The 137848-nt window shown below is 50.3% G+C and overlaps 2 protein-coding genes across 9 annotated transcripts; one reads left to right on the top strand and one right to left on the bottom strand.

Annotated features, from left to right (window-relative positions):
- Positions 1-16239: 16239 nt before the first annotated feature.
- On the top strand, positions 16240-33296 carry DHX30 (DExH-box helicase 30). Of its 2 annotated transcripts, XM_069729231.1 has the most exons (19): positions 16240-16401; positions 17925-18052; positions 23590-23700; positions 24028-24143; positions 24314-24437; positions 24695-24844; positions 25624-25776; positions 26017-26835; positions 27297-27372; positions 27714-27818; positions 28055-28230; positions 28613-28819; positions 28953-29034; positions 29799-29992; positions 30251-30410; positions 30479-30636; positions 30717-30817; positions 30911-31050; positions 32797-33296. In XM_069729231.1, exons 1-19 carry the CDS (start codon positions 16257-16259, stop codon positions 33054-33056), a joined length of 3405 nt encoding a protein of 1134 aa, XP_069585332.1. In that variant the 5' UTR covers positions 16240-16256; the 3' UTR covers positions 33057-33296. The 2 variants fall into 2 exon arrangements, with proteins under 2 accessions (XP_069585332.1, XP_069585333.1); XM_069729232.1 differs by lacking the exon at positions 23590-23700 and having other exon boundaries at positions 16244-16401.
- Positions 33297-35383: 2087 nt separating this feature from the next.
- LOC138641660 (microtubule-associated protein 4-like) lies at positions 35384-131272 on the bottom strand. 7 transcript variants are annotated; one of them, XM_069729226.1, is made up of 22 exons: positions 130820-130952; positions 112777-112817; positions 100148-100361; positions 98853-98912; positions 90467-90550; positions 88008-88109; positions 87635-87766; positions 76375-76488; positions 74643-75415; positions 73799-74528; positions 52175-52278; positions 51857-52078; positions 50812-50980; positions 50443-50505; positions 49903-50237; positions 47859-47993; positions 47150-47242; positions 42626-42703; positions 41787-41868; positions 39745-39818; positions 39496-39661; positions 37363-38968 (listed from the first exon to the last, which is right to left on the bottom strand). In XM_069729226.1, exons 3-22 carry the CDS (start codon positions 100344-100346, stop codon positions 38961-38963), a joined length of 3723 nt encoding a protein of 1240 aa, XP_069585327.1. In that variant the 5' UTR covers positions 100347-100361; positions 112777-112817; positions 130820-130952; the 3' UTR covers positions 37363-38960. The 7 variants fall into 7 exon arrangements, with proteins under 7 accessions (XP_069585329.1, XP_069585327.1, XP_069585324.1 ...); XM_069729223.1 differs by lacking the exon at positions 130820-130952 and adding an exon at positions 131133-131272 and having other exon boundaries at positions 73799-75415; XM_069729222.1 differs by having other exon boundaries at positions 73799-75415.
- Between the last annotated feature and the right edge of the window lie 6576 nt (positions 131273-137848).

Below are 137848 nucleotides of genomic sequence, written 5' to 3'. Positions count from 1 at the left end.
GTGCCACCACTTACTATATACAGTGTCCTTCCTTATTACACATAGCACAACCATTATTATATAGTGGCATTCCTTATTACATATAGTGCTGTTTTGTATTACATACTGTGTGTTTCCTTATGTATAGTGCCACCCCTTATTACATACAGTATGCTACCTTATTTGTAGTAACACAGATAATGGGGTGCTCACAGTACTGTAGGTGCTCTGGAGAAAGTGTTTATAATAGTCTATAACGATGAACTCCGGCACTCAAAGATATAATTCATATAATTCTTTTATTTGAAATTCTTTTATTCAAAAAAATGTTTCCAAAATCAGCAAACTTCATACGATGCCATTGAAAATGTATTTAAAAAACCTGACCTGCACATCCAAACATAGACTGAGTGTGAACAGGTGCTGAACCCAGAGTCGCCAACTCGTATATAGTTAAATAAATAGGGCAGCCCACTGCAGCGCCAAAACATGCAAACTTGAAAAAACGAAATTTGAACTGCATTACTGCACTAGAAATATGAAAAATGAGAGCTTTTAGCGCACAAAAATGGCCAATTTTATGTGTACCTCGTAGCCACGTTAAGGCATCTCTCTTATACGAGGTCCTACGCTTGACCTACCTCACTGAGAATAAACGTCTCCATCTGAATGGGTACATGTACCCATTCAGATGGAGACGTTTATTCTCAGTGAGGTAGGTCAAGCGTAGGACCTCGTATAAGAGAGATGCCTTAACGTGGCTACGAGGTACACATAAAATTGGCCATTTTTGTGCGCTAAAAGCTCTCATTTTTCATATTTCTAGTGCAGTAATGCAGTTCAAATTTCGTTTTTTCAAGTTTGCATGTTTTGGCGCTGCAGTGTGCTGCCCTATTTATTTAACTATTTAGCCATTGAAAATGTAGACATGTTGATATAATTTCACAGACCAATATATACAACGTTTCGGCTATTTGCCTTTATCAAGTTAAGTCTGTATTTCTGAAACATACAAAAAGAAAAATTACATTCTAACCGCTGACATGGAAAAAAAGGGGGGCAAAAAGAGGGGGAGAAAAAAGAAATACAAAGGAGAAAAAGAGGAGAAGAGAGGAGAAAAAAAAGTTTTTGTGCTTACATAGCCACAAACCAAAAGGAGTAAGAGACCAGTCCCCAGATGAGGAGAACCACTCTGTAGTTACATACCACACACATGCATGTGAGAGAAATATACATAGACTAATACATAACTGGTACATAAGATGCTCTTGTAAAAAGAGGAACGATATCTCCCTGGAAATAATATGCACAATCAGCATGATCGCCACATAGACTGAGGAATAGGGCACAACAAACGCCATCTGAGCGATAAAATAGAATACCTGGAAATGATAATGGAACCCGACAAAATGTCCGGAAAGCTTACAGAGCTATGCGGCTACAAGAGCCAAGAAGAATCCGAGACGTGGTTTCACCGTATTCCAAAGTGAAAGTGAAGAGACTCAATGCGCCCGTCCTATAAGACTATGTATTAGTCTATGTATATTTCATAGACCCCCAGCATTTTATCAGACTTAACTTGATAAAGGCAAATAGCCGAAACGTTGTATATATTGGTCTGTGAAATTATATCAACATGTCTACATTTTCAATGGCATCGTATGAAGTTTGCTGATTTTGGAAACATTTTTTTGAATAAAAGAATTTCAAATAAAAGAATTATATGAATTATATCTTTGAGTGCCGGAGTTCATCGTTATAGACCTTATTTGTAGTGCCATCCCTTATTACATACAGTGTTCTTCCTTATGTATAGTGCCCCCTTATTACATATAGTGTCCTTCCTTATGTATAGTGCCCACCTTTATACATAGAGTCCTTCCTTATGTATAGTGCCACCCCTTATTACAAACAGTGTCTGTAGCGCTAGTGTTCTTCTTACCCCAGCAGGGACGCCGACTCACTCACTTCCGCAGCCCCTGTCCTGCACTTCCTTTTCCTCTTTCTGCTGGTCAGGGGCGCTCAAAGCACTGTTCTTAGCACGCTCTCTCCTTCTTAAAGGGACAGTGCTCGCTGTCCTAAAGTGTCCCCAGCCAATGGATAGGACAAAATTATTATTTAAGGCACCTCCACCTGATGAGAGGTGCCTGAGCAACGTGTATACTCTGTTTGCATTCTTGCTAGTTCTCAGGTCCCCTGTTCTAGTTTATCTTCCAGTACCTGCCTGTGCCTGCTAAGCCGCATTTGTGGTACCTTACTGCACTTGCCCTACCCACCTGAATTTCAGCTGTACCTGCCGGCAACTGCAGTGCACACCTCTTTATCAGCTGTTCCCGCCTGCACCTGCCAGTATATCAGTTGCACCTGCCAGTGCATGCCTGTACATCAACCATGCCCACCCGTATACCAGCTGTTCCTGTCTGCACCTGCCAGTGTCTGCCTGAATTTCAGCCATCACCTCCAGCACCAGCCTCTCTTGTGTTCCTGCCATGCGTGCCTGTACTAGCTGAACGCTCCCGTTCCAGCTCCCTGCCCTTTGGGAATCAGCTGCCGTGTGTCAGAGGGCCTTCCTGGTTTAGCACCTGATGCTCATCTGGACCAAGCTTAACCTCACTATCAGGGGCTCTAGTGAAGAGTCAGGTGTTCACCTAGTTACACCCCTCCAGGCTCTCCTTGGACCGTGGCACAGTGGTTCCACCACTCCTGTTACAGTGTCCTTTCTTATGTATGTTCCTTATGCAACTCCTTATTACAAATTGTGTCTAATTTGGCGGTCTTGGGTTGTCATACGCCGTGGGTCGGGGCTATCGCCACGGGTGTCACTGGCACAGACGTTTTGTACTAATTCTAGGTTTCAGGCAGGGAAGGCACACCACATTTTTCATGGTTGGCAAACACTAGGCCTGGGCAGGGTGGGAGACATAGTGGATGTACATTCCAAAAAGGTCCTTACTTTCAACCAGGCGACACTTTTATTTGATTTCATCAATACACACCCTTTCCACTTCATGCAACTACAGAGCTATGTGACGAGTGTTACTTGTGGCTTCAGTGATAATGATTGGCAGGATAAGATGATAACCAAACTTACCACATGCAAGCTGACGAAACGGCTTGTGTCAGACTACTATACATTCCTAAGAACTGAGACCGAGAGGGAAGAACATTCCACAGGAATAAGGAAGTGGCAGCTCCGTGACCCGTCATTGACACCTACTCTGATTTTACAAATGTTGAGGAACACGCTTAAATTTACACCGTTTATATCTTATTGGGAAATGGCGTTGAAGATTATGCATAGATCCTATATCTCGCCAAGGCGCAACTTTCTTATGGGTAATATACCGAGTCCGATCTGTTCCAGGTGTGGAGAGGCCGAGGCAGACATGTTCCACTGTTTATGGGCTTGCTCACAAATCCAACAATTTTGGCAACGCATACTTGTATTTACTCATACGCATCAGAGGCGTAGCTAGAGCTTTTGCCGCCCGGGGCTGATCCCGAGTTTGGCGCCCCCCCCCCCCATCCCCCCCCCCCATCCCCCCCCCCCCTAGCTCAGTACACACAAAGGTTACCAAAAATGGTTTTCCTGTTTTGTAGAACTTAAACTGGGCCTAATGGTGTCACCCCCACATGCCACACCTGTGACTTAATACCACCACACCATGACCAGGCCACATAGTGACCGAATAATACTACATACAAGGGACAAATACCACCGCACCATTTCCAGACCACATATTACCACCACATAGTGACTGAATACTACAATACTGATCAGTAATAAAAAAAAAACCACAATACTATCACCATAAGTGCCAGTATTCACAGGAGATCTGTACTTAGTATGCAGTGTCTGTGTAGAGGTAATACAGAGATCACTGGTGACATTATACACAGGACCTCTATATAGTATACAGTGTATACTGTTAGTGTATAGGTAACACTGACTCACCAGTGACGTCTCTAGGTGAAGTCCTTCATCTTTCATCCAGCACAGACCGCCATCATTCCTTCCAGCCAGGACTCGTTTCTGCAGGAAATAACACTGTTATCTCGAGCTCCGCTTGCAGAACACATTACTTAATTTTTCACAACTTCTACATTACACCACATGAAGAAAAAAAGGTGATATAGTGTCACTCTGCACAGTAACAGGACCGCCCCCCCATTTAAAACAGTATACTCAAAAAATAAAATAAATACATCACTGCAGTAACAATATCCCTTAATTATCCCCTATGGTAATAATATTCCCCACCCTGGCCCCGTTTATCTCATTCCTGGCTCCAGCCATATGTTGTCGTATCCTGCCCTCATGAGTATCCATTCTACCCCATATGATCTCCCCATCCTGCCCCACCAGCCTCCATCGTATCCGTCCTGCCCCATGATCCAATCCTGCCCCGTGTCTCCAATCATGCCCCGTATCTACATTCTGCCCATGCCTCAAGTCCTGCCCCCAGTGTGTCCAGCATATTACCCCCATGTTGTCCAGCAATCTGCCCCAGTGTGTCCAGCATATTACCCCCATGTTGTCCAGCAATCTGCCCCAGTGTGTCCAGCATATTACCCCCATGTTGTCCAGCAATCTGCCCCAGTGTGTCCAGCATATTACCCCCAGTGTGTCCAGCAATCTGCCCCAGTATGTCCAGCATATTACCCCCAGTGTGTCCAGCAATCTGCCCTCAGTGTGTCCAGCAATCTGCCCCAGTGTCCAGCCTTTCCCCAGTGTGTCCAGCAGTCTGCCCCAGTGTGTCCAGCATATTACCCCCAGTGTCCAGCATTGCCCCAGTGTGTCCAGTATATTACCCCCAGTGTGTCCAGCAATCTGCCCCAGTGTCCAGCATTGCCCCAGTGTGTCCAGAAGTCTGCCCCAGGGTCTCCAGCATTGCCTCAATGTGTCCAGAAATCTGCCCCAGGGTCTCCAGTATTGCCCCAGTGTGTCCAGAAATCTGCCCCAGGGTCTCCAGTATTGCCCCAGTGTGTCCAGCAATCTGCCCCATTGTCTCCTGTATTGCCCCAGTGTGTCCAGCATTCTGCCCCATGGTCTCCAGTATTGCCCCGGTGTGTCCAGCAATCTGCCCCATGGTCTCCTGTATTGCCCCAGTATGTCCAGCATTCTGCCCCATGGTCTCCAGTACTGCCCCAGTGTGTCCAGCAATCTGCCCCATGGTCTCCAGCATTGCCCCAGCCCCAGTCAGACATAAAGAAAAAAAAAAAAAAAGTAAAATCCTCACCTCTCCCGTTCCTAGCGCAGGTCCGGTGCAGTCAGCGTCTCTCCGGCTCTGCGACGCTCAGGACAGAGAGGCAGAGCGGCGCGCACAGTAGTGACGTCATCGCGCCCTCTGCCCTGAGACGTCGCAGAGTCAGAGGACGCTGCAGCTGCCGGCGCCGCAGGAACCAGGAGAGGTGAGTATAGAGCGGGGGGCGGGGTCCGGTGGTGGGGGGAGCTGGCCCTGGTCGTGGCGGCGGACGGCGCCGCCCGAAGATTTAAAGGGGCGTCTTTTTTTTTTTTTTTTATCTTCTTCTCCTGCAGCGCCGGCCGCCCCCAGCATTGTGCCGCCCGGGGCGGACCGCCCCCCCCCCGCACCCCCCTTCCTACGCCACTGATACGCATACACCATATAGAGTAGCTCTCACCCCAGCCTGGGCTCTTTTCGGGTACATTACTAATGAAGGGGCTGTGATCCCCACTCATGGTAGAAAATTCTTGTACATGATTTCGGTCTCGGCCCGGAAAACGATTTTACAAACCTGGCTGGCACCTAATGTGCCCACCCTGAGGATCTTCCTGGACAAACTCTCCTTCCTATTTAGGATGGATTGGGTGGAAGCATCCCTTCAGAAGGAACTAAAAACCCAAAATTTTTTTGAACTATGGAAGCCACTTATACCCATCCTTCCAACGCATATACAACAGAGGCTCAAACAATGCTTCTGTACAACTACATGGTTTCTGGAACAGGCGGTAGCGGGCCGAACACCCTTGTGAGCGGAGTTGTCTCCTAAATAACACATTGGGCGAAGTGCGGAGCCGTGTGTCCCCCCCCCCCCCCCCTTCCCTCCCTTCGACTTTCCCTAGTCTGTTTGCTGACCCCTCCCCCCTCTTTTTTGTTTTTCATTTTTTCTCTAGCTATAACTTCCCCTCTCTCATCATTTGGGGTTATCTAGTTACAGAGTGGTAGTCCACTCGTATTGTATTTCCATGTTGAATTCTATGTTTTTAGCCTTATGTTTATCTTGATTGAGAGGTACTTTGCCTTAATTTGCAAATTGGAACGCTAAAATAGTTACCGTCTTTAATAATGGGCTTCTGTAATACCGGAAAGAGGGAGGTAATTCCTTGTACCTATGTTTGCATGTTAATATACTAATGTTGAAAATGTTTAATAAAAACAGTTTGGAAAAAAAAAAAATTGTGTCCTACCTTATGTATAGTGTTACTTTTACATAGTGTCCTTCTTTATGTATTGCGCAAACCCTTATTACATAGTGTCCTTCCTTATGTATAGTGCCACCCTTTATTATATAGTGTCCTTCCTTATGTATAGCACCACCCCTTACAACAAACAATGTCCTTCCTTATTACATATGGCGCTCTTATTACATACTGTTTCCTTACTGTATATAGCACAATCATTTATTACATATTGTGGTGAAATACAGTCTCCTTTCCTATATATAGTGCCATCCTTTATTACATACAGTAAGAGGAAGATATAAGGATCCCTGGTGGTCAAGGGCAGTGACATGGTTAATATAAGGATCCCTGGTGGTCTACAGCAGTGAAATAGTTAATGTAAGCATCTCTGGTAGTCAAGAGGATAAAAGATCCATGGTGGTCTAGGGCAGAGCTGGGCAAACTGCGGCCCATGGGCCACATCCAGGTCTCTGGCTGTTCCAGTTATAGGAGGCTATATGGGGGCTCATACTGTATATAGGAGGCTATGTGGTGGCTCATACTGTATATAGGAGGCTATGTGGTGGCTCATACTGTATATAGGAGGCTATGTGCGGGCTCATACTGTATTGTTATGAAAGGCAATTCAGTAACACAATGTACATAGCGATCAGAGCACATACAGTGATCTGACAATAACCCAAAATAATAGAACGAGCTCTGAGACGTGGGAACTCTGCAGACCGCAATCTCTGATCCTCTCCAAACACAACTAGAGGCAGCTGTGGATTGCGCCTAACGCTCCCTATGCAACTCGGCACAGCCTGAGAAACTAGCTAGCCTGAAGATAGAAAAATAAGCCTACCTTGTCTCAGAGAAATACCCCAAAGGAAAAGGCAGCCCCCCACATATAATGACTGTGAGTAAGATGAAAAGACAAACGTAGGGATGAAATAGATTCATCAAAGTGAGGCCCGATATTCTAGACAGAACGGGGATAGGAAAGATAACTTTGCGGTCTACACAAAACCCTAAAGAAAACCACGCAAAGGGGGCAAAAAGACCCTCCGTACCGAACTAACGGCACGGAGGTACACCCTTTGCGTCCCAGAGCTTCCAGCAAAACAAATAGACAAGCTGGACAGAAAAAATAGCAACAAATAGCAGAGAAGCACTTAGCTATGCAGAGCAGCAGGCCACAGGAATGATCCAAAGAAACACAAGTCCAACACTGGAACATTGACAGGAAGCATGGATCAAAGCATCAGGTGGAGTTAAGTAGAGAAGCAGCTAACGACCTCACCAGATCACCTGAGGGAGGAATCTCAGAAGCTGCAGTACCACTTTCCTCCACAAACGGAAGCTCCCAGAGAGAATCAGCCGAAGTACCACTTGTGACCACAGGAGTGAACTCTGCCACAGAATTCACAACAGTACCCCCCCCTTGAGGAGCATACTGTATATAGAAGGCTATGTGCGGGCTCATACTGTATATAGGAGGATTTGTGAGGGCTCATACTGTATATAGGAGGCTATGTGAGGGCTCATACTGTATATAGGAGGCTTTTTGGTGGCTCATACTGTATATAGGAGGCTATGTGAGGGCTCATACTGTATATAGGAGGCTTTGTGAGGGCTTATACTGTATATAGGAGGCTATGTGAGAGCTCATACTGTATATAGGAGGCTATGTGGGGGCTCATACTGTATATAGGAGGATTTGTGAGGGCTCATACTGTATATAGGAGGCTATGTGCGGGCTCATACTGTATATAGGAGGCTATGTGAGGGCTCATACTGTATATAGGAGGCTATGTGAGGGCTCATACTGTATATAGGAGGCTATGTGCGGGCTCATACTGTATATAGGAGGATTTGTGAGGGCTCATACTGTATATAGGAGGCTATGTGAGAGCTCGTACTGTATATAGGAGGCTATGTGAGGGCTCATACTGTATATAGGAGGATTTGTGAGGGCTCATACTGTATAAAGGAGGCTATGTGAGAGCTCATACTGTATATAGGAGGCTATGTGAGGGCTCATACTGTATATAGGAGGCTATGTGAGGGCTCATACTGTATATAGGAGGCTTTTTGGTGGCTCATACTGTATATAGGAGGCTATGTGAGAGCTCATACTGTATATAGGAGGCTATATATATTTATATAGAGGAGCTATGTGGGGGCTCATACTGTATACAGGGGACTATGTGGGACTCACTTTATATAGAGGAGCTATGTGAGGGCTCATACTGAATATAGGGGAATATGTGGGACTCACACTTTATATAGAGGAGCTATGTGGGGGGTCATACTGTATAGAGGGGGCTATGCGGGACTCACACTTTATATAGAAGAGTTATGTGGTTGCTCATACTGTATATAGGGGACTATGTGGGACTCACTTTATATAGAGGAGCTATGTGAGGGCTCATACTGAATATAGGGGAATATGTGGGACTCACACTTTATATAGAGGAGCTATGTGGTTGCGCATACTGTATATAGGGGACTATGTGGGACTCACTTTATATAGAGGAGCTATGTGAGGGCTCATACTGAATATAGGGGAATATGTGGGACTCACACTTTATATAGAGGAGCTATGTGGTTGCTCATACTGTATATAGGGGACTATATGGGACTCACTTTATATAGAGGAGCTATGTGAGGGCTCATACTGAATATAGGGGAATATGTGGGACTCACTTTATATAGAGGAGCTATGTGGTTGCTCATACTGTATATAGGGGACTATGTGGGACTCACACTTTATATAGAGGAGCTATGTGGGGGCTCATACTGTATACAGGGGACTATGTGGGACTCACACTTTATATACAGGAGCTATGTGGCGGCTCATACTGAATATAGGGGGCTATGTGGGACTCACACTTTATATAGAGGAGCTATGTGAGGGCTCATACTGTATATAGGGGACTATGTGGGACTCACACTTTATATAGAGGAGCTATGCGGGGGCTCATACTGAATATAGGGGGCTATGTGGGACTCACACTTTATATAGAGGAGCTATGTGGGGGCTCATACTGTATACAGGGGACTATGTGGGACTCACACTTTATATAGAGGAGCTATGTGGGGAATCATACTGTATATAGAGGGCTATGTGGGACTCACACTTTATATAGAGGAGCTATGTGGGGGATCATACTGTATACAGGGGACTATATGGGACTCACACTTTATATAGAAGAGTTATGTGGGGGCTCATACTGTATACAGGGGACTATGTGGGACTCACTTTATATAGAGGAGCTATGTGAGGGCTCATACTGAATATAGGGGAATATGTGGGACTCACACTTTATATAGAGGAGCTATGTGGGGGGTCATACTGTATAGAGGGGGCTATGCGGGACTCACACTTTATATAGAGGAGCTATGTGGGGGCTCATACTGTATACAGGGGACTATGTGGGACTCACACTTTATATAGAAGAGTTATGTGAGGGCTCATACTGTATACAGGGGACTATGTGGGACTCACACTTTATATAGAAGAGCTATGTGGTTGCTCATACTGTATATAGGGGACTATGTGGGACTCACTTTATATAGAGGAGCTATGTGAGGGCTCATACTGAATATAGGGGAATATGTGGGACTCACACTTTATATAGAGGAGCTATGTGGTTGCTCATACTGTATATAGGGGACTATGTGGGACTCACTTTATATAGAGGAGCTATGTGAGGGCTCATACTGAATATAGGGGAATATGTGGGACTCACACTTTATATAGAGGAGCTATGTGGTTGCTCATACTGTATATAGGGGTCTATGTGGGACTCACACTTTATATAGAGGAGCTATGTGGGGGCTCATACTGTATACAGGGGACTATGTGGGACTCACACTTTATATACAGGAGCTATGTGGCGGCTCATACTGAATATAGGGGGCTATGTGGGACTCACAGTTTATATAGAGGAGCTATGTGAGGGCTCATACTGTATATAGGGGACTATGTGGGACTCACACTTTATATAGAGGAGCTATGCGGGGGCTCATACTGAATATAGGGGGCTATGTGGGACTCACACTTTATATAGAGGAGCTATGTGGGGGCTCATACTGTATATAGGGGACTATGTGGGACTCACACTTTATATAGAGGAGCTATGTGGGGGCTCATACTGAATATAGGGGAATATGTGGGACTCACACATTATATAGAGGAGCTATGTGGTTGCTCATACTGTATATAGGGGACTATGTGGGACACACACTTTATATAGAGGAGCTATGTGGTTGCTCATACTGAATATAGGGGACTATGTGGGACTCACACTTTATATAGAGGAGCTACGTGGGGGCTCATACTAAATATAGGGGGCTTTGTGGGACTCACACTTTACATAGAGAAGCTATGTGGGGGCTCATACTGTATATAGAGGGCTATGTGGGACTCACACTTTATATAGAGTAGCTATGTGGGGGCTCATACTGTATATAGAGGGCTATGTGGGACTCACACTTTATATAGCGGAGCTATGTGGGGGCTCATACTGTATATAGGTGACTATGTGGGACTCACACATTGTATAGAGGAGCTATGTGGTTGCTCATACTGTATATAGGGGTCTATGTGGGACTCACACTTTATATAGAGGAGCTATGTGGGGGCTCATACTGTATACAGGGGACTATGTGGGACTCACACTTTATATACAGGAGCTATGTGGCGGCTCATACTGAATATAGGGGGCTATGTGGGACTCACAGTTTATATAGAGGAGCTATGTGAGGGCTCATACTGTATATAGGGGACTATGTGGGACTCACACTTTATATAGAGGAGCTATGCGGGGGCTCATACTGAATATAGGGGGCTATGTGGGACTCACACTTTATATAGAGGAGCTATGTGGGGGCTCATACTGTATATAGGGGACTATGTGGGACTCACACTTTATATAGAGGAGCTATGTGGGGGCTCATACTGAATATAGGGGAATATGTGGGACTCACACATTATATAGAGGAGCTATGTGGTTGCTCATACTGTATATAGGGGACTATGTGGGACACACACTTTATATAGAGGAGCTATGTGGTTGCTCATACTGAATATAGGGGACTATGTGGGACTCACACTTTATATAGAGGAGCTACGTGGGGGCTCATACTAAATATAGGGGGCTTTGTGGGACTCACACTTTACATAGAGAAGCTATGTGGGGGCTCATACTGTATATAGAGGGCTATGTGGGACTCACACTTTATATAGAGGAGCTATGTGGGGGCTCATACTGTATATAGAGGGCTATGTGGGACTCACACTTTATATAGCGGAGCTATGTGGGGGCTCATACTGTATATAGGTGACTATGTGGGACTCACACATTGTATAGAGGAGCTATGTGGTTGCTCATACTGAATATAGGGGGCTATGTGGGACTCACACTTTATATAGAGGAGCTATGTGGGGGCTCATACTGAATATAGGGGACTATGTGGGACTCACACTTTACATAGAAGAGCTATGTGGGGGCTCATACTGAATATAGGGGGCTATGTGGGACTCACACTTTATATAGAGGAGCTATGTGGGGGCTCATACTGAATATAGGGGGCTATGTGGGACTCACACTTTATATAGAGGAGCTATGTGGTTGCTCATACTGTATATAGGGGACTATGTGGGACTCACACTTTATATAGAGGAGCTATGTGGGGGCTCATACTGTATACAGGGGACTATGTGGGACTCACACTTTATATACAGGAGCTATGTGGAGGCTCATACTGAATATAGGGGGCTATGTGGGACTCACACTTTATATAGAGGAGCTATGTGAGGGCTCATACTGTATATAGGGGACTATGTGGGACTCACACTTTATATAGAGGAGCTACGTGGGGGCTCATACTGAATATAGGGGGCTATGTGGGACTCACACTTTACATAGAGGAGCTATGTGGGGGCTCATACTGTATATAGAGGGCTATGTGGGACTCACACTTTATATAGAGGAGCTATGTGGGGGCTCATACTGTATATAGAGGGCTATGTGGGACTCACACTTTATATAGCGGAGCTATGTGGAGGCTCATACTGAATATAGGGGGCTATGTGGGACTCACACTTTATATAGCGGAGCTATGTGGGGGCTCATACTGTATATAGGGGACTATGTGGGACTCACACATTGTATAGAGGAGCTATGTGGTTGCTCATACTGAATATAGGGGGCTATGTGGGACTCACACTTTATATAGAGGAGCTATGTGGGGGCTCATACTGAATATAGGGAACTATGTGGGACTCACACTTTATATAGAAGAGCTATGTGGGGGCTCATACTGAATATAGGGGGCTATGTGGGACTCACACTTTATATAGAGGAGCTATGTGGGGGCTCATACTGAATATAGGGGGCTATGTGGGACTCACACTTTATATAGAGGAGCTATGTGGAGGCTCATACTGAATATAGGGGGCTATGTGGGACTCACACTTTATATAGAGGAGCTATGTGAGGCTCATACTGAATATAGGGGACTATGTGGGACACACACTTTATATAGAGGAGCTATGTGGTTGCTCATACTGAATATAGGGGACTATGTGGGACTCACACTTTATATAGAGGAGCTATGTGAGGGCTCATACTGAATATAGGGGACTATGTGGGACTCACACTTTATATATAGGAGATATGTGGGGGCTCATACTGAATATAGGGGGCTATGTGGGACTCACACTTTATATAGAGGAGCTATGTGGAGGCTCATACTGAATATAGGGGACTATGTGGGACTCACACTTTATATAGAGGAGCTATGTGAGGCTCATACTGAATATAGGGGGCTATGTGGGACTCACACTTTATATAGAGGAGATATGTGGGGTCTCATACTGTATGCATGGGGCTGTGTGTGGGACTTTACAGCATATAGGGGGCTGTGTGCAGGCTCATACGGCATACAGGGAGTCTGTGTGTGGGTTAATTCGGTATATAGGAGATGTCAGCATACTTAATTCTGCTCAATATTAAGCCATACATTTAATATAAAATAATTATTAATATATTAATATTAAGCTGAATAAATTTCAGTCTATTGGTTAGGCCCTCACAACAGTCACAGTCTCATGTGGCCCCTCGGAATATTAATTGCCCACCCCTGGTTTAGGGGGTAATGTAAGGATTCCTGGTGGCCTAGGGACAAAGTAATGATTGTTTTTGGTCCAGGGGATAATATAAATATTGCTGGTTGTCTAAGAGAAAAAAAAAGTAAGGATTCCTGGTACTCTAGGTAATAATGTAAGGATCTCTGGTGGTATAGGGAAAAGGTAAGGGTTTCTGGTGGTCTTTGGGATAAAGTTAGGATACCTAATGGTCTAAGGGATAATGTAAGCATTTGGTGGTCTAGAGGATAAGGTAAGCATCTCTGGAGGTCTAGGATAGTGAATGGGATAATGTAAGGAACCCTGGTGGTCTAGTGAATAATGTAAGGAACCCTGGTGGTCTAGTGAATAATGTAAGGAACCCTGGTGGTCTAGTGAATAATGTAAGGAACCCTGGTGGTCTAGTGAATAATGTAAGGAACCCTGGTGGTCTAGTGAATAATGTAAGGAACCCTGGTGGTCTAGTGAATAATGTAAGGAACCCTGGTGGTCTAGTGAATAATGTAAGGAACCCTGGTGGTCTAGTGAATAATGTAAGGAACCCTGGTGGTCTAGTGAATAATGTAAGGAACCCTGGTGGTCTAGTGAATAATGTAAGGAACCCTGGTGGTCTAGTGAATAATGTAAGGAACCCTGGTGGTCTAGTGAATAATGTAAGGACCCCTGTTGGTCTAGGGGATAAAGTAAGGAACCCTGGTGGTCTAGTGAATAATGTAAGGAACCCTGGTGGTCTAGGGGATAAAGTGAGCAAGCCTGGTGGTCTAAGGGATAATGCAAGTATCCCTGGTGAAGGGGACTGGAAGGGTTAATTCTCCATAACTGGAGTCCAATGGTTACTGGACCCCAAAACCATGAGCAAACTGACCCACTACCCCCTGGTAGACAGAGTGCCATGGTAAGTGATAGGTGCCCCCTGTGGTAGCGGCTCCTGGCACTTGGCAGTTTAGCGTATGTGATGGGAATCAGTTATTGCCTCCGTCACATACGACCAACATGTCTCAGTTCCAAGGTCCCCAGGTCTCCTGGTACTTGTGATGCATCAGGGACCAGGATCAGACAGCGGCGAGCGCAGATCTCCAGGAGGGCCGCCCGATGATGGGCTGGTGGGGAGCTATATAGGAATATACACAGTATATGTGATTGTGTGCAGGGTGGTAGATGTGAGGGTGCACGCTCAGGCTCAGCCGTGGTCTGGATGGGTGAGGGAGCAGAGACTGGACAAATTACAAAGCACCAAGACGTGACATCATATTGGGCCCAGACTCCCAGATCAACGCGGCCACTAATATCAGAAGTTTCACTACGAAGAGCATATCATTAACCTAAACTTCTAGTTTAATTAGTATTTTACTAATACTCAAGTTAGACGCCTATAATACACCTACACCGTACATATAATACACCTACACTGTACATATAATGCACCTACATCGTACATATAATACACCTACACCGTACGTATAATACACCTACACCGTATATATAATATACATACACTGTACATACAATACACCTATACCGTACATGTAATACACCTACACCGTACATATAATATACATACACCGTACATATAATATACATACACCGTACATATAATATACATACACCGTACATACAATACACCTACACCGTACGTATAATACACCTACACCGTACACATAATACACCTACACCGTACATATAATATACATACACCGTACATATAATATACATACACCGTACATATAATACACCTACACCGTACATATAATACACCTACACCGTACATATATTACACCTATACCGCACATATAATACACCTACACCGTACATATAATACACCTACACCGTACATATAATACACCTACACCGTACATATAATACACCTATACCGCACATATAATACACCTACACCGTACATATAATACACTAACACCGTACATGTAATACACCTACACCGTACATATAATACACCTACACCGTACATATATTACACCTATACCGCACATATAATACACCTACACCGTACATATAATACACTAACACCGTACATGTAATACACCTACACCGTACATATAATACACCTACACCGTACATATATTACACCTATACCGCACATATAATACACCTACACCGTACATATAATACACTAACACCGTACATGTAATACACCTACACCGTACATATAATACACCTACACCGTACATATAATACACCTACACCGTACATATAATACACCTATACCGCACATATAATACACCTACACCGTACATATAATACACTAACACCGTACATGTAATACACCTACACCGTACATATAATACACCTACACCGTACATATATTACACCTATACCGCACATATAATACACCTACACCGTACATATAATACACTAACACCGTACATGTAATACACCTACACCGTACATATAATACACCTACACCGTACATATATTACACCTATACCGCACATATAATACACCTACACCGTACATATAATACATCTACACCGTACATATAATATAAACACACACACACACCTACACACACACACACACACACACACACACACACACACACACACACACACACACACACACACACACACACACACACACACACACACACACACACACACACACACACCACTCCTCCTGCAGTTCCTCTGATGGCCGCTGCTCCTCCAGTGTCGCTGTCTCTTCACTTGTCCTTGCTGTCAGCCGTCTCTGCGCTGCTCATTAATGATGGCGGCGCCCTTGCGTTTCATGCCGCTGCTCGGGAGGCTGCTGCTGTGCCGGGTGCACCGGAGCCATGTGCGGCCGCTGTGTGTGCGGAGACACCGAGTAGATCCGGCAGCGGAGGATCCCACGGCGGACATGGGGGCAGGTGAGCGGCTCCGGGGCTCAGTGACCTCCGTTATGTCCTGTACGGTGTCCGCTCTTGTGCTCGGGCTCCTGTTATTAACCCTTTGTGGCTGATGATATGTCGCTGACGTTGTTTCCTATTTGCTTATATTTTAATTTTTACAGTTTATAACAAAAAGAAAAAAATCACAATAATAAAATACAAAACGGCTCCGAGAGAAAACCGCGACTGTCCGCTGCAGAAATAGCATCAAAGTCTCTGAGGAGCCCACTGTGATGTCTGCAGTCCTGCTAGTGACAATGGGACCCCCCTTCCACGGCAGGACCCCCACATCCCTGGCGGGCGACTGTGGGACCCCCCCTCCCTACTGAGCGACTGTGGGACCCCCCCCTCCCTGGCGGGCGACTGTGGGACCCCCCCTCCCTGGCGGGCGACTGTGGGACCTCCCCCTCCCTGAAGAGCGACTGTGAGACCACCCCCCTCCCTGGTGGGTGACTGTGGGACCCCCCCTCCCTGGTGGGCGACTGTGAGACCACCCCCCCTCCCTGGCGAGCGACTGTGGAACCCCCCCCCCTCCCTGGCGAGCGACTGTGGAACCCCCCCCCTCCCTGGCGGGCGACTGTGGGACCCCCCCTCCCTGGCGGGCGACTGTGGGACCCCTCCTCCTCCCTGGAGAGCGACTGTGGGACCCCCCCCCCCCCTCCCTGGAGAGCGACTGTGGGACCCCCCCCCCCCTCCCTGGAGAGCGACTGTGGGACCCCCCCTCCCTGGCGGGCGACTGTGGGACCCCCCCTCCCTGGCGGGCGACTGTGGGACCCCCCCTCCCTGGCGGGCGACTGTGGGACCCCCCCTCCCTGGAGAGCGACTGTGGGACCTCCCCCTCCCTGGAGAGCGTCCGTGGGACCCCCCCTCCCTGGAGAGCGACTGTGGGACCTCCCCCTCCCTGGAGAGCGTCCGTGGGACCCCCCCTCCCTGGCGAGCGACTGTGAGACCACCCCCCCCTCCCTGGTGGGCGACTGTGGGACCTCCCCCTCCCTGAAGAGCGACTGTGGAACTCCCCCCCTCCCTGGAGAGCGACTGTGGAACCCCCCCCCCTCCCTGGAGAGCGACTGTGGGACCTCCCCCTCCCTGGCGGGCGACTGTGGGACCCCCCCTCCCTGGCGAGCGACTGTGAGACCACCCCCCCTCCCTGGTGGGCGACTGTGGGACCTCCCCCTCCCTGAAGAGCGACTGTGGAACCCCCCCCCTCCCTGGAGAGCGACTGTGGAACCCCCCCCCCCCTCCCTGGAGAGCGACTGTGGAACCCCCCCCCTCCCTGGAGAGCGTCCGTGGGACCCCCCCTCCCTGGTGGGCGACTGTGGGACCTCCCCCTCCCTGGAGAGCAACCACAGTGTGACCACCTTCCTTAGTGAGTGACTGCATTAACCCCTTGATGTCGCTCTCCAGTGGCCGCCTTTGTGTTCACGTTCGGTCGTTTCTTATTATTGTAGTTTTGCAGATAAGACAATTGACGGCTCCTTTGTCGTCTCTTCGTTTTCCTCTAGATGCAAATCTTCTAAAACAATTCCCGGCTCCGAAGAACCTGCTGCACAGCGCCATCAGCCGGGCGCTGCGGACCTCACAGCTCCGCGACAAGATGAGCTACATCCACAGCGGCGGAGGCAGCCACAACGTGAGCACACAGCTACTGCAGCGCCTCTTGTCATTACAGGGCACTCCTAGTCTGGAAGTCAGTCCATGTAAAGAGAAAAGTGTTACAACTTTCTAGTGGAATTAGTGTCGGTCCTCACCGATGTCAGGATCTCTGCTGCCCTAAAGTAAATAGGAAATCCAGAAAAGGAGGCGAAATCTCCTGTTACCTGCAAGGAAATATTACTAAGAAGTGTCGGGTGTGAACGAGGCGCAGCCTCTGGATATACAGGTCCTTCTCAAAAAATTAGCATATAGTGTTAAATTTCATTATTTACCATAATGTAATGATTACAATTAAACTTTCATATATTATAGATTCATTATCCACCAACTGAAATTTGTCAGGTCTTTTATTGTTTTAATACTGATGATTTTGGCATACAACTCCTGATAACCCAAAAAACCTGTCTCAATAAATTAGCATATCAAGAAAAGGTTCTCTAAACGACCTATTACCCTAATCTTCTGAATCAACTAATTAACTCTAAACACATGCAAAAGATACCTGAGGCTTTTATAAACTCCCTGCCTGGTTCATTACTCAAAACCCCCATCATGGGTAAGACTAGCGACCTGACAGATGTCAAGAAGGCCATCATTGACACCCTCAAGCAAGAGGGTAAGACCCAGAAAGAAATTTCTCAACAAATAGGCTGTTCCCAGAGTGCTGTATCAAGGCACCTCAATGGTAAGTCTGTTGGAAGGAAACAATGTGGCAGAAAACGCTGTACAACGAGAAGAGGAGACCGGACCCTGAGGAAGATTGTGGAGAAGGACCGATTCCAGACCTTGGGGAACCTGAGGAAGCAGTGGACTGAGTCTGGTGTGGAAACATCCAGAGCCACCGTGCACAGGCGTGTGCAGGAAATGGCCTACAGGTGCCGCATTCCCCAGGTAAAGCCACTTTTGAACCATAAACAGCGGCAGAGGCGCCTGACCTGGGCTACAGAGAAGCAGCACTGGACTGTTGCTAAGTGGTCCCAAGTACTTTTTTCTGATGAAAGCAAATTTTGCATGTCATTCGGAAATCAAGGTGCCAGAGTCTGGAGGAAGACTGGGGAGAAGGAAATGCCAAAATGCCTGAAGTCCAGTGTCAAGTACCCACAGTCAGTGATGGTGTGGGGTGCCATGTCAGCTGCTGGTGTTGGTCCACTGTGTTTCATCAAGGGCAGGGTCAATGCAGCTAGCTATCAGGAGATTTTGGAGCACTTCATGCTTCCATCGGCTGAAATGCTTTATGGAGATGAAGATTTCATTTTTCAGCACGACCTGGCACCTGCTCACAGTGCCAAAACCACTGGTAAATGGTTTACTGACCATGGTATTACTGTGCTCAATTGGCCTGCCAACTCTCCTGACCTGAACCCCATAGAGAATCTGTGGGATATTGTGAAGAGAAAGTCGAGAGACGCAAGACCCAACACTCTGGATGAGCTTAAGGCCGCTATTGAAGCATCCTGGGCCTCCATAACATCTCAGCAGTGTCATAGGCTGATTGCCTCCATGCCACGCCGCATTGAAGCAGTCATTTCTGCAAAAGGATTCCCGACCAAGTATTGAGGGCATAACTGAACATTATTATTTGTTGGTTTTTTTGTTTGTTATTAACCCAAGAAGAGGTGCGAAACCGGCTAAATAAGATTAAAATAGATAAATCTCCGGGTCCGGATGGCATACACCCACGAGTACTAAGAGAACTAAGTAATGTAATAGATAAACCATTATTTCTTATTTTTAGTGACTCTATAGCGACAGGATCTGTTCCACAGGACTGGCGCATAGCAAATGTGGTGCCAATATTCAAAAAGGGCTCTAAAAGTGAACCTGGAAATTATAGGCCAGTAAGTCTAACCTCTATTGTTGGTAAAATATTTGAAGGGTTTCTGAGGGATGTTATTCTGGATTATCTCAATGAGAATAACTGTTTAACTCCATATCAGCATGGGTTTATGAGAAATCGCTCCTGTCAAACCAATCTAATCAGTTTTTATGAAGAGGTAAGCTATAGGCTGGACCACGGTGAGTCATTGGACCTGGTATATCTCGATTTTTCCAAAGCGTTTGATACCGTGCCGCACGAGGTTGGTACACAAAATGAGAATGCTTGGTCTGGGGGAAAATGTGTGTAAATGGGTTAGTAACTGGCTTAGTGATAGAAAGCAGAGGGTGGTTATAAATGGTATAGTCTCTAACTGGGTCGCTGTGACCAGTGGGGACCGCAGGGGTCAGTATTGGGACCTGTTCTCTTCAACATATTCATTAATGATCTGGTAGAAGGTTTACACAGTAAAATATCGATATTTGCAGATGATACAAAACTATGTAAAGCAGTTAATACAAGAGAAGATAGTATTCTGCTACAGATGGATCTGGATAAGTTGGAAACTTGGGCTGAAAGGTGGCAGATGAGGTTTAACAATGATAAATGTAAGATTATACACATGGGAAGAGGGAATCAATATCACCATTACACACTGAACGGGAAACCACTGGGTAAATCTGACAGGGAGAAGGACTTGGGGATTCTAGTTAATGATAAACTTACCTGGAGCAGCCAGTGCCAGGCAGCAGCTGCCAAGGCAAACAGGATCATGGGGTGCATTAAAAGAGGTCTGGATACACATGATGAGAGCATTATACTGCCTCTGTACAAATCCCTAGTTAGACCGCACATGGAGTACTGTGTCCAGTTTTGGGCACCGGTGCTCAGGAAGGATATAATGGAACTAGAGAGAGTACAAAGGAGGGCAATAAAATTAATAAAGGGGATGGGAGAACTTCAATACCCAGATAGATTAGCGAAATTAGGATTATTTAGTCTAGAAAAAAGACGACTGAGGGGCGATCTAATAACCATGTATAAGTATATAAGGGGACAATACAAATATCTCGCTGAGGATCTGTTTATACCAAGGAAGGTGACGGGCACAAGGGGGCATTCTTTGCGTCTGGAGGAGAGAAGGTTTTTCCACCAACATAGAAGAGGATTCTTTACTGTTAGGGCAGTGAGAATCTGGAATTGCTTGCCTGAGGAGGTGGTGATGGCGAACTCAGTCGAGGGGTTCAAGAGAGGCCTGGATGTCTTCCTGGAGCAGAACAATATTGTATCATACAATTATTAGGTTCTGTAGAAGGACGTAGATCTGGGTATTTATTATGATGGAATATAGGCTGAACTGGATGGACAAATGTCTTTTTTCGGCCTTACTAACTATGTTACTATGTTACTTTTATTTGATTGGATGGGTGAAATATGCTAATTTATTGAGACAGGTTTTTTGGGTTATCAGGAGTTGTATGCCAAAATCATCAGTATTAAAACAATAAAAGACCTGACAAATTTCAGTTGGTGGATAATGAATCTATAATATATGACAGTTTAATTGTAATCATTACATTATGGTAAATAATGAAATTTAACACTATGCAAATTTTTTGAGAAGGACCTGTATGTACACAGTGACTGCACCAGCAGAATAGTGAGTGCAGCTCTGGGGTATAATACAGGATGTAACTCAGGATCAGTAATGTATGTACACAGTGACTGCACCAGCAGAATAGTGAGTGCAGCTCTGGGGTATAATACAGGATGTAACTCAGGATCAGTAATGTATGTACACAGTGACTGCACCAGCAGAATAGTGAGTGCAGCTCTGGGATATAATACAGGATGTAACTCAGGATCAGTAATGTAAGGTATGTACACAGTGACTGCACCAGCAGAATAGTGAGTGCAGCTCTGGAGTATAATACAGGATGTAACTCAGGATCAGTAATGTAATGTATGTACACAGTGACTGCACCAGCAGAATAGTGAGTGCAGCTCTGGGATATAATACAGGATGTAACTCAGGATCAGTAATGTAATGTATGTACACAGTGACTGCAGCAGCAGAATAGTGAGTGCAGCTCTGGGGTATAATACAGGATGTAACTCAGGATCAGTAATGTAATGTATGTACACAGTGACTGCACCAGCAGAATAGTGAGTGCAGCTCTGGGATATAATACAGGATGTAACTCAGGATCAGTAATGTATGTACACAGTGACTGCAGCAGCAGAATAGTGAGTGCAGCTCTGGAGTATAATACAGGATGTAACTCACGATCAGTAATGTATGTACACAGTGACTGCACCAGCAGAATAGTGAGTGCAGCTCTGGGTATAATACAGGATGTAACTCAGGATCAGTAATGTAATGTACGTACACAGTGACTGCACCAGCAGAATAGTGAGTGCAGCTCTGGGGTATAATACTGGATGTAACTCAGGATCAGTAATGTAATGTATGTACACTGTGACTGCACCAGCAGAATAGTGAGTGCAGCTCTGGGGTATAACACTGGATGTAACTCAGGATCAGTAATGTAATGTATGTACACTGTGACTGCACCAGCAGAATAGTGAGTGCAGCTCTGGAGTATAATACAGGATGTAACTCAGGATCAGTAATGTAATGTATGTACACAGTGACTGCAGCAGCAGAATAGTGAGTGCAGCTCTGGAGTATAATACAGGATGTAACTCAGGATCAGTAATGTAATGTATGTACACAGTGACTGCACCAGCAGAATAGTGAGTGCAGCTCTGGGGTATAATACAGGATGTAACTCAGGATCAGTAATGTAATGTATGTACACAGTGACTGCAGCAGCAGAATAGTGAGTGCAGCTCTGGAGTATAATACAGGATGTAACTCAGGATCAGTAATGTAATGTATGTACACAGTGACTGCACCAGCAGAATAGTGAGTGCAGCTCTGGGGTATAATACAGGATGTAACTCAGGATCAGTAATGTAATGTATGTACACAGTGACTGCAGCAGCAGAATAGTGAGTGCAGCTCTGGAGTATAATACAGGATGTAACTCAGGATCAGTAATGTAATGTATGTACACAGTGACTGCACCAGCAGAATAGTGAGTGCAGCTCTGGGGTATAATACAGGATGTAACTCAGGATCAGTAATGTAATGTATGTACACAGTGACAGCACCAGCAGAATAGTGATTGCAGCTCTGGGGTATAATACAGGATGTAGCTCAGGATCAGTAATGTATGTACACAGTGACTGCACCAGCAGAATAGTGAGTGCAGCTCTGGGGTATAATACAGGATGTAGCTCAGGATCAGTAATGTAATGTATGTACACAGTGACTGCACCAGCAGAATAGTGAGTGCAGCTCTGGGGTATAATACAGGATGTAGCTCAGGATCAGTAATGTAATGTATGTACACAGTGACTGCACCAGCAGAATAGTGAGTGCAGCTCTGGGGTATAATACAGGATGTAGCTCAGGATCAGTAATGTAATGTATGTACACAGTGACTGCACCAGCAGAATAGTGAGCACAGCTCTGGAGTATAATATAGGATGTAACTCAGGACCGGCTAAGTGAGTTACTGGGGGTGTCAGTCAGATCATCGCTCAGGTTGGGTGAATTCTTATTACCAGAATACCCCATTAAGGATCTTTTCTGTTGTTTTTTTACTCCTGTTATCTCTTGCTCTCTTTAGAGAGTTCTCCTTCGTCTAAAATGGCCAAAACTCATAGAAGTAGAAGGATACGGATCAAAAAAGGTGGATGCAGAGCGTCAGGCGGCCGCTCGGGCCTGTAAGATTCTGCAGGTGAATTTGTTGCAATGTAACAGTTGTAGCTCAGTGCGCCGCCATCTAGTGGTGATTGGGAGAAGGAGCCGCCAGCACTGTGACATCGCCCTCTGGTGATCACTCTGAGAATGCTGCCAATACTCAGTAACTTGTCACAGTGCGAGTTTAACACTGATCTGCAGCCACTAAAGGCAGAAATGTCGCCCTCCTCCTTCTCCTCCTATTCCTCCTTCTCCTCCTCTTCCTCCTTCTCCTCCACTTCGTCCTCCTCCACCAGCTGACTAATAATTGCAGCAGCTTTACAATAAGACGCTCTCAGGACTTATTCTGGGCTTCTCTTTGCAGGATCTTGGCTTGTTGCATTCAGGTCATCTAGCTGGGAAAGGAAATCTGGAGGAAAGTTTGGATGCGGCCCCTGTTTCCTCGCGGACGCGGAGCAGGATCCACAGCAGAGAGGCCAGGTCTGTCTGTCACTACCCTACTGCAGGTTACGAGCGCCCTGAAGCTGCGTGACGCCCCCGTATCTCTTCGTGGCGGGCACTGTCCTGCCCTATAACCGTCTATTACCGTCCTTCGGGCCACTCCTGTTGGTCAGTGACTACTTTTTGGTGAATCCCTTTTTCCTCTTCAGGGTCGCCCCCATGGATTTGGCCGGTGAAGATGCTGAAGCTACGCGGGCTCTGCGTGTCTTCTCCAATCCCAAACACCTGCTTTCCTCCGTCATCCAGGTGGCCACGTCCGTCTCGGCCTGTTCGGTAGGTCCCTTTTCTTCGATCCTGCGGTCCTCCAGTGGCTGTGGAAATGCATGCTGGGAGTTGTAGTGCCACAACAGATGACGGTCTGTGCTATGGGTCTGCAGACAACTCGGATTTAAAGCCCCTTCGTCTTTTGCCTGACATAGCAGTAGTATTGTCCTTTGATGTGAGACCACCGAGCAGCATCGGGTGTCATGTGACTCTCCCGGACCACCATTCCTGCCTCTGTGTATCATCACCGTCTCTTCCGCTCTCAGGATTTCATACGTTATCAGAACATTAAAGGAAGGATGAATATGTGCCGCCTGACCCTCCAGTGGCCTCAGCCCATGGCCTTCGTTGCAAGCGGCCAGCGCCGGATTGAAGCTGAGAGGAAAGCTGCCGCCCTCGCCTGTCAAAAGCTGAAGGTTTGAGATTGTCGTGGGGGGTGCAGCTCGGAGATGGGATTGTATATATGTAAATAGGACGACATTTATCGATGCGTAAAAGCTTTTTATTCCCAGATATCCGCACAGAATGGATCCGGGTCTGAGACCGGGCTTTTCCCTGATGTTCCCACCTTACATAGGAATGAATGGTAGATCATGGCCGTAAGGGGGGTGTCCGGTGCGGCTCCCTCCTGCATCGGGGGGGTTCGGATGACTTGGGTTCTCTCTATTCCTGACCCATTAGTGTAGGACTCGTGCTGATCATACATGTGGCCCGGCAGGAACGTGGAGGCGGGATGGCACTGCTCCTCTTCTGATGTGGATGTGCCTACCCGTTCCAATATGGGCACTATGGCAACCTCAGAGCAAGCACAGCCGGTGGGAATGATCACTGGAGGAACCTTTTTATTGTAGTCCATTTTGCTATTGGTTGTTAATTGCACCGCATCTATTAACGTGTGATAAATTTACCGCCTATTCGTGGATTTACTCCGTCCGCTACGGCAAGTTTTAAGAAAGGAACAATTCGTAATCTATTAATTGAATGGGAAATCTCGCCAAGTGGGGGGATCAATGTAAAATAGCAAAGTTGGATTTTTTTGTATTTTGCACAAAAGCAAAATGCAAGAAAATTTTTCCTCGATTATTTCTCCATTGTGAACATGGCTGCAGGTGAACGCGCACAACCAGGCATTCCAGGAGGGAAGGTTGTCTTTTTTGTTTTTTTTTATTATTTAATTTTCTGTCCTTATTTTTAGGATCTGGGCCTCCTGGACCCCCAGAATCGCCCCCTGACTAATGTGATGTACAACAAGTCATCGGTGCAGAAATTTCAGGAACAACAGAAACAAGCAAAGAGGTTCCAGGTCCCCGAGCGTCTGCTGCAGAGGATGGAGGAGTATTTCAGCCAGGTAAGAGTCCAATATGGGGGTACAATACCTGTCACAGCCCCCACAAAATACCAATGATGTCACGAGGACTATTGGAGAATCGGTTGTCCTCTGCTCACATCCAGAGCTGCATTCACAATTCTCCCGGCTGCCGTTACTCTGCAGCTGGGCCCCTGTAATCCTCCGGTCACCTGTGACTGGAGTAGAGGACAAGTTGTTGATTATTTTAGGGTGATTTACACTGAATTTCACGTCTTCCAGTTTCCCTTAGCGCCGGTGACCGGATCCCATTTTAGAGAAGACGAGGTCGCGTACATGGAGGCGTCAGATGAGTCCGATATGTCCTCTCCGTTCTCCGATCCGATCACTGGCCGGCCGTATACTCCGATGTCCGAGGCAGAAGCTTCCTATATCAGCCGCTCGCTAGAAGAAAGGTGGGACAGCAGCGTCACTTTGCAGGGTCTGCCTGCGGACCAGCACCGGGAGGTCATCCTGGCCGCCATTAAAAGCCATCAGGTGGTGGTGATCGCTGGGGACACTGGATGTGGCAAAACCACCCGCATCCCGCGCTACATCGTGGAGGACGCCATTCTGAGTGGCCATGGGGCCCGCTGTAACCTCCTGATCACCCAGCCACGCAGGATCAGTGCCGTGTCCGTGGCTCACCGCGTGGGCCAAGAATTAGGGCCCAGACTTCGTCAGAAAGTGGGCTATCAGGTCAGGCTGGAGAGCAATCTGCCACCACGTGGGGGCGCCCTTCTCTTCTGCACGGTCGGGGTGTTGCTGAAGAAGCTGCAGACGAACCCCGGGCTGGAGGGGGTGAGCCACGTGGTGGTGGACGAGGTCCACGAGCGGGACGTGAACACAGACTTCCTCCTGATCCTCCTCAAGCAAGTCCTAGACGTGAACCCAGGCATCAAGGTCATCCTGATGAGCGCCACCGGCGACAACCAGCGCATGTCGCGCTACTTTGGAGACTGTCCGATTGTGAGGGTCCCGGGATTTATGTACCCAGTGAAGGGGCATTATCTGGAAGAAATCTTACCCATGCTGGGGAAGAGACCGTACCAGAAGCCGCAGGTAAGGTCACGATATGTGACGTCAGGAGTCCGCTGCGTCAGTGTTTACACGTCTCACCATTCACAAGATCTCCGCACCTCTGCTAGAATTCACCCTGCGCCTGGTGCGCACCCTCCTATTAACCCCTGCCTATAATGCAGCAAACGTGACCACTGTGTACGCTCCGGGGGAGGACGGCTGTGATTGACGGCAGCCGGGAACGGAGGAAACTGATCACGATTGCTTGATTCAGCGCACAGTGCAGATGGGAGGGAAATCAGTAGAAAGTTGCCGTATATGTATATCCTGAACCGATGCCTAAAATGGGCCCCATGTAGGAGAAAATGAGTGATGGGAAAAACAAGATGGTGGTGGTGGTGGGTCTGGTGACCTTGGATGATTGGTGAACGTGGCCCCCCCAGCCTCAGTTTTTTTTTTCTTTTTTTTTTGTAATTTATTTATTTTTTTGTTTTGTTTCTCAGACAGCTGACGATTGTGTTCCTGATCTGGAACTGATTAGCGACGTCATCCTTCACATCGACCAGCACGGCCCCCCAGGTGAGCGGGTGACGAGGTTCTGACTTTACAGATGGAACAGACGTTTTTATTGCGGATTTCCCCGTTAAACTGCAAAATTTTTTGCTCGGACTGGCACTCCTACAGTTCCTAATAGGGTCTTGGTGAGCCCTTTTGACCATTTGGAGACTTTTGGGGTCTTTGCCCACCTTCTTGGTAGAGAGGTAGGTGGTGGTGGGGCCTAGCATTGATTGATACCAGGGACCAGTCATGTCAGAGGGGAGCGCCGCTCTGGAGGACTTGACGCCACCACGATTTGCTTTGCATTATATTGGCGCCATGTGACCCCACATTTCACGTGTATTTTCATTATTTTCTTGTAGGGGGAATTCTCTGCTTCCTTCCCGGTTGGCAGGAAATCCGCCGCGTTCAAGAGATTCTGCAGGAGCGACTGGTTCATAGGAACGGCCGTCACCTCATCCTTCCTGGTGTGTGGACGCTGGGAGTAATGCTCTGCAGAACGTCGCTTGATAATGGGGGACTGGACGCTGTTTCCATACAAAGTGGGGACGACCAAATGGCTGCGAGCCATAGCTCTGTATGGGAGCTGTAGACACAAAACGGGCATAGAGTTGCAGTATAAAACTTTATTTTACAAAACATTGCTAAAGTTCCCGCACCGTTAATTTATGCTTCTATATTCTGTCATTTCTCCCTCACCCAGTTCACTCCAACATCCCCTTGACGAACCAGCAGGCCATTTTCGAGCGCCCTCCTCCTGACGTCCGTAAAATCGTCCTCGCTACAAACATCGCAGAAACTTCAGTCACCATCGATGACATTGTGCATGTGGTCGACACTGGGATGCACAAAGAACAGCGGTACGACCTCCGGACGAAGGTACGACGTGTGGATATCGGGGAGGTCAATGAAGAGGGCAAATGTAGGGGTCTTAGGGGCGGCAGTGTACAGGCCAGCGATGGTGGGGGCACAATGTGGGGTAGTCACTATGTAGTCCTTTTCTAACAACAAATTGCAGTAATCCGCTCTACCACTAGGTGACTCCTGCATCTGCTTTTCTTGGCCTGGCATGGTATTGCAAGTAAATATCGATAGCAGGTGTAAAACTACAACTCCCATATTCCAGCACTCTAGGAGTTGTAGTTATGCATCCTCTGGGTAGATGTCTCAGAGCAGATTCACCCATAATACGACATATCGACATCAGAGTGGGCGACATTATTTCTATTGGTTACTATTGAGCTCCTGCCGTCTTCTGCAGGTCTCGTGCTTGGAGACCAACTGGGTGTCCAAATCCAACGTGACCCAGAGACGTGGCCGGGCCGGACGCTGCCAACCAGGATTCTCCTACCACCTGTTCACCCACCAGCAGCACCAGGATATGCCCACTTTTCAGGTGGCGGAGATTCTGCGGACTCCTTTGGAAAATCTTGTGGTCCAGGCCAAGATTCACACCCCAGAGATGACGGTGAGACGAAACCCTGCTCCGACGTGCCTCGCTCCGCCGCCCCCTGCTCCGACGCGCCTCGCTCCGCCGCCCCCTGCCCCGACGCGTCTCGCCCAGTCAATGGGCTTTAATCTGGTGTCTTCTTTTATTTCAGGCCGTAGAGTTCCTGTCTCAGGCCCTGGAGAGTCCGGACCGCTGTGCCATCATGGACGCCGTGCGCTTTCTTCAGGAGATCAGTAGGTGGCGCCTGTAGGAAGCTGCTGTGGTTATATATAAATATATATAATGTTATGGAGGCGTCGCAGGTAACATCAGGGGCCGATAACAACTGGAAAAGCAACACTAACATATAATCACAGTCACCAGGTAATTACTGCACAAAGAACGCCATAGCACCAAAACACATGGCGGGATTGCGGTGTTGGGATTTATTCCCCCCATTTTTCATTATAAGGCTGTGCGCACACGTTGCAGATTTGGGTGCAGAATTTTCTGCAGAAAATCTGCATTTCCTAGCAGAAAACGCAGCTGTGGTTTTGCCAACTTTTCCTGCGGATTTAATGCTGTTTTTGTGCGTTTTTTTTTTTTTAATGCCGATTTCTCAGTGTTTTTGTCAAGCGCAATAAGTTGCTGGCGTTCTTTAAACTTTGAGGCCCCATCTACTCCTTAGGGGGCTGCGTCACTTACCCTGGGTCCTCCTTTACTTGGCATTATACACTAGCGGATAGGAACAAGCAGAGCTGCACTGTAAAGCATGGCGAATAGTCAGGATAGCAGCTGGAATCATTGACGTGACGGTAGAAAGATTCCAGATTACCCCACAGTCTAATCACCAATGCAGAGAAGCTAATGACTGTTTATAGCTGACTTCTAATGGAGCAGGGCTGCAGTGTAAAGCATGGAGTTATGTGTTTCTGGGCAGGAGAGTTTGTGACTTGGAATTTCCCATCAACCTCTCCACTCGGTGACCTGACAAGTTGACTAATTGTTTCTTCTTCAGGGGTCCTGGATGAAAAAGAAGGGCTGACGTTACTCGGCCAGAGAGTGGCCAGCATCTCCACGGACCCCAGCCTCGCTAAGGCCATCGTCCTGGCCTCTATATTCCGCTGCCTGCACCCGCTGCTGGTGATTGTGGCCTGTCTGACCAAGGACCCCTTTCAGGGAGGAGTAATGAACCGGACAGAGGTGAACAAGGTGAGACGGACGAGGCGCAGGCTGATTGTGTGCAGCAGTTCCCATTTCTACCACTAGGTGGTGACAATGCCATCTGTCAGTGCCCCGTGTGGTCAGATTTGGCACTGCAAGTAAAATCAGTGATGATTACTACATCATCATCATCATAAACTACCTGCTGGAAGGCCGATGGGGGTTTTCACATTTTGTAGCCTCCTATTGATGGCTGCTGCCTTGTTTCCTGTGTTATGGGTCTTTACATGTAGTTTTTGTGTCCAGGTGAAGACTATGTTCAGTGGGCAGTCGTGTAGTGACCACCTGGTGTTCACACGAGTTTACAACGCTTGGAAAGAGATTGTTGGTGGGACGAGTGGCGCCAATCGGAACGATTTCCTAGAGGATAACCTGCTCTCAAAATCTGCCATGCGCTTCATCCAAGGTGAGCCTTGTCCTCGAGGTTAACACAGCAGCGAGGACGGCCCAGTGCTGACCCCTGGTCTGTTCCAGGTCTCGTCACACAGTTTTCCTCCAACGTGGAGGACGCTTCCCTGGTGGACGAAGCTAATGACTGCACGGACAGATACGCCCTGTGCAACCAGCTGAGTGACCAGGACGAGCTGGTGAAAGGGGTGCTGCTGGCGGGACTGTACCCCAGACTTATACAGGTGACTATATGGGGCAGGTGGGGAGACATAGAATGGTGGTCCGTGACCCCCTTCCATCACATCATGTGTTGCCTCCGTAGGTGACACGTGGGTATGTGATCCGTGGGAAGTTCCGGCCCAATAGCCTCTACTACAAGACCAAATCTGGACCCGTTCAGCTGCACAAGAGCACCGTGAACAGGTAACTGCCTGAGAACAGGACCTTCTGGGAGTTGTAGTGCTTGCAGCACCCTCTGTATATTTGGCTGCTACCCATTAACGCTCTGCCTTTCAGGGAGGTGAAGGATTTCTGCATGCCGTGGCTCACCTACTTCCAGGCCGTAAAGTCGTCCGGTGCGGTGTTTGTGCGGGACAGCTCCATGGTTCACCCTCTGGCAGTTTTCTTGATGACAAACGGCTCGGTGAATGTGAGAGGTGAGTACCGCGGCCGACGAGGGGCGATCTGATGGCGGCACAATGACTATGCTGCCGTGGGCGCCCCTGCTGGGGAATTGTGGTATTATCTGGCGAGTGCGTCAGGTCTGTCCGATGGGGACCTCTTACCTGTTTATCCCCCGTCCGCCATGGAGTCAAGTTATCAGTCATTGCTCCGCATAATACTATGGTGACGCCGGCTTTCCCTGTCAAAATCAGCCGATCTGAGGGTCCGGACCTGTAGTGAGGCCGCTCCTTTATGGGAAAACTCTTAGGGTTTGTGCACACGGTGCGGATTTTGCTGCGGATCCGCAGCAGTTTCCCATGAGTTTACAGTACAATGTAAACCTATGGGAAACGAAATCCGCAGTGCACATGCTGCAGAAAAAACTGCGCGGAAACGCGTTTTATTTTCCGCAGCATGTCAATCCTTTGTGCGGATTCCGCAGCGTTTTTACACCTGCTCCAATAGAAAACTGCAGATGTAAAACCGCAGCGGAATCCGCAATAAAAACCGCGATCAATCCGCAGAGGAGCTTTCTACGTGTGCACATACCCTAACCTTTCATGATTGAAGTCTGTGGAGAAACTCGAGCGGCTCGTGAGCTTCTGACCATAAGGAACGACGTCCAGGATCTTTCTATTAATCCCTTCATCCACAGGTGACGGTTTTTTTTTTCATCCTTCCAAGAGTCATAAACACCCCCTGCCCCCTTCCCCCCAACCATAATATCTATATGTGGCTTTTTTGTGGGACTAGTTGTACTTCTGAATGATGCCATTTATTGTACTGGAAAAAAAATACAGTGAAAATGCAAAAGTGCAGTAACAATTGGTTTTATTTACCATGATGAATATTTGGTAAAGAGACCCGGCGATATGATTTTCCAGGTGAGTACAGGTACACAGACACTCAACAATTTAATTATTTTTTTTTAGTTTTGTGTTTGAAAAAAAAAAAAAAATCTTTCCAAGAAGTGGGTGTAGCTTCTCCCCCTTTTATTTTTTTTTTTGGGTGTGTGATCTGGGGCTGGCTGAGAGGTTATTTTTGCTCGGAGTTGACCTTTTTACCGATTTTCTTTTAGGGTAGACACAATGTTTTGATCGCCTCTTATTGCATTTTCTTGAACTGTTGGCAGTGACCCCCAAAAATATAATTCTGGCATTTTGGTTATATTTTTTTTCTTGTTGCGCCGTTAAATCGGCCATTAATTGCGGGTTGAGATGTGGGCAAGTGCGAGCCGCAGGATATGGCCGATGATGTAAATAAACCTTGGGGTTAAGTACGGCGTGTGATTTACAGATAATGATGTAAAGGGTTAATGTGACGCCGTCCAGAGCCGCTCCTTTCTGTATCAGTGTGATGTGACGATCCCATGTGCTGCTGCTATGTCATCGGCGCGGCTCCATACAGTGCCGGATTTACCCCTTTAACTTTCCACCAAACACAAAGCTGCCTCTGAGCAGGGATTGGTTCTTGTCGCTCCGCTCCATTCACTTCTGTGGGGTCTATTAGGTCTATAGCTTTTGCCGCACTCGTGTTCCCATATTAATATATGGGCGATGGCTCCGGCAGTCTGTCATCTGCCTTAATCTTAGCTGACCTATTGCTTATGCACCATTTTGGAACTCTATATTGGTCTTAGGAGCTGTGTACGTAAAACGAGGGGCTGTCTTTACCTTGATAGTAAAGTTCCTTCGTCATCTACCTGGTGGCTCCTTCTTCATTATTTTTCCCTCTTGCAGATCATGGGGAGCAGATGACTGTTTCTCTTTCGGACACAAACCTCCTGAAGCTGGAAAGTGACCCCCGAACTATCGCGCTGCTCGGTGACCTGCGCCAGGCCTTGTCCCAGATGGTGGAGAGGAACCTGCAGGATCAGCTCCCTCCGCTGTCCCTCCAGGAGGAGGCGCAGTACACGCAGCTGCTGACCATCCTGGTGGAGCTGCTGAACAGCACGAGCTATTGCTTCACGGAGCAAGCGGCGGCCATCGCCGAGGAATGAGACGGCGGCTTCTCATGGACAGTTGTAGCTCCTGTGGTGGTGGCAATTCCTTTTCTGCTCTGCGTTTTAGGCAGGGGTCGGGGGGTTATTTATTTGCACACAGGGCCGGACTGCTCGTGTCTTTTTGTTCTGCACCTCCTGCTGCTTCAGAAGATTCCATAGTAAAAAGCATTTTGTGATACTTTTGTGTCACCGGTTTCTTTACGTTTATATAAAAGGTGACGTTCCGCAACTTTCTAATCGGTTCAGTTTTGATTCCTTATCATTTAAGACTTAGCAAAGAGAAATATTCAGAATGGTGTCCTGCTCAGAGCTGAGGGTTCGGTACAATTCTGCATCATACAAATTAATCTCGCTCCTCGTCTACACTGTAACCAGAGCGAATCTGTGAAATGTGATTGTGAAAATGACATGAAATCCATGTGATGAACATACTGCTGGTACAGGAGGAGGTCGGCCTTTATAGGGGGTCTCTGAGATTAGGGGCCTGGCCTGAGAGGAGTCTTCTGGGAACACGGACATTTGTGCTAAGGCTGCAAAATCCACGGTCTGTACATGAAAGGATAGGAGCCGCTGCAACGTGCAGAATGGGAAGAGTTTGCAGGTTCCGGGAACCAGCGCTGATGTAGTAAGATGGGGGGCAGCACCTGCTCGGAAATAATGAGAAAATCCAGTGGACACAGCTCCTTCCATTCTGGACGATGTGATGGGTCAGTATGTGGCTCATACTGATCCCCTGTATGTACAATTGTCGTTTTTTGATTCAATTGTTAATATTGAGCACAAGACACTTCAGCCATGTTGGTTCGTCCTCTGCAGTAGGCACCGGCTCATGTGGCCCATCATTAATTGTACACCCCTGATATAAGACATGGCTACCACTGTGATCACCCCTGACCTGGACATGTATAGGGTAAGAGCGCTGACTGTACAGGACCATGGTCGTAGCACTGGACGAGGCTCTGACCTGTGAGTGACCATTGCCAAAACGCCCAATCCCTCTGCTGATTACCATCACACTAAGGACCCTTACCTCTAAGGCCGCGTGCACACGATGCAGATTTACTGCGGATCCACAGCAGGTTTTCCTGCGCAGAAACGCTGCAGTTCCGCAAAGTGATTTACAGTACAATGTAAATCAATTGCAAAAAAGAAAAAGCTGTGCTAATGGTGCGGAAAAATCCGCATGAAAACCGCTGTGGATCAAAAGTAGCATGCTACTATGGTGTGGAACTGCAGCGTTTCTGACCCCTTCCATTATAGAAATCCGCAACAAAGACGCATAAAATCCACAGCATATCCGCACCTGCGTTTTCTGCCAAGTGATGCAGACTTTGTGCGGAAGATTCTGCACCCCAATCCACAACGTGTGCACATAGCCTAGGGCTTCTTACAATTGTACATTTCCATAACTGCAGCTGCATATCCCCATTAGAGATGTTGCATTCACAGTTTCCTTTGTGATGTAGTTAAGGTAGGGTTAACATTGATTGTAATTTTGGAAAATTGTGGTAGAAAGAGTGAAAAAAAAAAAAGTTGTGAATAGAGCCTGCTGGCACTTGTAGCAGTCATCCTCCTTGTAGAGTTACCTGCTGAAACCACTAGGGGGCACTCTGGGCACAGCTGAACAGAAGAGACGGACACGGACTGCCAGCACTAGGGGGCGCTCTGGAAACAGCTGAACAGAAGAGACGGACACTGACAGCCAGCACTAGGGGGCACTCTGTGCAGCTGAACAGAAGAGACAGACACTGACTGCCAGCACTAGGGGGCACTCGGTGCAGCTGAACAGAAGAGACAGACACTGACTGCCAGCACTAGGGGTCGCTCTGGGCACAGCTGAACAGAAGAGACGGACATGGACTGCCAGCACTAGGGGGCGCAGCTGAACAGAAGAGATGGACACTGACTGCCAGCACTAGGAGGCACTCGGTGCAGCTGAACAGAAGAGACGGACATGGACTGCCAGCACTAGGGGTCGCTCTGGGCGCAGCTGAACAGAAGAGACAGACACTGACTGCCAGCACTAGGAGGCACTCGGTGCAGCTGAACAGAAGAGATGGACACGGACTGCCAGCACTAGGGGGCACAGCTGAACAGAAAAGACGGACACTGACTGCCAGCACTAGGGGGCACTCTGTGCAGCTGAACAGAAGAGACAGACACTGACTGCCAGCACTAGGGGGCGCTCTGGGAACAGCTGAACAGAAGAGACGGACATGGACTGCCAGCACTAGGGGGCGCTCTCGGTGCAGCTGAACAGAAGAGACTAACAGACTGCCAGCACTAGGGGGCGTTGCTGAACAGAAGAGACGGACACTGACGCGTTTCACATCTAGAAGCTTTTATTTCAACCTTTTACAATAGAAAGTTTCAGGATGTGGAGCAGATAATATTGCTATCAGTATAGAAGGGAGGAGCGGGCACAGTCAGGAAGCCGCCGCCATCGTGGCTTCTATCAGCAGCATGTCAAACATTCAGTCACAGTCCTGTCCACACGAGACAGGACCCTCAGCTCCTGGCCACAGGGGTCACACCTTGGGGGCTACCTCATCGGCCATTAATGCAGGGTGAGGAGCTAATGGTGACAGGGGCCTTGCTTGAAATGATGGATTCCAAGTATGGCCCCCGATCATAAATATCAGCAAGGGTCCGGAGAAGTCCTGGTAAAGTGCTCGTCCCCCCAGACAGAAGGAGCTGCAGCGAACCTCCGAGAATACAGCGGGAGACAATATAATTTGTCTTGTTCTCCAGTCACCACCAGAGCTGCTTTCACTGTTGGAGATGACAGATCTGTCATCTCCATGCGCCCCCCACCCAATCCCACACGCCGGGGGGGTTAATATGAAAACGAGCAGACCGGGGTGATTACAATAGCTCCAGTTATTCACCAATACCCACAAATTAAAGAAAGCGGCTGCAGCTCTGGCTGTGACTTGAGAATACTACAAGTCCATTTAAGATAAACAGGAATTTACTTATCATTTCTCCCCCCGCAAATTATGGACTACTACAGATCCCTCCTGTAAATTCAGGGTGGGTTACATTGTAGGGGTCCCAGGTTGTTTCATACATTTGGCACTTAGTGAGCAAAAAATCACTACGATCTGCCACTACTAATCAGAGCGACTATACAGGGAGCCTGCATTCACCAGAGCCAGGCCAGATATGTACAGGACCCCCGAAAACATGAACGATAGCGATGTGTTCGGACAGCGCTAGGACAAGATGGTAATCACCGACTCTACCCAGGAAAGCCGGGTGTACCAATATGGCCGCCATCAGCCAGTGCAGGAGCCAAGGGAAAAACAAAAAACAACAAAAACGAATAGCGATGCTGCCCCGGACCCTCAGCCACGCCAGCCCCAGACCCTCCTCTGCCACGCCAGCCCCAGACCCTCCTCTGCCACGCCAGCCCCAGACCCTCCTTTGCCACGCCAGCCCCAGACCCTCCTTTGCCACGCCAGCCCCCAGACCCTCTGCCATGCCAGCCATTTGTGGCTACCCAGATATCCCAGTAAATTAGTACCAGGTATAACACCCCAATTTAAAGGGAAATGCTCATAAACAAGGATCCTATCTATTAGAAGCATCTAACAAAAGAACAAATAAATAAAAGATATGGAACAAAATTGCAGTGCCACCCCACAGGCCGGCGCCCGCACCCCTCCGCCGTCACCCACCGAGGGTGTAAAGATTTCAGGATAAGAAATAAATGGCCGAGTTATACACTGGTAAATACCATAAGGTCAAGCGGGTGGGGGGGTGGACAAACCTGGAAGATACCAACACAGAAAAGGTAGGGAGGGGGCAGGGATAACAGGAAAGAGAATATATATGGGAGCATCTTCTAGGGACCCCTATAAAATAACACCATCCAGCTTACTGCCCCTTGTGCCCCCCATGCTCTGCGGAGGACTCCCAACTTCCTATGTATCCGCTTTCTGCCCCTCCTTCCTGTGCTAACAGCAGAGGCAGTCTACTATATAGCAGACGTTACCGAAAAGTGACCCCAAGGTCCAGGACAGGAGGCAAAAATCTGAGCTCCCACCTCAGGGTATTTAGAGCTTACCGGCCTATAATGGACTGGACTGCAACACTGTGCAGGAAATCCAGCTGTGAGGAGTCCAGACTTAACATCCTACAGACCCCCGAAATGACAACTGAAGGCATGCGGGATCACAGCCATGAGGGGGAGACAGACGCGGGATACAGGGTGTGGGGGGCACACAGGACCGACCATTTGTGTGTCATCCTGAAGAGTCCAGCACAGCAAGCGAAGAGTTAAAGACGTCAGACACCGCTGCAATTTTGTCACATTTTAATGTAATTTTATTAGAAATCATGCAACAAATTTATTATATTTATATATAAAAATACAAGTGCAATAAGAACGGTGTAGGTCCAGGTGTCGGGGTACGGCCCCCCGTTACCTAAGCTCTCGCCCACCCAGCCCCCCAGAATAAATTATGTACACGTCAGTCCTTTAGTGTGGGCACAGCACGTAAAATGTTAGTCCAAACCACAAACAGTACAAAAAGAAAAAAGTCAAACATCCCCCAAAAAAACGATCAAACCTCCAGATACCTCACCGTCCTAGTCCCTTCTCTCGGGGGGCTTCGGTAAGAACGTGCCCCCCCCCTTCCCTCTTGTAAAACAACATGGCCGACATTCCCAAACCCCACAGTGGCCGCGGCCCTCGTCCCTGACACTTCCCAATCCTTTCCGATCCCGGGTCGCACATTTTCAGAAGACCCCAATAATTTTTCCCTCCACAATCACGTGCTGAACTTTCCGACTCGCAATAATATTAAATATAAACCTAAGAAAAAAAAATAATAAAAATCCCGCGACTTCTCGATATGTGAAGAATTTGTAGCGATGAAAAAGCGTCAGAAGCGGCGGCTGCAGGACGTCCACGTGGGCTGCGGAGCGTCGAGGGTTACGGACGCGCCCACGTGGCGCCAGTCACATACATATATATACCCAACATGTAATATTAAATTATAGACACAGGTTTGTTATGAAGATGGCGATCAGGGCCGGCCGCCATTACCGCCCCTCCCCCGGCGGGTCTCTGGCTGGGTGATGGACGCCCTGACCATACCGCCCCTCCCTCGGCGGATCTCTAGCTGGGTGATGGACGCCCTGACCATACCGCCATTACCACCCCTCCACAGCGGGTTACTGGCTGGGTGATGGACGCCCTGACCATACCGCCCCTCCCTCGGCGGATCTCTAGCTGGGTGATGGACGCCCTGACCATACCGCCATTACCACCCCTCCCCAGCGGGTTACTGGCTGGGTGATGGACGCCCTGACCAGACCACCATTACCAATCCTCCCCCCGTCATGTCTCTGGCTGGGTGATGGACGCCCTGACCATACCATGAACCACCCCTCCCAGGCCCCAATTTACTATAAATCCATCTTCTATAAAAAGAAAGGTACCATAACCCTGGATAGGGGCGCTGCCCGACACGCCATCACTGAAGCCAGACACCAGGGGGCAGTGGCGAGCCGGCCGTGGCTTACATTGACGAGCAGATGTCACTTGGTGCCGTGGAAGGTGAACGGCGGATGGACCGGTCGTAGCGGACGCCATGGCGGCTGTAGCGGTGCTGGAGATGTCACCATGTCACAAACCCTCTGCTGCGCTATGGATAGTAAGAGCGGGGGAGGGGGATGCGAGTGCAGAGCAGAGGATGGGCTATAATGGCGGAGGCGGGGGGAGGTTGCAGACGAGTTCTCCGTGGTCCATCCTTCGCCGGTGGCCGGGGCGACTCATCAATCTGCAGGGAAACAGTGACGATTTCGGAGGTGGGTGGAGAACAAGTGGGGAGGACAGGATGATGGGAGGAGACCAGACAATGAGAGATGGAAGACGACACCACAAATTCATCATTAGATGCCTGGAAAATAAAAGCATTTTGCATCTCAGACGGTGAAACGTGGCGGAAAGTTCCTGTAATCCGGCGACGTAACCCGGACCAGCAACGAGAACCGCAGAGGTTCTCACTTTGTGGCAGAACAGTCTGATCATCCAGAACATTCCAGATTACAGGAGCCTTCCGGATCCATGACTTACACACTGAATGAGTCGCTTGGACATGACATGGAGCTGCTGCAGACCCCGGGGTCGGGGCCTAGGGGGCGCTACACAAATCCTGCCAGACTTTATACAAAGCTTTATCTTTAGTTTTTTCCCAGATTTCGGCTTCCTGTCAGTGTCAGGCCATTCAGACTGGATCTGTAAAGACCTGATCGCACGGCCGGGGGTCCACGTGACCAAGGCAGAGACCCCCAAAACGTGTCTATTCACAGACAGCAAGCAGAGATCTCTATGGCTCACCACTAGGACCTGACATCGGACACGAGACCCCATCACTGCCCTGGACCCCCACATTCTAGTTAGAGGGGTCCTCCGTCACTTTCTTACTTGTCTCCGGTATGAGAGAACTGAAGCTCTGAATTTCCCTTTGATTGCTGCCGTCTACAGGGAGCGTCTCCGCCACGCCATTCTCCCGTGTGTCCACCGCCGTATCGTCTGCGGGGGCTGCTAGGTCCCCGTTCTGTGGTGGGGTCTTCGGTTCTGCACCGTTCTCCTGGAAACAAATTAAGATTTCATTTTTGGGGTCAGAAAGGATGATGGGTCCCCAGATCTCCCTTCCCGGTCTCCAGTTCAGACCTTTATGCTTTCCGGAGGTTCCTGCTTCATCTCAGTCTTCTGTGAGGACTCGTCAGATTTGGCGTCACCACCGCCTGCGAGAGAGGAGAGGGTGGTGGATGTGTAAGACAGGTAACCGTCCGTGCGACCACCTCCATCCAACTACAAGCCCTGCCCTCCCTCCACCCCCATCCAACTACAAGCCCTGCCCTCCCTCCACCCCCATCCAACTACAAGCCCTGCCCTCCCTCCACCCCCATCCAACTACAAGCCCTGCCCTCCCTCCACCCCCATCCAACTATAAGCCCTGCCCTCCCTCCACCCCCATCCAACTACAAGCCCTGCCCTCCCTCCACCCCCATCCAACTACAAGCCCTGCCCTCCCTCCACCCCCATCCAACTACAAGCCCTGCCCTCCCTCCACCCCCATCCAACTATAAGCCCTGCCCTCCCTCCACCCCCATCCAACTACAAGCCCTGCCCTCCCTCCACCCCCATCCAACTACAAGCCCTGCCCTCCCTCCACCCCCATCCAACTACAAGCCCTGCCCTCCCTCCACCCCCATCCAACTACAAGCCCTGCCCTCCCTCCACCCCCATCTAACTACAAGCCCTGCCCTCCACCCCCATCTAACTACAACCCCTGTCCTCCACCCCCATCCAACTACAACCCCTGTCCTCCACCCCCATCCAACTACAACCCCTGTCCTCCACCCCCATCCAACTACAAGCCCTGCCCTCCCTCCACCCCCATCCAACTACAAGCCCTGCCCTCCACCCCCATCCAACTACAAGCCCTGCCCTCCACCCCCATCCAACTACAAGCCCTGCCCTCCCTCCACCCCCATCTAACTACAAGCCCTGCCCTCCACCCCCATCTAACTACAACCCCTGTCCTCCACCCCCATCTAACTACAAGCCCTGCCCTCCACCCCCATCTAACTACAACCCCTGCCCTCCACCCCCATCTAACTACAACCCCTGTCCTCCACCCCCATCTAACTACAACCCGTCCTCCACCCCCATCTAACTACAACCCCTGTCCTCCACCCCCATCCAACTACAAGCCCTGCCCTCCCTCCACCCCCATCTAACTACAAGCCCTGCCCTCCACCCCCATCTAACTACAAGCCCTGCCCTCCACCCCCATCTAACTAAAACCCGTCCTCCACCCCCATCTAACTACAACCCCTGTCCTCCACCCCCATCTAACTACAACCCCTGTCCTCCACCCCCATCTAACTACAACCCCTGTCCTCCACCCCCATCTAACTACAACCCCTACCCTCCACCCCCATCTAACTACAACCCCTACCCTCCACCCCCATCTAGCTACAACCCCTACCCTCCACCTCCATCTAACTACAACCCCTGCTCTCCACAATTGTCCAAGGAAACTTCCCACAATAACTGTTCAACAACAGTGCAAACCCCTCGTCATCACTGCCCACCAGAGCCCTGCACCAACAGAGCCGATCAGTACCTGTAACTGCCCATCCCCAGGGCCCTGCGGGTCGCCAATCCCCAGCCTACAGGCAGCACAGCCTGGCAGGCACCAATCCCCAGCCTACAGGCAGCACAGCCTGGCAGGCACCAATCCCCAGCCTACAGGCAGCACAGCCTGGCAGGCACCAATCCCCAGCCTACAGGCAGCACAGCCTGGCAGGCACCAATCTCCAGCCTACAGGCAGCACAGCCTGGCAGGCACCAATCCCCAGCCTACAGGCAGCACAACCTGGCAGGCACCAATTCCCAGCCTACAGGCAGCACAGCCTGGCAGGCACCAATCCCCAGCCTACAGGCAGCACAACCTGGCAGGCACCAATCCCCAGCCTACAGGCAGCACAGCCTGGCAGGCACCAATCCCCAGCCTACAGGCAGCACAGCCTGGCAGGCACCAATCCCCAGCCTACAGGCAGCACAGCCTGGCAGGCACCAATCCCCAGCCTACAGGCAGCACAACCTGGCAGGCACCAATTCCCAGCCTACAGGCGGCAGAGCCCAGTGGGCACCAGTCCCCAGCCCTGTGTAGCACCCACCAGTCTCCGCAGTCATTCGCTCACCTGACTTGGCTTTGGTGCTCGGTTTGGAGCCGCACTTGGAAGAAACCTTGGACACGTCCACCTTCTTGTTCAGAATCTGGACCTGCGGGGAAGACAAGTACAGAACATGAGTGGCGCTCGGCTCAGGATGGCGCAGTGTCATCGTACGCTCCACAGACTGAACCTACAGATCTCAGAGAAGAAGAAAAGATCAAGAAGAACCCTGTGAAGACGACGGGCGAGTCAGGTCAGTGAGCCCCAAATATCGGCGTTTCCCCAGACGGGTCTCATCACCTGCTGGCTGCAGAATTAACCCTTCAGGGCTCACAATCCTTTAAAGGGGTCTTCCAGATTTATGCAAACACTATAAAAGTTTTTTTAAAAATCTTACAATTTTGCAGAAATCATCGTTAAGCAATGATTAAAGGGGTCCTTGCTGCGGTTCACATCTGCGGAGATGCCCCTGGTCCAACGTATAGGACTGGTGCACACTAATCGTGCATGTGCCGCGGCCGGTACACGACGTCCTCCCGATGCAGAAGTGAGACGCCGGACCCCTTTATCCTCAGTAAAGCTGGAAGCCCCCTTAAGCTCACCCTGCACTGAACATCAGAAACCTGAGGAAAGTGAGTGAATAAGAGGCAGATCCGGAGTCAGAGGACGCCACCAGCAGCTGCGGCAGTCCTGGATCCAGCGTGCCCGCATTGCCCCATCTATCCGCCTGGTTACAGCGGCTCTGGAGGTAGCAGCCATGTCACCGGAGGGGCCCGGCTCTGGCTGGGGGGCCAGCCCCCTCTATTACAGTGATGGACAGCAGAGAACAGTGCGAGGGGACGCGGTGCTGGCCGCACATTACTCACGTTGGCACCGCCCGGTTTGTGGCTGGTGGACGCTGGCGGACGGCTGCTGCCTACGGACGGTTTGGCGGCATTTGTTACCTGTGAATAATAGGGGATTTAGTTCTGTAGGGTTGGAGGCGACGGAGAAGAGACAGAAAGGGGGAGAGCGCGGAAACCAGAAATAACTGTACAGAAGGAGAGAAGCCAAGGAAAGGTGGTAACAACGTCCAGAGAGGAAGTGTACAACTGGCGGCACTACAACTCCCAGCATGTCAGGAGCATGGCATCAGCGCCGAACGAGACTTATGGCAGTCGTTGTGCACATACGACACCAGGGAACCAGCGGGACGCCTGGGGAAGGAACTGGCACCTCCAAGATTGGAGAAACCATGGCCAATATCTTCCAAAAGCAGCGCCATCCCTAGTCACAGGCAGCGAGTGGTACTGCAGCTCGGCCTCGCTCTTACAACAGCGCTGAGCCCTGGCATGGTAGCCATGTTTTTCCATCCTGTTTCAGCAATTTGCTCATACATTAAATAAAGGGTTAAATCTAAGGTAACGCTTGAACATCTGCAGCGCACATCTGCATGGATAGGTCAGGACCTCCACAAGCAGCTCTACCCCAGGCCATGCATTAGTGAGTGCTCCCCCGCCTGGGCACATGGGCTGCGCCGCCATCTGCTGCCACGCGCCGAGCTGCCAACATGATGAATATTTCATTTGCACGCTAAGAAAAAAAAAAACCAAACAAACCTGCAATCTGTCCGAGAATCGGACGAGGGATAATTAACCTTGTAAGCTCCAAGTGGCATCACAAGCCCTGCAGGGGGCGACACTGCGCCAGTATAGTCCGTCACTGCTGCGCTCCTTCACCGCATTACACTGCATCCATGGCAAAATGGGGGTTAAAAGCTACAGGGGGAAAAAGTCTGAAGGTGCAGCAGAGCATTCCTCCGCGCCGCGCAGGTGCAGCAGAGCATTCCTCCGCGCCGCGCAGGTGCAGCAGAGCATTCCTCCGCGCAGGTGCAGCAGAGCATTCCTCCGCGCAGGTGCAGCAGAGCATTCCTCCGCGCAGGTGCAGCAGAGAATTCCTCCGCGCAGGTGCAGCAGAGAATTCCTCCGCGCAGGTGCAGCAGAGAATTCCTCCGCGCAGGTGCAGCAGAGAATTCCTCCGCGCGGCGCAGGTGCAGCAGAATATTCCTCTGCGCCGCACTGGTGCAGCAGAGTATTAAAAATGAGCCAACATGCAGAATCAGACATGTCCTCATGGACGGGAGCGGCTGTCTGTTTTGGGGGTATGCAGCCAGGTCTCAGTAATCCAGTAGCCCTGCGTAAGAGACGACTCCCACTAAGCAATAAGCTTGAGTCTGTAAGAAGCAGCAACTTAAGTCGTTTGCAGGCAATAAAATCCCACTCCCTGATCCCTACAGTCGGGGGGCCCATACACAACAGGTGGTCTGCAGCAAGCGACAGGACTGGCGGACACACATGTAATAAGGCGCCTGTGGTTCGATCCCTCAGCGATGGTGACGTGGAGCGGGATCTCGGGGGAAAACACAGAAGCTCCACAACTTTATTACTCATCTCATCCATTCACTTTCACAACATCTCTGCTTCCTGCCAGAGACTGGAAACCCACCATGGTCCTAGTCCAGCTCACACCGATACACTGTTAGTTTGCTACAATGTATCAGGGCTGGTAAAACACAGATTAGTCTGTATAACTCAAGACTGGCTCTATTTGTAGTAAAACCTCAAAAGGATTAGATCCGAGCTTCGAGTTTACTGCTCTCATTCACTTACAGGAAGCAGTAGTAGTATAAAAAACTAAAACAAACCTCCAATTGGGCCAGAGTTAACAACGGGGGTCTCACAGGGGTCAGTATTGGGCCCTTTTCTTTTCTACTTTTATTAATGACCTTGTAGGGGGCATACAGAGGAGAATCACAATATTTACAGATACTAAACTCTGAAAGGTGATCAATGCAGGGGAGGATAATTTATTACAGAAGGATTTATTTGAGCTGGAGTCTTGGGCTGAGAAATAAATAAGGCAGCACACTGCGGCGCTAAAACATGCAAACATGAAAATTGAACTGCATTACTGCACTAGAAATATGAAAAAATGAGAGCGTTTAGCGCATAAATTGGCCAATTCATGTGTACCTGGTAGCCACATTAGGGCATCTCTCGTTCGTATACCAGGTCCTACACTTTCCTTTCCTCGCTGAGAATAAACGTCTCCATCTGAATGGGTACCTGTGAAACCTCCTCTTAGACTAAATTTCTCTCTCTGTGGAAGGGTAATGGACCTGCTGCGATTAAAACACCTGTGGCTAAGAGGCGGAGTGCTCAGTCAGAAGGCTAGTGAATACAAATTTTAAAAAAAACTGACCAGCGAGGAAAGGAAAGTAGGACCTGGTATACGAGAGATGCCCTAATGTGGCTACCAGGTACACATGAATTGGCCAATTTACGCGCTAATCGCTCATTTTTTCATATTTCTAGTGCAGTAATGCAGTTTAGTTTTCATGTTTGCATGTTTTAGCGCTGCAGTGTGCTGCCTTATTAATTTGACTGTATACGAGTTGGTGACTCTAGGTTCAGCACCTGTTCACGCTTAGTCCATGTTTGGATGTGACTGTCAGTTTTTTTTAAATTTGGGCAGAGAAATGTCATCTGAAGTTTTAAGTAGATAAATGTTAGGTCATGAACTAGGGCATAAAATGTGTAAGGCTGTGTGCACACGTTGCGGTTTTTTCGTGGTTTTTCCCGATAAAAACGCTATAAAACTGCAAAAAAAAACCCCATACAATAAGCATCCCATCATTTAGAATGAATTCCGCATGTTTTGTGCACATGATGCGTTTTTTTCCGCGAAAAAAACGCATCGCGGTAAAAAAACGCAGCATGTTCATTAATTTTGCGGATTTCCCACTACAAAATGCATTGGGAAGTGTCCGGAAAAAAACGCGGCAAAAACGCGTCAGATACGCGGCAAAAACGCATGTGGTTTTCTTGCAGAAAATGTCCGGTTTTTCTCAGAAATTTTCTGCGAGAAATCCTGAACGTGTGCACATAGCCTAAGAGCAGACACTACGGATTATTTACTGTAAGAGCAGTGGGACTATGGATTCTTTCCTGTAAAAGCAGAGAGACTATGGAGTCTTTCCTGTAAGAGCAGAGAGACTACAGATTCTTTCCTGTAAGAGCAGACACTACGGATTATTTACTGTGAGAGCAGTAGGACTATGGATTCTTTCCTGTAAGAGCAGTGGGACTATGGATTCTTTCCTGTAAGCAGTGGGACTATGGATTATTTCCTGTAAAAGCAGAGAGACTATGGATTCTTTCCTGTAAGAGCAGTGGGACTATGGATTCTTTCCTGTAAGAGCAGTGGGACTATGGATTCTTTCCTGTAAGAGCAGTGGGACTATGGATTCTTTCCTGTAAGAGCAGTGGGACTATGGATTCTTTCCTGTAAGAGCAGTGGGACTATGGATTCTTTCCTGTAAGAGCAGTGGGACTATGGATTCTTTCCTGTAAGAGCAGTGGGACTATGGATTCTTTCCTGTAAGAGCAGTGGGACTATGGATTCTTTCCTGTAAGAGCAGTGGGACTATGGATTCTTTCCTGTAAGAGCAGTGGGACTATGGATTCTTTCCTGTAAGAGCAGTGGGACTATGGATTCTTTCCTGTAAGAGCAGTGGGACTATGGATTCTTTCCTGTAAGAGCAGTGGGACTATGGATTCTTTCCTGTAAGAGCAGTGGGACTATGGATTCTTTCCTGTAAGAGCAGTGAGACTATGGAGTCTTTCCTGTAAGAACAGTGAGACTATGGATTCTTTCCTGTAAGGGCAGTGAGACTATGGAGTCTTTCCTGTAAGAGAAGCGAGACTATGGATTCCTTCCTGTAAGGGCAGTGAGGCTATGGATTCCTTCCTGTAAGGGCAGTGAGGCTATGGAGTCTTTCCTGTAAGAGCAGCGAGACTATGGATTCCTTCCTGTAAGGGCAGTGAGGCTATGGATTATTTCCTGTAAGAGAAGCGAGACTATGGAGTCTTTCCTGTAAGAACAGAGAGATTATGCAAAACTAACCTCTGTACAAGGAGGCCTGGATGCCTTTCCTGATTCTGCTAAATTAATCCAAGGAACTCGTCTGATTGCCGTATGTGGAGTTGGGAAGGATTTTACCCCCCTAACAGGCAGCTATTCGTGTCTGCCCCATGGGGTTATTTTTTCTACTTCCGGATTAACATGTTAAATTATAGGTTTAACGCGATGGGATTTATATCTACCTTCAACCTTAAAAGAAATATATTTTTCTTCATCTTTTTTAGATTGTATAAAATAATAATAAAAAGTTGTGTTTTTTTTGTCACCGCTGCTTCCTGTCAGTGAATGAGAGCATTAATCCCAGGTCATCTCTAAAAGCGGAGCATTAAACATAAAGCCCGGCACACGGACCCCGTTAGTTCGCGGAGCAGGAGACACGATGGATATTAGTCGGCCACACGGACGCGGCGCCCGGCAGCCATACTTACATTCCCACCACCAGGAACATGCTTAATATTGTCCTTGGAGCCACACTTGGACTGAACATGGCTGTAGTTGACTTTTTTGTTGACTATCTGGACCTGGAGCGTGACAGGATGGGGAGAAAAAAAACAAAACGAGACACAGAAATGGAGAGGCGAGGTTAGAAAATCACGTGACAGCGAACGGGGGTTACGTGAATGACAACAGGGAGGGGAAAACATGAAGCAAAGGGGTTAAGCAGCAGCTACAGCGTCGTCCTAGGCCCACCCATGCAGAGCCAGCAATCCGCTTTTTGCAATACGTCATTAGTTGATACGCTGCAAACACAAAAACTAGTGATTCAGTCCTGCGTTACAGACCACCGCCTTACTGGTGGGTGCTAGTGCCAGCAAGCGCAAGTGCCCCCCATGGAAGTGCCCCCCATGTATTATTCTTCTCCAGAATTCCTTTAAATGTTGCATCTCGGACCCCCAATGACCAGGAGGGCGAGCTGGCACCATCCTACAATGTGCAGAGCGCCAGCTCGCGTGCACGATACTTACCCGTCACCCCGCACATGGGCGCGTGAGCGTTTCTGTACGCCTAGAGGAGGAGGTGTTAGGCAGATACACGAGAGGTGACAGGAGGAGGGAGAGAGGACAGATCGCGAAGGTTAAGAGAGAAGTGACGAGGAGGAGGAGGCGACGAGCCGGCAGCGGCTCACTGATCACTCACTTTCCCACTGCTTTGCTTTTGCGCGGTCTCTTTAGGGTCTGCCGGCTTAGCGCTGGCTGTTTTAGTGGCGGCAGGGGCTGGGACAGGTTTTCGGGCTGTGCTGGCGGGCACAGGTTTTTTCTCTACTTTTGCCTGCTGGGGGGGAAAATGTAAGATGGTTTATAATTCAGCAATAAGAAAGGAAATAAGTCACCTGTTCCCTTATCTATAGCTCCTCAGTACAGAGCGACGGTCCAGGGATTGTCCTGTCTGGTCCAGAACTGCAGCCAAAAAGGAAACAAGACTGTGCTAATCCCGGGCTCCATCCTGTATTATACTCCAGAGCTGCACTCACTATTCTGCTGGTGCAGTCACTGTGTACATACATTACTGATCCTGAGTTACATCCTGTATTATACCCCAGAGCTGCACTCACTATTCTGCTGGTGCAGTCACTGTGTACATACATTACATTACTGATCCTGAGTTACATCCTGTATTATACCCCAGAGCCGCACTCACTATTCTGCTGGTGCAGTCACTGTGTACATACATTACATTACTGATCCTGAGTTACATCCTGTATTATACTCCAGAGCTGCACTCACTATTCTGCTGGTGCAGTCACTGTGTACATACATTACTGATCCTGAGTTACCTCCTGTATTATACCCCAGAGCTGCACTCACTATTCTGCTGGTGCAGTCACTGTGTACATACATTACTGATCCTGAGTTACATCCTGTATTATACCCCAGAGCCGCACTCACTATTCTGCTGGTGCAGTCACTGTGTACATACATTACATTACTGATCCTGAGTTACATCCTGTATTATACCCCAGAGCTGCACTCCCTATTCTGCTGGTGCAGTCACTGTGTACATACATTACTGATCCTGAGTTATATCCTGTATTATACCCCAGAGCCGCACTCACTATTCTGCTGGTGCAGTCACTGTGTACATACATTACTGATCCTGAGTTACATCCTGTATTATACTCCGGAGCTGCACTCACTATTCTGCTGGTGCAGTCACTGTGTACATACATTACATTACTGATCCTGAGTTACATCCTGTATTATACCCCAGAGCTGCACTCACTATTCTGCTGGTGCAGTCACTGTGTACATACATTACATTACTAATCCTGAGTTACATCCTGTATTATACCCCAGAGCCGCACTCACTATTCTGCTGGTGCAGTCACTGTGTACATACATTACATTACTGATCCTGAGTTACATCCTGTATTATACCCCAGAGCCGCACTCACTATTCTTCTGGTGCAGTCACTGTGTACATACATTACATTACTGATCCTGAGTTACATCCTGTATTATACTCCAGAGCTGCACTCACTATTTTGCTGGTGCAGTCACTGTGTACATACATTACATTACTGATCCTGAGTTACATCCTGTATTATACCCCAGAGCTGCACTCACTATTCTGCTGGTGCAGTCACTGTGTACATACATTACATTACTGATCCTGAGTTACCTCCTGTATTATACTCCAGAGCCGCACTCACTATTCTTCTGGTGCAGTCACTGTGTACATACATTACATTACTGATCCTGAGTTACATCGTGTATTATACTCCAGAGCTGCACTCACTATTTTGCTGGTGCAGTCACTGTGTACATACATTACATTACTGATCCTGAGTTACATCCTGTATTATACCCCAGAGCTGCACTCACTATTCTGCTGGTGCAGTCACTGTGTACATACATTACATATCCTGAGTTGCCTCCTATACTATACCCCAGAGCTGCACTCACTATTCTGCTGATGCAGTCACTAAAATGCTACATTTTTGGCCCATATAGCAGTCATCCACCTGACGGGTAGTTGGTAGCTGCAGCTTTGAACCATCTCCACCACTACAACCCCCAACGTCCCCTCTATTTCACCCTGATTTCACTGATCGTTGCCCTCCATAATTCGATCATGCCGAGATTCCGCACAGCGACAGCCCCTGCAGCCATGACAGATGACATGAGAGGGGAAGGCACAGTGTACAATGGACGGTGACTCGGGCGGACGCGGCGGCGCTCACCTTCCCTCCTCCAGGCTGATGCTTCAGGTTGTCCGTGGAGCCGATCTTGGAGCGCACGTTCTTCAGATCGGGGGCTGTTGATGGACGAGGCTGTTTGGGGGCTGCGGTGGGTTTGCTGGCGGCCAGTGCACTGGAAGGCTTACTAACGGGGGCTGTGCTGGTTTTGCTGAGAGGAGCCGGACGGGTGGTGGGCAGTTTCTTGGCGTCTGTGGAAGCACTGGGACCAGTAAGTGGTTTGGAAGCAGCTGGTTTGGTGGTCTTGGGGCGGCTGGGGGCTGCGGCGGCTCCATTGGTTTTTGTTAGATCAGCTGGAACAGATTTGGGGCGACTTAAATCTGCAAGAGAGAAGGAAAAGGAGTCACAATCCTCCACCCGGAACCCACCCAGGGTGAAGATAAAGGGGATTGTCAACTTCATGCATCTAAAGGTTAACGAGTTTGTGTGGTACCGTATAGGTGGTCTTGGTGTCACTGCAGACCACCCAGACCCGTGTGCATCACGTATACGTCCAGTATGTTCCCAGCAGACAGGACTACGTACCTGTAGGGGATTTGGTTGTGGTGGTCTTCTTGGCTTCTGCCGCCTTCACTTCATTCTTCAGGGCTGTAACAGAGGAGACCCGTCAGGCCCGGGCCGGCATCAGCACACGATGTGAAAAAGTATGTGACCCTCCAGAAATCCCTTCACTACATCTGTTGGGGTCGCTCCTGCATTAATTACTCCCAAGTCTCGATTTCCAGCTTGTGCGCAGACCCTTAAAGCTGAACTCCACCTCAACCAGTAAAGGTCCACAGCTCCGGCCAAAAACTGCCATACAATGACATCGGCCTGTGCAGCTGCTGCCTGGCATTGGGCACTTCTGCCCCCGGCATTAGATTCTTTCCTGCAGGATATAAAATGGCGACTTACCAGTTGGTCGTTTGGGGGTGACATTAGGTTTGGGAGCGGATGTTCCTGTAGTAGTCGCAGCGGCAGATGCGCCGAGCTTGGGGGCCACCAGGCTGGCTTTACCAGAAGAGCGAGGGGTGGCCAAAGATGTTAGGGGCTTCTTGTCCGGGGACTTCACTGGACTCAGACTCTGCCCAGAAAAACAAAACAATAAGTGACAGTACAGCGCAATCTACAGATGTCACCAGGACGGAGGGCGAGGACCACCGGCTGCCCACCTCCTGCCCCTTACTATGCGGATGGTGGTCGGCACAGGTGCGAATTGCGCTTTTGTGGTCCGTGCTCTCGCCCACTTTATCACTACGCCCGTATTAATTCGCACCTCCGCAATATCCCGTCCAGTGTGCACAATGCCCTTTACTGATTATCGGGGGCGCTCGGCCATGAGGTGGGAGACCCCGTGGTCGGTGTAACAGCAGATGTCCACAGCAGCGCAGGGCGGCGGGTGGAGGCGAGCGTCACCTACCGTATGTGCCAGATTAGAAAGGCAGCGAAAAGGTGTCCCTGTAACGCAGTGTGTGTGTGTGTGTGTGTGTGTGTGTGTGTGTGTGTGTGTGTGTGTCCCTGTAACGTGGGAATTGGAGTTTATGGTTTCCCGGACCCCCGTGTATCACCACTTTCCCATCCTCCTGCATATTCTCTCTTTGCCTTCTCTACCTATTGTGATGGCAATGCTATGCTCGGCATGGAGCCAATCAGAGCTCTCCGTGCGGTGCCTCCCCTCACAGCAGGCCGTCTCACTGAGAGAATCTGCAGCTGCATCTCCCTCCTCCTGGCTCTTTACAGGTTTATACTAAATTATCAGGAAGATAAGACCCCAGTATGGAAGGTGAAGAGACGCCGACCCTAGAGAGACATTACAGTGTGTACTACATGATCAGCAGACAGCTCCCTATACACAGTGGGGCCAGAGCCGAGTGCAGGGGCCCCAACATGGAACCAAACCAGCGACGTATGATTCCTGCTGAAGGATGGACGAGCATTTTGCATCTCCTCAGCCACTTACCTTGGGCTTTGCCTCCTTCGTCTCCTTAGGTGTGGTGGACTTGGTTGCGCTCCCTAGGGGCCGCTTCGGAGTGCCGTTGCTGACAGTGGTGGCTGGAGCGGGGCTGCTGGTCTTTTTAGCTGCAGTGGGTGTTGAAGAGAGCGGCTTCTTAGGGCTGGCGGCAGCCAGAGGTTTACCTCTAGGGCTAGCGGCGGGCTTGGATGGGGTTACGGCTGCTGCGGCCTTTACATAGACGATATAAACACACACAATGTGTAGATGTCGCACAATCTGACCCCACACTTCTGGCATCGCCTGCACGAGCGCTCGCTCTCATACCTTAACCTTCTTCTCCGGACTCGCGGGAAGCTCCTTGGTAGGAGGAGCAGTGATGTCACTTCCTGTGTTGGCGGCTTCTGGGGCGGCGCTCGCTTCAGATTTACCTGAAAGGTGAAATTCACAGGTAAAGCCCCAAACGCCACCATCCGGACTGAAGACCCTCGTACGTACACAGGACTGATTACACACAGCTCCGTCAGCCATAACATTAATACCAGACACAAGCCTATCACAGTCAGCGGGAATGTTAGCCATTACCAGTTGTCCTTCCTCAGACCGATATTGGTGGTCACTAACCTATGCAGCGAGCAACACCCCTCTAGCACCGCCGTATACCGGGAACACGCCACGAGCACCGCCATATACCGGGAACACGCCTCGAGCACCGCCATATACCGGGAACACCCCACAAGACCTGCCGCATACCGGAAACACCCCACAAGACCTGCCATATACCGGGAACACCCCACAAGACCTGCCATATACCGGGAACACCCCACAAGACCTGCCGCATACCGGAAACACCCCACAAGACCTGCCGTATACCGGGAACACCCCACAAGACCTGCCGTATACCGGGAACACCCCACAAGACCTGCCGTATACCGGGAACACCCCACAAGACCTGCCGTATACCGGGAACACCCCACAAGACCTGCCGTATACCGGGAACACCCCACAAGACCTGCCGTATACCGGGAACACCCCACAAGACCTGCCGTATACCGGGAACACCCCACAAGACCTGCCGTATACCGGGAACACCCCACAAGACCTGCCGTATACCGGGAACACCCCACAAGACCTGCCGTATACCGGGAACACCCCACAAGACCTGCCGTATACCGGGAACACCCCACAAGACCTGCCGCATACCGGAAACACCCCACAAGACCTGCCGCATACCGGAAACACCCCACAAGACCTGCCGCATACCGGGAACACCCCACAAGACCTGCCGTATACCGGGAACACCCCACAAGACCTGCCGTATACCGGGAACACCCCACAAGACCTGCCATATACCGGGAACACCCCACAAGACCTGCCATATACCGGGAACACCCCACAAGACCTGCCATATACCGGGAACACCCCACAAGACCTGCCATATACCGGGAACACCCCACAAGACCTGCTGCATACTGGAAACACCCCACAAGACCTGCCGTATACTGGGAACACCCCACAAGACCTGCCATATACCGGGAACACCCACAAGACCTGCCGTATATACCGGGAACACCCCACAAGAGCCGCCGTATACTGGGAACACCCAACAAGACCTGCCGTATACAGGGAACACCCCACAAGACCTGCCGTATACAGGGAACACCCCACAAGACCTGCCGTATACAGGGAACACCCCACAAGACCTGCCATATACCGGGAACACCCACAAGACCTGCCGTATACAGGGAACACCCAACAAGACCTGCCGTATACAGGGAACACCCCACAAGACCTGCCATATACCGGGAACACCCACAAGACCTGCCGTATACAGGGAACACCCAACAAGACCTGCCGCATACCGGAAACACCCCACAAGACCTGCCGCATACCGGAAACACCCCACAAGACCTGCCGTATACCGGGAACACCCCACAAGACCTGCCGTATACCGGGAACACCCCACAAGACCTGCCGTATACCGGGAACACCCCACAAGACCTGCCATATACCGGGAACACCCCACAAGACCTGCCATATACCGGGAACACCCCACAAGACCTGCCATATACCGGGAACACCCCACAAGACCTGCCATATACCGGGAACACCCCACAAGACCTGCTGCATACTGGAAACACCCCACAAGACCTGCCGTATACTGGGAACACCCCACAAGACCTGCCATATACCGGGAACACCCACAAGACCTGCCGTATATACCGGGAACACCCCACAAGAGCCGCCGTATACTGGGAACACCCAACAAGACCTGCCGTATACAGGGAACACCCCACAAGACCTGCCGTATACAGGGAACACCCCACAAGACCTGCCGTATACAGGGAACACCCCACAAGACCTGCCATATACCGGGAACACCCACAAGACCTGCCGTATACAGGGAACACCCAACAAGACCTGCCGTATACAGGGAACACCCCACAAGACCTGCCATATACCGGGAACACCCCACAAGACCTGCCATATACCGGGAACACCCCACAAGACCTGCCATATACCGGGAACACCCCACAAGACCTGCCATATACCGGGAACACCCCACAAGACCTGCCGTATATACCGGGAACACCCCACAAGAGCCGCCGTATACTGGGAACACCCCACAAGACCTGCCGTATACTGGGAACACCCCACAAGACCTGCCGTATACTGGGAACACCCCACAAGACCTGCCATATACCGGGAACACCCACAAGACCTGCCGTATATACCGGGAACACCCCACAAGAGCCGCCGTATACTGGGAACACCCAACAAGACCTGCCGTATACTGGGAACACCCCACAAGACCTGCCGTATACAGGGAACACCCCACAAGATGCTCTGACCTATCCATCACAGTGCGGCCCTTGCGGTCGCTTGGGTCTTCACTTTTCCCCGTAATTGCTGCTGACAGAAACCATTGATTATCTGGTAATTATGGCGTCACTCATCAATGGTATTAATATTGCAGCTGACGTGTCTGGCTTCATCTCTGGTTAGGACTGATCACTACACGCGTGCAATAAAAAAAAAAAAATTAAAAAACCTTGAGCGAGAACAGCGGTGAGACCACAGCAGCCGGAGATAGAGCCGAGACCACCAGGGTCCACAACAAAACAACGCACCAACATTTAACCTATAGGGAATGGGGGCCGCAAAACAGCATTAGAACAGCGGGACTACGACCCCCATCATGATACAGCTCCATCCTGATCACTGGGAAGAGCTGCACATGAATCTCACAGCCGACACCCCAAGTATTCTGGGGTAACGGATCCCCATGGGGCCGAACATCAACCACAGATTTACTTCTAAACCAGCGGCGGACGTCCACTGTAAGACCCTCAATAATTACCAGGATTATTAACCCCCCCACAACTATCTGGAGCTGCTGGAGTAGCTCATTACAGCATGTAACCAAAACTAGAAAAATAATCCCTCATGCTTTACACTGCAGGCTCCATTCAGAAACCCAGAAGCAGGACACAGTCTATGTATCGTCTCGCTGTAGTTTCCTGCAGACAGTGCGGCCTCGGTGGGAACATCTGCGCTGCGTGCAACCAAAGCCGCAATTTATATAAGAGGCTAAAAAAGCAAATCATCTCCATTTTATTCTTCTTTTACTACAATCCCCAGCGGACGACTAATCCGGCTTGAGACTGCGGCCACTTCAGTAATAACTGTCCCCATGTAACCCATGAGCTGAAATAATGAGCGGGGGCCGCCCTGTCACTGGCTGCTTCCCCTGCGAGCCCACCCCGTTTATTAATACATGGACAGGTTAGAACAATCACCCCCATCATTAGGCACAGATACTAATTGTCATATCTGCCAACGCTGGGAGATGAAGACGTGTGATGGCGTCAGCGGCCGATCATCCAAAACCAGATAATGAGCAGACGACGGATCCCGCCATAACTGGGTGTGCTCCCCCCCCCCCCCCGCCATAACTGGGTGGCCTTCCCCCCCCCCCCCCGCCATAACTGGGTGTGCTCCCCCCCGCCATAACTGGGTGTGCTCCCCCCCGCCATAACTGGGTGGGCTCCCCCCCCCGCCATACCTGGGTGGCCTTCCCCCCCCCCGCCATAACTGGGTGTGCTCCCCCCCGCCATAACTGGGTGGCCTTCCCCCCGCCATAACTGGGTGGGCTCCCCCCCCCCCCCCCCATAACTGGGTGGGCTCCCCCCCCCCCCCCATAACTGGGTGGGCTCCCCCCCCCACATAACTGGGTGGGCTCCCCCCCCCCCCATAACTGGGTGGGCTCCCCCCCCCCCCCATAACTGGGTGGGCTCCCCCCCGCCATAACTGGGTGGGCTCCCCCCCGCCATAACTGGGTGGGCTCCCCCCCGCCATAACTGGGTGGCCTTCCCCCCCCCCCCATAACTGGGTGGGCTCCCCCCCCCCCGCCATAACTGGGTGGGCTCCCCCATAACTGGGTGGGCTCCCCCCCCCCCGCCATAACTGGGTGGCCTTCCCCACCCCCATAACTGGGTGGGCTCCCCCCCCCCGCCATAACTGGGTGTGCTCCCCCCCGCCATAACTGGGTGGGCTCCCCCCCGCCATAACTGGGTGGGCTCCCCCCACCCCATAACTGGGTGGGCTCCCCCCCCCCATAACTGGGTGGGCTCCCCCCCGCCATAACTGGGTGGGCTCCCCCCCGCCATAACTGGGTGGGCTCCCCCCCGCCATAACTGGGTGGGCTCCCCCCCGCCATAACTGGGTGGCCTTCCCCCCCCCCCATAACTGGGTGGGCTCCCCCCCCCCGCATAACTGGGTGGCCTTCCCCCCCCCCCATAACTGGGCGGCCTTCCCCCCCCCCCCCCATAACTGGGCGGCCTTCCCCCCCACATAACTGGGCGGCCTTCCCCCCCCCCCCCGCCATAACTGGGTGTGCTCCCCCCCGCCATAACTGGGTGGGCTCCCCCCCCATAACTGGGTGGGCTCCCCCCCCCCATAACTGGGTGGGCTCCCCCCCCAATGGGCTACCCCCTCCCCCCTCCCCCGCCATAACTGGGTGGGCTCCCCCCCCGCCATAACTGGGTGGGCTCCCCCCCCCCATAACTGGGTGGGCTCTCCCCCCCCATAACTGGGTGGGCTCTCCCCCCCAATGGGCTCCCCCCCCCCCCCCGCCATAACTGGGTGGGCTCCCCCCCCCGCGCCATAACTGGGTGGGCTCCCTCCCCCCCGCCATAACTGGGTGGGCTCCCCCCCCCCGCCATAACTGGGTGGGCTCCCCCCCCCGCCATAACTGGGTGGGCTCCCCCCCCGCCATAACTGGGTGGGCTCCCCCCCCCCCGCCATAACTGGGTGGGCTCCCCCCCCCCCCGCCATAACTGGGTGGGCTCCCCCCCGCCATAACTGGGTGGGCTCCCCCCCGGGTGGGCTCCCCCCCGCCATAACTGGGTGGCCTTCCCCCCGCCATAACTGGGTGGCCTTCCCCCGCCATAACTGGGTGGGCTCCCCCCCCCCATAACTGGGTGGCCTTCCCCCCGCCATAACTGGGTAGGCTCCCCCCCCCATAACTGGGTGGCCTTCCCCCCGCCATAACTGGGTGGGCTCCCCCCCCGCCATAACTGGGTGGGCTCCCCCCCGCCATAACTGGGTGGGCTCCCCCCCGCCATAACTGGGTGGGCTCCCCCCCGCCATAACTGGGTGGGCTCCCCCCCGCCATAACTGGGTGGGCTCCCCCCCGCCATAACTGGGTGGGCTCCCCGCCCAGTGTGGGGTACATGCACAATCTGCAGCGGTTCCAGGTCTCTAATAATTCGCTGCGTGTTCTGCTCACCATCCGCTCATCTCTGAATTCTGGGGCACAGACGTGGGATTTTATGCTAGAAGACCCCAGAAGCTGCACTGAATATAGTGAAATCAGCAGTGAATTTTGCACGCTGGTTTGTGAAAGCTGCACCGTACGTCCGTTTCTGTGCAGACACTTCCTCCATCGTGTATCACGCTCCCAGGATCTTTACCCCGACGCTCCGTTTCTGCGCAGACACTTCCTCCATCGTGTATCACGCTCCCAGGATCTTTACCCCGACGCTCCGTATCTGCGCAGACACTTCCTCCATCGTGTATCACGCTCCCAGGATCTTTACCCCGACGCTCCGTTTCTGCGCAGACACTTCCTCCATCGTGTATCACGCTCCCAGGATCTTTACCCCGACGCTCCGTTTCTGCGCAGACACTTCCTCCATCGTGTATCACGCTCCCAGGATCTTTACCCCGACGCTCTGTTTCTGCGCAGACACTTCCTCCATCGTGTATCACGCTCCCAGGATCTTTACCCCGACGCTCCGTTTCTGTGCAGACACTTCCTCCATCGTGTATCACGCTCCCAGGATCTTTATCCCGACGCTCCGTTTCTGTGCAGACACTTCCTGCATTGTGTATCACGCTCCCAGGATCTTTACCCCGACGCTCCGTTTCTGCGCAGACACTTCCTGCATCGTGTATCACGCTCCCAGGATCTTTACCCCGACGCTCCGTTTCTGCGCAGACACTTCCTCCATCGTGTATCACGCTCCCAGGATCTTTACCCCGACGCTCCGTTTCTGCGCAGACACTTCCTCCATCGTGTATCACGCTCCTAGGATCTTTACCCCGACGCTCCGTTTCTGCGCAGACACTTCCTGCATCGTGTATCACGCTCCCAGGATCTTTACCCCGACGCTCCGTTTCTGCGCAGACACTTCCTCCATCGTGTATCACGCTCCCAGGATCTTTACCCCGACGCTCCGTTTCTGCGCAGACACTTCCTCCATCGTGTATCACGCTCCGTTTCTGCGCAGACACTTCCTCCATCGTGTATCACGCTCCCAGGATCTTTACCCCGACGCTCCGTTTCTGCGCAGACACTTCCTCCATCGTGTATCACGCTCCCAGGATCTTTACCCCGACGCTCCGTTTCTGCGCAGACACTTCCTCCATCGTGTATCACGCTCCCAGGATCTTTACCCCGACGCTCCGTTTCTGCGCAGACACTTCCTCCATCGTGTATCACGCTCCCAGGATCTTTACCCCGACGCTCCGTTTCTGTGCAGACACTTCCTCCATCGTGTATCACGCTCCCAGGATCTTTACCCCGACGCTCCGTTTCTGCGCAGACACTTCCTCCATCGTGTATCACGCTCCCAGGATCTTTACCCCGACGCTCCGTTTCTGCGCAGACACTTCCTCCATCGTGTATCACGCTCCCAGGATCTTTACCCCGACGCTCCGTTTCTGCGCAGACACTTCCTCCATCGTGTATCACGCTCCCAGGATCTTTACCCCGACGCTCCGTTTCTGCGCAGACACTTCCTCCATCGTGTATCACGCTCCCAGGATCTTTACCCCGACGCTCCGTTTCTGCGCAGACACTTCCTCCATCGTGTATCACGCTCCCAGGATCTTTATCCCGACGCTCCGTTTCTGCGCAGACACTTCCTCCATCGTGTATCACGCTCCCAGGATCTTTATCCCGACGCTCCGTTTCTGCGCAGACACTTCCTCCATCGTGTATCACGCTCCCAGGATCTTTACCCCGACGCTCCGTTTCTGCGCAGACACTTCCTGCATCGTGTATCACGCTCCCAGGATCTTTATCCCGACGCTCCGTTTCTGCGCAGACACTTCCTCCATCGTGTATCACGCTCCCAGGATCTTTACCCCGACGCTCCGTTTCTGCGCAGACACTTCATCGTGTATCACGCTCCCAGGATCTTTATCCCGACGCTCCGTTTCTGCGCAGACACTTCCTCCATCGTGTATCACGCTCCCAGGATCTTTACCCCGACGCTCCGTTTCTGCGCAGACACTTCCTCCATCGTGTATCACGCTCCCAGGATCTTTATCCCGACGCTCCGTTTCTGCGCAGACACTTCCTCCATTGTGTATCACGTTGTACTGCAGAAAATCCCCCGGGACACAAGTAGAAGACCCTTTACCCTGCGCAGCGTGCTGTGGCGGTGACCTTTGCGGCTCGCTGGGCCCCTCGTTACTCTGTATCGGGCGATTACAATTTTTGCACCAAAGCTTCACCCACGTTCCATGTGGCAGCACCAGAGTAACAGCGGCCGGGCTGGTTGCCCTCCTGTCCAGAGCATCGCCTGATGCGGGACCACCTTGCAAGAAGTCCCCAGACCGATAGGTGTGTAACCAACGCTGGGAAAACTACACAGCTCAGCACCCAGCTTTCCCAGACTCCTGAACTTATGAGAGATACCAAGAGAAAGCCGATACCGCCTCATAAACAAGACTTGTGTCCCCCTCGGGGGGCCGCATCCTGGGCAGGAGAACAACTATTTGGCTTTTGCAATTTTAAGAGGAACATCTATTACAGTTTACAAAGGACGAGACAGACGACGGGAGCATGAAAAGATGGATATGTAATCCGAACTACATGTGTTTTGTGCAAAAATAATTGCAATCGTGTTTCATTAAAAATCTTGCACTTAAAGACTTATAGTCACAGTAGATTGTCGGCTGCAGAAGGAGTTGTCTGAGGAGCGGTCAGGGAGCTTGTCACTAATCATAAATCACCCATCACATGGTTATACTCTCCTCAGAAAGGAGCTCACTGACGGATCCTCAGTTACCTCATTTAGCAGCCAGCAATGTACCGGGAAACAAAGCCTATAAAAGCACAAAGATGCAACATTTGCACTAAAACCCAGTATCAGATATTATTAATGTGCATGATTTCTGGGCTATAAAGTAACATGAGAATCGGGGTCCTGGTCCGAGGAGATTTGACCCCTGGGCTCCGATGATCGGGGCGCTCGGCTTTAGTGCAATGTGATCTAATGGCTCATGTGAAGCAGATCACTTTCGTCGGCGGAGTCCTTCCCGTTTCGGGCAGATCCCATTATACGGAGCCTCCATAATCTGCTCTAATCTTCGCTGCATTTTCTGACAGATGGAACCAGGAATAAAATCCAGTCTGAAGCACAGATTTATCTGTAATATTCACATTTCACAAAACGTCCCCCCCCCCCCCCCCCCCCAAAAAAAAAAGTAGTGACTATTCTTTGTCTAAGTCTTAAACACAATTTATAGCCAAAGTGGCCACCATTGCTAAACATAAGGAGCCATCGCCACCCTCCCCAGGTCCAGACACGCTCCCCTGCCAGTGCCCTGAGTGACCGTCACGCGTTTCCTACAATCTACACTTATATCCTCCTGAAAGATTACATGCACTGCCCCATTCCACCTGTAGAGGCCGCTGCAGAAAAGACCACCGTCTGGGCAGCTACGTCCCCCCCCCAGGACAGACGGCGTATGCTGGGGGGGGGCGGGTGCAATTACATCCTACACAGCCCAGAACAAGGGGCAAAAGTGAAAAACACATCTGCACCATCAGACCACACTTAGGCATAGTTTGCAGTCTGTAACCATAGGGAGACACAGATCTGCAGAGAAGCTGCAGACACAAAACGGGAGAGTTTATTAAACTGGAGGATTTGCAAAGTTGCATAATCCGGCATGCAAGGTGTGGTAAAGGCCTGAAGGAGAAAAAAAAAAAAAAAAAAAGAGGCTAAAAAGCCTGAAAAAAAAAAAAGCTCCGGAGTTTTCGGTTGTGTTAGAATTAGGAGAACCATTAATGACCTCAATAATCAGTCAATAATCAGTCACCCTGCAGACACTATGGGGGGGAAGCACAGGAGCCGTCACTAGTAATCATCTACATCTCTGCATGCTGCGATGAAAGCTGCCCATCATGGTGCGAGTGACACACTCAGCTCTGCTACATCTCCACACAGCTGCGTTTCTCAGCAGACCTGGGCGAGCCGAGCATTAACCCCCCCAGAGCCTTTCAGGCTTCTCTCACTGTAATCCCTCTATACCTGGAGCCCAAGGTGCCCAACGTCTAATCCCTCTGTGACCCTGCAACCCGGGAAAAGACCAATGCAAGAAAATGGAAACGAGCCATCGCTTGGAGAAAAGCTCAGCGACGACCAATGTGGCGGCTTCTCCACGACTTCCTAACTGCAATTCTGCCTGGAGGTTCAGTAGCCGGAAAGCCCGGAGGTAAAACTTCAGAACCAGGAGACGAGGAGGATGGAAAAGCCAGGACCACTCAAGATGGCTGAATATGAGGTGGACTGGTCCTAACGTCTTACACTTACCCTCCGGGACGCCCTTCTCTTTGGGTGATAACAGCGAGGCACTAGCACTTTCCACCACAGTCTCCTCAGTCAGCCTCATGTTCTCCGGCTCGGGTTTCTTATTCTCTGAGACGTTGGATGGAGAAGCGAGTGGAGATGCCTCTTGCTTCGTTTCCTTCTTCTCGCCGGTCCCAGCTTCAGGGACATCGTCCAGCTTTGTCAGTGGCATGGCCAAGGACAGAAGGTCCTGGCCGGTTAGCAGCGGCCCCGCGCTGCCTCGCTCATCCTTAAAGACAAGATGCCCCTTCATAAGAGATGAGGAGGAGAAGTCCGGGATGTCACTCCTGGAGCTGAAGTCGTAGCCCGATGACTGCTCTTCGGCTACAGTCATGGATCTCTTCATGGAATTTGCTTGTTTTTTGGCCGGGACGGCTTGGCCGGGGTTCAAGCCACCGGGTGGTGACAGCAGATCCAGGTCTTCCTTGGCTCCTGAACTCTCGGGGTACTTCTCAGCAACGTTGACCGTCTGGGGGACTGCCAAGTGCGAGCACTCGGACATCGCGCGCCGGATGGCTTTCCGCTGATAGGAAGCTCTGTCTAGTAGCGGGCAATCATCTAGACTGTCGAGCCGATCATCTGTGTCCATGTTGAACCAGTCTTCATCTAGGTCATTAGTGTGATTGGCAGGGATGAGCTTAAAGTCGTCCTGTGCCAGCTCCACCATTGTTTTCGGTGGCTTGCGGGGCATTTGGACGGCACATCCGTTTTTCAGGTGGTTGTTAAACATGTCGACGTCGGACAGAGAACACTTCTCTTTGCTGAAGGAATTGTCAGCCAGGATGGGGTTAAAATTGGAATTCAGACCCTTGGTGCCGCGATTTTGGAAAAGCATCTCCGATTCGGACTGCCCGAAAAGCTGCGTCTCCTTCTCCATGGAAGACGCCATGACTGTTTTTGTTACAGCTTTTTCCTGGTCTCTGATTGCCGGGATCGGATCGAAGCCATCAAAGATACTACATGGTCCGGCGGTGGGCAGGGCGACCTCCGCAGGCTTAGAGAACGGGTCTACTCCTAGGAAGGCGAGTGGGTCGGGACTGGCCGAGACCTGGCTGCCTTTTGGTTGCCCTTCACGCTCCTCTTTGGGTCCCAGCTGGAGGCTTTTGTCCAGTTTGGTCTCGAAGAAGCAGAGCTTGTCCTCATCCGTGAAGCCGGCGCTTTTAACGAGCCCGTCTTTGATTTGCCCTCCGGTCTTGTTCACGTTCAAGCCGATCTCGTTCAGCTTCCCCTCCGTCCTCTGCCATTCGTACTCTGCTTTGGGGTAGTCTGTGTCGGGGGTCCTGGCGTTGCACAGTTGGCTGTATTCAGGGGGCTGCTGGCTGGAGAAAGACATTGTTTTCTGGTCTGGCTCGCCCTGGCTTGTGAGAGACCACCGTGCAGAGAGTGAGCCTGCCTCGCGCTGTGACATCACATCTGCTTCTGTGTTCACGGCAGAGGCTTAATCTCCACCTACAGGGTCCCACCTCCCCATAGCTGACAGCGCAGCCTGGAAGAGCGAGACCCCCGGCAGAGCCATTGTTACCAGCCCGTGCAAGTCACAATGTGCAGCAGAGCCGCAAATACTGGAGATTAAGAACGAATCCCACCATAAGATGTACCCCAAAGACCAAAAATCCTCACTCCAACAGCCTCCTGTAGCCCCATACATCCACATGAGGACCCCCACAGTCCCATACGTCCACATGAGGACCCCCACAGTCCCATACGTCCACATGAGGACCCCCACAGTCCCATACGTTCACATGAGGACCCCCACAGTCCCATACGTTCACATGAGGACCCCCACAGTCCCATACGTCCACATGAGGACCCCCACAGTCCCATACGTCCACATGAGGACCCCCACAGTCCCATACGTTCACATGAGGACCCCACAGTCCCATACGTTCACATGAGGACCCCACAGTCCCATACGTTCACATGAGGACCCCACAGTCCCATACGTTCACATGAGGACCCCCACAGTCCCATACGTTCACATGAGGACCCCCACAGTCCCATACGTTCACATGAGGACCCCCACAGTCCCATACGTTCACATGAGGACCCCACAGTCCCATACGTTAACATGAGAACCCCCACAGTCCCATACATTCAAGTGAGGACCCCCATAGTGTCAGCACCGCGACAGTAGTCGAGATTGGACTTGGCCCGCCGCCTAAAACCTCCGATAGGGAAATGCAGTGAGGGTCCGAGTCTAGTTCCTAAAGATCCATTCCCTCCCCCCAATACTGGTGGACGGGGTCAGACCTGGATTCTCAGAATGAAGGGGCTACGGCGTGGTTTTACTTAGCACAGGTCACCCACATTTAAGGGAATGGCGCCTGCAGCTGGTTGCTGTCCTGCCCGCTGCGCCGCTCTGCAGAGACCCCCAGTGATCGGACCACCAGCGATCATAAAGTAATAGCACCCAGCGACCTGCAATGGCGTCCAAATTTAATTGCATCCCCGCAAAGTACGGGCCAGAAAGTCTGCGCGTTTGTCAGTGATCAACCTTTTTCAATGGCTGCACCTATAAGACTGGTGGAGGGACGATCAGTGGCTTCTTCTACCTGGAAAGTCTCCGTCCTGCTCCTTATAACAACACGTCTATTTCTGCTGCAGATCGGACTTGTGTCTCGTGTGGCCCCGGGCCCTGCGCAGACCTACTTAGTGACAGACCGCCATTGCTTTGATTTCAGCTCCTGCTGCCATTTCGGGGCCGTGTAGCTTTGCCATTCCCGGGCGGTGCCCCTTAGGACGCTATGTTGGTGATGCACCATAAAAGCCAGAGTCTAATATTTCCCGGAAATATTCCACCATTACTGTAATAATGATCAGACGAGGAAAAAAAAAAATGAAGAAAAAAAAAAAAAAATACCCCATAAGCAATGACCTTAGTGTATGACCTCCCCTCCCCCACAATCAATCCCTACGCTGCTCCATCAATGCTGTACTATTCCCGGAAAGTGACGGGAACCCTGCCAGCACTGTAGGGGTTAACCCACCCTCGATGCCTACGCGCTATATGGAGCGATTCCCCCCCTTTTCTTTGCGCTATTTTTATCCCGGCTATATTTTACCAAATTTAACGCTTTCCTTCCAGTTTCTCGCTCGCTCGTTGCCACGGCAACGTCCTCATAAAGGAGGGAAACGAGCAGCGAGGAAGAAGCGAGCGCGGATGGAAGGAGAACAGACGTCAGAAATACAGCGCGTCGGTGTCTGGAAAAGCTGGGTGACGGCCCACGAGGCGGCTATTACCGCTGTCCCTGAGGAGAAGCACCCAGCTTTCCTGGAGTTTGCAACTGCGAAGTGTGAAATCTTCCATAAAACCAAAACCGCAAAATCTGCACAAGTTCGTGGGGGTCTTATAGCAGCAAATTTCCAATCCTTGTGGGTGCCTCATAAAAGGGTCGACAGCCAGCTTTCCCAGAGAGTCGACACCCAGCTTTCCCAGAGGGTCGACACCCAGCTTTCAAAGAGGGTCGACACCCAGCTTTCCCAGAGGGTCAAAAGGGAATTCTCACTGCCCACAGGGGCGACGTTGACACCCATCATAATGCGACCTCACAGTTTCCTAACAAACTGCGTATTGGTGAAAATCTCCACGGCGAGGAATGGCTTCTCCATCCCCTTCTGATAAATCATCCGGAGGAGAAGGGTCACTAACAATAAGAGTCCGAACCGCGGCAGCATCCTACAGAGGCAGCCGACTGACGGGAGGGCCGGGACCACCGGGGCGCAGACTGGAAATTAACACTTCACTCTGAAGAAAAAAAACAAAAAAAAAAAAAAACAACATGGTCCCTTCGCTCCTGTCAGTTTTGGAAACAGAAGTGGACAATCCCTTTAAGTGTAGATGAGGGATTCCAGATCAGCTGCCAAATCCTGTTGAGAACTACTAGTTCCAGCATGCCCATGATGATCAGTAGTGATAATGGGGGTATGCAAACTTTCCAGGGACATAGAAATAGACAGATATAGATAGAGAGCAAAAAAAATATAAATAATAATAATAAGAATTATAATAGATATATATATTTTTACTTACGCACACATACATATTTTAAATGTAAAATATATTTTTATTTTAATTAAAATATACTTTAAAAAATTATAAAAATATTTTTTATCATTGTTTATTATTAAATATAACAATAGATGTCCGATTTTCATCCAGAAAAAAAAAAAAAAAAAAAAAAACACCGCCAGCAGCTTTTCTTCCTGTAAGGATAACACAAGCCTTTCCTTCGTTCACAATCTCCGTGCTTTACCAATCTCCCATTGTACAGGAACGCACAAGTGACAAATCTAATTCTCAGGCCAAAACTAGAACACAAAACAGCGGCTGCGGGGCATTTTTTTTTTGCAGTGATTTCCAAAATCACAGCAAAAGTTGTAGTTTTGCAATATTAATAAAAAAAGAATTAAAAAAAAAAATTACCACCCAACTAAGCAAACCAGGCCCCATTGTAGTACTGAACACAGCGTTCTCGTCGCCGGTAACCAAAGTTGTGCAAGGAACCAGAAATGTTCCCACATTACACAATCAGACATAGGGGGTTCACATGGGTCTGAATTTGTATTGTTTTTTTTTACATAGTAACATTCAAATTCTCTGGCTGCAGACCCACTGACCGGACCGATCCCGGATCTCCTGATCCCAACACCCGGACCGATCCCAGATCTCCTGATCCCAACACCCGAACCCACTGACCGGACCGATCCCGGGTCTCCTGATCCCAACACCCGAACCCACTGACCAGACCGATCCCGGGTCTCCTGATCCCCACACCCGGACCCACTGACCGGACCGATCCCGGGTCTCCTGATCCCAACACCCGAACCCACTGACCAGACCGATCCCGGATCTCCTGATCCCAACACCCGGACCGATCCCGGGTCTCCTGATCCCAACACCCGAACCCACTGACCAGACCGATCCCGGGTCTCCTGATCCCCACACCCGGACCCACTGACCGGACCGATCCCGGGTCTCCTGATCCCAACACCCGAACCCACTGACCAGACCGATCCCGGATCTCCTGATCCCAACACCCGGACCGATCCCGGGTCTCCTGATCCCAACACCCGAACCCACTGACCAGACCGATCCCGGGTCTCCTGATCCCCACACCCGGACCCACTGACCAGACCGATCCCGGGTCTCCTGATCCCCACACCCGGACCCACTGACCGGACCGATCCCGGATCTCCTGATCCCAACACCCGGACCCACTGACCGGACCGATCCCGGGTCTCCTGATCCCAACACCCGAACCCACTGACCAGACCGATCCCGGGTCTCCTGATCCCCACACCCGGACCCACTGACCGGACCGATCCCGGATCTCCTGATCCCAACACCCGGACCCACTGACCGGACCGATCCCGGATCTCCTGATCCCGGATCTCCTGATCCCAACGCACGGACCATTTGTACAGACACAGAAAATGGCAAAACCAGCGCCCACGGGTTAGTCACACCATGCGGAAATACTGATAGTAGAGAAATGCTGGGGACGGGGGTCTCACGGCATGTCAGCATGCTACTTTATGATTAGTGGGGGTCCGACCATTGATTTTGAGACTAAGGAACCGTAGTGCACGATGATTGCTGCACCGCTCCGAGAAAGGAAAACGTGAACGCAACCCTTCATTTTCAGGGTCAAAGTCGGACCACCGCAGCTCATAACGAAGCATAAAAGCTATACCCTAGCAAATAATGCAGACTTCATCAGGTCTCGTTTAGTCATTATATTGGGGGGTCCTTAGGTCAAGACCCCCAAACATGGCGGCAGTTCTGGCAATCCCAGATAGCAGCCTTATTCATTAAGAGGCAACCAATCACAATGTGACATGAATCTAAAATAGAATGAAAAAAATAGAACTTTGTAAAAAAAAAAAAAAATAAATAAAGAAAGAAAAATTAAAAAAGGATTTTCTCATCTTCAGATCGATGGATTGTCAGTCAGAGCTTGTTAGTACGAGCATTTTTGCTTTTAATTGTTTACTAAACTTTGCAGCCATTCTTGATAAAAACAATGTTTTTTTGTGTGTTTTTTTTTGTTTTGTTTTTTTACAGCTTGTTGCCTAGGAGACCGACCACCACTGCCGTCTCCCTTGTCAGTGCTGCCCTAAAGGTGGTAGTATTTAGAGCATGGTCCAGCGATCATGGCCAGCTTTAAAAGGCAATGCTTGAGAGCTAATAGAAAAGAGTTTGTAAGCACTGTGCAAGCTTGGCCACCACTACTAAACGCTAGTGGTGGTCGGTCTCCTTGGCAACGAGCTGTAAACAAACAGAAAAGTGTTAATATCTCAAGAAAAGTTGAAAATTTTAAAGCACACTAAACTACAGAACTGTTTAATTTTTACAAGCTCTATCTGACAATATCCATTTATAAAAATAAAAATACCCTGTTAATAAAAAAAAAAAAACTAAGCAGTTATCAGATTGAGGTTATTGTTCACAACATGCATGTCAGACTCAATTGGATGCGCCAACACACTGGTAATCGGATGCTGCCCCTTTAAATGACCCTTTACCTGCACTCTTACGTGGTGTATGGGATTAGCGGGGTATATCGGTAATATTAGCAGTGTATCACACAAGCAGCCAAACCTCATCCCGATGCTGCGGTGAGTGTGGCCATGCTTTGCTTGTAAACTCCATGCCAGAGGATGCAAAATATCACACACCTTTTTCCGGCTTGAAATGGGCTTCCTTTGGCAGCTTGGGTTTTTCCGTAGGTGGTCCTGCCACTCTAGAAAGTGACGGTGGTCGGGCAGCTTCTCTGGCTTTGGTGGGCCTCATGTAGCCCTTCAGAACTTCAGTTTTGTTACTCTTTTGAAGAGTCCTCTCTGTAGCAGGACGATCTTTAAGACCAAGAGCTGAAGGTAAGATCTTCGTTTTGGTCTTCAAAATATCTTTGGTGGCTTCTCCAGTAGAAGCTTTAGTTGCGGCAGGCAGGGATTTAGCTCCAACTTTTTGCCATCCGGTTGAGTCACAGCCATCTTTACTACGTTCAGGAACATTTTGGATGTCATCTTTGCCAACTTTGACATGATCAAGAAATTCTCCATTCTTTGCCAAGTCCTGGGTGGAGGTTCCTACCTCTAAAGAATCTCCTTCAACATTGAAATTATAGTCAATGTTGCGTTTGGGCATAAAAGAACAACTCACAAATGGATCTGGGTCCTCACACCTTGGCTCCGGCTTTGGTAAGAGTACACAACCTTCACGGTGGGAACGTGGCTTCTCCACTGAAGAATCCAATGGTTCTGCCAATTTTTCTTTGAGATTTTGATCATGAGCTGGACATGACTCTAGGACTCCAGAAGACCCTGCTAAATGAGGGGGCAGATTTGCATTAGGTGGTCCCATCTCATCTGACTTCAGCTCTATTTTGTTAGGAGGAGTTTTCCCGGTAAGCGCCAAGATGTCGTCACTCAGCCCTTGTAATAACGGAGCAATGATTGGAGTTTGTTTTTCTGGCTGGACATATGGAGGAAACATGTCATCATCAAGATCTAGGTCATTCCGTTGAGAAAGAACCTTTGCTTCTCGCTCTTTCGAAGACAAGTCCATCACTGGAGAAGGAATCAAGACATCTTTTGCCAAATCTTCCATTTGATCATTTCCAGCAGGACCATCAATGGCACTCGTCAGTCCAGCATCTATCAACTTGGAGCTGTCCTTCTCTGAACTATGAGGACGCTTTAAAGACCCACGCTCTGCTTTCTTTGAACCTGACAACTTTGTTTCCTGCTGATGGTCACTTGGCTGGAAGGGGACGGCAGATACCTCGACCCCTCTGTCCCCTGCATCGGATACACTTTTTGTACCATTTGGCTTTCCCTTTACTTTCCCCCTTTTGCTTTTCATCTGTCTCTCAAAGGAAGAGTTTCCATCAGTTTGAGCTTTTTTCGAAGATGAAAGTGGTTGCAGAGTTTGGACCGTTGGCTCGGGCTGACTCCCGGCAGCAGGAGAACTGGAGAGTCTGGGTTTAAGGATTGTACCTGACAGATTTTCAGGGATGGATTCTGTACTAGGCCTATTTTCAGGAAAGGGCTCTTTGGTATCCAGCAGGGTATGAAGCGCATCTTCTGGAATGGTGGGCCGTGCTTTTCCAGGTTTATAGTGATCTAGCGTTGTATTCGGTTTACTTTCGGTAAGGGGCTCTTTGTTGTCAGGGACAAAATTCGGATTACATTCAGTAGTGAGCTCCTTATTACACTGTACAATAGCTGGCTTATTTACTGGATGGGCTTCCTTACCACCCATAACTGTATCTGGTTGTATTTCTGGATGAGAAGGAACTTTGATGTCAAGAACTTTTCCCTCATTTTCTGCAACAGGCTCTTTAATACTAAGGACTGCACAAGGGTTATTGTCTGGAGAAGGAGCCTTAAGGTCAAGGACTGCACTAGGCTTATTATCTGGAGAACAAGCTTTAAGGTCAAGCACTGCAGTAGGCTTATTTTCAAGAGAAGGAGCTTTAATGTCCAGGACTGCGCTAGGCCTATTTTCTGGAGGAGCTTTAAGGTCATGGACTGCACTAGGCTTATTATCTGGAGAAGGAGCTTTAAGGTCAAGGACTGCACTAGGCTTATTACCTGGAAAAGGAGCTTTAAGGTCATGGACTGCACTAGGCTTATTATATGGAGAAGGAGCTTTAATGTCCAGGACTGCACTACGCTTATTACCTGGAAAAGGAGCTTTAAGGTCCAGGACTACACTAGGCTTATTATCTGGAGAAGGAGCTTTAAGGTCATGGACTGCACTAGGCTTATTATCTGGAGAAGGAGCTTTAATGTTCAGGACTGCACTAGGCTTATTATCTGGAGAAGGAGCTTTAAGGTCCAGGACTGCACTAGGCTTATTATCTGGAGAAGGAGCTTTAAGGTCCAGGACTGCGCTAGGCTTATTTTCTGGAGAAGGAGCTTTAAGGTCAATTACTGCACCAGGCTTATTTTCTGGTGATGGTGCTTTAAGGTCAAAGACTGCAACAGCCTTATTTTCTGGAGGAGCTTTAAGGTCAAGGACTGCGCTAGGCTTATTTTCTGGAGAAGGAGCTTTAAGGTCCAGGACTGTGCTAGGCTTATTTTCTGGAGAAGGAGCTTTAAGGTCAAGGACTGCACTAAGATCATTTTCTGGAGGAGCTTTTATGTCTAGTACTGCACCAGGCTTATTTTCTGGAGAAGGAGCTTTAAGGTCAAGGACTGCACCACGCTTATTTTCTGGAGAAGGAGCTTTAAGGTCAAGGACTGTACTAAGATCATTTTCTGGAGGAGCTTTTATGTCCAGTACTGCACCAGGCTTATTTTCTGGAGATGGTGCTTTAAGGTCAAGGACTGCACCAGGCTTATTTTCTGGAAGGCACTCGTTTTCTGGCTTACTTTTTGGAGCAGATTTTTTATCACCTCGGACTGTGACAGGCTTATTTTCTAGAGTATTAAAGACTATACAAGGCGCACTTTCGAAAGCTTTGTAGCCTCGCATTATATCAGGCTTGCCTTCTAGTTTGTTGCTGGCTGGGACTGTACCAGACTTTAATTCTGGAAGAAAATCCATGAGTTTGCCAGTCTTAGCTTCTGGTGTAGACACTTTTCCATCCAAGACATCCACAGGTATGCTTTCTGAAATTGATTCCTGGCTACCCAGGACCGGATCTGGCTTATTTTCTTGCACAGTCTCTGTGCTACACAGAACCGTATCAAGCATTTTGCCAGCCTGGACTGCACTGGGTCTATCTTCTTGAATGGACTCCTTGCCCAGGACTGTGCTGGTCTTATTTTCTGGAAAGGCCAGCATGTCAGCCAGAACAGTATCAATCCTACTTCTTAAGAGTGAATCTTCACAACTAGGCTTATTATCTGGAAAAGGCCTCTTGCCGTCAGACTTGGCTTCTGAAGTCGACACTTTGCCATATGGGTCAGTACCAGACTTTATGTCCAGACCATCTAGATTTTTGTCTTTTTGGGCTGAACTAGATTCATTTTTTGGAGTGGGTGGTTTTAATTTTGGCTCTATAGATCCCAATACTAGGCCTACCACAGTGTCTGTGAGCTTTAAAGGTGTAAAGGGGACATTCTCATCCAAGCCAACTAGTAATGGGGCAGAACCAGGTAACACGTCGCTTTTATTAAAAGCTTTGCTGTGCGGCAGAGCATCGCCATCTAACACTGCTGTCCTTCCAAATACCAGCGAGTCTCCAGATACGTTTTTACGGTCTCTGCCAAGTCGAAAGTCATCATCCAGGAGATCTTCGGTGTCACCGAGCAAATTTTTGTTTGGATTTTTACTTTTATGGCCCCTCTCGTGGGCTTTCTGGAATTCATCTGGTGGTATTACGGGAGGCGAATGCTTTTCGTCCCAGTCTGGATTGGATGACACACGACCAGCCTGCAGATCCGATTCTAATCCTTTCTGCCAATGCTTTGAGTCTTTCGAGTGCCCTCCATGGCTATAATTGCCAGCTCTCTTATCTCTTTTTTTAGGTTTGTCCCATTTCACCGTCTCGGGTCCACCGGGTGAGGAAGCGTCGGCGCAGGACTTGTTCTTTTCCGAGGCGTTCTCCTTGCGTTCGTCTCCTTTCCATGGAGCTTTCAGAGATTTTTGCTCTGAAGTCTGGAGCAGAATTTCAGGATGTAAATAAGGACACTTGGTGACATCTGTGTCAGCAATTCCAAATATAGCCTCCATAGGAGAGTCAGGTTTCCCACTTTCTCCCATGAGGGAAGGCCGTGTGTCGAAAAGGCTTTTATCCACTTGGTCGGCAGGTGGGGACTCTAAGTGTCTGACTGAGGGAGAATCAATGTTTTGTGGAGCTGGCGTTAGTTTCTCTGGAGGATACAAGGTCGGGTCACCTTCGCTCTCCGCGCAGCTCTCTAGGGTAGACTTGGCTGCGGTGGGATTAGCGGCGGGCACTGTGCCATTTGCTACACTTTGTGTGTTTCTCTTAGCAATACCCAGAGCTTGCTCAAACAGATGGTCTTGTCTTGTAAGAGGCTCCACGTGTCCCATCTGCCCGGCACCGGAGTATAAAGCCCCACTACCAGCCCTAGGAAATGCGTCGTCCTCACCGAACTCCAAATCTCTGGGGGCATAAGTCTTCCTCTGTTTTGTTTTCTTCTTTTTCTTTTTCATGGATGCCTGGATGCCTTCCGGATCTCCCGCATCTCTTGTGGCTTCCTTTCTGCTTTCCATCATGTCGTGGGCTTTTTTGTGCAAAGCTTTGGCTCTAGACGCCAAGGACTCAGAATAACCAGGTTGGGCAGGAGATGGATTTGGAGTAGGACTGGCCGGGAAGGGTTCTAGAACTGTGTCCGAAAAGGGCGCTAGAGCAGTTTTCGCTCTGCCCAGCCGTCGGTCACTGGTTTTGCAATTGTTTTGCTTTAGGGGCACTGTAGATATAACAGGAATATCAGGTTTATTCCCCAAACTAAAAACAAAATTCATATGAAACGATTGTCAGAGAATACAGATTTAGCTCTTAGAGAGCAAACAATCCCCCCCCCCCCCCCCCCCCCACAAAAAAAAGCATGAACAGGTAGGTAAACTCAAAAGACACAAAAATATATACAGTAGTTATTACAACATAATAAAAATACTTTATGTTATGGTATATTATGGGTCTGCAGATTGTCATCTGACGTATAAATATTGAATTTCCAAAAACTCTGTAGAGGAAATGAGGGAACAGAGACGCATGGAAGAAAGATTCAGGACCAGTAACGGGGAGATCAATATCCCCAAAAAGACAAAGTGAAACAAAGCTAAAAACCAATCTATATTTACTATATAGTAACGAGTTGGTCTTACCTTGGTCTCCAGGAAGCTGGTCGCCATCTTTCTCCACTGGTTTTGCTGGTTCTTCGGGTGTTTGGTTTCCTTCTGTTACAAGTGGAGTTGAGGCCTCTGCTGGGACTTGGCTGACAAGTGAGGTCAAAGCGGAGTCCTCCGGGGCAAAGGTAGCAAGTGGAGCAGCAGGTGAGGTCGGATCATCTACTTCCTTGGTTAATGCAGCGTCTTGAACTAAGGCAACTGAGGTTGAATAGACAGCTTCCTCAACCGGGGAAGCTGGAGCCTCCTGTTCCTGAACCAAAGCCACGGGAGAAGCTGGAGCCTCCAGTTCCTGAACCAAAGCTAAGGGAGAAGCTGGAGCTTCCTGTTCCTGAATTAAAGCCACGGGAGAAGCTGGAGCCTCCAGTTCCTGAACCAAAGCTAAGGGAGAAGCTGGAGCTTCCTGTTCCTGAATTAAAGCCACGGGAGAAGCTGGAGCCTCCTGTTCCTGAACCAAAGCCACGGGAGAAGCTGGAGCCTCCTGTTCCTGAACCAAAGCCACAGGAGAAGCTGGAGCCTCCTCTTGCTGAACCAAAGCCACGGGAGAAGCTGGAGCCTCCTCTTGCTGAACCAAAGCCACGGGAGAAGCTGGAGCCTCCTGTTCCTGAACCAAAGCCACAGGAGAAGCTGGAGCCTCCTCTTGGTGAACCAAAGCCAGAGAAGCTGGAGCCTCCTGTTCCTGAACCAAAGCCACAGGAGAAGCTGGAGCCTCCTCTTGGTGAACCAAAGCCAGAGAAGCTGGAGCCTCCTGTTCCTGAACCAAAGCCACAGGAGAAGCTGGAGCCTCCTCTTGCTGAACCAAAGCTACTGGAGAAGCTGGAGCCTCCTCTTGCTGAACCAAAGCTACTGGAGAATCTGGAGCCTCCTCTTCTGGAACTGATGCAACAGGGGAATCTGGAGCCTCCTCTTCTGGAACTGATGCAACAGGGGAATCTGGAGCCTCCTCTTCTGTGACAGACGTAGCAGGAGAACCTAGAACCTCCTCTTCCTGGACCGATGCAACAGGGGCAGCTGGATCCTCCTTTTCAGAGTCCGACGCAACAAGGGAAGCCTGAACCTCCTCTTCTGGGACGGATGTCACTGGAGAAGCTAAAAACTCTTCCTGGTCTAATGCAATGATGGAAGCTGGAACACCCTCTTCCTGCACCAATGTCACAGGGGAGCACAGAGATGTTTCTTCATGGATGAAATCAGAAGTGGGGGAATCTGGAGACTCTGTTTTGTGGTCTGCAGCAGTAGACAAGGCTGAAAGGACTTCTTCTGGGATGAATGAACCAAGTGAGGCCTGAGGCTCTTCCTGGATCTCTGCGGGGAACTCTCGGACAGAAGACACAAGGGAGTCTTCCGGTATCAATTCGGCAGGTGATACAGACAGCTCTGCAGAAAATGGAGCTTCAGGAGATTGAGGAGAAGTCACCTGCTCTGCATCAAAATCTTCTTTGGGTTGAAGGACGATGGATGCTTCGAGCTGACAACCTTCACCAACAGAAGGATTGTGGAGACTTTCATACACATAACTTTCAGTAGTTGGGTCAGAACCTTCAATGTAGGCAAAAATGAGGTCTTGACTGTAAGGATCTGGATTTAGCAAATCTTCTGGAAGAAAAGGGAAAAAAAAGTACAAAATGAGAGATATTATAAGAAGATACCAGGGAGATTAAGGGGATGAAACAACCAGGTACATTTTTTGGGTTAGAGTCAGACCTGAGTCGAGCAGGTGCAAACAAAAACCAAACGTTCGCTCAGATTATCTACAGGTGGACAATGACTAAATTACTGCAAGGCTGGACAGATGCTGCAAGATCCTGTAAGATGGTAGCACATGTTGACGTGCCCCCCAGAGATGTGCAGGATAAAGTAGTGTCAGTTATAACCCAGAGTCAAACATACATGACTCCAAAACTGGCACAGACTCGTAACCGCATGGGCGCAGGCGATGCACAACTAGTGCAGATCATCTGCAGCTTGGGCAAGGGACCTCAGATCTAAGGTGGATTAATTACTACAGACTTTTTGGGCACCTGTATACTTCATGCATGGCCAAGTATGAATTTAGTGTTCCTCAGATAGTTCATACATCTCCGACCCGCTGATAAACCTTAAAACTAGGGGCTCGGAAATGCTCTGACAGAAGAGGGCGATGGCAGCGCACATGGGCCTTACTTTATTCATTCTCAATGGGATTACTGGAGAAAAAAGACCATCGCCTGTCGCCAGCAGTCCCAGAGAGCGACAGGGGTATTTCAGAGCCCCATCTGACATTGCTATAAATCCCACCCGGCAGACCCCACAGATCCAACGTCTGGTGGGATAACTCTTTAAGAGGGCAGCCTGACTGTGCACAAGGACTGGGGACAATACACTTTAGATTACAGACTGCGTCCCCCGCTGGAGGGTGCGGGACACATGTAGGGTCCCTATAGACCTCATGAGTAAGCCTGTGAAAAAAAGGGGACGCTAAGCGGTATGCCATAAACACCAGACGAGGCAGCGGGTCCATGTCCCTATACAGGGACGGTCTACATGACCACGGCGTCTACGTGCCATCTCCTTACCTCCGTCATGTCGCTCCACATAAGAACTTCCCAGGTCTGGTAGGAGCTGGCTTTCTGAGGAAGGTGCGGCATCGAGCGGGGTCTCCTCAAGTTTCAGCTGATGTCCCTCGTGTTCTGCAATGTACAGACAAACAGGAAAATCACCATGACTTGCATAGGCCTGGCGTCCTCTGTTGGGGGAACTACAAGTCTCAGAATAATCTGCCAGTAACAGGTGAAAAAAGTAAGACACTAAATCCGCTGCAAGACATTCACAGCCTTAATGCAAATGTAATGGATACGGCAGCCCCCTCTGCAGAAATCCGACCCCGAGCAGGGTCCAGCTGGAGCCGTGCAAGTCACCAGGGGGTCCGAGCTTAGAAAAGAAGGAGAATCCGGGGCCGGGAAAGTTACCGATCACGAGGCAGAAGAAAACGGGTCAGAGGAAGAAAAGTTCTGTCCTGTGAGTCAGCAGATCCGTCCGGAGAGGAGCAGGACTTCTGGTAAATTAGACAGCGCTTCCTCAGCAGTCCTGAGGGGCCGCGGGGACACGAGAGGCGTCCGCTGATTAAAAGTGAATGAGGCCGAGAGACAGCTGCACGGGGCAGTCTATAAGACCGCGCATGACGAGCCGCACAGGAACGATCACTATGTCTGAAACCAGGAAAGTTACACGAGAACTGGCTCCTAATGCCGAGACCTGCGAGCTGCCAAACTCCAGAGCCCCATCATATAAGAGCGGGACAGGAATAGCCGCAGCCGCCACGCTGATCACATCCACTATGGGGGGCGATCCTATATACTGCGCCATTAGGACCCCCGCAGTACAAGAGACGGCAGAACCTGCGACCCAGGGAGAGACTATTCTGGGAAGGTCACATAGGGTCACAGTCACAACAAAGCATCAGACGCCGACAACACCGGAAGGACGAGGAAATCACCGACATTTATACCAGCATTGGGTCCAACAAAGCATGGCGGCAACAGCAAAAAGCAACACTACACCTAGGCTGTCACTGACCCCTGTATTATACTCCAGAGCTGCACTCACTATTCTGCTGGTGCAATCACTGTGTACATACATTACTGATCCTGAGTTACATCCTGTATTATACCCCAGAGCTGCACTCACTATTCTGCTGGTGCAATCACTGTGTACATACATTACTGATCCTGAGTTACATCCTGTATTATACCCCAGAGCTGCACTCACTATTCTGCTGGTGCAGTCACTGTGTACATACATTACTGATCCTGAGTTACCTCCTGTATTATACTCCAGAGCTGCACTCACTATTCTGCTGGTGCAGTCACTGTGTACATACATTACTGACCCCGAGTTACATCCTGTATTATACTCCAGAGCTGCACTTACTATTCTGCTGGTGCAGTCACTGTGTACATACATTACTGATCCTGAGTTACATCCTGTATTATACTCCAGAGCTGCACTCACTATTCTGCTGGTGCAATCACTGTGTACATACATTATATTACTGATCCTGAGTTACATCCTGTATTATACTCCAGAGCTGCACTCACTATTCTGCTGGTGCAGTCACTGTGTACATACATTACATTACTGATCCTGAGTTACATCCTGTATTATACCCCAGAGCTGCACTCACTATTCTGCTGGTGCAGTCACTGTGTACATACATTACATTACTGATCCTGAGTTACATCCTGTATTATACTCCAGAGCTGCACTCACTATTCTGCTGGTGCAATCACTGTGTACATACATTACTGATCCTGAGTTACATCCTGTATTATACCCCAGAGCTGCACTCACTATTCTGCTGGTGCAATCACTGTGTACATACATTACTGATCCTGAGTTACATCCTGTATTATACCCCAGAGCTGCACTCACTATTCTGCTGGTGCAATCACTGTGTACATACATTACTGATCCTGAGTTACATCCTGTATTATACTCCAGAGCTGCACTCACTATTCTGCTGGTGCAGTCACTGTGTACATACATTACATTACTGATCCTGAGTTACATCCTGTATTATACCCCAGAGCTGCACTCACTATTCTGCTGGTGCAGTCACTGTGTACATACATTACATTACTGATCCTGAGTTACATCCTGTATTATACTCCAGAGCTGCACTCACTATTCTGCTGGTGCTGTCACTGTGTACATACATTACATTACTGATCCTGAGTTACATCCTGTATTATTTTTTTTAATCAAATGTTTTTATTAAACAGTGAGAAAAATATATGCAGATTACATTACTGCAAACAGTACACATCTATGTTTTGCATTTTCAATAAGCTTTCAGCCCCAAACCAACCTCCCTCCCCCCCCTCACCCCCACCACTGGAGACCTAACAAGAACCACTCCGATCTACCCGAATGTCCATTATTAACCAGGAACAAGAAGGCGTCGTATCAATACTGCTCCCACGGGGATATATGTTCCAAAAGCACGAGCAAGGTCTCCAGATCACGTCGACTCGATCCAGGGATTCCATAACCTGTTGAAGAGGTCCATCTTGTTTCTTTTAGAATAGATGCTCCTCTCCAATGCAACAATATGGTCTACTTGCATCATGAAATCTCTTCTCGTTGGTGGCTCAACCCTAATCCAGAACTTAGCGATCAACTTTCGTGCAATAAACAGCAATCTAGCAATAACTGTTTTATACAAGTTATCAGTTACAATTTCCTCCACGTAACCTAATATGCATACCAGAGGGTCCCGTGGTACCGAACAATTGTATGTTAGTCCCACTTTGTTTATCACTACAATCCAAAACGGGGCCAGCCTAGGGCACTGCCACATCACATGGAAGATACCCGCCTCGGATTGCGAGCACCTAGGGCACTCAGAATTAGGTCTTAAACCTGCCCTGAACAGCATATCCGGAGTTCTATAGGCCCTATGAATAACAAACAATTGTGACAACCTCCCAGGCTCACTCATCGAGATCTTGGGCACGTATTCCAATATTGAGTCCCACCGATCGCCGTCAATCGCCCCCAAATCGGCCTCCCACTTCGCCCTGGCTCTGATAGGATGTTTCTCTAAAAAGGAAAATAGCAGGAACTCATATATTCCCGAGATCACCCCCCTTGTGCTTTCCCCCATAAGGATAAAGTCTAGCATCAGGTCCACCTGAATCTCTATAGGCCCCCTCCTACATTGTGCCCGATATGCATGAGAGATGCGATTATACTGATACAGTTCAGAGCTTGGCAGCAGAAATTCCTCCTGTAATGTCTTGAAATCCTTAATTCTACCTTGGTGCAAAACCTGGCTCATCCGAGAGATTCCCGCTCCCTTCCAAACCTGAAATCCCTCCATCTGTCTAAACTCCTGTAGGAGACAATTATTCCACAAGGGCGAGAACCTAGTAAGTGCCCTCACTCCCCTAATTCTCTTAACTTTGTCCCAAACCTTTTGGATAAGCCTAATAGTGCAGAATTTAGTACCCTTCTCTCGAAAATGCCCACCCTCCAGGCCCTCACTCAGTACCCTTGACCCAATCAAATTCCTCAGACTGCAGGGTGTCCGCTCCCAACCCGATTCCTCACCCCATCCCCTAAAACGTTGACATTGTGCAGCCAAAAAGTATAACCATGGGTTGGGCAATGCCACTCCTCCTTCCGTCTTTGGTCTTTGTAGAATTTCTTGTTTAAATCTAGAACTTTTCCCATCCCAAATCAGCTCGCCAAATAGAGATTTAATCCTCCTAAATCTATTCTGCGATATCCACATAGGGGAGTTGTGTAGCACGTAGAGAAGTTGCGGCATCACAATCATCTTTATTAGATTTATTCTACCAATAACCGATAAATGTAGCTTTTTCCACGCCTGAACCTTAGTGCGTATCTTCCGCAAAAGTGGCGCCAAATTTAGTTCCTCAAAACTAGTCAGAGGCAACGCGATCTGGATCCCCAGGTATTTAAATTTATCTACTAACCTCAGCTTTGTAGGAGAGTCCCGTATTTCACTATTCTCATAGTCCCCATCTACTAACATCATATTGGACTTTTCCCAGTTGATTCTCAAACCAGAGTAACTCCCAAATTCCTCAATAATGGCCTCCGCCCCTGCCAGGGTCTCCCCCGAATCCTCCAAGAATAGCAAAATATCATCTGCGTATAACGCAATCTTTTCTTCCGAAACCCCATACATAAATCCTTTCACCTCCCGGGAGCCTCTAATTTTCGCAGCAAGGGGCTCCACCGCCAGGGCAAATAGCAGTGGGGACAAAGGACATCCCTGTCTAGTTCCCCTAGACAGAGAGAAAGTCTCAGAAAGGACATTATTCACTCTAATTTTGGCCACTGGGGAAGAGTACAACAGCCGCACCCATGAGATGAATTTAGGTCCAAATCCCAAACGTTCCAACACTGACCACAAATAGCCCCACTCCACACAGTCAAAGGCCTTGTGGGCGTCCAATGATACCACAACCCTTTTGCCAACATTGTCCGAAGGGATTTGTAAATTTAAAAACAGCCTTCTCAGATTGAGTGCCGTTGATTTGTTTGGCATGAAGCCTGACTGATCAGGGTGTACCAATTTGTCTATCACCCTACTTAACCTATTTGCCAAGGTTTTTGCCAAAATCTTAATATCGGCAGTCAGGAGTGAAATTGGTCTATAGGATTCTGGCATCAGTGGATCTTTGTCGGCCTTAGGGATAACCACCACAATAGCCTCTCTCATCGACAAAGGCAACTCCCCTCTTTCCAACGAGCTATTATACACCCCTACCAATTTGGCCAACAGTTTCTTTCAGGGTCTTATAAATCTCAGCTGGAATGCCGTCCGCTCCCGGAGCCTTACCCCCCACAACGCCCGCCAATGCAGCCCCCAATTCTTCCTCCCCAATCGGTTCTTCCAACAATTCACACTCCTCTCTACTCAACCGGGGCAAATCAATTTCTTCCAAATATTTTGCTATATCTTCGGGTCCCCTCTCCACACTGGACGCGTATAATTTGTCATAGAATTTCCTGAACACTTCCAAGATCTGCACCCCGAGTAACATAACATAGTAACATAGTAACATAGTTAGTAAGGCCGAAAAAAGACATTTGTCCATCCAGTTCAGCCTATATTCCATCATAATAAATCCCCAGATCTACGTCCTTCTACAGAACCTAATAATTGTATGATACAATATTGTTCTGCTCCAGGAAGACATCCAGGCCTCTCTTGAACCCCTCGACTGAGTTCGCCATCACCACCTCCTCAGGCAAGCAATTCCAGATTCTCACTGCCCTAACAGTAAAGAATCCTCTTCTATGTTGGTGGAAAAACCTTCTCTCCTCCAGACGCAAAGAATGCCCCCTTGTGCCCGTCACCTTCCTCGGTATAAACAGATCCTCAGCGAGATATTTGTATTGTCCCCTTATATACTTATACATGGTTATTAGATCGCCCCTCAGTCGTCTTTTTTCTAGACTAAATAATCCTAATTTCGCTAATCTATCTGGGTATTGTAGTTCTCCCATCCCCTTTATTAATTTTGTTGCCCTCCTTTGTACTCTCTCTAGTTCCATTATATCCTTCCTGAGCACCGGTGCCCAAAACTGGACACAGTACTCCATGTGCGGTCTAACTAGGGATTTGTACAGAGGCAGTATAATGCTCTCATCATGTGTATCCAGACCTCTTTTAATGCACCCCATGATCCTGTTTGCCTTGGCAGCTGCTGCCTGGCACTGGCTGCTCCAGGTAAGTTTATCATTAACTAGGATCCCCAAGTCCTTCTCCCTGTCAGATTTACCCAGTGGTTTCCCGTTCAGTGTGTAATGGTGATATTGATTCCCTCTTCCCATGTGTATTACCTTACATTTATCATTGTTAAACCTCATCTGCCACCTTTCAGTCCAAGTTTCCAACTTATCCAGATCCATCTGTAGCAGAATACTATCTTCTCTTGTATTAACTGCTTTACATAGTTTTGTATCATCTGCAAATATCGATATTTTACTGTGTAAACCTTCTACCAGATCATTAATGAATATGTTGAAGAGAACAGGTCCCAATACTGACCCCTGCGGTACCCCACTGGTCACAGCGACCCAGTTAGAGACTATACCATTTATAACCACCCTCTGCTTTCTATCACTAAGCCAGTTACTAACCCATTTACACACATTTTCCCCCAGACCAAGCATTCTCATTTTGTGTACCAACCTCTTGTGCGGCACGGTATCAAACGCTTTGGAAAACACCACCGTGACCACCGTTCCCTCCTCCGTCTTAATAGAGTAGACATGTGAAGATTCTCTTTGCGCGGACGCCACTACCGAGAGCAAGTGCCCCACTTTTTCCCCCTCTGAGTAAAAGGTTTCTTTCTGGAAGGCCCTCAACCTCTCCGCCTTTTTCAAAAATAGCTGGTCAACCTCCCTCTGAGCTGCCCTCATACGATTCCGAGATTCCACAGTACGATGTTCCCCCAATGCCGCCTCTGCTGCCTTCAATTCCTCTAGGACACCCTGATCCCGCTCTCTGGTCCTTGTCTTATGTCTTGAGATGTCCCTAAACAAAATTCCCCTTAGATACGCTTTCATGGTGTCCCACACTACATGGCATTCTGCGCTCCCTTCATTGATCTTAAAAAACTCCTCTCTCTGCCCCCACCTTTTCCATGTCCAAAATTTGTAACCAAACTGGGTGAATTTTCCATCCCGCCTTCCCCAAACCATCCTGACTTGACAGCTTTAAAGAGACCTGAACAGGGCTGTGATCTGATAAAATCCTAGGATTATATTCCACCCCGTTTAACAGTTCGTTCATCCTATCGTTTCCCAAGGCGACATCAATTCTTGACATCGAGCCATATGTAGTCGAGTAACAGGAATAGGAATATGTGTTGACATTGCGGACCCTCCACAGATCAGTCCAGCCTATTTCTCTGAGATAGTTACCAAAGGGAGTGTCATTACCGTCCCTACGCTTAGGTGCATGGTTACTCTTGTCCCAGTGGTCATTTGCTATATTATTTACATCCCCCACCACCAAAAGAGGGATCCCATCCCAACCTCTTATAGACTCCAATATGTCCTGGATCTTCCTTCCAGAGTATGGCGGAGGTATATACAATGATACTATGCATATTAAACGATTAAAGAGTTTACACACCAACAAAACATATTGACCATCCGTGTCAATTTTGACCTCAACTTCCTCAAATGGGGTATTAGTATGAATCAATACTGACACACCTCTCGCATAACTAGAGAACGTCGAATGATACGCCTTGCGCACCCATCTTTTCTGTAACATATCAACTTTTTCCTTCACTTCTTGCAGGCAAATCACCGAGGGCCTCTGTTTCAGTAAATACTGAAATATTGCTGCGCGTTTAGTGGCGTCCGCTAATCCCCTAACATTCCAGCTTATAATGTTAACATCCCCTCCCATTTCCTAGAAACAAAATGATTAGTTAGAGCAGTCTCCTTCAGGTCTCCCCCGATACCCACCTCCCCCCTCCCTGCCCCTTTCCTCGACTCCCCCATCTAAAACTCAATGGAGTTCAACTAGAACAAACTTTCTTTCTCTGTATGAGAACTGAGAGCTCTTGATACAACCTAGAACTAAGCCCTTTGCAGTCCATCTCTCCCCCTCCCACCGCTAACAGCATGAAGTATTCTTTGCGCCGCCGAGCACACTGTTTTATCCTTTTGAGAACATTCTGTCTAAAGACACAAGACAATTTCAAAAATCACAGTCATGGGGTATAACCAGATGAGTGGCGAAGTCACAGCGTCAGTCTCATCGGTTCCGATCCACGCCAGTTTTCTTGGTATTGGTATCCAGCCACTGCATAGCCTCCTCCGGGTTCTGGAAAAAATGAACCCGGTCCAGCGCTACCACCCTGAGCTTAGCCGGGTATAGCATTGAATATTTTAGATCCAGGTCTCGGAGCCGCCGCTTGACTTCCCCGAACTTCATTCTCAGTTTTTGCACCGATGCCGAATAGTCCGGATAAATGGAGATCCAATTTCCGTCTATACTCAGTCCATCACTGATCCTGGCCTTCCTTAGTAGGGTTTCCCGATCCCGATAGTCCAAAATTTTTGCCATCAAGGCTCGAGGGGGGGATCCAGGCGGCAGGGGTCGGGTGGGGACTCTATGGGCCCTTTCCACGGAGAAGTGGTTAGTAAGATCTGCTCCTCCCACCGAGTTTTTAAGCCATGCCTCAATGTATTCAGCAGGATTATTCCCCTCCACCTTCTCCGGCACCCCAATTATTCTTAGATTGTTCCTTCGGGAACGGTTTTCCAGGTCATCTGTTTTAAATTCCAGTTCCGCAATGCGCTGAATGCATCTCTTTTCTCTTTTTAACAGTTCATTTGTCTGATCCTCCACACTGCCCACGCGCTCCTCCACCACCTCCACTCTTTTCTCCACTTTACGCATAGCAGAATTAAGGGACTTCATTTCAACTGTTAAATCGTCCACTCTTAGATTCAGTGCGGCCAGGGCAGATTTACAGTATATAACGACAGAGAAAATGTCCTGCAGTGTAGGCTCCCCCACATTTGATTGCTGCGCACCCTCAGAGTCCTTAGCCTGTACTGGGCTGGCGGCAGGTGTCATGTTATTTGCACCATGCATCTCCTGCATCCTCCCTGGAGAAAGCTGCTCCTCCACCACACTGAGGGCATCTTCCCCCTCTCTTCTGCCTCTGCAGGGGTTCCCTCTCTTCCGGCCCTTCTGGGCCCAGCAGCAGGGCACCCCCCTCCTCCGTTCGAGCAAACCTTTCCAGCCGGGCGATTACCTCCAGCCTCCGGCGGTATTCAGTACTGGCTCTGGCCGCCTCCTCCTCTGCCACGGCGCCATCTTGGATTTTCGCGCCAGTCGCGGGCGCCGACTGTTTTCGGCGCGGCATCGCCGCTTTACTCCTCTCCCTGCCTCCGGCCCTCTCCCCCGTGCCCAGGGGTCTTGCGGAGCGTCTCCGTCCGGTTTTCGGCGCTCGGCAACGCCTTCAAAGGTAAGAACTTAGGAGCGGTGCGGGGAGAGAGACCCGTCGCACGTCCGCTCACATCGCTCGCTAGGCCACGCCCCCCTTACATCCTGTATTATACTCCAGAGCTGCACTCACTATTCTGCTGGTGCAGTCACTGTGTACATACATTACATTACTGATCCTGAGTTACATCCTGTATTATACTCCAGAGCTGCACTCACTATTCTGCTGGTGCAGTCACTGTGTACATACATTACTGATCCTGAGTTACATCCTGTATTATACCCCAGAGCTGCACTCACTATTCTGCTGATGCAGTCACTGTGTACATACATTACATTACTGATCCTGAGTTACATCCTGTATTATACCCCAGAGCTGCACTCACTATTCTGCTGGTGCAGTCACTGTGTACATACATTACATTACTGATCCTGAGTTACATCCTGTATTATACCCCAGAGCTGCACTCACTATTCTGCTGATGCAGTCACTGTGTACATACATTACATTACTGATCCTGAGTTCCATCCTGTATTATACCCCAGAGCTGCACTCACTATTCTGCTGGTGCAGTCACTGTGTACATACATTACTGATCCTGAGTTACATCCTGTATTATACTCCAGAGCTGCACTCACTATTCTGCTGGTGCAGTCACTGTGTACATACATTACATTACTGATCCTGAGTTACATCCTGTATTATACCCCAGAGCTGCACTCACTATTCTGCTGGTGCAGTCACTGTGTACATACATTACATTACTGATCCTGAGTTACATCCTGTATTATACCCCAGAGCTGCACTCACTATTCTGCTGGTGCAGTCACTGTGTACATACATTACATTACTGATCCTGAGTTACATCCTGTATTATACCCCAGAGCTGCACTCACTATTCTGCTGGTGCAGTCACTGTGTACATACATTACTGATCCTGAGTTACATCCTGTATTATACTCCAGAGCTGCACTCACTATTCTGCTGGTGCAGTCACTGTGTACATACATTACATTACTGATCCTGAGTTACATCCTGTATTATACCCCAGAGCTGCACTCACTATTCTGCTGGTGCAGTCACTGTGTACATACATTACATTACTGATCCTGAGTTACCTCCTGTATTATACTCCAGAGCTGCACTCACTATTCTGCTGGTGCAGTCACTGTGTACATACATTACTGATCCTGAGTTACATCCTGTATTATACTCCAGAGCTGCACTCACTATTCTGCTGGTGCAGTCACTGTGTACATACATTACATTACTGATCCTGAGTTACATCCTGTATTATACCCCAGAGCTGCACTCACTATTCTGCTGGTGCAGTCACTGTGTACATACATTACTGATCCTGAGTTACCTCCTGTATTATACTCCAGAGCTGCACTCACTATTCTGCTGGTGCAGTCACTGTGTACATACATTACATTACTGATCCTGGGTTACATCCTGTATTATACCCCAGAGCTGCACTCACTATTCTGCTGGTGCAGTCACTGTGTACATACATTACTGATCCTGAGTTACATCCTGTATTATACTCCAGAGCTGCACTCACTATTCTGCTGGTGCAGTCACTGTGTACATACATTACATTACTGATCCTGAGTTACATCCTGTATTATACCCCAGAGCTGCACTCACTATTCTGCTGGTGCAGTCACTGTGTACATACATTACATTACTGATCCTGAGTTACCTCCTGTATTATACTCCAGAGCTGCACTCACTATTCTGCTGGTGCAGTCACTGTGTACATACATTACATTACTGATCCTGAGTTACCTCCTGTATTATACTCCAGAGCTGCACTCACTATTCTGCTGGTGCAGTCACTGTGTACATACATTACTGATCCTGAGTTACATCCTGTATTATACCCCAGAGCTGCACTCACTATTCTGCTGATGCAGTCACTGTGTACATACATTACATTACTGATCCTGAGTTACATCCTGTATTATACCCCAGAGCTGCACTCACTATTCTGCTGGTGCAGTCACTGTGTACATACATTACATTACTGATCCTGAGTTACATCCTGTATTATACCCCAGAGCTGCACTCACTATTCTGCTGGTGCAGTCACTGTGTACATACATTACATTACTGATCCTGAGTTACATCCTGTATTATACCCCAGAGCTGCACTCCCTATTCTGCTGGTGCAGTCACTGTGTACAGAGCTGCACTCACTATTACATATGGGATGGAATCTGAGACAAAGCTGATGTAGTGCTCAATAGAGGGTACGATATGTGAATTGAGCCTTAGACTTCTTCCCTACGCAGTTTTTGCACATGAACCTGGCTCTCACCTGGTGCACTGTGGGGGCTGAGCGCGATCTGTTCCTCTGCCGTTGGTTGCCATATTTGGGATCTAGGATCACTCTGAGAAACTTGAAATGGAAGATTTGCAGATTCTTCACTTGGAGTTTCCCCAAATGTGGCTATGAAAAATAAAGGATAAAAATACTAAGAATCAAAGCATCACAATATACATGTTACATTTCCACATCCGAGCAGCGGCACCGCAGGGAGCGCAGCACCGCAGCATTACACAGCACACAGACACAAACATAACGTATAGATGTGTATAGATGTATCGGCTGCTCCAGAGCAAGAGGCTCAGACTAGTAGATAAGGGACCCCAATGAGAGATAATCCCCCTCATTCACATCCTAATCTTACCAGTGGTTTTCTCAGAAGCATCTGCGCTCGGTGTGTCCGTGTCCCCGGATTTAGAGTAAGAATCTGTCAGCCATCCGTCATCAAAGCCAACACCAGAGGAGCCTGCAAAATACAGAGAGATTACACCGAGTCATACAACAAAAAGGCACGAAATCCAGGGGAGCAGCAGTCACGTCCCAGGGAATGGCCAGGATAAGTAATGAGTGCAGTCACTGTGTACATACATTACTGATCCTGAGTTACATCCTGTATTATACCCCAGAGCTGCACTCACTATTCTGCTGGTGCAGTCACTGTGTACGTACATACATACATTACTGATCCTGAGTTACATCCTGTATTATACCCCAGAGCTGCACTCACTATTCTGCTGTAACTCAGGATCAGTAATGTAATGTATGTACACAGTGACTACACCAGCAGAGTAGTGAGTGCAGCTCTGGAATATAATACAGGATGTAACTCAGGATCAGTAATGTAATGTATGTACACAGTGATTGCACCAGCAGAATAGTGAGTGCAGCTCTGGGGTATAATACAGGATGTAACTCAGGATCAGTAATGTAATGTATGTACACCGTGACCACCAGCAGAATAGTGAGTGCAGCTCTGGAGTATAATACAGGAGGTAACTGAGAACAGTCACTACAGCCAGTATTTGGAGGACGACCCCCATCATCCTGGGTCAGTAATTTATGGGTGAAGTCCACAGATCAGCCATCTTATTATCCCAGTCCCGTCAGTGCGGGGTCTGCGGATGTGATTTGTATAATCCGCACATTTCCTGAGCTCTGAATCGCTCGGTGCCCCCTAAGTCTCCAGCAGCGGAGTCCTTGGGTCGTCCTCTTCTGTCAGGACGGTACTTGTCACCAGAAGCCGTTTCTCAGTCACATCTGCCGATCTAGCCGACACCTAAACTTCCTAGAAACCATTTGTAACTCATTTCCTCTGGTTTTAGAATAATTCTGCAGAAAGAACCTAATCAGCAGGATATGAGCCCTAAACCGCCAGATCTAGGACGGTGACCGTTTTAGAATGGAGCTTAGGGACTGGCGATACACCGGGGATCATCGGTGCTGGATACCCTGGTGGTGGGTGGCGAGGATGTGCCCAGAGGCAGGACGCCCGATAAGTCCGGAGGGTGACCACCCTGAACGGCCGCCATGCTGCCTTTTCAAACCTTCTTCCAAAAATCAGTGAATCCGTCACTGGTGATTTGGGTGTGAAATCTTGCAGGCATCTTCCTTATTAAAAGGAGTTTAGATCATACGGACTTTTCCTTTACATCTGGATCCGTTCTTTTCGGATCCTGGAAACTGCTGAACGAGCCGCTTTGTTCTAGTATTGAGTCGGACTTCATTTATGGTACATTAGGGCCACCGAACCTCTGTAGTGGGAACACGGCTGCATGAAATGGCACCATGCGCGACAGTCACCGAGATACATGGCCGACTTCCGTCATGCTGAACTTGCAGTGTCTGTCCGGTGTATACGCCAGGAAAGTTTCCTGCGCAGAAGTTCAACTTCTCCCCAGACCCCTAGAGATGAGCGATTCGTTCTTGTTCAGTCCGGCCCCCCGCGGCATCCGGTCGTCACTTCTGATCCCATCCCCCGGAACCCTCTGGTTCTCATTTGGCCCCGCACCATGGTGCCATTGGGTGAGGTGGCAGAGTAAGAGCCAGGGCCATCCAGGATGTCGGGTGCAGAGGAGAAGACCGGCAGCCACGGTGGACTGGACAGGGCAGCCCAACTGTTAATGCTCATCTATAGTTACAGGATTAAGGCCAAAAGTGCCCCCTCTCCAGCTCCACGGGACTGGCAGAATGCGGTGAAAACCTTCATTCTGGACCCCTGAACTGAAGACGTCTGGACAGAAGAGGCCGACCCCATCCTTACTGTGGTTTGCTGACGGAGGAGTGCACGGTTATGAGCTATCTGATGTATCATGCTGCAGAAACACTGGTGAATCCCCCCGATCAGGTACACACGGAGGAGAGAAGCAGCAAGGTCGTGATTTATTGCCAGCATCTGCACAGTACCTCGGCCCGAGATGATAAATGAGCTGTCAGGCCAACCGTGCAGGGGAGCTGCGTGCGTGCGTACAGACGGGGAGCTGCGTGCGTGCGTACAGACGGGGAGCTGCGTGCGTGCGTACAGACGGGGAGCTGCGTGCGTGCGTACAGACGGGGAGCTGCGTGCGTGCGTACAGACGGGGAGCTGCGTGCGTGCGTACAGACGGGGAGCTGCGTGCGTGCGTACAGACGGGGAGCTGCGTGCGTGCGTACAGACGGGGAGCTGCGTGCGTGCGTACAGACGGGGAGCTGCGTGCGTGCGTACAGACGGGGAGCTGCGTGCGTGCGTACAGACGGGGAGCTGCGTGCGTGCGTACAGACGGGGAGCTGCGTGCGTGCGTACAGACGGGGAGCTGCGTGCGTGCGTACAGACGGGGAGCTGCGTACCGGGGAAGGCCGGGCAGATCTGTACTTCTGGATGCAGGAAGAGATCGGCCAGGACGTCTTCATTGCCCTGTGATCCATATAGATCTGCAAAACAAAACAAAACAAAAAAAAAAATCAGAAGTGCCATTATGGCCATGGACGCTATACAATCATATGGAACCAGAGTGACCGATCTTTGCACTCATCCACAGCTTATGAACCAGGAGGCTCAGGCTGAACTCTGCACTAAAGGAGGGGGAAGGGTACAAATAATGCACTTTCCATAGGTCCTCAGTAAGGCATTACTGCCGTTATCACCCAGTGCACTGCGCTCCTTCCCTGCTGACCCAAGTGTACGCATCCATTAATATCCAATCCTCCTCCTGATCAAGCAGAATCCCCCCGGACCCCGAGGAAAAAGGATGAAGCCTCGTTCCAGCAGCTGAGATTTCACAGCCCCCCCCCCCCCCTCCCCAATCACACCGTGAACCCTAAGCGATGGTGTATCACAACTCTCTGACCCACTTTTCTCCGCCGCGCACTCGCTCCGTTATATAAGAGGTGGAAATTTTTCAAGTCGCTGTCCCTATTATCCGGGGTCTCGTCCATTTACATTCAGCCGTGCTGCCGAGTCTCTTAATGAACGCTGCAGAGATTTCACGCACCGCTGCCTTAAAAGTACCAAGGGGGATGTCTAAAGTGGACGCCAACTTAAAAAGCGGCCAAAAAAAAAAATTAAAAAAAAAGTTCAGGAGGAGATACTGATGACGGGCGGCTTCTCACCCTGCAAGCCGCAGCTAAAAAAAAAAGAAAAACTTTTAAAGTGGAGAAATGGTGGAAAGTGGGACGAGGGTAAGGGAGGAGGGGGTCTCTACACGGTGGACATCCACAAGCAGGTCTAATTTACCCTACATTGTCCCAAGTTATCACGCACCCAAATTACAGGGCGGCCAGAACTCGGGTCACCGTGTGGCCGTATATACGCTCCACACACCGCGTAGTGGCCGTTCTTGGTACTGCCGCTCAGATCACATTCACTTCAATAGGGGCTGAGCTGCAATACCAAGATCGGCCATTATACAGCGTATGGCGCCTGTGTTTCTGCTCTGGACACATCTGGCCGCAGCGGGGGGTTCCCACATCCCAATACCCCCTACAATCTCATGCTAAACCCCTTTAACTTGTTGAAGGCTAAAGTAGCCCTTTAGAGGGAGCCTCCTACAGGTGGGACCCCCAGTGACCAGAAAATTAGCACCCGTTTCATGGATTCTGATCATTAGCAAAATTTGGGTTAACTCCATTAAGTCTGCACTGCAGTTACACCAAGAGCAGCACTTAAAATCCCAAGTTTGGGCCGATTGCTGCCGCCTGTGTCGGGAACGATTAGGCTGTGTGCACACGTTGCGGTTTTTCCCGATAAAACCGCCAAAAAACCGCATACAATAAGCATCCCATCATTTAGAATGAATTCCGCATGTTTTGTGCACATGATGCGTTTTTTTCCGTGAAAAAGACACATCGCGGCAAAAGCCGAAGCATGTTCATTAATTTTGCGGGGTTTTTTTTGCGGATTTCCCACTACAAAATGCATTGGGAAGTGTCTGGGAAAAAACGCGGCAAAAACGCATGCAGATTTCTTGCAGAAAATGTCCGGTTTTTCTCAGGAATTTTCTACGAGAAATCCTGAACGTGTGCACAGAGCCTAAGAATAGGAAAACATTTTACTCCATTCTTGGATGCCTAAAAATCTCAAAAAAAATAAATAAATAAAAAAGTCACAGCAAATTAACAAAGTAAAAAAACAGCAACTAAACAAACAGCATCACGTGGGGGGAGCGCTCTGCGACCTGGGTCCACGGCCGCCGTTCTCCAGCCTCCTGGAATAGACGCGCGCTTCTCTTCATGGCTGCGGGGAACTTGTCACATTTCGTTACCGATCAGGGAAACGCTGCGAGCCGCTGGCAGCAGATCCGGAGCCGGCTGCCCGGGTACACAGCTGCCCGAGTACACAGCTGCCCGGCCACGACTCGCTGTCTAGACAATATGCCCGGCTTCACGGCTCTGCTGCACGTGAGAAGAGACGATCCGGGGAACGCAGAGCCGCTCTGACAAGGAAAAAGCCAACAGCCGGGTCCGCTCGTTCCTACGAAAGCTGAGTAAAGGCCAATATGGCCGCCATTACAGCCCAGTCACCCAGCTTTCTCGGGTTCCTGAATGGTAAGTCTTCCCAGCGATACATAGCAGGGGACAAGAATCAGGATCCGGGGCCGCACACAGACACATGTACCGCACCAGAGGCTGTAAGAGCAGACGACAAGCAGAATCGTGATTGCAGCTCTGGATGTGAATGCAACAAAACACACAAATTGCATCTCAGGATTAGAACAAGTCGTGCAAATCACACCCGGAGCGTGCACAGGACGGACTCGTCACCTCGCCTCAACTGAGTGGTCCAGCTCTGATAACGACTGGACGCTCCCATCTCAGGACCCAGTTGCCCGGGGCCCTCACATCTATACATTAGGATGGTCGTGGGCGATATCAGCTGGCAACATAAGTGCCGTTACCATGACGACAAGGACTGCGCGAGGTCGACTCGTCCGTCACTTGGAGAGAGAAGAGTTTTGGCAATGGAAAAATTTTGCTTTCCAGTTTCAATAACACAAAAAGAGACGCTGACCGGATGGAACTGTTCTGCTTGCAGACATTTTAGCCATATACGTGTTTTAAAAGACTTATATGTAGCTGCCAGCGCTTTAAACTGCATAGAAGGAAAAAAATAGGTTTATTCACAGCTACACTGCTCAGTAGAATGTTATCTACAATGCTGCTGCAGCTTTATAAGCGTTTTATGTAACTAATGCTCTGGATTCACAGCTACACTGCTTTGAATGATCCTCCAGGTTAAAGTTTAGTGTTTGCTCTCTCTAGTGCTGGATTCACAGCTACACTGTCCATCCAGTAATGCTGTATAATGTCCTACACGCTGCTGCTTTCTAGTGTTCTCATTTCAGTGATGGATTCACAGCTACACTAAGGTAATGCAGTATAAGGTCGCCCATGCCGCTTTCCACTGGTTTAGCTCATAGCTGCATTCACAGCAACGCTGCTCAGTACAGCTGTATAATGTCCTCTGTGCTGCCGCTTCTGATCACAAGCTACATAATGACAACAGAGCAGGCTTCCCTCATGTCTATGGGCTGCTCTGTATGGGAGACCTCACAGCATGCAGTCTTCATCCTCTGCTGAATATTAAAGATACACTGCGGGAGAGGAGGAAATGGTGAAAAATGCAGTCACCTGAAATTATTTGGATTGCTGAGAACAGAAACTTTAAGGATGAGACATCCTAAGAAAGATCCGAGAAAAAATGACAGTATTTACTTCCCCCCCTTTATCTCACGGCATACCCCCAGCGTCTGCCCCCGCAGTAATCATGATTTATATTAAGGTCTTCCTCCATCAGTGATGTTCTCTCCTCCTGGCGCTTAGGACAGAAATAGAGCCATCCTCGTATCTGGGCCACAGAGATGGAGGAACTAACGTCATCTCCGAATATTCCTGAGATATTCCTGCTTTACCTATACTGGCATGACACCGGCGTCTGATAGTGCTCCACCTGATCAACCCACGAGCCCCCATAGAAATAACTGTTTAATACCACAGTTCATACTGATCTTCCTGGTGCATGCGCAGACGCTGCGCACATTTACAAGGCACTCAGGGTCTGTGCGGAGCCGGATAGCACCACAGTACCGTACGAAGCGCAGAGACAGAGCTGAGCACTAGGTGGCAGTCATTTGTACCTGTATTTGATGGTCAAAGTCACAGAACTTTCTACCACAAAGTATCTGCCGACTGCAAAATGTGAAGAGCACGTCCTCCCTGCGGCCGCCATAGTCTCTGCCCTGCCTGGGGGATGTGGAGTCATCGCAATCTGCAAATGATGGCATCATTATGAGCGCGGAGCAATCCTGCACCGCAGGTGACCGCGCGGAGAACAGTAGAGCGCACAGCCAGAGGGGAACTGTGCAGCAGCATCCTACAAGGAGCGACTGTGCAGAGATCGGAAGCCGTCCTTCCAGGAACAGTTCTATTAGGACCTTCTGCTCCAGCGTGCCCTCAAATCTGCAGGAAACAGATTAGTCCTGATTTTCACCTATTCTAGAAAGTGAAGAATTCAGCAGTGTGGAGAAAGCCAGATGCGTAGGCGACAACTCACACCCGGTCTGTAGGGGCAGCCATATTGGAGGAGGGGGGTACAGCCATAGCAATATTACACATTGTTAACGCATATGTCGCCACCTGCTGACGTTACACTAAAACTGCAGGGGCGACAAGGGGCCGGAAGAGCCACACTGCGTTATAGGTGGTTGACATGACACTTCATGCATAGGAGGAATGTGAATGATCACCGGGGACAGGGGGGGGGATCGGGGGGGGGAAATACTAAAAAAAAAAAAATATCGCATTACGTTGAATTTGCACTTTTTTTATGCAAAGTCTTTGCACACATGGACATCAGCCACGAGGTGTGTTCGCCCAGCGAGCCATATTGTGATTCTAGATTTCTGGAGCAGATCCAGTAGGTGAGGTTTCTAGCAGATAATCTAGGCTGCGATTGCTGCAGCTGAGGATTCTAGCCGATAGTCTAGGCTGTGATTGCTGCAGCTGAGGATTCTAGCCGATAGTCTAGGCTGCGATTGCTGCAGCTGAGGATTCTAGCCGATAGTCTAGGCTGCGATTGCTGCAGCTGAGGATTCTAGCAGATAATCTAGGCTGCGATTGCTGCAGCTGAGGATTCTAGCCGATAGTCTAGGCTGTGATTGCTGCAGCTGAGGATTCTAGCAGATAATCTAGGCTGATTGCTGCAGCTGAGGATTCTAGCAGATAATCTAGGCTGCGATTGCTGCAGCTGAGGATTCTAGCAGATAATCTAGGCTGTGATTGCTGCAGCTGAGGATTCTAGCTGAAAGTCTAGGCTGCGATTGCTGCAGCTGAGGATTCTAGCAGATAATCTAGGCTGATTGCTGCAGCTGAGGATTCTAGCAGATAATCTAGGCTGTGATTGCTGCAGCTGAGGATTCTAGCAGATAATCTAGGCTGTGATTGCTGCAGCTGAGGATTCTAGCTGAAAGTCTAGGCTGCGATTGCTGCAGCTGAGGATTCTAGCAGATAATCTAGGCTGATTGCTGCAGCTGAGGATTCTAGCAGATAATCTAGGCTGTGATTGCTGCAGCTGAGGATTCTAGCAGATAATCTAGGCTGTGATTGCTGCAGCTGAGGATTCTAGCTGAAAGTCTAGGCTGCGATTGCTGCAGCTGAGGATTCTAGCAGATAATCTAGGCTGATTGCTGCAGCTGAGGTTTCTAGCCGATAGTCTAGGCTGTGATTGCTGCAGCTGAGGATTCTAGCAGATAATCTAGGCTGCGATTGCTGCAGCTGAGGATTCTAGCCGATAGTCTAGGCTGTGATTGCTGCAGCTGAGGATTCTAGCCAATAGTCTAGGCTGTGATTGCTGAAACTGAGGTTTTTAGACGATAGTCTAGGATGTAAATGCTGCAGCTGAGGTTTCTAGCCGATAGTTTAGGCTGTGATTGCCGCAGCTCTCACTTCCCCTCTCGCAGCAAAATTCTCAGCAAACACCAAAATCAAACCTGTGCCCCTCGGTCTCTCCTGGTCTGTTATTTCCCTCTATCTTCTCTGGAAACTGGCACTCATTACCGCGAGAAGGGGAGCTGTGATCTTTACTGTACGAGGGGCACTATACAGTCCCTGCGGAGGAGCGTTAGTGACAAACATGGTGTTAAACTTTCCACAACTTAGTAGAAGCAATTAAAGCCCAAGCGTCAGAGTTAAGTCGTTTATTACAGGTTAGTAAGACACGGAAAAAATAAATAATTTTAATGAAAATCAGAGTGACTGCGACAAAGGGAGAGTGAAGAGCGGCATCTAAAGGCACTAATGTCTACACTATGGAGGGGTGGCCGAGATGGGGAAGGAAGGAGACGGCAGGCGGGAGCGTGTCCACCTCTCAGGGAAGCATTCTCCACACTTCCAGCACGAAAAATGCAGCAAGTCCTGAGGAACGGTGCAGAAAAGAAGCGAGAGGTGGAGAGAGTGAAGCAGATCCCAGGGTCCCATCATGTGCTTACACGGAGAGATGGGAAGTGCTGGAGAGAGGAAGAAGAGGAGGAGGAAGAGGAGCCTTCAGCAGAGAGGGCGCCCGGTGCAGAGAGGGCGCCCGGTGCGGAGGAGGACGGCCGCGGCTTCTTCTATCCACTAGCAGCCGGGCAGGGGAAGCGGATATTGGAGGAGAAAGCACTGAATGTGAAGAGGAAGCAGACGGAGTCCCAGTGTGAGGAGCATTAGTCTATGGGAGGAAACAAGGAGCCGGGGAGACAGAAGAGGAGGAGAGAGGCACAAAGCACAAGGTTAGTACAACATATCCAGAAAGTAGCGTCACACGAGCAGCAGAAGACGGCAACGGGGGTCCGCACGACACACGCACCGCATCCAACATACAGACCCTTACCGGCCTAGATAAGGGGGTCCTCCGCTCCATGCCAGTTTGGTCATGGAGTGGATACAAGACCAACCCGATCTGCAGGTAACACCCCTCTTCCCCCCCCCCAAAGCCACCAGCAATGGTTTTTTGGGCACATTCCGCATGCAAAGCGCTAGATTCTGCAAATCGCCTTAGGAAGTGTACGTGGTGAAGAAGCGCGCAGCAGCCGGACACGACATGTCCTCAGAAACCAACGGCCCATTCACACCACAAAAGCCGATGGGAAATGAACGACTAACTGCGATCGTTCTGACCCCAAACATCAATACACGCGCGTCGCTGCCGGCATGACGTGGGGTTTGGTTCGTTTCCTGGGTTAACATTACAAGGACAGATAGTTAGGATCGAGCATTCCTGCACTTGTTCACCGATCACTTAAGGTTCCCACATGCAAAAAGACTTTATTTTCCCAGCTGCCGCCATTCACACCAGGAGCCATCGGCCCCGACATTACATTTAAGGTGCAGATTAGTAAACGCCTTTGTGATATATTCTTGGTGCAGACATGCTCGGACCCTTCTATAATTTATCCATGTGTTATTTCAGGCTTTGAAATAGAAGCAGACAGTGAAAAAAAAAAGCAACAAAAAACCCGAAGTTTACCAGCGTGATCACGAGCGTCCAAGCCGCCATCTGTCATCAAATCACATCCAACTCGCAAACAAATGAAGTTTATTTTCTGCAGAACGGAGGGGGGCAATTTAAAAAATAAATAAATTATCACCACTTTCTGCAGGGGCTTTTATCCCCTCCAGGGCAATATACGATGTCAGTCGGGGGCCACAATGCCCTCTATAATGCCCGTGACATAGGGATGCACACCCTGAACAGCCCATCCTGGTGCCATGGCCGCCCCTGGGGTTCCCCCTCTCCCAGTGACAGACTGTTATTAGCACCGATTACATATAGTCCTATTTTAGTAATCAGGACACCGTGCTCATTAGTCACCGCGCTCATTAATCACCGCACCCAGATCTCCCCCGTGACATCACCGGAGCGCAGCTCTTTATATACATCATCCATGACGATGACAGATCCTCCTGTAAGTTGTGAGTCACTGCTGGATGATTTCCCAGTACACGAGGTGGTGGTCGTCACCATGCAGGAGTCTGATAGTGGGGTGCACAGCCGGACCCCAAACAAGCAGTATATCCATGCTGGTTACACTGTATTCTCGCTTTTGTATTTTTTTTTTTCCACTGATGGCCAATACCTGCCAGCATGTCAGGCTGACGCTATGCACTGCAGGTTTCTTGTCCGCAGTTTCACAGCATTTTGCAGCGGTTTTGTCCGACCATAAAGCACAAGGGTCGGCACGTGGAGCTGTGTGCACTTACCGGCGACTGATGCGCTACTCATGTGTCAGACACCGGGACTTGCAAATCATTTGTATAAACAACCAGAAGATGAATGTTTAAAGGTCAAGTTCTGAATCACTGGTGGAAGATGCGGAAATCACACCCCACAGTGACCGCTGCACATAGTCCGCGCACACGTGCACGATCCTGGGTACACAGGAGACTGAGGCGTCATCACCGCCCGGATTATACAGGACAGGTAACCCCGTACACACAGATCCACGCAGCAAATAAAGGAGGAGACGCCGCTGTGCGGGTTATGGAAGCGCACTATGAGCAATTGTCCACATCATGACAACAAATGCTGAAGGCTCATCGCAGAACACTGGACACCAGCGGACGACCAAACTATATGGACATGATATACAAAAAACACAAGTGGTGGAGAAGAAAGAAAAACAAGTGGTGGAGCCGGGATCCATAAATGCAACCAGCAATTAACGCTGGGAACGGCGGAAAGGAGAAGAAAGTAACGTCATACCTGACCCACCGACATCTCCTGTGAAGTGTTCACCGTTCTCCAGCACCGAGGGATGATGACCTGCACCGGAGAGGAGAGGAGAAAGATCAGGAGGCGAGACCACGTAGTAAGGAAACGGCAGAACCTTATAAAGGGAGCGCAGCTCTGGAGTATAATACAGGATGTAACTCAGGATCAGTAATGTAATGTATGTACACAGTGACTGCACCAGCAGAATAGTGAGTGCAGCTCTGGAGTATAATACAAGATGTAACTCAGGATCAGTAATGTAATGTATGTACATAGTGACTGCACCAGCAGAATAGTGAGTGCAGCTCTGGAGTATAATACAGGATGTAACTCAGGATCAGTAATGTAATGTATGTACACAGTGACTGCACCAGCAGAATAGTGAGTGCAGCTCTGGAGTATAATACAGGATGTAACTCAGGATCAGTAATGTAATGTATGTACATAGTGACTGCACCAGCAGAATAGTGAGTGCAGCTCTGGGGTATTATACAGGATGTAACTCAGGATCAGTAATGTAATGTATGTACACAGTGACTGCACCAGCAGAATAGTGAGTGCAGCTCTAATACAGGATGTAACTCAGGATCAGTAATGTAATGTATGTACACAGTGACTGCACCAGCAGAATAGTGAGTGCAGCTCTGGAGTATAATACAGGATGTAACTCAGGATCAGTAATGTAATGTATGTACACAGTGACTGCACCAGCAGAATAGTGAGTGCAGCTCTGGGGTATAATACAGGAGGTAACTCAGGATCAGTAATGTAATGTATGTACACAGTGACTGCACCAGCAGAATAGTGAGTGCAGCTCTGGAGTATAATACAGGATGTAACTCAGGATCAGTAATGTAATGTATGTACACAGTGACTGCACCAGCAGAATAGTGAGTGCAGCTCTGGAGTATAATACAGGATGTAACTCAGGATCAGTAATGTAATGTATGTACACAGTGACTGCACCAGCAGAATAGTGAGTGCAGCTCTGGAGTATAATGTAGGATGTAACTCAGGATCAGTAGTGTAATGTATGTAAACAGTGACTGCACCAGCAGAATAGTGAGTGCAGCTCTGGGGTATAATACAGGATGTAACACAGGATCAGTAATGTAATGTATGTACACAGTGACTGCACCAGCAGAATAGTGAGTGCAGCTCTGGAGTATAATACAGGATGTAACAGGATCAGCACTATACTGTATACGAATCCTGAAGTTTGTCACAATATATTAATGACACCACCATCTTTCTCACTCCCAGACTGCCTTGATATGACTAATTACCTTCAGCCGAGTGTTTGCCTCCGGAGCCATTGACCTCGTCACCATCTAACAGAGGAACGTAGTCCACCTTGTCGCACTTCTCCCCAACGACATCGTCATAAGGTTCGGCCTCCAGCGAGCTCATAAAGTCCCGTTTGATCTCCGGCTCAATCTGCGGCGGGGCGTCCGTCAGGGCGTCCACAAGTTCTAGGTCCGCCATTCTCTATATCTGGGTCTGGAGAAATAAAAATTTAGAATTAAGAATGGGAATTAGTGGACGATGGAGGAGATGAGGCCACAGCTCACAATCAGGGGATCAGCAGACTGGATAGAATTGTAACAAACACTCAGCTTTCCTAGAGGCCTGACAGGTAATGCACTTCTAGCTGGTGCAGAGCGATTACAGCCACTCATCGCCTGTCACTCAGCTTTCCCAGATACAGACAAGACAAAGAAAAAGCCAAGCAGAAGTCAAACGGGGATTCTCTGATAAAAGTATAAAATGAGAGTAAATCTGGGAGCCTCTTGTGGATTAGCGGTTAATGTCGGTATAAAATGCTGATATCCTCTGTGCGTGGATTATGTGGCGCTGACACAAATATAGATATAAATCCCAGGGATGCGGCAGCTGCCGGTAATACACGGCCGACCGCGCACTAATCCGCAGGAGATTGTGACAAGCTCATCAAAAATAAGCAACGGCTAAAAATGTCACCGGAAAATAAAATGGAGCACGGCGAAAAGTTACAGATCACAAGGGAAGAGAGACCACAGGAGACCCCCACAACCTTTTCATTATTCTTCATAAACAGCCATTTTTCTGGCCTTGTTATAGCAGATCTGTGATTTTTTCTGCTTATGGGACAAATTGGAGTTGTGAGGCAGGCTCGGATCGTATCGGTCACGCTCGGATACCGGTGGTACGGCACAGCCGGCACCGCAGCGTAACATCTGAGGTCACCATGCACTCTACACCGATCCGTGGCCGTGACACTGGACAAGTTTTCAGCCTCTGGATGTAAGTGAGAATGATCACATTCACTGACAGCAAGCAGAGAACTTACAAATGATGAGAAAAACAAAAAAAAAAAAAAAAGTGTAAGTGAAATCTGCTATAGGACAGTTACAGAGCCATGAAGTACTATCTAACCTGTGGCTACTGGGACTACAACCCCCAGCATGCAGTCGCTGCAGCATGAAACGATCAACAGTCGTCCCCCTCCGCGGACTCCAAAATAACTCGCCTGTAAGCTGCTTAAAGGGGATTACGGGAGAAGGAAGAGCGCTTTAAGATGAGCGGTTACAACAACATGCGGATTTTCGGCGGATGCCATAGAGCAGCTCAAGACACAGATCTGATGAGAGCCGGCAGCCGGGCGTATACATACAGCAGAGGAATACCACGCAGCGGGTATGTCTGCCACTAACGCAACCGCAGGGGGTACATGCAGGAGAGGACAGACCACCCGAGACAGAACCTGCAGTATGGGGCCGTCCTGCTGTATCTGAGACCACTTTATATCACTTACCCATAGATCACCGAGTCTCCCCAACAGCCCTGCCTGTGCAAATCATGATATGCATGAACCAGGAGGTACAGGATGAACAGCACTGTACAGACTGGCCATATAGAAACCATACAAAGCAAAGCCTCACCCCAGCGAGAGCAGCTGCGCTCCATATCTGTAGTGCCCTGCAGCAGACTGAGCACTAGGGGGCGACAGAGATCGGGCGTGTTGGGCACTAACGTGGGACCGGCAATCAGAGGCCTCAGAGGACGGAAACAGCGGAGGGGGAGAATGTAAACCCTCCCTGCAGCCATTGTACCGCCGCTTCCTCACATCAGCCGCCTATTACTGCCAGACACCGGGCACTGCTAGAATAAGGAAATGGGGAGGGGGCCGGGGCAGCGCCTGCACCCCAAATCTGGCCATTTCCTGCAAGATACCGCACAATGGGCAAACACTCCGCAAAGATGTGCCGCAGCAGCAAAGGCCCCGTCCAGGACTCTCAGGAGACAGCAGCCATCTTTTACTAATTCTGTACAACCCCTTTAACGTTCGCTCTCCAGGCACTGGCTGGACTCGGAGCGGAGCTTGTGGTTGCACACAATAGTCAATTATCAGGAGAGCTGCAGTGTAAAGCATGGAGGAAGGACAGAAATCCCCTAGGATGAAACAGGAGAATGCAGACAGTGGAGCCACGAATCACTGCTGTGCCCTGATGGAGCAGACATGCAGTGTAAAGCATGGAGGAAGGACAGAAATCCCCTAGGATGAAACAGGAGAATGCAGACAGTGGAGCCACGAATCACTGCCGTGCCCTAATGGAGCAGACATGCAGTGTAAAGCATGGAGGAAGGACAGAAATCCCCTAGGATGAAACAGGAGAATGCAGACAGTGGAGCCACGAATCACTGCCGTGCCCTAATGGAGCAGACATGCAGTGTAAAGCATGGAGGAAGGACAGAAATCACCTAGGATGAAACAGGAGAATGCAGACAGTGGAGCCACGAATCACTGCCGTGCCCTAATGGAGCAGACATGCAGTGTAAAGCATGGAGGAAGGACAGAAATCCCCTAGGATGAAACAGGAGAATGCAGACAGTGGAGCCACGAATCACTGCTGTGCCCTAATGGAGCAGACATGCAGTGTAAAGCATGGAGGAAGGACAGAAATCCCCTAGGATGAAACAGGAGAATGCAGACAGTGGAGCCACGAATCACTGCCGTGCCCTAATGGAGCAGACATGCAGTGTAAAGCATGGAGGAAGGACAGAAATCACCTAGGATGAACCAGGAGAATGCAGACAGTGGAGCCACGAATCACTGCTGTGCCCTGATGGAGCAGACATGCAGTGTAAAGCATGGAGGAAGGACAGAAATCCCCTAGGATGAAACAGGAGAATGCAGACAGTGGAGCCACGAATCACTGCCGTGCCCTAATGGAGCAGACACGCAGTGTAAAGCATGGAGGAAGGACAGAAATCCCCTAGGATGAAACAGGAGAATGCAGACAGTGGAGCCACGAATCACTGCCGTGCCCTAATGGAGCAGACACGCAGTGTAAAGCATGGAGGAAGGACAGAAATCACCTAGGATGAACCAGGAGAATGCAGACAGTGGAGCCACGAATCACTGCCGTGCCCTAATGGAGCAGACACGCAGTGTAAAGCATGGAGGAAGGACAGAAATCCCCTAGGATGAAACAGGAGAATGCAGACAGTGGAGCCACGAATCACTGCCGTGCCCTAATGGAGCAGACATGCAGTGTAAAGCATGGAGGAAGGACAGAAATCCCCTAGGATGAAACAGGAGAATGCAGACAGTGGAGCCACGAATCACTGCCGTGCCCTAATGGAGCAGACATGCAGTGTAAAGCATGGAGGAAGGACAGAAATCCCCTAGGATGAACCAGGAGAAAGACAGTGGAGCCACGAATCACTGCTGTGCCCTAATGGAGCAGACATGCAGTGTAAAGCATGGAGGAAGGACAGAAATCCCCTAGGATGAAACAGGAGAATGCAGACAGTGGAGCCACGAATCACTGCTGTGCCCTAATGGAGCAGACACGCAGTGTAAAGCATGGAGGAAGGACAGCGACAACCCCCGAGGAGACCGGGGTGGATATCAGACTACTCGGCTTCAGACAACGCGGCTTCCATAATAAGTTCAAAGGCAGAGATTAAGGGGGCGGGGGGTACATGTGACTGTCATCCTGCTTAAAGGGATGTTTGGGATCAATACACCAACTTGACTGTCATAATGACTGCTCAGCCATCCTAGAGAGGTCGTCTCACAAGACTCCTCCTAGAAGTCCTTTCTAGCTGAATGCCATCATGCTCCTAGTGTCATTTCTAGCAGAATGCTCCTCCTTTCTTGCATGATAACAAGCACACAATGCTCCAACCAAAAGTCCTTTCAAGACAAATGCCAAGCACAATACCACTCCTAGAGGCCCTTTTTCCCTGAATACCAGGGCACACAATGCTTCTCCTGTAGGCCTGGATGCTGGACACAATGTTCCTACCAAAAGTCCTTTCAAGCCCAATGCCAATCCAGCATATTGTCCATCCATAACCAGCATCTCTGCTCTCGGCAGATCTTAGCTCTGGATGGTTTCACCTGGTGTGTTTTTTTTCATGTGACAAATTTGGTTTTGCGCCTCCAGCGGTCAGGGTTACAGTCCGGAATCTACATAGCAGCTTTTTGGGGGCTTTTTTTTTTAGCACTGACATCCATCATTTCCATCCCTGATAAACAGGTGGCAGCCACACTCCCAGTCAGCGGGAGCACAAGGCCATGCACCGGGCAGGCAGACATCTCCGGACCATACCATCTGTATGTGTTGCACCCTGGGAGCACAGCGATCCGGTCTCGTGCGCAGACGTGGGGGAAACAATCCCAAACTCTTTACTTGAATAAGGCCGTGCTGCAATCTCCTTCAATCTCTGGAATGGTTGGGGGTCCCAGCTGTCAGACCACCACTAAATTTAGCTGTGAACCATGACCGATTAATAATTAAGATGGAAACAGGAACGTAAAAAGATGGCAAGTGAGCCCCCTCCGCCCCGGATACGACAAGCGGGCGCCACCCGCCGCCACGGATACGACAAGCGGGCGCCACCCGCCGCCCCGGATACGACAAGCGGGCGCCCTCTCCTCCCACATAAGACAAGCAAGTGAGCCCCCACCCGCCCAGATAGGAACAAGCGAGCACATCTTCCCCTCCTGGTTCTGACAACCGAGCACCCGACCCCCCGAGACTACAAGCGAGCGGCGTCTTCACTACCTGGAGGAGACACATACCAGGCTCTACACGAGATCAGCGGCTACGGCTGGATTACAGGAATGTAACACGGAGTAACGTCATGTATCCGGATAGGAGCAGTGCTCGGATAATTACCTCCTGGATGAGGACACAGAAGCCCCACATTTACCACTGGACACCGCAAGGGCGGACAGGGGGAAAGGGCGGACAGGGGGAAAGGGCGGACAGGGGGAAAGGGCGGACAGGGGGAAAGGGCGGACAGGGGGAAAGGGCGGACAGGGGGAAAGGGCGGACAGGGGGAAAGGGCGGACAGGGGGAAAGGGCGGACAGGGGGAAAGGGCGGACAGGGGGAAAGGGCGGACAGGGGGAAAGGGCGGACAGGGGGAAAGGGCGGACAGGGGGAAAGGGCGGACAGGGGGAAAGGGCGGACAGGGGGAAAGGGCGGACAGGGGGAAAGGGCGGACAGGGGGAAAGGGCGGACAGGGGGAAAGGGCGGACAGGGGGAAAGGGCGGACAGGGGGAAAGGGCGGACAGGGGGAAAGGGCGGACAGGGGGAAAGGGCGGACAGGGGGAAAGGGCGGACAGGGGGAAAGGGCGGACAGGGGGAAAGGGCGGACAGGGGGAAAGGGCGGACAGGGGGAAAGGGCGGACAGGGGGAAAGGGCGGACAGGGGGAAAGGGCGGACAGGGGGAAAGGGCGGACAGGGGGAAAGGGCGGACAGGGGGAAAGGGCGGACAGGGGGAAAGGGCGGACAGGGGGAAAGGGCGGACAGGGGGAAAGGGCGGACAGGGGGAAAGGGCGGACAGGGGGAAAGGGCGGACAGGGGGAAAGGGCGGACAGGGGGAAAGGGCGGACAGGGGGAAAGGGCGGACAGGGGGAAAGGGCGGACAGGGGGAAAGGGCGGACAGGGGGAAAGGGCGGACAGGGGGAAAGGGCGGACAGGGGGAAAGGGCGGACAGGGGGAAAGGGCGGACAGGGGGAAAGGGCGGACAGGGGGAAAGGGCGGACAGGGGGAAAGGGCGGACAGGGGGAAAGGGCGGACAGGGGGAAAGGGCGGACAGGGGGAAAGGGCGGACAGGGGGAAAGGGCGGACAGGGGGAAAGGGCGGACAGGGGGAAAGGGCGGACAGGGGGAAAGGGCGGACAGGGGGAAAGGGCGGACAGGGGGAAAGGGCGGACAGGGGGAAAGGGCGGACAGGGGGAAAGGGCGGACAGGGGGAAAGGGCGGACAGGGGGAAAGGGCGGACAGGGGGAAAGGGCGGACAGGGGGAAAGGGCGGACAGGGGGAAAGGGCGGACAGGGGGAAAGGGCGGACAGGGGGAAAGGGCGGACAGGGGGAAAGGGCGGACAGGGGGAAAGGGCGGACAGGGGGAAAGGGCGGACAGGGGGAAAGGGCGGACAGGGGGAAAGGGCGGACAGGGGGAAAGGGCGGACAGGGGGAAAGGGCGGACAGGGGGAAAGGGCGGACAGGGGGAAAGGGCGGACAGGGGGAAAGGGCGGACAGGGGGAAAGGGCGGACAGGGGGAAAGGGCGGACAGGGGGAAAGGGCGGACAGGGGGAAAGGGCGGACAGGGGGAAAGGGCGGACAGGGGGAAAGGGCGGACAGGGGGAAAGGGCGGACAGGGGGAAAGGGCGGACAGGGGGAAAGGGCGGACAGGGGGAAAGGGCGGACAGGGGGAAAGGGCGGACAGGGGGAAAGGGCGGACAGGGGGAAAGGGCGGACAGGGGGAAAGGGCGGACAGGGGGAAAGGGCGGACAGGGGGAAAGGGCGGACAGGGGGAAAGGGCGGACAGGGGGAAAGGGCGGACAGGGGGAAAGGGCGGACAGGGGGAAAGGGCGGACAGGGGGAAAGGGCGGACAGGGGGAAAGGGCGGACAGGGGGAAAGGGCGGACAGGGGGAAAGGGCGGACAGGGGGAAAGGGCGGACAGGGGGAAAGGGCGGACAGGGGGAAAGGGCGGACAGGGGAAAAGGCGGACAGGGGAAAAGGCGGACAGGGGAAAAGGCGGACAGGGGAAAAGGCAGACAGGGGAAAAGGGCGGACAGGGGGAAAGGGCGGACAGGGTGAAAGGGCGGACAGGGGGAAAGGGCGGACAGGGGAAAAGGCGGACAGGGGAAAAGGCGGACAGGGGAAAAGGCGGACAGGGGAAAAGGCGGACAGGGGAAAAGGCGGACAGGGGAAAAGGCGGACAGCGGAAAGGGCGGACAGCGGAAAGGGCGGACAGGGGAAAAGGCGGACAGGGGAAAAGGCGGACAGGGGAAAAGGCGGACAGGGGAAAAGGCGGACAGGGGAAAAGGCGGACAGGGGAAAAGGCGGACAGGGGAAAAGGCGGACAGGGGAAAAGGCGGACAGGGGAAAAGGCGGACAGGGGAAAGGGCGGACAGCGGAAAGGGCGGACAGCGGAAAGGGCGGACAGCGGAAAGGGCGGACAGCTAAAGTACAACTCAATCTGTAACACATGGGAGACGCTATTCCTCCAGATGAGATGCGGAGTTAGCGTGTAACTTTACTATGCAAAGACAGGGGGCAGAATTGTGAATACAGCTCTGAAGGTGACTGCAGATTGATGTACAAACCAGTAAATACATCTTGAGATTGATGCGCTCTGCACCTCACACCCCGTTGTCTGTATGCCGCTGCATTTTATTATGCATAGCATTCAGAGCTGAGGGATTCTGGGGCCATTTCTGATCAATATACTTATTGTAGCCGCCTGCACATATACATTATATCTGACACTACATGGTCCCCTCTCTACCTCTGCATCCTTCGTTCTTTTTCACAGGCTCGTACGTCTGTGCGGATATTCTGTATTTATCGTTATTTGCATTATGCAGTTGTGCTTGTCCGTAGGTCTTCGCTTTTCCTTCTAATGTATATTCTTTTCTGATTACTGATCTAGCAGCTTTTGGTATTGTAGTTGCATCTTGTCAGATTCTCATATTCTGATTTATTAACAGCTATGAATGTGACCACAGACTGATGCACAAAGAAACTTAGAATGATTAAAAAAAAAAAAAAGTTTCTCAAATGCCGTTCCTCCTGGAAATCGAGATAATGTAAAGTCCTGAATGGTTATTCACTGGAAAACACAGCAGCTAACTGTCCTGAGCTGAGGGTTTGCTACAATGCATCAATGCACAGAGAAAAAGCCAGGCATGGACAGACAGTAGCCCAGTCATGGAGCCATCCAGAAGTAGCGTCAGATTAAGGCTACTTTCACACTAGCGTCGGATTCGGCCCGTCGCATTGCGTCGGGCCGAGATTCCGACGCTAGCGTTTGTTGCGCCGCACAACGGGTGCATTTCTCCGGCGCATCCGCTGCCTCATTGTGAGATGCGGGGAGGTGGGGGCGGAGAAAAAGCGGTCCGTCGCCTGCAAAAAACGTTACATTTAACGTTTTTGCTCCCGGCGGTCGCCACAACACGGCGCAACCCTCGCAAGACGGTTGTGACGTGTGTCAATACGTCGCAATGCGTCGGTAATGTAACTCTATGGGGCAAAAACGTATCCTGCAAACAACTTTGCAGGATGCGTTTTTTTCCCCTAAACGACGCATTGCGACGTATTAAAAAAAAAACGCCAGTGTGAAAGTAGCCTAACACCAGCGATGTACTGATGTGGGGCAACCGAGGAGGATGAGGGGGTCTGACACAAAACCACACGAGATTCTGCATGTCAGAGCACTGGGGTCTACCCCAATATCCTTAAAAGCTCCCACAGCAGAAAAATGGCGTCCCCCTGATCCCCTCCTCCAGCTCTCAGAGCAGATGATGTGGACAGGAAACAGAGATCTTGATAATGGCAGGAAAACAAATCTGTTCCCCCTGATAATCTGGTTTTATCAGTCTACACAACTGATGTAATGACATCGAGAACGGACAAATTCGGGCACGCGTCGCGCCGGCACAAGCCTGGCGGCACGCGTCGCGCCGGCACAAGCCTGGCGGCACGCGTCGCGCCGGCACAAGCCTGGCGGCACGCGTCGCGCCGGCACAAGCCTGGCGGCACGCGTCGCGCCGGCACAAGCCTGGCGGCACGCGTCGCGCCGGCACAAGCCTGGCGGCACGCGTCGCGCCGGCACAAGCCTGGCGGCACGCGTCGCGCCGGCACAAGCCTGGCGGCACGCGTCGCGCCGGCACAAGCCTGGCGGCACGCGTCGCGCCGGCACAAGCCTGGCGGCACGCGTCGCGCCGGCACAAGCCTGGCGGCACGCGTCGCGCCGGCACAAGCCTGGCGGCACGCGTCGCGCCGGCACAAGCCTGGCGGCACGCGTCGCGCCGGCACAAGCCTGGCGGCACGCGTCGCGCCGGCACAAGCCTGGCGGCACGCGTCGCGCCGGCACAAGTCGCGTCGCGCCGGCACAAGTCGCGCCACGGCGGCACGCGTCGCGCCGGCACAAGTCGCGTCGCGCCGGCACGCGTCGCGCCGGCACAAGTCGCGTCGCGCCGGCACGCGTCGCGCCGGCACAAGTCGCGTCGCGCCGGCACGCGTCGCGCCGGCACAAGTCGCGTCGCGCCGGCACGCGTCGCGCCGGCACAAGTCGCGTCGGCACGCGTCGCGCCGGCACAAGTCGCGTCGCGCCGGCACAAGCCGCGGCGGCACGCGTCGCGCCGGCACAAGCCGCGGCGGCACGCGTCGCGCCGGCACAAGCCTGGCGGCACGCGTCGCGCCGGCACAAGCCTGGCGGCACGCGTCGCGCCGGCACAAGCCTGGCGGCACGCGTCGCGCCGGCACAAGCCTGGCGGCACGCGTCGCGCCGGCACAAGCCTGGCGGCACGCGTCGCGCCGGCACAAGCCTGGCGGCACGCGTCGCGCCGGCACAAGCCTGGCGGCACGCGTCGCGCCGGCACAAGCCTGGCGGCACGCGTCGCGCCGGCACAAGCCTGGCGGCACGCGTCGCGCCGGCACAAGCCTGGCGGCACGCGTCGCGCCGGCACAAGCCTGGCGGCACGCGTCGCGCCGGCACAAGCCTGGCGGCACGCGTCGCGCCGGCACAAGCCTGGCGGCACGCGTCGCGCCGGCACAAGCCTGGCGGCACGCGTCGCGCCGGCACAAGCCTGGCGGCACGCGTCGCGCCGGCACAAGCCTGGCGGCACGCGTCGCGCCGGCACAAGCCTGGCGGCACGCGTCGCGCCGGCACAAGCCTGGCGGCACGCGTCGCGCCGGCACAAGCCTGGCGGCACGCGTCGCGCCGGCACAAGCCTGGCGGCACGCGTCGCGCCGGCACAACCCCAAAAGATTACTGGAGGGCTGCAGAACAATATACTCCAAGAACGTCATGCCTTAAAGGGGCGGTCCAACTCTGACAGATATCTGTAGAAGTGACGTCAAATGCCTGGATCACCTCCATGTGACGTCTGCAGATTTAAGGCCCCCATACATGTCCGATTTCTCACATAAGAATACCTCTTTAAGCAACAATCACCAGAGTAACAAAACACTAACACTAGGGACTGGTACCCCAGAGATACAGGACACACAGTAAGGCATCTGCATGGAGCCGGCGTTACATGGATACAAGACGTGACATGAAAATTACATGAGCAAAGACAAAACATGGAGAAAAGTGGCAACTGGAGCAACAACCACTCCCGAGCTTCTTCCCCCCCCCCGAGGACCGGAAGCCAAAAAATGACAAGAAACCTGGCAAAAACAATAGAGGATGAGGCTGATGAGAGGCGAGCACATGGGAGGACTCCAGTGCCTGCACCCAGCGATGGTGTCAGACCCGGACTGCAAGGAGCAGCTGCCCCCGCGTCAAGGTCCAACAAATACACCGACGCCAGACAGAGACTGACAGCGTCACGGCAGCGCCAAGCATACCAACACAATGACACCGCAGAACAAACCCTCAGCTGAGAAAAGGATTAGGCCTCAGGATATACAGAAAAAAGAAAAAAAAAGTTAGCATCCAATGACATAAAACAGATCCTGAAGATCGTCCAGTGCTGGAAACAGAAATCCTGCAGACACTGAGGTTCCCATCCATCATCAAACCTGAGAGCGACCTCCACGAGAAAACAGAGTCAAACCCATTTCCTGCTAAATAAGAAACAAATCACTTCCAAAAAGGAAAGCCCGGCTTCCTAAAATGGTCCGTCATGTAGGGAGTGTGGCCGACGGCCAGAGGGTGAGTCACGGGAGGGAGAGGAGAGTGTGTAAGGGTCAGAAACCAGAGCCGGCAGCACGCAGGGACAGTCAGGAGCACGGGGAACCGTATAATGTAGTGTTACACTGCTGGAAACCGTCAGCAAGCTGGTGACAGATAACAGCCGAAAGTGAGAGCCAGGAGACCGCCATCAGCACAGCAGATCACAGCCACCATTGTACTATAATAATACAGGAGCAGAATAGTGAGTGCAGCTCTGGAGTATAATACAGGATGTAACTCAGGATCAGTAATGTATTGTATGTACACAGTGACTGCACCAGCAGAATAGTGAGTGCAGCTCTGGGGTATAATATAGGATGTAACTCAGTATCAGTAATGTAATGTATGTACACAGTGACTGCACCAGCAGAATAGTGAGTGCAGCTCTGGAGTATAATACAGGAGGTAACTCAGTATCAGTAATGTAATGTATGTACACAGTGACTGCACCAGCAGAATAGTGAGTCCAGCTCTGGAGTATAATACAGGATGTAACTCAGGATCATTAATGTATGTACACAGTGACTGCACCAGCAGAATAGTGAGTGCAGCTCTGGAGTATAATACAGGAGGTAACTCAGTATCAGTAATGTAATGTATGTACACAGTGACTGCACCAGCAGAATAGTGAGTGCAGCTCTGGGGTATAATACAGGAGGTAACTCAGGATCAGTAATGTAATGTATGTACACAGTGACTGCACCAGCAGAATAGTGAGTGCAGCTCTGGAGTATAATACAGGATGTAACTCAGGATCAGTAATGTGATGTATGTACACAGTGACTGCACCAGCAGAATAGTGAGTGCAGCTCTGGAGTATAATACAGGAGGTAACTCAGTATCAGTAATGTAATGTATGTACACAGTGACTGCACCAGCAGAATAGTGAGTGCAGCTCTGGGGTATAATACAGGAGGTAACTCAGGATCAGTAATGTAATGTATGTACACAGTGACTGCACCAGCAGAATAGTGAGTGCAGCTCTGGAGTATAATACAGGATGTAACTCAGGATCATTAATGTAATGTATGTACACAGTGACTGCACCAGCAGAATAGTGAGTGCAGCTCTGGAGTATAATACAGGAGGTAACTCAGGATCAGTAATGTATGTACACAGTGACTGCACCAGCAGAATAGTGAGTGCAGCTCTGGAGTATAATACAGGATGTAACTGAGGATCAGTAATGTAATGTATGTACACAGTGACTGCACCAGCAGAATAGTGAGCGCAGCTCTGGAGTATAATACAGGAGGTAACTCAGGATCAGTAATGTATGTACACAGTGACTGCACCAGCAGAATAGTGAGTGCAGCTCTGGGGTATAATTTAGGATGCATAATGCAATGTATAAGTCCATATTTCCGTGCACCGCAGCGCTCCACTACCAGGATAGGAGCTATATCTCCGGATAACCAGAGCCTCTTGATTTACTTACAGAACTCCGGTGACCCATGCAGTTCACACAAACAGACGGGATAGAACAGTAACTACGGTAGATGGCAGGGGACTGATGTAAATTCCTGGACAGCTCATGTGGTGCAGGTAAACAGGCAAACTGATTGCAGTCCCGGAAGTAGGACCCCCGACCACCATGTTATATCCTAGCGTTACATTATATCATCACAAATAACTTATAGTCTACAAAGATTAAGAAGAAGTCGATCTCCAGTGTCAGTGTGATATACGGGGGCCTTGTGCACGGGTCACACGCTGTAGATTCTGTACCTGTTCTGCCGGCGTCCCGTCTTCACCCTCTTACAGGTTCTCTGAAAAGTAAAGAGACGCAGGTTACTTAGATGAACACAGAACCAGACGATCACATATAGGAGACATTACAGAAACCAGAGTCCTAGAGAAGTGAAGCCCCACGTCTGGTCCTGAGGAACGCGTCACTGCTCGGCATCACAACCTTTCCTGTGGACGAGCCATCAATCTCAGATTCCTTGCTTTGATCTTGCCAATCTTTGCAAAATTAACACTATTTCTAGATTCTGGGACGCTGGTTTAGAAAAACTTCTATATAGATTATACAGTTATAATTTTTTCTACTGGAGTGCTGCCTTCATCTTTCTGGACAATAGATCATACAGTGGATATAAAAAGTTTGCAAAAGCGTAAAAATTTTACCAAGAAGAAACATTTCAGAACTTTTTCTACCTTTAATGTTGCCCATAATGTGAACAAATGCATTGAAAAAAAAATCATGTAGAGAAAGAATATAAAAATAAATTATTGTGGTTGCACAAGTGTGAACACCCTCTTATATTGGGGTGGTGTTCAGAGTCAGCCAATCACAATTATGTTATATAGTCTGTGCACGGCGGCCATCATTTACAGCAATTCTGATTCTCATACAAAGTGTCACTGTTCTACAAGATTTTCTGGTCCATAGACAGCTGACAACACAGCAAAAGGATCTCATTGTGGAAAGTTGTCAGAAAGTCCAAAAAACAAAACAAATCACAGGCATTAGATCTACCATCGACACTGAAGACGTCATGAAGAAGGATTTACATTTGGCACAGCAGTGACATTACCGAGAACTGGACATTACTCAAAAAAACCAAGAAAAAGTTTCCAGAGAGGCCGACAGCAACATTAAAGGAGCTGCAGGAATTTCTGGAAAGTTCTGGGTGTGTCCTGCATGTGACAGCAATCTCCTAAAAGCACGTGGGGAAGGTTATGTCTTAGACACTGGCAGAGCTTTTTGGCCATAATTCCAAAAGGTGGAAAGCGCATTACCAGAAAATCACCATCCCTATAGTGAGGCATGGTGGGGGCGGCATTGTGCTTTGGAACTATTTTTTGGCAGCTGTAACAGGACCTTTAGTCGAGGGGAGCAAATTATTACCAGTCCAAATATCAATCAATTTTGCAACAAAACTTTTAAACCTTTGCTTAAAAAAAGCTTAAGAAATTCACATTTCAGCACAACTACCACCCTTAGCATCCTCCAGATGTGCAAAAAAAAAAAAAACGGCTTCCCCATAAGATGGAAGTTGTAGAATGGCTGAGCCCAGACCTAAATCCAAGTGACAATCTATGGCGACCTGAAGAGGGCGCCGTACACCGGAGGTGACCAGCAATCTGACTGATGTGGAGCTGCTGCACGGAGGAGCGGGCAAAGATCGCCAATTCTATTGTGGTGGTTGGTATCGCGGATTAGCCAATAGGCTTTGTAAATTATGTCAAAATTATTTTATTTTCTACCTTTGCTGTAGCTAGTGACACTACTAGGAAGAAAGTCTTCTGAAAGGTTTCTTTTACATGACAAAAACTGGGCATTTAACAGGGGTGTGTAGACTTTTTATATCCACTGGTTTTTTGTTTTTTTTAAAGAACTCCAGAGCCATTCTCGGACTTTTCATAATGTCCTAGTTGTTAAAGTAAGGTGCATGAAGTCATGTGCAGCAGCTTCTTCCATGGAGGCCGTGTGCTGAATGCGGCCGCTCACCAGTGAATGACATTTTGCGCAGAGGTTTCCATAGTATTAAATGAAGCATTCCAAATAAATACAACACAAAAGCCGCCTCTCTGCTCGGCGGTCGCTGACTGCGCGGCCAAAACTGCTGTCAGACGGCCATTGTTAGGGAAATGCTTTCAGCATTGCACAATCCCAGTGACTTCACCCTGTGCAGAGCATCTCGTCAGCCTCCACAGCCTCCATATAAACCTCCACAATCCCAGTGACTTCACCCTGTGCAGAGCATCTCATCAGCCTCCACAACCTCCATATAAACCTCCACAATCCGTGACTTCACCCTGTGCAGAGCATCTCGTCAGCCTCCACAGCCTCCATATAAACCTCCACAATCCCAGTGACTTCACCCTGTGCAGAGCATCTCGTCAGCCTCCACAACCTCCATATAAACCTCCACAATCCCAGTGACTTCACCCTGTGCAGAGCATCTCGTCAGCCTCCACAGCCTCCATATAAACCTCCACAATCCCAGTGACTTCACCCTGTGCAGAGCATCTCGTCAGCCTCCACAACCTCCATATAAACCTCCACAATCCCAGTGACTTCACCCTGTGCAGAGCATCTCGTCAGCCTCCACAACCTCCATATAAACCTCCACAATCCCAGTGACTTCACCCTGTGCAGAGCATCTCGTCAGCCTCCACAACCTCCATATAAACCTCCACAATCCCAGTGACTTCACCCTGTGCAGAGCATCTCGTCAGCCTCCACAACCTCCATATAAACCTCCACAATCCCAGTGACTTCACCCTGTGCAGAGCATCTCGTCAGCCTCCACAACCTCCATATAAACCTCCACAATCCCAGTGACTTCACCCTGTGCAGAGCATCTCGTCAGCCTCCACAGCCTCCATATAAACCTCCACAATCCCAGTGACTTCACCCTGTGCAGAGCATCTCGTCAGCCTCCACAGCCTCCATATAAACCTCCACAATCCCAGTGACTTCACCCTGTGCAGAGCATCTCGTCAGCCTCCACAACCTCCATATAAACCTCCACAATCCGTGACTTCACCCTGTGCAGAGCATCTCGTCAGCCTCCACAACCTCCATATAAACCTCCACAATCCCAGTGACTTCACCCTGTGCAGAGCATCTCGTCAGCCTCCACAACCTCCATATAAACCTCCACAATCCGTGACTTCACCCTGTGCAGAGCATCTCGTCAGCCTCCACAACCTCCATATAAACCTCCACAATCCCAGTGACTTCACCCTGTGCAGAGCATCTCGTCAGCCTCCACAACCTCCATATAAACCTCCACAATCCCAGTGACTTCACCCTGTGCAGAGCATCTCGTCAGCCTCCACAACCTCCATATAAACCTCCACAATCCCAGTGACTTCACCCTGTGCAGAGCATCTCGTCAGCCTCCACAACCTCCATATAAACCTCCACAATCCCAGTGACTTCACCCTGTGCAGAGCATCTCGTCAGCCTCCACAACCTCCATATAAACCTCCACAATCCCAGTGACTTCACCCTGTGCAGAGCATCTCGTCAGCCTCCACAACCTCCATATAAACCTCCACATTCCCAGTGACTTCACCCTGTGCAGAGCATCTCGTCAGCCTCCATAACCTCCATATAAACCTCCACAATCCCAGTGACTTCACCCTGTGCAGAGCATCTCGTCAGCCTCCACAACCTCCATATAAACCTCCACAATCCCAGTGACTTCACCCTGTGCAGAGCATCTCGTCAGCCTCCATAACCTCCATATAAACCTCCACAATCCCAGTGACTTCACCCTGTGCAGAGCATCTCGTCAGCCTCCATATAAACCTCCACAATCCCAGTGACTTCACCCTGTGCAGAGCATCTCGTCAGCCTCCACAACCTCCATATAAACCTCCACAATCCCAGTGACTTCACCCTGTGCAGAGCATCTCGTCAGCCTCCACAACCTCCATATAAACCTCCACAATCCCAGTGACTTCACCCTGTGCAGAGCATCTCGTCAGCCTCCACAACCTCCATATAAACCTCCACAATCCCAGTGACTTCACCCTGTGCAGAGCATCTCGTCAGCCTCCACAACCTCCATATAAACCTCCACAATCCCAGTGACCACCCTGTGCAGAGCATCTCGTCAGCCTCCACAACCTCCATATAAACCTCCACAATCCCAGTGACTTCACCCTGTGCAGAGCATCTCGTCAGCCTCCACAACCTCCATATAAACCTCCACAATCCCAGTGACTTCACCCTGTGCAGAGCATCTCGTCAGCCTCCACAACCTCCATATAAACCTCCACAATCCCAGTGACTTCACCCTGTGCAGAGCATCTCGTCAGCCTCCACAACCTCCATATAAACCTCCACAATCCCAGTGACTTCACCCTGTGCAGAGCATCTCGTCAGCCTCCATATAAACCTCCACAATCCCAGTGACTTCACCCTGTGCAGAGCATCTCGTCAGCCTCCACAACCTCCATATAAACCTCCACAATCCCAGTGACTTCATCCTGTGCAGAGCATCTCGTCAGCCTCCACAACCTCCATATAAACCTCCACAATCCCAGTGACTTCACCCTGTGCAGAGCATCTCGTCAGCCTCCATATAAACCTCCACAATCCCAGTGACTTCACCCTGTGCAGAGCATCTCGTCAGCCTCCACAACCTCCATATAAACCTCCACAATCCCAGTGACTTCACCCTGTGCAGAGCATCTCGTCAGCCTCCGTAACCTCCATATAAACCTCCACAATCCCAGATACAAATGATTTCTAACCTCGTATTCTGTATAAATGTGGCGCTTCTGCTTGCTGTCCGTGACTACGAGGAGCTTTGCCTTCCTGAAAATAGAGAACTGCTGTAACTTAGCCCTGCGGATAGTTTGCTTCAATCCATCATTGGAAGTCGAATGTATCAGCGTGGAGTTCAGCTCCCGATCAGGAGAACTCCAGCTCCAACACGTTGCGGCCACTCGTCCGCATACGACGGGCCACTCGTCAAGGTGGCCAAGGTATACCCATATAGAGTAGTCCTACCTAATGTATATAATCCCTATCTGCTCTATATGGGTATACCTTGACGATTGGTGGAGCAGCTTAGCATACATTTTTTTGCAAAAAAAAAACGTATCAACTAAATACACTGTTTTCCATCTTTTGTTTAGCACTGCTTATTACTGTGATTTTTTTTTTTTTTTTTTTTTTTACACAACAGTATTTTTGACCTCACTGTGCTCTTTTGTGTCTTATACGATGGGCACTGGCTCCAATGAGGAGGCGGCAGGACCTAAGCTTTATTCACACAAAGCATTGAGGGCCCCCTTTTCTGAAAATCAGTTGTGGTTGGCCACTTTAGAGGTGAAGATTGGTAACAACCAAACCCAACCAGAATGCCCCCCTAAGCCGAAAAGGGTATTACGGAAACACGTCACTGAATTAGGAGAAGTTCTAGATTAGGAGACCATGCAGAAGATGAATTATGATAAGAGGTGGTTGAGTGTGCGCACTGCTACTCCGTTCTATTGGGGGACAAAAGTACCCCTGCAGGCAATCGATGGGAATCTCCATCAGACCCCACCAATCTGGAGTCAATTTTAACATGTTTCCATCGTTCTCACCGGACACAAGCTTCCTTGATAGGGGCCGGCGGATTCACAGAAGATCTCTGGTAAGATCCAAACAGTTACAGACAAGTAGGAGGAGGCAGAGGGTGACCCCGACCAACATGTTTGGCAGAACCCTGTGATATCGCCCCCACAGCCTTTACGATGCCCCCTTGGCTCGAGTGCCCGTTTACTAGCCGGACAGTCACCAGGCCGCACCGTCTGGGTTTTCGCGGTTTACTCTGGATACGCAGTAGATTTTCCACCTTCCCACACTGCAATCTCCAGTCCGTCCCACAGCACAGAAATGTGAGGAATTTCTGAGAACGGCAGAATCACTGGGAGCTGCAGGAACCTACACGTGACATTAGCATTAACACCAAGATGGATGACGGGGAGCATGATCCTCAGCCTCCAGTGTAAGCCCGCACTGCCCAGCGACAGGCCACACAGCAGGTGCAAGAAAGGCTGCGATTACAGGGACGGTCGTCTGTCAAAAGCGGAATCATTGTGAAGCAGAGAGCTGGGCTGCCAGTTTACTGAGGGACCAGATTACATACGGCTAACTATTTAGCAGTTTAAGGAGACGGGATGGGGCAGAAACACGCAGGCCCATTGTGCAGCTGTTAATTAAGTGTTTTACTTCATGCAAGTCCTGAATTCACAGCTACACTGCTCAGTACTGCTGTATGTCCTCCATGCTGTTGCTTTTATTAAAGAGTTTGTCCACTACTTTTACACGAATGACCTATGTCCGATCAGCCGGGTTCCGACACCGCCTCGATCAGCTGTTACTTGCGGAGCTGGCAGTCTTCTGATCGTGGCTGCCGCATGGGTCTATACTTTCATCTCCTATTGATTTGACTAGGAGGTGGATATGTAGTACCAACCCCAGCCAGTTCCACAAGCAAGTACTTCTGGCTGGTAGCTAACACCAATAACAGCTGATGGGCATGGACGCCGGGTGTCAGACCCCAGCCGATCAGACATTGATGCCCTATCCTAAGGATAGGTGAATGTAAAAGTAGCAGCCAACCTCTTTAATAAGTGTTTTATCTCACCCAATAGGTGGATTCACAGCTGCACTGCTCAGTGCCTCAGTGCTGCTGTATAATTTGATCTATGCCGCTACACAGAGAAGGGAGAGCAGGAATCCCTCGGGTCTGTATGAGCGACATGACAGTCTCCATCCACCAGCTCACTGACTACTAAATATTACGCACAGAGCATGAAGAAGGGAAAACTGGTGAAAATGCAGAATACAAGGCCAGAAATCATGTTCCTGTGCTCCCATGACTGTGTTCTGAACAGACCCTCTCTATACAGCGTTCTGCGCCACTTTCAGTGGTCCTGCAGCAGTTTACATTCAAACCCCCAAAAAAGGGGTTTGGGCGTATGCGATGATTCGATGATTGTGTCTGCGCTATTATAGTCAATGGCCCCATCGGCGCATACACCCAAAATCTGCTCCGAAATAAGCCCTGACAGGACCACTGAACGTGGCAAATAGTGCGAAAGCCCCCTTCTAGAAATGCTGGATACTCATTGTGGATTCTGACTGACAAGTCATTACAGTCTCTTAGAAAACCCCCTTTAATAAGGCTTCTCCTTGCTTTAAGTGAAGCAATTAAGCAATAATCTTCATCCAGAGGATTTAGTTGTCTGCACTGCAGCTTATAACAACCCTAGCATTACTAGATACAGCAGCGAACCTGAGCAAGACGTACTGCAATGTAAAGCATGGTGGAAAAGCAAAATCAGCACCTTTAGAACTCCTTACCACAAATCCTTGAGAAAACAAACCTAAAGCTTGAGCCACTGGCCAAGACTGTGGCCTAAAGGAGCGAAGTTGCAGTGTAAAGCAAGAGGGAAGCAGGCGGTCCCATTACAAACTATCAGTGTGCACCCCCCCACCTTGTGTCATATTAGATCGTGTGCTGCTGAGAGACGAGACCCCCGAAGGCAGAAATGGAGCCAAATCAGTAAATGGAAACGTGGGACAGAAGATCGACAGCACGACCGGAGGAGCAGTGCGCCCGGGACACGGCCGGCTCGTCCAGCAGCTTTCCAGTGACGGTCGCTAGAGGAGACGGCCGTGCTGCGACTTGTTACCACCGATTCTGGGACACAGGCGCGTCTACGAAATCTGTCACGCTCCATTAACTTCAGGTGGGAATCGGCCCAGATGCAAGCCACAAACCTTCCAGGAACTTCCTGCGGGAACGTAACCCAAAAAGTGCCGCCATAGAGGGGCTGAACGGTGCGCAGCACCAGATCCTGCACTAAAGGAGACCACCCAGCTTTCCCAGACACCCAGCTAAAGAAAAGGACTGACAACGGGGACCCCCAGACAACACAAGTGCCCGCCGCCGCAGCTCGATCAATCATGGTGCGTGCCATGATGTACGGGATTCGTGCAAGACACCTGATGCATACCACAGGGGGCTTTTAACTAGGGTCCTCCATTAACTACCCCAAAGTGCAGAAATGTATTGCTGCACCTATTCACGTCAACCATGAGTGAAGCTGCACCGTAAAGCATGAGGGATGGATGCAGCACTAGACTTTAGACTACACTCCAATAGACAGCGCAGGTAAGAGTCACTGATCACCAAAAAAGATCAATGAAAGACCGGACTACAACAGGAGACGTGTCCCCTCACAATGACCTGGGGTTAGGGAGTTGGGGAGGAGGTGACCCTGTGTTTGGTGCTTTAATCACAGTCCACAATGGAAAAGGAGCCCCCTAGCAACAAATCATGGCGAAAATGCCCCCACGTGTTCATGTACACCCGCCGTACGCAGAGCCACCTGACAGGGAATAGTTCTAAGGCAGTAAAATAAAACTGCAGCTTTGAGAAGGTGACAGCGCGGGTTTATGGGCGGTGGAACAAGAGAGTGTAAATCCCCTATAAACACGGACAAATTACAGAGGATTACTACACCGGGCCGGCCAAAATCCACCCAGAAACCTCACTGCATACACACCAGGGGGTGAGACCGCGACCAGAAAGAACATTGGCCCATCCATAGGACATGTAACCGATTACAATGGTGCCTGCAGGGGAGCAAGCGAGAAAAAGTGAGCAAGCGGGAAAAAGCGAGCAAGCGGGAAAAGTGCAAGGATCCAAGAACATCTACAAGACTAAGGTCAGAGGATCTCCAAAATGGCACGGATTGTGGGGTGTGGCCGGCACGCGGCACGGATTGTGGGGTGTGGCCGGCACGGATTGTGGGGTGTGGCCGGCACGGATTGTGGGGTGTGGCCGGCACGGATTGTGGGGTGTGGCCGGCACGGATTGTGGGGTGTGGCCGGCACGGATTGTGGGGTGTGGCCGGCACGGATTGTGGGGTGTGGCCGGCACGCGTCACGGATCGTGGGGCGTGGCCGGCACGCGTCACGGATCGTGGGGCGTGGCCGGCACGGCAAATACCCACTGTCAGGAGCTGCCCACGGAATAAAGACTATTGGACCAATTGATGTAGAGCGGAGTCCACAACTCAGGGATATAGACTTTTCCCAGCACGGAGCACCGGTTTCGTAAACCTTATTGTTGTCATCTATTTAGAGATTTGCTTGCTCGTCAGGTCAACCTCAAAAATCGATGTTTCCATTCAGTAACAGTAAGCAGAGGAAGACGTGCAGGCTGGATCTTATACATAGCTAAGGCCAAACACTAGACTGGTAATCTGGTAAAGCGATCACTCCATGGTCCCATTGTACGGATGGGTAGAGCTGTCACCACAGGGGGTCTCGCAAGAAGTCCAATGTGATGGGTCTCGGCGTGAGGAAAATACTTCCAACAATGCACAGTTACCTTCGGGGGGGTTGTTTCTGGCCAAGGTGGTGGCACCAGTGTGGAGGAGCACAGGCTGTGACTACACACTACACTGGCGGGAGATAGGAAAGCCATGAGCCAACCAATGGATGGGAGACAGCGAGTATCACCTGGTACAGCAGCAATGGAACGTGGCGGCCACGACGGAACAGAAATGGGTCGGAGCATGGCTGCTTTCTGCCCACATGCTGAACATTATTCGTGAGATTGTGATTTCATGCCACACAATATTCCTGGAGTGACCGAAGCCCGGGCAGGAAGTGTTGGCATAGCCCCGATGTCTGGAGCGCCTCACCAGCCTGGTATTGATACACATTGTCACCATTGCCCCCTGCACCCGGGTCACACATTTCCCCAGGACCAGAATTAAAGACCAAGGAATACAAAGCTATTGCAGCCCTGCAGCTTCCAGGCCGGCGGAGCCTGCAGCGTTCTCCCTCCTCCGTATTCGGCTCCTCTGATGTCATGTCCCAGCTATCTCCTCCTGACCACCGCTGTACCCTGCCAATAGCCACCTCATCCCAGACAGAATGAACAGGAGGCGGCCGGCCACGCCTGGAGCTGGAAGCCATGTGTCATCAGCAACAAAGAGGAGCCCAGAGCCGGGCGCCCCCTGGGCAGCACGACAGGCCAAATGTCACACGGAAAGCGATGGCACACCAGGCCATCCACACGGCACAGATCACCTCTCACAGCGCCGGGGGTGGCCTCAGGTGTGGAAAGCACCTAATATTACAGAATCTAAGGCGCTTTGTGGACCTGCATTATGCAAGAAAAACAAATAAAAAAAAAAAACAACTCTTCCTTTTTTGCCCAGAATACCCCATGTGTAAAGAGAACATTCACAAAAAGCAAAACATGCTGTAGATTTCCCACACGCTGCAGAGAAAACAAAAAAAATATAGATGTATCCACAGTGTAGATTTCCAATGCACTTTGCAATAACTTTGCACCGTGAGGAGCGGAAAATCCAGCAAAGAACAAGATAAAACCTGCCATAAAAATGCACAATTTAGAACAGATTTTGCTGTGGATTTTCTGCGCAAAAAAAAAAAAAATACAACATTGCACAAAGTCCACAGTGCCCATGATGCAGAAAAATACTGTGAGGAAACGCAGTGGTGTTTGTTCCGCAGCATGTCAATTCTTTGTGCGGATTCCGCAGCGTTTTACACCTGCTCCTCAATAGGAATCCGCAGGTGTAAAAAAAGCAGGCGGAATCCACGCAAAAACCGCGGTAAATCCACGGGTAATCCGCAGTGCGGTTTACCTTCAGATTTTGCAAAAAACAGTGCAGAAAAATCTGCAACGTGTGCACATAGCCTTAATAGTCAGGAGTCCAGCGTCCACAGGGTCACGACCACAAGTCAGATATACCTGTAGATCTAATAGTCCATGCAACAGGTGGTTCAGGATGAACAAAGCATCACAGCCGAGCTGGGAGTATATATCAGAAAATATAAGGCAAGATAAATGCATTACGTACCAGACAGGAAATAACCAAGGCGGCAATGTTCACGGCCTCCTGGAGCAGATCCAGGGCTGGATTACAGGGTTTGCTTCGATTTTATGCCTCTGCCCATATTGCACATCATAATCAACTATTAATAACCACAATTCATTAAAAATGGATGTCTGCACTGAGGATACGGCGGCTGATGAAGGAGCAGAGCCGCCTCGCTGCTGCTGGCCTCTCCAGATAATTAGGCACACAATGCCGGCACCATATCAGCGACAGGTCATATACAGACGCCACCGGGCGAGGAGAGGGGAAAGGACTGTCCTTGTGCCAATAAGAGCAAACACAACTGTCACCCCAGGTTACAATGAAAGGAATCATCTCATGAGGAAAACTGAGACAAGTGTCTGCCACCAGGACCTAAGATATTACATGGCCCCTACATGAATGAAGGTGCGACCCCAGTGGTCCATAGACACGCCGTGCGGGGAACCGTGGCTGACCCCTTTAATTGAACAGATTTATCCGTCACTCAGTAATTGTGAGGTCCCACAGGCCAGACCCCAACAATCAAGGGGATGCGAAGTCCTAGAGCTCCGGCATCAATTTGAGATTTTCCAAAGAGAACATCTGCAATGCAATCCGTTAAACACGCCAATGGCGTCCTCGTTACGCCGCAGACGTCACCGCAGATTTCATCCCTTTGAAATGCAAAATGCACAGAAAAGATGACGCATTTGCAAACAAGGTTTCTTTTATTTTGGCCTTCTTGCTACCAGATTTCAGTTTGCAGATTGGAGGGAGGAAACCCCTCTAGATTACGTCCCTAAGTGACATATTCCATGTGGAAAACCTGCAGAGGATTTTGCTGCAGAAAAGGAGCAAACGTTGCGGTGCACAGTGAAAAGTCTGCAGAGGGAGCAAACTTCACAAAACTTTTCACACTGCAGCGAGTGAAACAGGCATGGACGTCCATAGGATAGAACGACTTGCTGAGGGCTTCAAATCTGCAAAGGAGGCAAATTTCTGCCACGTTTGTTTCTGCAGCGCGTAAATCAATATAACTGAATCTCATTCCCAATACTGGTACAAGAATACACAGCAGAAAGCCTGCGCCACATGGGACCGTGCCCTCCAACAGAGGATTGCCGGGGAAGAAAAGGGTCCGACGCGACTGATTTTGGACGATCGTTTTGCTTTCTATGCGATAACAGATGTCTGGCAATGACTCAGAATAAGTCGGGCAGAGCGAGAGTTCCCGTGTATGGGAGAGTCGGCCGAGATTACTGCCCAATAAGACCACTGTCTGAAGTGTATGGGGGGCTGTACACTCACGGCATCACAGCAGGGGGGGCAATATCCGCACACGAGCGTTGTGATCTCCAGACACTTACGTGGGGTCGGCTCGATGTTAGTTCCCTATTTAGGAAGTGCAGCTCCCCCCCTCCCCCCCCCTTATCCTGCATCGCTAAACTATTTTTCTAACCAAAGAAATTAACTTTTTGTTATGCCAGAGCTGCAAAACAGCAAGAGGAGCAGAAGGAGAGGGTACAAGGAAGGCGCGCCAAGTGTGGAAATGGCAGCCATTAACTACTTCACACCCAACAACTCGATACGGCACATGCCATCGGTACCGATCCACAACTTGCAGACGTAGGAGCTTTGTGTTCCGCCACATGGTGCCCCGCTCCAGGACTTCATTACTTCCTACAAACAAATAAATGGCAGAACACAGCATTCAACGCTCCATGCCACAAGGTTGTAAATGAATGAGATCAGAGGTGCGATATGATGGTATGGATTTCTATGCAGCTGATGCACCAGAGCACATGAAGCCTCGGGCTGCACTCCGACAGGTGTAATGCAGGAAAACTGGTCCTGACGGGATGTGAATCAGCTCCTGGCACCGAACACAGGGCTCCTGTAAAGAGCTGCACTGCCGTGAGAATGCATCCTCATGCACGTGGCCATATATGTGGCGTGGATCAGTAATATAAGGCGTGAGCAGAGCAGCACCGTCAGAGCACACAACATGGCATCCAATATTATACAGAGGTATTTTGTTGCCAGTTTGTGGGGAAAAACTTGCACATTATTCAAGTACTGGTGAAGTAGTATTGAATGCATCGCACGGATCTTCACTCCTCACAAAGAAGTGTCAATGAACGGCTGCACAGAGCACAAGCTCATGGCCACGGCTGCACGCCGGCCTCTAATCGGAGGTCTGGTAATGGCAGCCGCCTGTCCTCGTGTGCCCCCGCAGCGGCCCCGATTCCACATAAGGTGCTTATAAAGCCGGTCACAGCAGACACATGATGAGTATGATGGGCGGATCTGACCGAGGAGTAACGGCTCGACCTCATCTACATATTTCTACTTAAATAAGGTCACCGGCAGTGAGACCCCCACTGACCCTCGGAGATTACGTTATTGCTTTAATACAGTTTTAATTATTGTGCAAAAATATCTACAATCTTCCCATTGTTTGGCTGCTGAATGTTGGGCAGTCACCAGGTCCAAGCCACAACCGTGTGTGCAGCTGCATCTCTGTACACTTTGTATTAGATAAGGCAGGAAGGTGCGCGCGGACAACCCCTTTAAGGGTCATACTTAAACTCCCACCTAGAAAAAAAAAACACAGCTGATCCTCTGCGCTGGGCAGCAGTAAAGAGGCCACTGGTCCGGACAACTGTTATAGACCAGCAGCTGCTGGGAAGAAATGGTCGTCACCCAGCTCTGTGTCACATGCTCAAGCAGCCATTTTTTCTCAGATGTAGATTTCTCTGTAAACGAGATGAGAGACGAGCCACAACAGTATGTGACCCGGCCGACTGTGCTACGGGCTAATAACTGCACCCAGACATCAAGCAGCCCTGCACAGGAGGCAGCCTCTGCAATCACCACACCTCATCACAGGCCACAGCTCACAAATCTGAGGATCCGATCCACCGAACTTTGCTCCTTCACCCCACGCTCCGCAGGTAAACAGCCAGTGACACGAGGAAAGAGAGTACACGGTCTACATTCCTCCATAACACTCCTGGATACAATGCAATGAAGCTTTATTGGCAGGAACAAATAAAAATCAGTTTTGCTAAAGCACGGTACTCTGCTTCGACAGGACGCCGTGCCTACACAGTCTCCAATCTGCCACCTGTATACGACACTGTGTACACATCATCCCCACCTGTACACCACACTGTGCCCACCCCGCCACCTGTACACCACACTGTGCCCACCCAGCCACCTGTACACCACACTGTGCCCACCCCGCCACCTGTACACCACACTGTGCCCACCCAGCCACCTGTACACCACACTGTGCCCACCCAGCCACCTGTACACCACACTGTGCCCACCCAGCCACCTGTACACCACACTGTGCCCACTCCGCCACCTGTACACCACACTGTGCCCACTCCGCCACCTGTACACCACACTGTGCCCACCCCGCCACCTGTACACCACACTGTGCCCACCCAGCCACCTGTACACCACACTGTGCCCACCCAGCCACCTGTACACCACACTGTGCCCACCCAGCCACCTGTACACCACACTGTGCCCACTCCGCCACCTGTACACCACACTGTGCCCACTCCGCCACCTGTACACCACACTGTGCCCACCCCGCCACCTGTACACCACACTGTGCCCACCCAGCCACCTGTACACCACACTGTGCCCACTCCGCCACCTGTACACCACACTGTGCCCACTCCGCCACCTGTACACCACACTGTGCCCACCCAGCCACCTGTACACCACACTGTGCCCACTCCGCCACCTGTACACCACACTGTGCCCACTCCGCCACCTGTACACCACACTGTGCCCACCCAGCCACCTGTACACCACACTGTGCCCACTCCGCCACCTGTACACCACACTGTGCCCACCCAGCCACCTGTACACCACACTGTGCCCACTCCGCCACCTGTACACCACACTGTGCCCACCCAGCCACCTGTACACCACACTGTGCCCACCCAGCCACCTGTACACCACACTGTGCCCACCCAGCCACCTGTACACCACACTGTGCCCACTCCGCCACCTGTACACCACACTGTGCCCACCCAGCCACCTGTACACCACACTGTGCCCACTCCGCCACCTGTACACCACACTGTGCCCACTCCGCCACCTGTACACCACACTGTGCCCACCCAGCCACCTGTACACCACACTGTGCCCACCCAGCCACCTGTACACCACACTGTGCCCACCCAGCCACCTGTACACCACACTGTGCCCACTCCGCCACCTGTACACCACACTGTGCCCACACCATCACCGCCAGTATACGACAGTGTGCGGCCTGTAAAAATGCACTGTATATTACACTGTGCCCACTCCACAATTACCACCCAGCCACTTGTATACTACACTGTGCACAGATCAGCCACCCGTATACTACCCTGCGCCCAATCCATCACCACCCCGCAGCCTGTATACTACGCCGTGTACAAATCAGCCACCTGTATATGACACTGTCGCCTGTAAAATGCACTGTATATTACACTGCGCCAACTCCATCACCACCCCGCAGCCTGTATACTACACTACGCCCACTCCATCACCACCCCGCAGCCTGTATACTACACTGTGGACACTCCATCACAACCTGTATACTACACTGCGCCCATTCCATCACTACCCTGCCACCTGTATACTACACTGCGCCCACTCCATCACCACCCCGCCGCCTGTATACTACACTGCGCCCACTCCATCACCACCCCGCAGCCTGTATACTACACTGCGCCCACTCCATCACCACCCCGCAGCCTGTATACTACACGGCGCCCACTCCATCACCACCCCGCAGCCTGTATACTACACGGCGCCCACTCCATCACCACCCCGCAGCCTGTATACTACACGGTGCCCACTCCATCACCACCCCGCAGCCTGTATACTACACGGCGCCCACTCCATCACCACCCCGCAGCCTGTATACTACACGGCGCCCACTCCATCACCACCCCGCCGCCTGTATACTACACTGCGCCCACTCCATCACCACCCCGCAGCCTGTATACTACACTGCGCCCACTCCATCACCACCCCGCAGCCTGTATACTACACGGCGCCCACTCCATCACCACCCCGCAGCCTGTATACTACACGGCGCCCACTCCATCACCACCCCGCAGCCTGTATACTACACGGTGCCCACTCCATCACCACCCCGCAGCCTGTATACTACACGGCGCCCACTCCATCACCACCCCGCAGCCTGTATACTACACGGCGCCCACTCCATCACCACCCCGCAGCCTGTATACTACACGGCGCCCACTCCATCACCACCCCGCCGCCTGTATACTACACTGCGCCCACTCCATCACCACCCCGCCACCTGTATACTACACTGCGCCCACTCCATCACCACCCCGCCGCCTGTATAGTACGCTGTGACCACACATCACACTCTGCTGCCTGCATACCACTGCCTCTCCATGTATATACTAACCCACAGCCAGTATACTGCCTGTACACAGAACTGCCTCCAGGCTCCGCTACTTGTATGTGACCACTGTATAAAGCGTCTGCAGACACCCTGCACCCTACGCTGCTCCCACTCCACACTCCAGTCACATACATGAGAAGTGCAGTATACAGGCGTTACACGGGGTGAGCAGCACAGATTCTCAGCAGTGTACAGGTCACATACAGGGCGAGATGGAGTATACGGCCTGTACACTGCACTCGACTAAGAAGTGGGTATGATCGCGCCCCCTCCCCCCGTTACAGGACGCCATTGACAAGCCACAAGAACGGCTGCGAAACTTAGGGCACGAGGTGTAAATAGAGTGGAGGCCTCAAGACCCTGGACAAAGAAACCAATAGTCACAGCCCCCCAGGACCAGTGCAGAGGGGGGAATGAGCAGTCATAGCTCCCACCCCCAGGGACGAGTATAGGATGGGGGGGGGACAAGCAGTCACAGCCGCCACGGACAAGTATAAAGGGGGGACAAGCAGTCACAGCCGCCACGGACAAGTATAGAGGGGGGAGGTGAGCAGTCACAGCCCCCCAGGACCTGCATTGGGGGGTGGGGGGGTCGGAAGCAATCATAGGCCCCCCCGAGACCAGTATAGAGGGGGGAGAAGCAGTCACAGGCCCCCGAGACCAGTATAGTGGGGGGGAGAAGCAGTCACAGGCCCCCGGGACCAGTATAGAAGGGGAGGCCGCCAGTCACAGCCCCCACAGGACCAGTATAGAAGGGGAGGCCGCCAGTCACAGCCCCCACAGGACCAGTATAAAGGGGGAGGCCGCCAGTCACAGCCCTCCAGGACCAGTATAGAAGGAGAGGCCGCCAGTCACAGCCCCCACAGGACCAGTATAGAAGGGGAGGCCGCCAGTCACAGCCCCCACAGGACCAGTATAAAGGGGGAGGCCGCCAGTCACAGCCCCCACAGGACCAGTATAGAAGGGGAGGCCGCCAGTCACAGCCCTCCAGGACCAGTATAGAAGGAGAGGCCGCCAGTCACAGCCCTCCAGGACCAGTATAGAAGGAGAGGCCGCCAGTCACAGCCCCCCAGGGCCAGTACAGAGGGGGAGGCCGCCAGTCACAGCCCCTACAGGACCAGTATAAAGGGGGAGGCCGCCAGTCACAGCCCTCCAGGACCAGTATAGAAGGAGAGGCTGCCAGTCACAGCCCCCACAGGACCAGTATAGAAGGGGAGGCCGCCAGTCACAGCCCCCACAGGACCAGTATAAAGGGGGAGGCCGCCAGTCACAGCCCCCACAGGACCAGTATAGAAGGAGAGGCCGCCAGTCACAGCCCCCACAGGACCAGTATAGAAGGGGAGGCCGCCAGTCACAGCCCCCCAGGGCCAGTACAGAGGGGGAGGCCGCCAGTCACAGCCCCCCAGGACCAGTACAGAGGGGGAGGCCGCCAGTCACAGCCCTCCAGGACCAGTATAGAGGGGGAGGCCGCCAGTCACAGCCCCCACAGGACCAGTATAAAGGGGGAGGCCGCCAGTCACAGCCCCCCAGGGCCAGTACAGAGGGGGAGGCCGCCAGTCACAGCCCTCCAGGACCAGTATAGAGGGGGAGGCCGCCAGTCACAGCCCCCACAGGACCAGTATAAAGGGGGAGGCCGCCAGTCACAGCCCCCCAGGACCAGTATAGAGGGGGAGGCCGCCAGTCACAGCCCCCACAGGACCAGTATAAAGGGGGAGGCCGCCAGTCACAGCCCCTACAGGACCAGTATAGAAGGAGAGGCCGCCAGTCACAGCCCCTACAGGACCAGTATAGAAGGAGAGGCCGCCAGTCACAGCCCCCCAGGGCCAGTACAGAGGGGGAGGCCGCCAGTCACAGCCCCCCAGGGCCAGTACAGAGGGGGAGGCCGCCAGTCACACAGCCTCAGCAGTCAGCCAGAACGCAGGCCGTTGGGTGCAGCCTCTCTCGGACACTTACCAGTGACCTTAGCGCCGGTCTCGTCCGCACGGACAATCTCAGGGATAAATCTCGGCTCCTCACACCCGGCCGCCACCGTTAGAGCCCGCAGAAGCCTCCAGAGACCGGCCGCTCCCCCTCACCGAGGTCAGTGACAGACTGACAGGCCAGCCAATCACAAGTAGTGACGGAGCGAGAGCCGGGCGGCCCAGCCAATGGTGTGGCACAATGCAGCCGAAGGGCGGGGCCAGGAGCAGCACAGCGTCTGAGGAACCGCCAATAAGATCGACTGAAATCCTCCCTTTGCCGCAGCTGGCAGAGAGGCGGGACTTACCAGACGGGGGATAACGGACAGGACGATGCAGCCAATGAGCAGGGCGTATACAGGCGCCTTCCGCCAGTAGGAGTGGCGGAGTAATATCCGGCACCTATAAATAGTGCGTCAGCGCGAGAGGTGACATAAGTGGAATGTGCAGATTTGCGGCGTTGGTTGTAACACGGCTCCTGGAGCCCCGCCCCATCTGGCGCTGTTACCTCAGCCACAGAATCTGGGCTACGCCAGTCAGCGAGTAATTAGCCAATCAGAATCAAGGTGGAGTCCTGATTGACAGGCGAGTGCGTCATGGTTAGCCAATAGGATGACGAGAAAAGGGCGTGGCCCGCGCCCGGGATTTCCCGCTGGATTTCTGTCAGGGGCAGCAGCAGTAGTGCACTGCGCACACTCAGAGTCAGACAATCATCCTCCCGGCTCCGGGGCAGCTGCCTGTGGAGAGGACGTGTATGAACCGTGTCTATGGGAAACCTGGGTGACGCCATGAGCCCCGAACATTCCACGCTTAGGCTACTTTCACACTAGCGTCGTTTTCAATACGTCGCAATGCGTCGTTTAGGGGAAAAACGCATCCTGCAAAGTTGTTTGCAGGATGCGTTTTTGCCCCATAGAGTAACATTACCGACGCATTGTGACGTATTGACACACGTCGCAACCGTCGTGCCGTGTTGTGGTGGACCGCCGGGAGCAAAAAACGTTAAATGTAACGTTTTTTGCTGCTGACGGACCGCTTTTTCCGACCGCGCATGCCCGGCCAGAACTCCGCCCCCACCTCCCCGCACCTCACAATGGGGCAGCGGATGCGCCGGAGAAATGTATCCGCTGCACCCGTTGTGCGGCGCAACAAGAATCTCGGCCCGACGCTATGCGACGGGCCGAATCCGACGCTAGTGTGAAAGTAGCCTTAGGCTACTTTCACACTAGCGTTTTTTTAAATCCGTCACAATGCGTCGTTTTGCAGAAAAAACGCATCCTGCAAAAGTGCTTGCAGGATGCGTTTTTTCCCCATAGACTTCTATTGATGACGCATTTGCGACGGATTGGCACACTTCGCATCCGTCTTGCGATGGATGCGTCGTGCTTTGGCGGACCGTCGGGAGCAAAAAACCCTACATGTAACGTTTTTGCTCCCGACGGACCGCTTTTTCCGACCGCGCATGCGCGGCCGGAACTCCGCCCCCACCTCCCCGCACCTTACAATGGGGCAGCGGATGCGCCGGAAAAATGCATCCGCTGCACCCATTGTGCAATGCAGCAAACGCTAGCGTCGGAATCTCTGCCCAACGCATTGCGACGGGGAGATTCCGACGCTAGTGTGAAAGTAGCCTTAGGCTGCCGTCACACTATCAGTATTTGGTCAGTATTTTACATCGGTATTTGTGGCCAAAACCAGGAGTGGAACAATTAGAGGAAAAGTATAATAGAAACATCTGCACCACTTCTGTATTTATCACCCACTCCTGGTTTTGGCTACAAATACTGATGTAAAATACTGACCAAATACTGATAGTGTGACGGCAGCCTTACTCTGAGACAAGTTTCCAAAATAATAATAATACATGGCGGCATAGTTATTATACAGGTCGTTAGGCCTGCGGCGGTGCTGTATATGGGGGATATATAATATACAGGTCGTTAGGGCTGTGGCGGTGCTGTATATGGAGGATATATAATATACAGGTCGTTAGGGCTGCGGCGGTGCTGTATATGGGGGATATATAATATACAGGTCGTTAGGGCCATGGCGGTGCTGTATATGGGGGATATATAATATACAGGTCGTTAGGGCCATGGCGGTGCTGTATATGGAGGATATATAATATACAGGTCGTTAGGGCTGTGGCGGTGCTGTATATGGAGGATATATAGTACACAGGTCGTTAGGGCTGTGGTGGTGCTGTATATGGAGGATATATAATATACAGGTCGTTAGGGCTGTGGCGGTGCTGTATATAGAGGATATATAATATACAGGTCGTTAGGGCTGCGGCGGTGCTATATATGGAGGATATATAATATACAGGTCGTTAGGGCTGTGGCGGTGCTGTATATGGGGGATATATAATATACAGGTCGTTAGGGCTGCGGTGGTGCTTTATATGGGGGATATATAATATACAGGTCGTTAGGGCGGAGGCGGTGCTGTATATGGGGGATATATAATATACAGGTCGTTAGGGCTGTGGCGGTGCTGTATATGGGGGATATATAATATACAGGTCGTTAGGGCTGTGGCGGTGCTGTATATGGGGGATATATAATATACAGGTCGTTAGGGCTGTGGTGGTGCTGTATATGGGGGATATATAATATACAGGTCGTTAGGGCTGTGGCGGTGCTGTATATGGGGGATATATAATATACAGGTCGTTAGGGCCATGGCGGTGCTGTATATGGAGGATATATAATATACAGGTCGTTAGGGCTGTGGCGGTGCTGTATATAGAGGATATATAATATACAGGTCGTTAGGGCTGCGGCGGTGCTGTATATGGAGGATATATAATATACAGGTCGTTAGGGCTGTGGCGGTGCTGTATATGGGGGATATATAATATACAGGTCGTTAGGGCTGTGGCGGTGCTGTATATGGGGGATATATAATATACAGGTCGTTAGGGCGGCAGCGGTGCTGTATATGGGGGATATATAATATACAGGTCGTTAGGGCTGTGGTGGTGCTGTATATGGGGGATATATAATATACAGGTCGTTAGGGCTGTGGCGGTGCTGTATATGGGGGATAAATAATATACAGGTCGTTAGGGCTGCGGCAGTGCTGTATATGGGGGATATATAATATACAGGTCGTTAGGGCTGTGGTGGTGCTGTATATGGGGGATATATAATATACAGGTCGTTAGGGCGGCAGCGGTGCTGTATATGGGGGATATATAATATACAGATCGTTAGGGCTGTGGCGGTGCTGTATATGGGGGATAAATAATATACAGGTCGTTAGGGCTGTGGCGGTGCTGTATATGGGGGATAAATAATATACAGGTCGTTAGGGCGGCAGCGGTGCTGTATATGGGGGATATATAATATACAGGTCGTTAGGGCGGCAGCGGTGCTGTATATGGGGGATATATAATATACAGGTCGTTAGGGCTGTGGCGGTGCTGTATATGGGGGATATATAATATACAGGTCGTTAGGGCCATGGTGGTGCTGTATATGGGGGATATATAATATACAGGTCGTTAGGGCTGTGGCGGTGCTGTATATGGAGGATATATAATATACAGGTCGTTAGGGCTGTGGTGGTGCTGTATATGGGGGATATATAATATACAGGTCGTTAGGGCTGCGGCGGTGCTGTATATGGGGGATATATAATATACAGGTCGTTAGGGCTGCGGCGGTGCTGTATATGGAGGATATATAATATACAGGTCGTTAGGGCTGTGGTGGTGCTGTATATGGGGGATATATAATATACAGGTCGTTAGGGCTGCGGCGGTGCTGTATATGGGGGATATATAATATGCAGGTCGTTAGGGCGGCAGCGGTGCTGTATATGGGGGATATATAATATACAGGTCGTTAGGGCTGTTGCGGTGCTGTATATGGAGGATATATAATATACAGGTCGTTAGGGCTGTGGTGGTGCTGTATATGGGGGATATATAATATACAGGTCGTTAGGGCTGTGGAGATGCTGTATATGGAGGATATATAATATACAGGTCGTTAGGGCTGTGGTGGTGCTGTATATGGGGGATATATAATATACAGGTCGTTAGGGCTGTGGCGGTGCTGTATATGGGGGATATATAATATACAGGTCGTTAGGGCTGCGGCGGTGCTGTATATGGAGGATATATAATATACAGGTCGTTAGGGCTGTGGTGGTGCTGTATATGGGGGATATATAATATACAGGTCGTTAGGGCTGCGGCGGTGCTGTATATGGGGGATATATAATATGCAGGTCGTTAGGGCGGCAGCGGTGCTGTATATGGGGGATATATAATATACAGGTCGTTAGGGCTGTGGCGGTGCTGCATATGGAGGATATATAATATACAGGTCGTTAGGGCTGTGGTGGTGCTGTATATGGAGGATATATAATATACAGGTCGTTAGGGCTGCGGCGGTGCTGTATATGGGGGATATATAATATGCAGGTCGTTAGGGCCATGGCGGTGCTGTATATGGAGGATATATAATATACAGGTCGTTAGGGCTGTGGCGGTGCTGCATATGGAGGATATATAATATACAGGTCGTTAGGGCTGTGGTGGTGCTGTATATGGAGGATATATAATATACAGGTCGTTAGGGCTGCGGCGGTGCTGTATATGGGGGATATATAATATGCAGGTCGTTAGGGCGGCAGCGGTGCTGTATATGGGGGATATATAATATACAGGTCGTTAGGGCTGTGGCGGTGCTGTATATGGAGGATATATAATATACAGGTCGTTAGGGCTGTGGCGGTGCTGTATATGGAGGATATATAATATACAAGTCGTTAGGGCTGTGGTGGTGCTGTATATGGGGGATATATAATATACAGGTCGTTAGGGCTGCGGCGGTGCTGTATATGGGGGATATATAATATGCAGGTCGTTAGGGCGGCAGCGGTGCTGTATATGGGGGATATATAATATACAGGTCGTTAGGGCTGTGGCGGTGCTGTATATGGGGGATATATAATATACAGGTCGTTAGGGCTGTGGTGGTGCTGTATATGGAGGATATATAATATACAGGTCGTTAGGGCTGTGGCGGTGCTGTATATGGGGGATATATAATATACAGGTCGTTAGGGCTGTGACGGTGCTGTATATGTGGGATATATAATATACAGGTCGTTAGGGCTGCGGTGCTGTATATGGAGGATATATAATATACAGGTCGTTAGGGCTGTGGTGGTGCTTTATATGGGGGATATATAATATACAGGTCGTTAGGGCCATGGTGGTGCTGTATATGGGGGATATATAATATACAGGTCGTTAGGGCTGTGGTGGTGCTGTATATGGAGGATATATAATATACAGGTCGTTAGGGCTGCGGCGGTGCTGTATATGGCGGATATATAATATACAGGTCGTTAGGGCTGTGGCGGTGCTGTATATGGGGGATATATAATATACAGGTCGTTAGGGCTGCGGCGGTGCTGTATACGTGGGATATACAATATACAGGTCGTTAGGGCTGTGGCGGTGCTTTATATGGGGGATATATAATATACAGGTCGTTAGGGCTGTGGCGGTGCTTTATATGGGGGATATATAATATACAGGTCATTAGGGCGGCAGCGGTGCTGTATATGGGGGATATATAATATACAGGTCGTTAGGGCTGCGGCGGTGCTGTATATGTGGGATATATAATATACAGGTCGTTAGGGCTGTGGCGGTGCTGTATATGGAGGGATATATAATATACAGGTCGTTAGGGCTGCGGTGGTGCTTTATATGGGGGATATATAATATACAGGTCGTTAGGGCGGCGGCGGTGCTGTATATGGGGGATATATAATATACAGATCGTTAGGGCTGCGGCGGTGCTGTATATGGGGGATATATAATATACAGATCGTTAGGGCTGCGGCGGTGCTGTATATGGGGGATATATAATATGCAGGTCGTTAGGGCTGCGGCGGTGCTGTATATGGGGGATATATAATATACAGATCGTTAGGGCTGTGGCGGTGCTGTATATGGGGGATATATAATATACAGATCGTTAGGGCTGTGGCGGTGCTGTATATGGGGGATATATCATATACAGGTCGTTAGGGCTGCGGCGGTGCTGTATATGGGGATATATATTATACAGGTCGTTAGGGCCATGGCGGTGCTGTATATGGGGGATATATAATATACAGGTCGTTAGGGCTGTGGCGGTGCTGTATATAGAGGATATATAATATACAGGTCGTTAGGGCTGTGGCGGTGCTGTATTTGGAGGATATATAATATACAGGTCGTTAGGGCTGTGGCGGTGCTGTATATGGAGGATATATAATATACAGGTCGTTAGGGCTGTGGCGGTGCTGTATATGAGGGATATATAATATACAGGTCGTTAGGGCTGTGGCGGTGCTGTATATGGGGGATATATAATATACAGGTCGTTAGGGCTGTGGTGGTGCTTTATATGGGGGATATATAATATACAGGTCGTTAGGGCTGTGGCGGTGCTGTATATGGGGGATATATAATATACAGGTCATTAGGGCTGTGGTGGTGCTGTATATGGGGGATATATAATATACAGGTCGTTAGGGCTGTGGTGGTGCTGTATATGGGGGATATATAATATACAGGTCGTTAGGGCTGTGGCGGTGCTGTATATGGGGGATATATAATATACAGGTCGTTAGGGCTGTGGCGGTGCTGTATATGGGGGATATATAATATACAGGTCATTAGGGCGGCGGCGGTGCTGTATATGGGGGATATATGATATACAGATCGTTAGGGCTGCGGCGGTGCTGTATATGGGGGATATATAATATACAGGTCGTTAGGGCTGTGGCGGTGCTTTATATGGGGGATATATAATATACAGGTCGTTAGGGCGGCGGCGGTGCTGTATATGGGGGATATATAATATACAGATCGTTAGGGCTGTGGCGGTGCTGTATATGGGGGATATATAATATACAGGTCGTTAGGGCTGTGGTGGTGCTGTATATGGGGGATATATAATATACAGATCGTTAGGGCTGCGGCGGTGCTGTATATGGGGGATATATAATA

This window comes from Ranitomeya imitator, chromosome 6 (assembly GCF_032444005.1).
Source record: "Ranitomeya imitator isolate aRanImi1 chromosome 6, aRanImi1.pri, whole genome shotgun sequence".
Classification (NCBI taxonomy): domain Eukaryota; kingdom Metazoa; phylum Chordata; class Amphibia; order Anura; family Dendrobatidae; genus Ranitomeya; species Ranitomeya imitator.
This window is presented reverse-complemented; position numbering and strand designations above follow the sequence as displayed.

Excerpts from the sequence above, each read along its gene's own strand:
- DHX30 (XM_069729231.1), top strand. The coding sequence starts at position 16,257 with ATGATGGCGGCGCCCTTGCGTTTCATGCCGCTGCTCGGGAGGCTGCTG. Across the intron at positions 24,144-24,313 it reads ATCCACAGCAGAGAGGCCAG|GGTCGCCCCCATGGATTTGG; the intron begins GTCTGTCTGTCA and ends TTTCCTCTTCAG. Across the intron at positions 30,637-30,716 it reads TGTACCCCAGACTTATACAG|GTGACACGTGGGTATGTGAT; the intron begins GTGACTATATGG and ends TTGCCTCCGTAG.
- LOC138641660 (XM_069729223.1), bottom strand. The coding sequence starts at position 100,346 with ATGGCGGACCTAGAACTTGTGGACGCCCTGACGGACGCCCCGCCGCAG. Across the intron at positions 87,767-88,007 it reads TGCTTCTGAGAAAACCACTG|CCACATTTGGGGAAACTCCA; the intron begins GTAAGATTAGGA and ends TATTTTTCATAG. Across the intron at positions 75,416-76,374 it reads TGTGGAGCGACATGACGGAG|AAGATTTGCTAAATCCAGAT; the intron begins GTAAGGAGATGG and ends CTTTTCTTCCAG.